The sequence below is a fragment of the Gossypium arboreum genome, chromosome 5 (genome assembly GCF_025698485.1).
Source record: "Gossypium arboreum isolate Shixiya-1 chromosome 5, ASM2569848v2, whole genome shotgun sequence".
Lineage (NCBI taxonomy): Eukaryota > Viridiplantae > Streptophyta > Magnoliopsida > Malvales > Malvaceae > Gossypium > Gossypium arboreum.
In genome coordinates, this window is record NC_069074.1 from 4173213 (window position 1) to 4296506 (window position 123294).

At 33.0% G+C, this 123294-nt stretch overlaps 15 protein-coding genes and 2 long non-coding RNA genes across 21 annotated transcripts; 9 read left to right on the top strand and 8 right to left on the bottom strand.

Annotated features, from left to right (window-relative positions):
* Positions 1-15189: 15189 nt before the first annotated feature.
* On the bottom strand, positions 15190-72554 carry LOC128292949 (uncharacterized). Its single transcript, XR_008282944.1, has 3 exons — positions 72473-72554; positions 71920-72006; positions 15190-15397 (listed from the first exon to the last, which is right to left on the bottom strand). It is a non-coding gene; the product is annotated as an uncharacterized LOC128292949 (long non-coding RNA).
* On the bottom strand, positions 20710-22514 carry LOC108470989 (uncharacterized). The gene is made up of 3 exons (XM_017772538.2): positions 22027-22514; positions 21143-21292; positions 20710-21037 (listed from the first exon to the last, which is right to left on the bottom strand). The coding sequence occupies exons 1-3, from the start codon at positions 22264-22266 to the stop codon at positions 20960-20962; spliced, it is 468 nt and encodes a 155-aa protein (XP_017628027.1). The 5' UTR covers positions 22267-22514; the 3' UTR covers positions 20710-20959.
* LOC108472871 (VQ motif-containing protein 33-like) lies at positions 24279-25289 on the top strand. The gene has a single exon (XM_017774430.2). It carries the CDS (start codon positions 24498-24500, stop codon positions 25068-25070), a length of 573 nt encoding a protein of 190 aa, XP_017629919.1. The 5' UTR covers positions 24279-24497; the 3' UTR covers positions 25071-25289.
* On the top strand, positions 30997-34145 carry LOC108471265 (thiamine-repressible mitochondrial transport protein THI74-like). 2 transcript variants are annotated; one of them, XR_001869492.2, is made up of 8 exons: positions 30997-31470; positions 31872-32249; positions 32403-32617; positions 32857-32927; positions 33038-33139; positions 33227-33348; positions 33552-33687; positions 33819-33830. XR_001869492.2 is itself a non-coding variant. In XM_017772902.2 (8 exons), exons 1-8 carry the CDS (start codon positions 31390-31392, stop codon positions 33879-33881), a joined length of 1164 nt encoding a protein of 387 aa, XP_017628391.1. In that variant the 5' UTR covers positions 31022-31389; the 3' UTR covers positions 33882-34145. The 2 variants fall into 2 exon arrangements, 1 of the variants encoding a protein (XP_017628391.1); XM_017772902.2 differs by having other exon boundaries at positions 31022-31470; positions 33227-33344; positions 33819-34145.
* LOC108471088 (uncharacterized) lies at positions 35236-37849 on the top strand. The gene is made up of 6 exons (XM_017772669.2): positions 35236-35490; positions 35595-35651; positions 36297-36450; positions 36897-36994; positions 37126-37191; positions 37585-37849. Exons 1-6 carry the CDS (start codon positions 35362-35364, stop codon positions 37618-37620), a joined length of 540 nt encoding a protein of 179 aa, XP_017628158.1. The 5' UTR covers positions 35236-35361; the 3' UTR covers positions 37621-37849.
* On the top strand, positions 38816-40579 carry LOC108470782 (peroxidase 46). Its single transcript, XM_017772231.2, has 4 exons — positions 38816-39255; positions 39331-39510; positions 39628-39793; positions 39940-40579. Exons 1-4 carry the CDS (start codon positions 39019-39021, stop codon positions 40353-40355), a joined length of 999 nt encoding a protein of 332 aa, XP_017627720.1. The 5' UTR covers positions 38816-39018; the 3' UTR covers positions 40356-40579.
* On the top strand, positions 46782-51194 carry LOC108471511 (aspartyl protease family protein At5g10770-like). Its single transcript, XM_017773121.2, has 3 exons — positions 46782-47096; positions 49522-49962; positions 50111-51194. The coding sequence occupies exons 1-3, from the start codon at positions 46907-46909 to the stop codon at positions 50932-50934; spliced, it is 1455 nt and encodes a 484-aa protein (XP_017628610.1). The 5' UTR covers positions 46782-46906; the 3' UTR covers positions 50935-51194.
* On the top strand, positions 56586-60262 carry LOC108474205 (aspartyl protease family protein At5g10770-like). Its single transcript, XM_017776135.2, has 3 exons — positions 56586-56968; positions 58644-59084; positions 59167-60262. The coding sequence occupies exons 1-3, from the start codon at positions 56797-56799 to the stop codon at positions 59988-59990; spliced, it is 1437 nt and encodes a 478-aa protein (XP_017631624.1). The 5' UTR covers positions 56586-56796; the 3' UTR covers positions 59991-60262.
* LOC108473127 (aspartyl protease family protein At5g10770-like) lies at positions 62700-64680 on the top strand. 2 transcript variants are annotated; one of them, XM_053027954.1, is made up of 4 exons: positions 62706-63027; positions 63134-63580; positions 63662-64210; positions 64357-64680. In XM_053027954.1, the coding sequence occupies exons 1-4, from the start codon at positions 62832-62834 to the stop codon at positions 64392-64394; spliced, it is 1230 nt and encodes a 409-aa protein (XP_052883914.1). In that variant the 5' UTR covers positions 62706-62831; the 3' UTR covers positions 64395-64680. The 2 variants fall into 2 exon arrangements, with proteins under 2 accessions (XP_017630171.1, XP_052883914.1); XM_017774682.2 differs by having other exon boundaries at positions 62700-63027; positions 63662-64680.
* On the bottom strand, positions 66549-68384 carry LOC108472893 (aspartyl protease family protein At5g10770-like). Its single transcript, XM_017774452.2, has 2 exons — positions 68124-68384; positions 66549-68031 (listed from the first exon to the last, which is right to left on the bottom strand). Exons 1-2 carry the CDS (start codon positions 68266-68268, stop codon positions 66797-66799), a joined length of 1380 nt encoding a protein of 459 aa, XP_017629941.1. The 5' UTR covers positions 68269-68384; the 3' UTR covers positions 66549-66796.
* A 12880-nt stretch (positions 72555-85434) lies between the features above and the next one.
* On the bottom strand, positions 85435-87002 carry LOC108472856 (protein ENHANCED DISEASE RESISTANCE 2-like). Its single transcript, XM_017774415.2, has one exon. The coding sequence runs from the start codon at positions 86687-86689 to the stop codon at positions 85751-85753; it is 939 nt and encodes a 312-aa protein (XP_017629904.1). The 5' UTR covers positions 86690-87002; the 3' UTR covers positions 85435-85750.
* A 3319-nt stretch (positions 87003-90321) lies between these two features.
* LOC108473599 (uncharacterized) lies at positions 90322-96673 on the top strand. Its single transcript, XM_017775268.2, is given in 15 exon segments — positions 90322-90707; positions 91054-91180; positions 91324-91570; positions 91857-91898; positions 92326-92397; positions 92557-92692; positions 92846-93003; positions 93251-93335; positions 93686-93766; positions 93769-93887; positions 94004-94165; positions 94698-94847; positions 95382-95642; positions 95792-96070; positions 96189-96673. Coding segments are annotated over 15 exon segments (2232 nt in total). The 5' UTR covers positions 90322-90658; the 3' UTR covers positions 96453-96673.
* A 143-nt stretch (positions 96674-96816) lies between these two features.
* On the top strand, positions 96817-101500 carry LOC108473600 (probable protein phosphatase 2C 59). Of its 3 annotated transcripts, none has more exons than XM_053027817.1 (9): positions 96817-97247; positions 97459-97721; positions 98875-99002; positions 99542-99640; positions 99728-99886; positions 100163-100249; positions 100363-100454; positions 100683-100757; positions 100955-101500. In XM_053027817.1, exons 2-9 carry the CDS (start codon positions 97642-97644, stop codon positions 101117-101119), a joined length of 885 nt encoding a protein of 294 aa, XP_052883777.1. In that variant the 5' UTR covers positions 96817-97247; positions 97459-97641; the 3' UTR covers positions 101120-101500. The 3 variants fall into 3 exon arrangements, with proteins under 3 accessions (XP_052883777.1, XP_017630758.1, XP_052883778.1); XM_017775269.2 differs by having other exon boundaries at positions 96817-97147; XM_053027818.1 differs by having other exon boundaries at positions 96817-97147; positions 97603-97721.
* LOC128292837 (uncharacterized) lies at positions 99898-103088 on the bottom strand. The gene is made up of 3 exons (XR_008282785.1): positions 102425-103088; positions 100890-102292; positions 99898-100491 (listed from the first exon to the last, which is right to left on the bottom strand). It is a non-coding gene; the product is annotated as an uncharacterized LOC128292837 (long non-coding RNA).
* Positions 103089-105200: 2112 nt separating this feature from the next.
* LOC108474026 (zinc finger protein CONSTANS-LIKE 4-like) lies at positions 105201-106754 on the bottom strand. The gene is made up of 2 exons (XM_017775899.2): positions 105909-106754; positions 105201-105813 (listed from the first exon to the last, which is right to left on the bottom strand). The coding sequence occupies exons 1-2, from the start codon at positions 106596-106598 to the stop codon at positions 105496-105498; spliced, it is 1008 nt and encodes a 335-aa protein (XP_017631388.1). The 5' UTR covers positions 106599-106754; the 3' UTR covers positions 105201-105495.
* Positions 106755-109908: 3154 nt separating this feature from the next.
* LOC108470757 (ADP-ribosylation factor 3) lies at positions 109909-112649 on the bottom strand. Its single transcript, XM_017772205.2, has 8 exons — positions 112377-112649; positions 112207-112245; positions 112026-112088; positions 111618-111636; positions 111081-111192; positions 110929-110976; positions 110654-110784; positions 109909-110140 (listed from the first exon to the last, which is right to left on the bottom strand). Exons 1-8 carry the CDS (start codon positions 112477-112479, stop codon positions 110107-110109), a joined length of 549 nt encoding a protein of 182 aa, XP_017627694.1. The 5' UTR covers positions 112480-112649; the 3' UTR covers positions 109909-110106.
* A 4319-nt stretch (positions 112650-116968) lies between these two features.
* LOC108472674 (protein GLUTAMINE DUMPER 5-like) lies at positions 116969-117981 on the bottom strand. Its single transcript, XM_017774228.2, has one exon. The coding sequence runs from the start codon at positions 117791-117793 to the stop codon at positions 117203-117205; it is 591 nt and encodes a 196-aa protein (XP_017629717.1). The 5' UTR covers positions 117794-117981; the 3' UTR covers positions 116969-117202.
* Positions 117982-123294: the final 5313 nt, after the last annotated feature.

The following is a 123294-nucleotide window of genomic DNA, read 5'->3' on the forward strand; positions in this document are numbered from 1 at the left end:
TTTTGCCTGGACTGTTAATCCCGACAATACTCTATGAGTTTATATTACAGGGGATTTAGCCTGGATTGGTAATCCCACTGTAAAGATGAGGTTCGCAGGAGTGTGCTTTCTGAAATGAAATGTGTAAGACCATGGTTGAAAGATACTATGGCAACATGATATGAAATGTGTAAGACCATGGTTGAAAGATACCATGGCAACATGATATGAAATGTGTAAGACCATGGTTGAAAAATACCATGGCAACAGGATATAAAATGTGTAAGACCATGGTTGAAAGATACCATTGCAACATGATATGAAATGTGTAAGACCATGGTTGAAAGATACCATGGCAACATGACGAGAATGAATAAGACCGTCGTTGAAAGATACCATGGCAATGTAACATGAAATGAACAAGACAATGGTTGAAAGATACCATGGCAACCTGACAGAAAATGAGTAAGACCATAGTTGAAAAACACTATGGCATCATGTCAAAGATAAATAAGACCGTGGATGGGAGACGCGATGACATCTATTGAACAATTGATATTCAGGTAATATGTATCAGATGACGAATGGTTATATGAAATGGTTGTGTGAAATGTTTACAAGAACTAGTCATATGGAAATGTATGTACAAAATAGTTGTATGAAATAATTATGAAGATAGATAAGCGAAATAAGAATAAGTATATGGAATATAATTTATGTTAAGTTTGATATAAACTTTACCGGAACAAATATACATAAAATAAATGGAAATGATGGAGCATGAAATATTGATATAATGAAATGATTGATATATATTTATGAAGAAACGGTAAGAGAATGATATGTTTTATGACATGTACATATATGATTATCTTTGATATGTTGATACAAGGAAATTATGTAAGTAAAGACAATTATTAAACTCAAGCGTGACATGTCGAGAAAATAAGTATATCAATGTTGAATTTATATGAAATATGTGCAAGTATACTAACAATGATGTTGTTTGACGCTTAGACAAGTGTCAAGCTATTGATTGAATGGTAACATGTTTAATTATAAGAAGCATTGAAATGGTAAGTACTTAGATGAAAATATTTAAGATTTTGTGAAATTTTTTTATGATCTCGATTTAATTCCGGTTGGTTTTTAATGTATGTTTGGGGCTTCAAGGGCCCAATAGAGAGACGTTATGATTATTTTCAAAATATGAATAATAAATGACTCAGAATTATCTGAAAATGAGAATTATCTGAAAATGTTCAATAAACTCCGGTAATGCCTCGTACCTATTCCGGCAATGGATACGGGTAGGGGGTGTTACAACTACAACCGACTCAACCATCCACCCTAGCTAAAGGAGTATAGACCTTTCATTTTCATAACCATCCGTCTCGAAATCTCTTATAGCCTACCCCTCTGCTTCTAGGATTGGGGCATGTAACGCCCCTAACCCGTATCCGCTGCCAGAATAGGGTTTCGGAGCATTACTACCACTTGCAAATCACTAAAAAAAATTCACTTAAATACTTATCAATTCAATGCATCAATAAATATATTACCATTCAATCAATGGCTTGGCACTTGCCTAAGCATCAACAACAACACTTGTTAGTGTACTTACACATATTTCATATAAATTCTTATTTTCTCAATATGTCATATTTGAATTTAATACTCGTCTTAACTTACATATTTTCCTTATGTTAACATATAAAAGATAATCTCATATGTACATGCCATGATACATATCATTCTCTTACCGCTTCTTTAATAACATATATCATTCATTTCATTATATCAACATTTCATGCACCATCATTTCCTTATATCTTAGGTATATTTATTTCGGTAATGGTTCGTATTAAACTTAACATAATTTAAATTCCATGTACCTATACTTATTTCATTTATCTATCTTATAAATTATTTCATACGACTATTTTGTACATTTATTTCCATATGACCAATTCCTGTAAACATTTCACATTACCATTTTGTATAACCAATTCATTTAACCATTTGTTATATTACCTGAATATTAGTTGTTCAACAGATATCTTGGCGTTTCTCTTCCACGATCTTATTTATCTTCGACATGATGCCATAGTGTCTTTCAACTATGGTCTTACTCATTTTCTATCATGTTGCCATGGTATCATTCAACCATGGTCTTATTCATTTCCCCGTCACGTTGCCATAGTATCTTTCAACCATGGTCTTACACATTTCATGTCACGTTGCCATGGTATCTTTCAACCATGGTCTTACACGTTTCATATCAGGTTGCCATGGTATCTTTCAACCATGGTCTTACACGTTTCATATCAGGTTGCCATGGTATCTTTCAACCATGGTCTTACACATTTCATATCAGGTTGCCATGGTATCTTTCAACCATGGTCTTACACATTTTCTATCGAGAGCACACTCCGAGAACCTCATTCTTACAGGTGGGATTACCACCAAAGCTAAATACCTCAGAATATAAACTCATAGAGTATTGTCGGGATTACCAAGACAAAGCTAAATCCCCGCAACGACAATTACTCTAATGAGCTTGGATCCAATTACCATCCAAAGCTAAATTCAGATCCTAATTCAGATTACCCGTCCGGGCTAAATCCATTTTACACATATTCTTCGGGAGGGCTATATCAAGATAGGATCACCCGTCCGGGCTAGATCCTTTTTATCGTCAATTCTTTTTCAGAGATCCATCGAATTTTCCTTTCATTCAAACGAGATTTCTTCCCATTTTATCAAATATATCAATGTTTCATAAATTTCATATAATGAGCATTCAAATCATATTCATATCAAAAACATGCATTTCAAGCATTTAAGAATATAATTCAAGTTACATGAACTTACCTCATTGATTGTTCGTATTTATGATTTCATTATTCTGATATATTTTCTTTTCCATGATCAAGTCTCGTATTTGTGTCGTCCGGATCTTTATAAATAAATTTGATCACCATTTTCATTCATTTCATATTCTAATGCATTTAATTAATGCTCCAGGCAAAAATTACCATTTTGCCCCTAAACTTTTAATTAATGACGATTTCATCCTTAGGGTCAAGAAAATAAAATTCTTGCAATTTAATCCTTATTTCCAGCTATTATTATCATACATATCGATAACAGTCCATGAATTCTATAAAATATCAAAATTTTTCACAATTTCAACACTTTTCAATTTAATCCCTAAAACATGTTTTCCCCCGATCTTGAACTGAATTGATAATTTCATTAAATTTTGTAATTTAAATAATAAAATAATCTATTTCATGCAATTTAGTCATTTCTGACATTTTTACAAAATTACCCATAAAGTTTTACTTTTATTCAATTTAGTCCCTAAGCCTAAAACATGCAAATTAGCCATGCTAGATGAATATTCATACATATTTTCCTCCTCCTCCTCTCCATTCCACATCCTTAATTTATATAACATGCAACAAGTAACATTATCAATAATTTCACTATTTACTTATGTGTACATTCAAAACTGTCCATTTGCGTCATAGTCACTAAATTATTTATATATTAAGCTAAAGAACTCGAAATTAAGATCTGTTAATTTTTCCTGAAACTAGACTCACATGTCTTCTTACCATAAAATTTTCAGAATTTTTGGTTAAGCCAATTAGTACAATTTATTTATTAAAGTCTCCCCTGTTTTGCTATTTGACAGTTCTGACCACTCTTCACTAAAGTTTAATTATCTATTTAAACAGAATTCAAATGATGTTATAATTTGTTTATTATAAAAATAGACTAATTAAGGAATTTAACCATATAAAGTATGTAACAAAATTATTTTTTTATAATTTTTAGTGATTTTTCCAAGTCAGAACAAGGGTTCTTGAAATCATTCTGAACCAGTCTCACAAAAATATAAATATCTCAGAATACAGAATTACTTTACTTTCTCTATTTATTTTATATAAAAATAGACTCAATAAGCTTTAATTCCATATCACCCTTAGCTTCTAATTCAATTTCTATCATTTTTGGTGATTTTTCAAAGTTAGCCTATTACCAAGTTTATAACACTCCTATTTCCATTTTCTACCATATTTCCCATTATTTTCTCTCATTTCCCTTCACTAATATATCAAAAACATGGATCCATATAAAAGAAAACTCTACATTAACATCAATTCCATGCTTTTTCAACAATATTAGACTTAAAAATATATTGAAATCTTAATGTTCTTACCTTTTCTTATTAACTTCAATCTTTAACTTGATTTTTCTCTCCTCCAGCTTCTATTTCTTGAATCCAACTTGATATTCTTGCTCCCCGTCATCTCCTTGCTATCTTTCTCTCTTGATGGCTATGGAAATTCTTTCAATTTTTAGGTGAGAATAATGAATTTTTGGTGAAAAGACTAAATTGTAAAGAAAGAAAACTTCTTTTCTTCTTACTCTTTCTCACGTTGGTTTGCATGGAAAGGAAAGATGATGAAAATTCTTCATCTTTCTTTCCTTATATACTAAATAAATAATAATAAAATAATATTAAATATCTCATAAAATATTAATAAATTAATATTTATCTAATTAATTAATTTAAAATATCATCAACATAATCATTACATTCTAGAATTCTCTCTCTTACTAATTGACCATTTTGCCCTTCATGATCTTTTAGAATTCCATCCTTGAGTCATCATTTAATTTGGTAAAATTGTAATTTAGTCCCTCATAGTTCTTCACTTATTCAATTTGGTCCTAATTTATCCATTTTCCTTAGTTTCTAGATCATTCTACCCTTAAAATATTTACACTATTGGTCCTTTAACTTTTCATATTTACACTTTAACCCCTTAAGTCTTGAGTATTTACTCTTAGGCAACAAAACTTTTCTGACTTTTACAATTTAGTCCTTTCCTGAATCAAGATATCATAATTTACTTCTCAATGTTGCCATAACTCAAAACTTCCCTTTTTATCACTTTATTTCCTTATTTTATTATACCAAGGATAACATATTACTGTAAAGATTTTCGGGGTATTACAGGGCAAGCATCTACTTTTTAAATGCGAACACTCCTCAAGTGTAAACACATCTTCAAAACCACTTAGACCATCTAGGCATAACAATCTCATACTGAATGACAAAATGAACCACACTAATGCATGTCCTTCGCATATTGCATAATGGCAGCATCCTTCATAACAACCTACCGCATCACGCTAACGGACAAGGGACTATAACACCCCTCACCTAATTCGACAATAAATCTGAATAAGAGACGTTACATTTAACACTAAAGTCGTCACTTAAACTTATTATTTCATTATAACCAAAGTAATTTATAATACAAAACATTATGCTTCATACATAATTCACATTATTACTAATAATCCTAAGGGCTTGCTCTGCAGTGCTTAAAAAAAGTACTTTTGGCTCCAAAAACATTTTTGGAAGAAAAGCTGTGCTAAACAAGCTGCTTTTTGGCTGAAATTTTTAGCTTTTCAGAAGTGCTTTGAAAAACACTTGTAAAAAGGAGAAGCTAAAATTTTTAGCTTTTCCTCTTCCAAAAGTACTTTTAATGCTTAATTACGTTTTCACTCCTCTAATAACATAATACTTTCCCTTTTTTTTTTCTTGATGCTTAATTACAAATGTGTTAAAATCATTAATTAAAAGTAAACAAATATTTTTTTAAAAAATACTAATTACAAATATTTAATTGTTATATTTAAATATTTAAAATATATTTTATATATTGTAATTAAATTTTATAAATAATTAATATTTATTGCTTGAAAATATTTAAAATTTCTATTTCATATATTAAAATATTAACAAGTTATAGTAAATTTTTATATTTTTACTAAAATATAAAAATATTAACTAATTTAAGTATTATTTAAATGCATATTTGTTACTTGATAATAACATGTCTAAAATGGACATTTTATTTCTCAAAAGTATTTTTTGACAGCAATGCTAAACACTCAAATTTTAAACTAAACTTTTCAAAAGCACTTCATTTTTCCATAGCACTTTTTAAAAGTATTGCCAAACTAGCCCTAAGTACATGTCAAACTAAGTCCAAATCTATATCCTAGAGGGCTTAATTTTGAAGCTTGAGGAGTGGTGTGATCCAAATTGAAGTAGAAATCCTTGAATCTTTACTGCTTTTGTCTTTCACTTATGTGTTTAAAACAAACATGTTAAGCTATGTGAATAGCTTAATAAGTATCTAATTTAATTTAGTAGCATACCGATTCATTTATTTCAACATATTTTAAATTATTTAAATTAAAGCAATTAATAAACTACTTATACTGCGAAGTAATATAAACATAAACATATCGTAAATAGAACTCCAGTACCCCTTTCACCTATCGTAACTCCCAGTTCACTAACCCTAATCCCAACCAAACCCGTAGCCCTTCATCACACCACAATCATATCATGTATCATTTCATTTATTCATTTTAGTTCATTGACATTTATCTTTGCATATAATCATATACTAACTTTTCAATTTCCTTTGAATGCATGTATACGTAAGCATTTCTTTTTAATTTCACATGTACTTTCTTTTCTCTCTTACATTACTAACTTAATTCTATTTACATATTCATCATTAAATTCATTATACATATTTAAATACCAAAGTATGTCTTAGACTCACTCATAAATTTTGACATCCATGACTTACTTCTATTTAAACATAATTATTACAATAATATAACTTAATCGATAACTTCTAAACTTCATTCATCATAGTATACCTTTAAATTTATATTTTACTTAGTTATTTTATACTAAAATTAATTGCTCAAACATCTAAATTAAGATAAGCAAACATAAATTGAATTAAGAATTTATCTATTCTCTTCATTTGAACTTAACATTTCTCTTTACAATTGAAAGCTTTCAAATACATAAATACATAAATACATAAAACATAATATCATGTTTTCAATAAATCTCTACATGATTTCACTTTCAAATAACATGAAAATATTGAGAAAATCATAAAATCATACTTCTTTCCTTTACTTTCTCATTACTTTGCTTAAGTTTTTCCTTCACTTTCTTCTTTAACTAAGTAGTTTATATGATTGAAAATATTTTCATAGCACTATAGGATATAAAATTAATATATGATTTTAATTAAAAAAACTCAAGAAAAATGCATGAGAAATTTTCTTTTTCTTTCTTTTTTTTTGTTTTTTTTTGTTTTTGTAACACTCCTTACCCGAGACTGTTGCCAGAATCGAGCACGAGGCATTACTAAACTTATTCTATCCCTTAAATAGGTTTAAATTGTTTATTTAAGCATTTCGGAATGTACTGCCATTCTGCGTCGTAGTCGCCTAAAAATTCATATCTTGAGTTCCGAAACTCGAAATTAAGATCCGTAAATTTTTCCTGAAACTAGACTCATATATCTATCTACTAATTTTTTTCATAGATTTTTGACTTGGCCAATTAGTACAGTTTATTAGTTAAAGTTTCCCCTGTTTCAAAACTCGACTGCACTAACCTCTTGTTACTACGAACCATGTTTCTTCCTGTACAAAATTAATATCACTAAGCCGTTTGTTTCTCTTAAAACTAGACTCAACAAGGATTATAACCATATAAAGTATACCTTCTAATTAGTTTTGTACAATTTATGGTGAATTTCCAAAGTCGAAACAGGGGTTCCAGAAATCGCTCTGACCCTGTTTCACTAAAACTCAGATATATCATGACATATAATACCTTTACCTATTTTTCTTATTCCATAAGAAAATAGACATAATAAGATTTAATTTAATATATTATTCATCTTCAAACTATGTTTATGCAATTTTTAGTGATTTTTCAAAGTTACGTCATTGCTGTTACTTGAGTCTGTTTTAGGTTACTTTCACATTTTCAAAATTTTCATGTGATAATCACCATTCAATCATACATATTAATAAACATGCATATCATCGGCCATTTTATTAGCTAATCACTAGCAAGTATTTACACATCATTCATTGTTCATATTATACCAAAAGTGGCTAAGTTTCTATACATGCCATACACAAAACAAAACGCCTAATTATACCGAGTTATTTCTTTGATAGTGTGATCGGCCTCCGACGTTTCCTTCGATCCCAGTGGCTAGATAAGTACTATAAGAAGAAGAAAATAAAGAGATTAAGCACTAGGCTTAGTAAGCTTACAAGCATATAAATCACAACATTCAACATAATGGATAATTATTCATAGTATCATCTAACATCATAAATTTCTTTACTTCTCAATTTCTATCTTCTTCTTTATTCCCTTACCTTCTTTCTTACCTGACCTTTCCTTTTTCATAAGTATAATCTACTTTTCCTTTGCTGTTAATTCACTGTAATTTAACTCGTATCCTGACCCGTTGAACCACTCGGAATAGTAAGGATACTAGGGTCGTTCCTGTCTATCAATATCCTGCCAATGCCATGTCTTTGACATGGGCTTACATGAATTATTCCTCTCCAATGCCATATATAATATGGACTTACATGGCTCAATCCTGTCTCCAAAGCCATATTTCTAATATGGACTTACATGGCTCATTTCGTTCGTCTGTCAACCCTAATATCCTAACATTCCTAGGGTTCAACCGGCTTTCTAACACTTTTTCTCCATCACTTCACCTTAAATTCGACTTTAAATATTTTCATAACATAAATATATAAATGCTGGAAATTGACAATAATAATGTAAAATAAAAGAATATTGCATTTATTTACTGTAAACTTACCTCGATACAAAATGTGACTAAACTTTACAATTTAGTCCTTTACTTTTTCTTTTCCCCGGTCTACTCTCGAATTTCGCTCTTCTTGATCTATAATAGCACATTTAGCTTATTTAATATCAACATTTATCAAAACAACCCTTTACTCAAACTTTGGCAAAATTACATTTTTGCCCCTAAACTTTCACATATTTGCACTTTTGCCCCAAGGCTCGTAAATTAAACTTCATCCTATTTTCTTATGTTTTATGACATGCTGATCATTTTTCCTTCTATGGCAACATCAAATTCACACACTAACATGTACTTATGACTATTAGGTATTTTTACCGATTAAGCCTTTTACTGCTTTTCACTTAAAACCAAGTAGCACAAGTTGTCTAACATAATTTAAAACCTCATATTCCATCATAAAACATCAAAATACACAAATTTCACCTATGGGTATTTTTCCAAATTTGATTCCTAACTTAAATTATTGCTAGCATAAGCTTTATCGAGCTACCAGACTTCAAAACGTAAAGATCATTAAAAGCGGGCTTGGAATCACTTACTATGAAGCTTGAAAGTTGAAGAAACCCCAGCTATGGAGAGAGGTAAGGTTCTGCTGGTAACTTGAAGAAGATGATACAATTTTATCATCTTTTTACCTTTTATTAATGTTAATAACCAAATGACCAAAATGCCCTCATTACTAAACTTTCAAAAATTCCTTCCATGTCCTAATTTTGTCCATGAACTTAAAATTGGTCAAATTACCATTTAAGATCTCCTAATTAATATTCCAAAATAATTTCATACTAAAAACTTCTAGAATGCAAGTTTTGCAAATTATTCGATTTAGTCCCTAACCTCAATTTAAGCACTTTATGCATAGAATTTTATCACGAAATTTTCACACAATCATGTAATCATACCATGAACCTCAAAATAATAATATATATATATATATTTACCCTAAATTTGTGGTTTTGCAACCACTGTTCCGTTTAGGCCCTATTTCGGAATGTTACATTTCTCCCCCCTTTTAGGGATTTTCGTCCCGAAAATCTTACCTGTGAAGAGATATGGGTACTGTTTTGATAGCCTCTTCGGGTTCCCATGTAGCCTCGTCTACCCCATGTCTATTCCATAGTACTTTCACAAGTACAATACTTTTGTTCCTTAATTGCTTTACCTCTCGAGCTAGAATCTTTACTGGGTTCTTCACCGTAAGTCATGTCTGGTGAATCTCAACCTCTGTTTGAGAAATCACATGTGACGGATCTGAATGATAACGACGTAGCATAGACACATGAAATACATTATGAATCTTCTCTAACTCAATCGGTAAAGCTAACCGATATGCTAATGGTCCGACTCTCTCAATCACTTCAAACGGTCCAATAAAACGTGGACTTAGTTTGCCTTTCTTGCCAAATCTGAGAACTTTCTTCCACGGGGATACTTTCAAAAAAACTTTGTCACCAACTTGATATTCGATCTCTTTTCTTTTTAAATCTGCATACGACTTCGCCTCTCTGAAGCTGCTTTTAAACAATTTCTGATAACTTTCACTTTTTCTTCCGTTTCTTTAACTAGATCAACCCCGTAAATCTGGCTTTCTTTAAGCTCATCCAATATAAAAGTGTGCGGCATTTACGTCCATACAAAGCTTCATAAGGTGCCATCTTCAAACTTGACTGATAACTATTATTGTAGGTAAACTCTACCAATGGTAAGTATTTTTCCCAACTACCTTGAAATTCTAATACACAACATCTAAGCATATCTTCAAGTACCTGAATAACTCTCTCTGACTGACCATCGGTCTGAGGGTGAAAAGCCGTACTAAAACTCAACTTCGTACCTAAAGCCTCTTGTAACTTCTTCCAGAACCGTGAAGTAAATCTTGGATCTCTGTCTAAAATGATCGATAATGGCACTCCATGTAGTCTAACTATCTCGAAATGTATAACTCGCCAACTTGTCAAGTGAATAATCCATACGGATTGGGATAAAGAGTGACTTAGTTAGCTTATCAATCACAACCCATATTGCATCTTTCTTTTTCGATGTTAACGGTAATCCTGTCACAAAATCCATAGTAACTCGTCCCATTTCCATTCCTAACTAGCACAGTTGCAATAATCCCGAGGGTACCGATGTTCGGCCTTTACCGTTGACAAATCAAGCATCTAGAAACAAACTCAAATATCTCTTTTCATTCCTACCCACCAATACAATTTCTTCAAATCATTATACATTTTTGTACCGCTGGATGAATAGATAAAGAAGCGCTATGTGCTTCTGTAAAATCTTCCGAATAAGCTCATCATTCTTTGGTATACAAATTCGTCTTTAAACATCAAACAACCATCAGAACCAATCCAGAAATCTGATTCTATGCCTGACTCACATTGAACTCTTTTAGCTTGTAACTCATTATCATCTTTCTGAGCTTCACAAATCTCTTCAAGAAATACGGTTTAGCTCTAAATTCAGCTAAAATAGAACCATCATCGACATGGCTAAATTGGTATTCAAAGCTCGCAATGTAAATAAAAGTTTCTGCTAAAGCGTCAAGAACTACATTTGCCTTACGGGTGATAATCAATCACTAACTCATAATCTTTAAGCAATTCCAACCATCTTCTTTGCCTCAAATTCAAATCTTTTGAGTCATCAAGTATTTCAAGCTTTTATGATCGGTAAATATCCGCATCTTTCACCATACAAATAATGTCTCCAAATCTTCAATGCAAATACAATAGCAGCTAGCTCTAAATCATGTGTCGGATAATTTTTCTCATGTGGCTTCAATTGTCTAGAGGCATAAGTAATTACGTTTCCTTCCTGCATGAGTACACAACCGAGCCCATTCAAGGATGCATCATCAGAATCACAAATTCTTTACCCGGTTTACTTTGTACTAAGATAGGAGCTTCCGTCAACAATGCCTTTAACTTGTCAAAACTTTGTTGGCACTTCTCATCCATTCAAACTTAACATCCTTCCGTAGCGGTCTCGTCAATCGGGTAGCTATCATGGAAAATCCTCCACAAATCGTCTATAATATCCGCAAGACCAAGAAAACTTTTAACTTCGATACATTTCTAGGAGGCTTCCAATCAACAATGGTTGAAATCTTACACGTATCAACCTTAATACCTTCACCGAGACAATATGTCCAAGAAAACCAACTTCGTAACGAACTCACTTTTGTTGAACTTGGCATACAACCGATTATCTCTCGAATTTGTAAAGCGTTCTCAAATGCTCGCATGCTCGGTCTCATCATGAGAATAAATCAAAATATCATCAATGAACACAACTACAAACTTATCTAAGTATGGTCTAAAAATTCGGTTCATTAAGTCCATAAAATGGCGGGAGCATTAGTCAAGCCAAATGGCATCACAAGGAACTCATAATGACCATACCTAGTCCGGAAGCGATCTTGGACATCGACTCTTTAACTCATAATCGATAGTATCCGGATCTCAAATCTATCTTGGAAAACACAAGTAGCTCCTTCAATTGATCAAACAAATCATCAATTCTAGGCAATGAATACTTGTTCTTTCTTGTTACCTTGTTAAGTTGCCGATAATCTATGCACAATCTCATCGATTCGTCTTTTTTTTTTCACAAATAGCACTGGTGCACCCATGGTGAACTCTGGGTCTTACAAAGCCTTTATCTGTTAATTCTGCAATCGAGCTTTCAATTCTTTCAATTCCAATAGAGCCATTCTATAAGGAGCAATAGAAATGGGCGTGGTACCGGAATCAACTCAATACCAAACTCAACTTCTCTAACAGAGGCAAACCCGGTAGTTCTTCCGAAACACATCGGAAACTCACATACCACAGTAATCGATTCAATTTTCAATTCGGATCTTTAGTGTTCAACACAAAAGCAAGATAAGCTTCATACCCTTTTCTCAAGTATTTCGAAAGGACATAATAGAAATTATAGAAATGAACTATCGACTCTTCCGAATTAACCCAAGAATTTCACCATTTTCACACTTCAACTCAATGAATTTCTTTCCACAATTCACTATCACATCATGTGTAGTCAACCAATCCATACCAAGAATCACATCAAACTCATCAAATGGCAATAGCATGAGATCGGCCGGAAAACAGAGCCTCTAATCATTAAAGGACAATTTCTACATGCCTTATCTACTAATACATGCTTGCCTAATGGATTCGATACTTTAATCACAAATTCTGTAGATTCTATAGGCATACTTATACTAGGCATCAATTTCATACAAACATAAGAATGAGTTGAACCCGATCAATCGAGCAATGACATTAATATCATGTAGAGAAAATGTACCAGTAATCACATCGGGGAGGATGCCTCTTGGCGTGCACGAATAGCATAAGTCCTTGCAGGGCTCTAACATCCGGTCTCACACCGAATCTCTAGAGGTACCTCACATTTACTCCTACTCCGGTTGCCTCGGTGATCTCGCCTCTAGTAGGAGCATTTCCGGATCTAGCACTCTGTGTTACCTCTCGGCTAGCCACTTCGGACATTCTCGTACAAAATGATCTGGAGCACCACATTATAGCAAACATTTTCGCCTGCCCGACAAGGACCATAATGAAGTCTACCACACCGTGGACACCCTGATCTACCCTATCGACATTACCTACACTCGTAGTCGAGGTGGTCCGAGCCTTCGGATCCTTAAATCTGCTACCTCTATTCTCGACTAGATTGCCTCGCCGAAAAGCTAGATCCGTAGAAAACTCTCTGGGCCTCTTGGATGTAGCCCAAATGATCTGCTCATCTGTCTCTTCTTTGTATCTTATGTCTCTGTCTCAACTTTGCCTTTTCTTTTTAATAGCTCTCTCGCTTTCTGTGTTCTCTCAACTAAAATAACGAACTCTTTTATTTCTAGGACACCCAACGACAATGATATCATCATTTAACCCATCCTCAAACCTTTTACAGGATAGCCTCTGTGGACACACATTCTTAAGCATATTTATCGAGCCGACAAATTCACGCTCATAATCGGTCACCGTCATATTGCCTTGTTTCAATTCCAGAATTCCTTTCTCTTGATCAATAAACCTCGATGATGTACTTTTTACGAAATTCTTCCCGAAAGAAATCCCAAGTGACCTCTCTTCGGTACAACCGATACAAGTGTCTTCCACCAAGAGTAGGTGAGTCTCTAAGAAGTGATACTACACATTTCATACATTCCTCGGGTGTACAAGATAATTCGTCAAAGACTCTGATAGTATTTTCTAACCAAAATTCTGCTCTTTCTGCATCATCATCTTTTGTTGCTCGGAACTCTTCTGCCCCTTGTTTCCTGATTCTATCAACTGGTGGCTTTTCTCTTACCACTGTACCTGTGACTGGGGAAGCTTGAGCTACATGGGTAGCCTGAGAATCATGAGGGGGTGGAGGTCTAACTGCCGGATTCGTACGAACGAACTCGGCAAACAAATCATTCAAAGCTCGGAAGAGAGCTTCGCGTCACTCCTCCCCGATCAACTATTATCGCCCATTCTCGATGGCGCCGCCTTCCGTGGAAGCAGCGCATTACTTTCTACATCATCATCACCGCTGCTTGGGATCCATTACTATAAAACAAAATATTTAAAAAAATCGTCGTGAGTCGTCACACTATCAAAATACAAGTATGGCATGTATAGCTAGACTTTTCTCACACTAACTGCTCCGAGAACCGACTAAACCTGCTCGATACCAATAAATGTAACACTCCTTACCCGAGACTGTTGCGAGAATCGAGCACGAGGCATTACTAAACTTATTCTATCCCTTAAATAGGTTTAAATTGTTTATTTAAGCATTTCGAATGTACTGCCATTCTGCGTCGTAGTCGTCTAAAATTCATATCTTGAGTTCGAAACTCGAAATTAAGATCCGTAAATTTTTCCTGAAACTAGACTCATATATCTATCTACTAATTTTTTCATAGATTTTGACTTGGCCAATTAGTACAGTTTATTAGTTAAAGTTTCCCTGTTTCAAAACTCGACTGCACTAACCTCTTGTTACTACGAACCATGTTTCTTCCTGTACAAAATTCATATCACTAAGTCGTTTGTTTCTCTTAAAACTAGACTCAACAAGGATTATAACCATATAAAGTATACCTTCTAATTAGTTTTTTACAATTTATGGTGAATTTCCAAAGTTGAAACAGGGGTTCCAAAAATCGCTCTGACCCTGTTTCACTAAAACTCAGATATATCATGAAATATAATACCTTTACCTATTTTTCTTATTCCATAAGAAAATAGACATAATAGGATTTAATTTAATATATTATTCATCTTCAAAATATGTTTATGTAATTTTTAGTGATTTTTCAAAGTTACGTCATTGCTGTTACTTGAGTCTGTTTTCAGGTTACTTTCACATTTTTCAAAATTTTCATGTGATAATCACCATTCAATCATACATATTAATAAACATCCATATCATCGGCCATTTTTATTAGCTAATCACTAGCAAGTATTTACACATCATTCATTGTTCATATTATACCAAAAGTGGCTAAGTTTCTATACATGCCATACACAAAACAAAACGTCTAATTATACCGAGTTATTTCTTTGATAGTGTGATCGGCCTCCGACGTTTCCTTCGATCCCCGAGTGGCTAGATAAGTACTATAAGAAGAAGAAAATAAAGAGATTAAGCACTAGGCTTAGTAAGCTTACAAGCAAATAAATCACAACATTCAACATAATGGATAATTATGCATAATATCATCTAACATCATAAATTTCTTTACTTCTCAATTTCTATCTTCTTCTTTATTCCCTTACCTTCTTTCTTACCGACCTTTCCTTTTCATAAGTATAATCTACTTTTCCTTTGCTGTTAATTCACTGTAATTTAACTCGTATCCTGACCCGTTGAACCACTCGGAATACTAAGGATACTAGGGTTGTTCCTGTCTATCAATATCCTGCCAATGCCATGTCTTTGACATGGACTTACATGAATTATTCCTGTCTCCAATGCCATATATAATATGGACTTACATGGCTCAATCCTGTCTCCAAAGCCATATTTCTAATATGGACTTACATGGCTCATTTTGTTCATCTGTCAACCCTAATATCCTAACATTCCTAGGGTTCAACCGGCTTTCTAACACTTTTTCTCTGTCACTTCACCTTAAATTCGACTTTAAATATTTTCATAACATAAATATATAAATGCTGAAATTGACAATAATAATGTAAAATAAAAGAATATTGCATTTATTTACTGTAAACTTACCTCGATACAAAATGTGACTAAACTTTACAATTTAGTCCTTTACTTTTTCTTTTCCCGATCTACTCTCGAATTTCGCTCTTCTTGATCTATAATAGCAAATTTAGCTTATTTAATATCAACATTTATCAAAACAACCCTTTACTCAAACTTTGGCAAAATTACATTTTGCCCTAAACTTTCACATATTTGCACTTTTGCCCCAAGGCTCGTAAATTAAACTTCATCCTATTTTCTTATGTTTTATGACATGCTGATCATTTTTCCTTCTATGGCAACATCAAATTCACACACTAACATGTACTTATGACTATTAGGTATTTTTACCGATTAAGCCTTTTACTCGCTTTTCACTTAAAACCAAGTAGCACAAGTTGTCTAACATAATTTAAAACCTCATATTCCATCATAAAACATCAAAATACACAAATTTCACCTATGGGTATTTTTCCAAATTTGATTCCTAACTTAAATTATTGTTGGCATAAGCTTTATCGAGCTAGGGACTTCAAAAACGTAAAGATCATTAAAAGCGGGCTTGGAATCACTTACTATGAAGCTTGAAAGTTGAAGAAACCCCAGCTATGGAGAGAGGTAAGGTTCTGCTGGTAACTTGAAGAAGATGATACAATTTTATCATCTTTTTACCTTTTATTAATGTTAATAACCAAATGACCAAAATGCCCTCCTTACTAAACTTTCAAAATTCCTTCCATGTCCTAATTTTGTCCATGAACTTAAAATTGGTCAAATTACCATTTAAGATCTCCTAATTAATATTCCAAAATAATTTCATACTAAAACTTCTAGAATGCAAGTTTTGCAAATTATTCGATTTAGTCCCTAACCTCAATTTAAGCACTTTATGCATAGAATTTTATCACGAAATTTTCACACAATCATGTAATCATACCATGAACCTCAAAATAATAATAAAATATATATATATATATTTTTACCCTAAATTTGTGGTTTCGCAACCACTGTTCCGTTTAGGCCCTATTTCGGAATGTTACAGGTTTTGTCTTTTTCCTTTCCTTTATATTTTTCTCCCTTTCTTTCTTTCCCTTTTATTTTGCCGCCTCAAGCTGCTGCCATTCAGCCTTCCAGTTGTATAAAAAATTCTACACTTTTCTTTTTCTTTCAGTTTCATCCTTATCTTATCAAGCAATCACATTTCAAAACATTTCATACTTAATAACCATTGATTTTCTCTCTCTTATACCTTATTACATGGATATTTTAATCTCATCATTATGTCTCCAAAAATCTATTAATAATGGTAAAATTGCATATAACCACTATCTCACAAAATGGGAAAATTGCACTTAGTCCTTGCACTTTTCCACTTTATTCAATTTAGTTCATATTTCGATTTTCCAATTTCATGTACCAATATGTATTCATGTCACATTCATAATTAAATGTTCACCCATTTTCTTAAAATGATAAATGTGCACTTTTAGCCTTCCAACTTTCAAGAATCCTCAATTTAATCCTTACTGAATTTTATTATTCGTACTTCCTCTCCAATACTTATTTCGCATTCAATATTTTTTTTTTCAAAAACCAAAATTTTAGGCTATTACATGACCTCTCTTATAAATAACTTCCAAACAATGAGGAAGGAATCGACCTTTTAAGCTTTGAGTATACTCTGAGAAATCACTCTTTCTTCCTATAATAAATAACCTCTCTTATAAATAATTTGTACTCTTGTCCATTTAAGGCTCTCCGTCTCTTTAGCTGAACTGACCTCCTCAATACCACCATACACTTATCTCTATCTCTTCCCTTGTTGTACATTGTACCAGCACCCAAGACATTAATCTGATCCTGAAGCATCGAGAGCTTCTAAATGAAAAACGACAGCTTTTAATTCCTCATCCGTGACCTCGACTTCAAGAGTCACCCATATCTTGGGTGACCACCAATTCAATGGGATTTAACATAGCCTCTATATTAGAGTTTGGAATTTCATCAAAAAAATTGTTGCAGAGATCCGAAAAGTCCTTATACCAACCTCATCTTCTACCCATGTTCCTTCTTTATTCTCGTGATAGCATGGCTTCTTTTATGTATGATTCGCAGCAATGGCATGAAAAACCCTCGTGTTTTTATCCCCATGATTGAGCCATTTAACTCGTGATCTTTGATGCCAACAGTATTCATTCATTAACCAAAGGGTGCCGAGTTTCTTTTTTAGTATAACAATTTCAGCTTTCGAATATGTTGTAATAGGATTGGCTCGCAAGAGAGTGATACAATTGGTGATTCCAGAAATTTCCTAACGCGGATTACCAAACTTTCTTTTATTCCATTCAATTAGTTTATTCCTAGTAGCGGTGATCTTATGCAAGAAACTGTTTTAACTACCCTTTTCATCTTGGCACCAAGAATTTGTAACTATTTCATCCAGAGTCAACTTTTATTCGAACTTGAAACACTTCCTAGCCCCTCTTCTTTAATGAAGCTGAACAATAATCGAGAGTGATCTGATTCATTGGCGGCTTTAGCAATCCCATTCGCGTTTGGGAAAGAAATGCTCATTTTTTATAAAAATAACCTAAAAAATTTAATTAATTATTAAAATAATTTATTTTTTAATTAAACACAAAAATAACTTAAAATCTACGGTAAAAGTTGGTGGAGCCAAAGATTTTGACTCCACCAACATGCCACGTCAGCAACCAGAAAAAAATTAATTTTTTAGTGGAACCATGTAGAATGGCACTACATGTATAAATATTAAGAAAATACTATAATTTCTTAAAATATAGGGGACTTTAAAAAAATTTCTATTTTCTGGTAGAGCCATTTCATTTGGCGCCACCAGATTCGTCTTTTACTTTTTTTTTTCTTTTGTCCTTCTTTCTTTCTTTTTTTTTTTTCCTTTTTTAAGTTTTATCTTTATCCTTATTTATTTTATTTATTAATTTTAAAAAATTGAAATGTATATTTGAAATGTTTTATAATATATATTTTAAAATTATTTTTAAAATTTTAAATATTATTTTTTAAATATTAAATATATTTTTAATAATATAGAACATTTAAATATTTTAAAGATATGACCTTTCAAATTTATTATTAGTTTTATAATATTTTAAATGCATATTTTAAACTTTAAATGTTTTTAATTTATTTTATAATATTTAAAACAAATAAGGATAAAAAGTAAAAAACAAAAAGAAAAAAGAAAGAGGAAAAAAGTAAAAGGGTGTTAGCGAATCTGGTGGCGCCAAATAAAATGTCTCTACCAGAAAATGAATTTTTTTTTAAAGTCCCCTATATTTTTAGAAATTACAGTATTTCTCTGACATTTATACAGGTAACACCATTCTACTTGGCTCCACTAAAAAATTAATTTTTTTTCCTTGTTGCTGATGTGGCATGTTGGTAGAGCTAAATTCTTAAGCTCCACCAACTTTTAATGTAGATTTTAAGTTATTTTTATGTTTAATTAAAAATAATAATTAATTAAAATTTTCTGAGTTATTTTTATAAAAAAACCGAAATACTCCACGGGTTGTTGAGAAAATCTCTGTCGAGTTTCTCTTGAATACATTCCGAATCAACTCTATTGTTCAACTAAGTGAAACCCCCACCAGTAACATTTAATTCCATAAATTCACAAACATCAATCCATTCTTCAAACTCCCTACACGCAGAATGATCGACTGGTCTTCCTCCTCTTTTCTCAGTCTGGGATTTGATGGAATTGAAGTCCCCCAAAGTCAACCAAGGCTTCTCTTTGTCATTATTCAAAACCACAATTTTGTTGAGCACCCCTCTTCTATTTTATCTGCGGGCAACCTTATATAAAATTACATTTCCAAGCAATGTCACTAATCCAATGCATAATTGTATGGATGAAGTTCTTACAGGAATTAGTAATAACCATCCCAACATCAATGGTCCACAAAGAGCGATGCCTCCAGACTAGCCTTCTGGCTCAACATAAAAACCTTCAAAGAAACCCAACCCACTCCTTATTCTTTCAAGTTTAGCACTCTTTTGTTTAGTTTCCATAGGGATGATGTTTGAGGATTTGTGCTTAAAAGTAACCCTTTCTGAAGCCCGAATGGTAGGGGCTTTGCCTAAACCTCGACAGTTCCATGAGAGAATACTCTTGGTCCCTAATAACAGAAACGTCAGGTCTCAAGTGGAACCCGAAAACAAAAGAGTGGTAAGAAAACGGAAAAGCACCTTGAGGAAAAGCCAAAGCACCTGAAAAAGAGAAAAGCCAAAACAACACTGAGGCCAACCAAACTGATTCTTTGAGGCAATAAAACAAATACCTAGTCAACAACCATAGAATAGATATATCAGTAGCAGCACATCAAAACAGAAGCGATGCCAAACAACTGAAGGTTGAGAAAGGGCCAAAATGTACCTCAACACCGATGAGATCAGAAAATCGAGCTAAAATTCTGACCAAGAAGCAGAAAGCTGAAGAGACCCAGCAGAATGATGAAAAAGGATGTTCTACTCGAAGGAGAGAACAGAGAAAAGCAGAGCCAAAGCCTGCTGGAGAAAATCCCGTCCTTGTTCCTTACAGGCTCGAGAAGTGGCTTCAATAGATTTATCCTGATCATTTAAACCCAAATTCTACATTTCCCCTTTCACACATTTTCCTTTCGGAAAAGGAACAAATTTGATAATGATATCATCATACTAACGCATAGAAATAAGATTTTTTTTTAAATAACTCTTTATTGTCTATATAAACAACTAATTATTGTACGTGTTAACAATTTCAATCAATAAGTAACAATTGTTGTTTCTTTTCTCATTTATAATGAGATAAGATTGTAAAAATACATGGTGTGATTACAATTTGGAGACAAAGAACGTACGCTATTCAACGGGCAAAACAAATAAATTTTATGGTGGTTTTACAACCTACAACATTTGGCAACAGACAATAACAGAGAAATTATATACTATTTGGAAAGAGGAGGTTCACCCAACCACTTAGCCCGAAATCCAGTTCCTTTGCAGTCAGAGCAGCACGTTGATCCCTATAATATAACCAATGAAAAGAATATGTATTTTAGTTGGGCAGTTGGCCATACAGGAGGTCTATTGCATGCAAATATGTCAATGTTGTATAGAGATGACTATACCTTCCCAGCACAAATCACGCAAGTGGTATTCCTAGAAGGAACTTGGCAGAGCATATTATCCCCAAGGATAAAGAAGCCTGTACCTCTACACCACTGGCATTCAACGTGCCCCTTGGAGTTGCATGAAGAACAAACAACTGGCCTCGGTTGCTAGAACAAATCATCAAGAGAAATGAAAATGTTAGGACCCAAAAGAGGAAGTAAATTTGTTTTCAGCCTTGAACAAGTTTCCAGAGCATCCCTACATGGATGTCTTCAATCCCTTATTTTCCCCTGTAAATTCAGTCTCAGATGCATTTTTATAGTATTAATACTATATATCTTAGAAATTCTTTCCTATAGTACTTCTCTATCTCCTGGCAAATGGAATGGACCAATTGGAAATTTAACACTTTATGTATCATATGTATCAGCAGTGTTCATGGAGTTCACCAAATACAAAGGAGTAGTTACCAGGGAACATGGAATACAACCACGTGCTTGAATATGTAAAGAATCAATGAAGAAAAATGGTGAACTACTCAATCCCATCCTGCTTAACATCTTCAATCAGATAAAGCCATTGATACCGGAGCTTCCAGAATTTAAATATCTAAGATGCGTCCAATATCAATCACCCATTATCACTTATCACAAAATTTCAGAAAATAAACTCATTCCACATAAACCCAACCAGATGCAATCCAAATTACTTTAAACCCAATCCCCTATCAATCACCCATTATGCACAAATTTGCAACAAACAAGAAAATCTATCATCATGGGAATTGAATCATTGATATAATGTTGATTGTGTGCCAATTCGAAACCCCCATTGAAACTAATAAGATTTGAATTACAGGCCACAGATGGTAAGGTTTAAAAAAAAAGAGAAAAGATTGTACCTGAGAGATGAGCCAAGCTTTTTCCATACGCTCAACAAAATCGGAAGAGCTCCCGTAGGAATCAACAGCAGAAGCTCTGACAGCCAAAACCTTTGAACCCTTGGACCTTGCGGTTGTTGTAGCTTGAGATAAAACCCCAGCACCGAACGCCACTCTATTTGTCGACACAAAGCTCATGTCTTTCTGGTCGATGGATTTGGCCACAATCACTGGGCGGTAAAAACACGCACAACTCTTCATGTCCCGTATTACTATCTTCCTTTTGCAAAGAGATTGGCTTGTGATTTTCTACAGGACAAAAACTATATTAGAGAAAGAAAGGGGAGAATTTGGCTTTGGGCCTGGGGGCGTAATCCCTCGATTTCAATGGGAAAACTGCAGAGACAGCAAACTATGAGCTTTGGGACGAGGCCACGACACATGTCGTGTTTGGATTGGAGATTCTTTTGCTATTGTTAGAATGGATGGTCAAAAGCTGGAAACGTAAATATATCATATCAAGCTGCGGCCAAATACTGTTGCGTAATAATAAATTAATAATACTAGTAGTAGTTGTTTCTGATTTTTCTTTCTTCCTTTCTTTTGATTATTTTTTTATGAGTCTGCGGTAATCGGGCAGAGCCTAAATATGCATCTCGGGTAGATTGGGCCCATCTTGCCCTATATTGTTCCATCATCTAAATTGGAATTGGGTGGCTTGCGAGGGAAAATTTCTAACGAGTCTTCTTTGACACCTTTTTTTTTTTTTAATTTCCTATTCGAGTTATAATATTTTTATTACTTACTATTAAAATATTACATGTATGAAATTTTAAATAAAATATTTTGAGAATACAGGAAACTAAATGTATATTTCATATAAAAAATTTACATATAACTTTAAAATATTACGTCATAATTCGATTGACATAGGTATTATTGTCATTATAAGAATATGAGAATTTGAGTGTCTTAAAACGTATTATCATCTTATTTATAGATTATAAAGGGTTATAGATAATTTTAGACATTATATTAAAAAACAGATATAATCAAAATTTATAATAAAAATATAATCGACAAACTCCGGTATGTAATAAGATAGAAAAAAAGAAGAGAGAAAATTATTTTCTTTTATCCTTTAAATTTGATGGCTTCGCATAATAATATCTTTTTATGTTTAGAGTGATTATAGAAGATAGAAGATATACACGTATAACAAGTTTTATATTAAAAATAAATGTTTTATTGTGTTGCATGTGGTTGTAACCAAAATCATTGATGTAAGTGGAGAAGCTATTGTTGGGTTCAAAATCTTAATTTGCAAGGTAAGATGCAATTTATGGGGTCTAATATTGGTCCTTTCAACTTCTTTAGATGCTCCTCTTTCATCTGTTAGAGAATCATCCCCCACCATTTTAACTTGTTCCTGATAAGATAGGTAGCTGGTGCTTATGTATATCCATACATCATTTGCTGTTCGTTTAATTTCCTCAATGATTATCAACTTCTTCTAGACCTAACCACTATCATATTTTTTTTAATTTTCTAATTATTTTAATTATATTTTAAGCTAAATCATCGGTTTAAAATTTATTTATTTATTTATTATGAAAATTACTTATTAATTGTGTTATCCTATTTAAGGTCATTAATAACATGGACAATAAAATAAATAACCACGGAAATAAGTCATTTTATAAAATCTACACATAACAATTTCACATGTTGGGGCTTGAATTTGAGTACTTAAAGACCCATAATCTCAACCTCTACGAAGAATGCTTTTTTATATATAGATTTGAAATATTCTTTGTATCAAATTTGATGGTCTATAAAAATAATAAATATAATATAAATACAAAATAAAATCAAATTGATATAAAAGCATAGACATGCAAACATTTAAAATAATCAAACAAAACTCATATTTGAACATGAGTACTTAAATACCCATAATCTCAACCTCTAGAAAGAATGCTTCTTTTATATAGATTTAAGGTATTCTCTATATCAGTTTAATGATCTATAAAGATTAAATATTTGAAGTTGGTGTTTACTTTTTTTTTAATAATATAATATATTTTACTAATATATCCAACTTTTGTGGTGAGGTGATTCATAATATTTTTAAAATTTCAAACAATTAATTTTTAATTTAAACGATGGAAAAAGTTAGTCCGGTAAGGGATTTACATCGACGCAAGTGGCACATGCCCTTCCATGCGCCCATGTCATACAGTACCCTTTCAAATTCAAAGCAACTGTTTTATTTATTCCCCAAAAATACATTACTACTGTCGCTGACAACACATATATACAAACATCCCTTCAAACATTCTCTTTCGTTTCTCTACAAAACCATCAAAAAAATTACTTCAATCGTTTAATTTTAGCCCAATTTTTCGTTCCTCTAAAGCTGATTATTGATCCCTCTTTTTTTCCTTTTTCTCAAAATATTTCTAGCTAGCTAGCTAGCTCCTCTACTTGCAATGGGAAAGCACCTAAGCAGCATAGATTCACCATCACCTGCAACGCCATCTCCAACAACTTTCGTTCAGGCTGATGCAAACACCTTCAGGGACCTGGTCCAAAAGCTTACAGGATTTGCCCACGACACAGAGAAACTCCCTCTTACTTTCCGGTTATCTTCCAAAACCTCCCTTCCAAGTGACCCAACAGCCCCACGCCGTCCACCTTTCAAGCTCCAAGAACGTAGGCAACGACAGTCTATGAGAAAGCTGGAGATCAAGCTTGGTCACGCCACCATACGCAACTCACCTACTCACTACGTCTCTCCCCCCAGCCAAGCTCCTCTCCGGCTTGACTCGCCCATTCGCAGTCCAGTGACTCCACTAGGATCTGAATCACTCTTTTACTCGAGTTCTTCTGGTACCCTATCACCATCATCACCTGCTCGTATGGTTTCGGAGGAGGAGAAGGTAATCGCTGAGAAGGGCTTTTACTTGCACGCATCACCATTAAATACGCCTAGAGGAACGCAACCACCGGAGCTCTTAACACTTTTTCCAATAACTTCACCAGGTCAGGAGAAACGAGATTAGGTTATTCTATTAATATGCTAAAAAAATGATAGTAAAACTTTTTACAACTTTTTCCCCTTGGATCATTTGTGGGTTAAAAGGTGTTATTATTACTATGGGTGTATGAGTATCCTTGTCTGAAGAGGTTGATATCATGGTTTCTTGTAGTTTAACAGGGTAGAAATTTTGTTAATTACATGTTACAGAAATTATCATGAATAATTATCTTTATTATTCTCATCTGCAATCCTCTTATTTTCTCTAAAAATAAAGTAGAAATTGTGTATGAAATAATATTCAACGTCTCAGAGATTATCCATGGAGATTTAGAAACGAGACCATATGTAATGGCAACATTGCCAACCTGATAATGTCTGGCTTTCTTATTTTTAAATTACTTTGATTTGACAGACCTTCCACCTGCTTCTGACTTACGGATGATAAAACATGTTTAAACAATAATAATTACAGTTACAAGTCATAAAGTTTACCACAATTGGCTATAACTTACCTATCAAGGATTTTTGGTGAGGTTAGCAACTAGGAAGCTGTGTATCCGTCTCTTTTATTAGCAAGTGGGATGAGAGAAATTTATTAGTAAATTTTCGAACCTTTAATCTGACTGTAGTACTACAATTTCGGACTTTAAAAGTAGTCGTTGTTTTAGGCTTTTGACCTTTTTTCCTCAGAGCAATAGTGTGATTAACATGGTTAGCATTTCTCAGTTTAATTTATATTTTTATTCCTTTTTTTATGATTAAAAGATTATCTAATGGGGTAAAGAGTGAGTAGCAGGGTTTAAATATGTATTAAACAGGTGTTTTATAAAAAATTAATCATTATTTTACACGAGTCAAGACAAAAGATTATAAAATATTATGCACTAATGTAAAAAGAATTTTAAAAATATTTGTAACAAATCTGTGAAATAAAAATTCATAAGAATTTCCGTGACCGTGGTAATATCTGTTATATTCTTAATTATTATAGATTATATAATAAATAAATAAAAACATTTAGGGTTATAACTTCTTCAAAATTATTATTATCTAAGTCTCTAATTGAGTGACGTAATAACTCAATTGAGCACCAACTTAATTAGATAAATTATAAAAATATTTTTTCACAATTAGACTAAATTACATTATTTGAGGTTATTTTACTTTTTTTTTATTTTAAAAAGAATAGTAAAGTTATATTTTAACCCACGTTAATTAGATTAATAAAACATTCAATTTACCATAAACTAATGCTTCATTTTAATAGTATTTATATATTTTTCATTTTAATATACCCAAGTTATTACCTTTATCTATTGCATATATTAATAATGTTATTGATTGAGATGGTATTACAAGTTAATTCAACACCAATTCAAGATTGATAATAACACCATTGTAACAATTGTAGCCATTTAGTATTCTTAACTTGATGTATTTAAGCATTTAAATTTTATTTTTCTCATAATTTAATTTAATTTTATCTATTTAATATTATACAAATTTAATATATTATTATTAATTAATTTCAAATCATATTATTTCTAAACACTGATTTTCATACAAATTTGTAGTAAAATAATAAGTAATTAGTTTGCCCATGGTTTCCATCTTGACGCGGTTTCCAATTGCTCTACCGTTGAATTTCATGAGACTAATCAAAGTCGTGGTCTAATCTAATCAATTGCTTTACACGATTTTGTTTGGTTTCGTAGTTTCTACATTTTCGTCTGATGATAATGATTGGATATCCCCTGTTTCCTGCTTTAGTTTGACTTGAGTTTCAATTGGCATTACCTGTACAAATACTTTAATTATTATTAAAATATATAATTTCATAGTAATAATTAAAAATAAAAATTATAATACACAATGAAAAAAATATAAAAAGAAATCAAATAAAATTCCTCAAGTAAAAGACTAAATAGTAAAAATATCTAACATACGCAGTTAATGATGTGTGTGTAATTTTAATGTTTGGAGAACAACATTTTTCACAGTGAAAACACTCTCAAGACATTCATACCAATTTAGCTAGCATCAGAAAAGTAAAACGTGTGGGTCTTTTGCAGACAGTGGCGTAATGGAGTTGTTTTAGCTAATTATTATATGCTTCGTCCATCTATTTTCTACTAATTCACATTTGGCCAAATGAAAAATATACATTAATTAGACCAAATCATTAGATATCTAAGCCTATTTGTGTTGTTTTCAAAACTAGTCAATTAAGCAACAAAATGAGTATATTTCACATTGAAGGATAAATTACGGGGGCAATCTTGATGGAGACTTGCATTATCGCCTTGTCCTTGATTAACTAGAAACCCTTATGTGCTGCAGTATTAGAACTTGTGCGTGTCGTATGGGGGTAACTTCAATAACGTGGATTAGTTGCTAAGTTGTTTGCTTTGACAAGAAAACTGGATTTTCCCTTTGCTTTAATCAGGATCTACTCTTCTTTAACGACTAATGCAGTGCTATAAAACTGAATGGTTCAGATATAAAGCAACCTAGCTAAAAAAGCATCAGAAAAAATGCTCCGAAATTTCCTTGGACAATAAGATGTTCTTTTTCCCGTATAGACACATCAAAAAAAAAGGTCAAGCAATACATCAAAATCTGGCCAAATAACGAGAAACATCCATGATTGTTAACTCAACATCAAAGGGTTGGGAATGGGAATGTGCAATTTGAAATTGTCACTTGGACAAGACATTTCCATCATTTCTTCTTCATGATCAGCCTTTGAAATTTGTCAATGATAGTGAATTTGAGAGCATTCCCTCCACTTCTACACACCACTTTTCTTTTTTATCAAACAAAGAAATTCTATAGATTCTAAAGGCGAGGAAAAAAAAGTTCAAACATATATATTGGATTATATCACTCTCATGATGGGATAAAATAAGTTTATGTAAATAATATATTTATAGAAATTTTATTCATTTGATCAATCATGGATGGAGTATTGATGAAAGATTTGAATACTAAATCTTCGTCAATTTCAAATTCAATATTTGATTATATAATTTATTAATGAGATTTTATAATTCTTTCATTTACATTGATATTTGATTAACTTGATTAAAATTTTATAATAATATAAATAGAAATATTTTTCATCATATAATTGGACCACTCAAAAGACTGACTTATAAATATTAAAATTTACCCATTTTCTTCAATTCACGTTATACGAGTATATGACCGTTGTCCTTCCTTCTATAAGATGTCTAGACCCGGCTGGATGCCTTTATTGTTACTTGAAGTTTGATGATTCAAGAATATATAGACTCTTGCCTCAATTGGGGATTGGATTGGCATATCCTTTCCTTTCCTTTCTTTTCTTTTCTCAATAAATATCAATCAACTCTTATTACTATTTTTAACTTTAAAATTATTCTATTTATTATATAGATTTTAAAATCCTAGATTCAAACCCTATATCTTTTAGATCCTAAATCTTAGTCTAATATTCTCCCTAAAATCATAAATTTTAAAATTCTAAGTTTTAGTTCACCATACCATAAATCATAAATCTAGTTGAACAAAAGAAACTACTAATTAAGAGTAAAATATTATTAAGAAGAATCAATTTAGTATTAGAAAGTGTATTATATTAATTAGAAGTTGGTTTAAAAATATTAAATGACACATTTTATTAGATACTTAAATTTTTTTTTAAAAATAATCCTAAAGCAATCATTTATTTTATGGTTTTTTTTATCTCTTATACGATAAACAAAGAAAACGTTGATGAATGTTAGACGATGGCTGAAGTCAAATAACTCAATGTATACACATTTAAGCATGATCGGGAAAATCTGACTTAATTATGCACCTACATCTTTTACACGTAATTAATGAACAAATATACAATTAAAAAACCAACAAGAAAAATAACATTTCAAAAATTGTTGTCTTCTTTTAATTAATTAAACATGGTATATTAGCTTAGATTTTAGGGGTTTTCCTTTATAAGAATTTACCTTCGCTTTGTTTTCTTGTCATTATCATATAAAATATTAAAATATTCATTAATTACAATCATATATAGAACCATTTAACTATGGATAAAAACTGAAAATAAAATAAAATAAAAATACAGACTTTCTGTTGGGATTCATAATACCTTGTTTTGAATTTTTACATGAGAGTTTGACTTGTATATGAAAGTTGAAAGTTAAATGATCATCTATTATTTGAAAAAGAAAAGAAAAGAAATTCCACTATGAAAAATCCACTTATAACAGGAGATTTGTCATTGGATTTGGATCTTATTTTGATTCTATTATGTCACTACACCAGGGGCGAAGTTAGAGAAAATTTTATAAGGGGTCGAAATAAAATTTTAATTTTTAATAGTATATATCTTTATAATTTTTAGAGGATTAAATCAAATTTTTATAATTTTGGGGGGTAAAAATATAATTTTATTTTTACTAATTTAAAAATTTAAGATTTTCTAAAAGGCCTAAATAGTAATTTTTTTATTTTAAGGGACCGATACCCCTGCTAGCTCTCTAGATTCGTCTCTGGACTACACCTTTTTCTTTTTTTTTCCTAAACTAGTACATTTTTTTATAATTTATTCTTTTATAATTATGCTTTAAGGTATATATCACATATTTTTAAAAATTATACATATTGTGTTTGTATTAACTTTTTAGAATATATGGTACCCATGATGTAGATGAAGTTTACATGTAAATTTTATCAATCTTAATTGTTTAACCTTTATTTTGAAAGTAAGCATTTAATTTTATATTTAATAATTGAGTATGAGTAGAGTGATGATAAAATAATTTTAAAGTATATTTTATTTTAAAAATGTAGTGTTTTTAATTATCACGTCAATTTTGTTGTTAATTTCTAATGATCAATAAAAATTTATTAATCAAAATTATCAGTTCAAAAGTTAATTAATTAAAAATAATAGTAAGCCTTATCAAATTACGGTGTGCACGTCCGTATGATGCCTTCAATTTTATTTAATTTTTTATGCACAAAAGTACAATCATAAACGACGTAATAATGGTTTCGCCCAACTATAAAGATTATAAAGATGGCAAATTTCTCGACACGAGACTTTCAAAACCTCTACCCAAACCCAATAAGTACTTTCACATTTTTGGGCTACCAAAAGCCTGTATTTCTTTCTAACCAAATATCTTTTATGTCAGCCCGAAAAATAAAAAAATTGAGTAAAAATATAAATTTAAAAATAAGTTAAAAAAAGAGAGTAAGATTCACTCAGAAAACAGGTGGACATTGGGTAAATTTTTTAATCCAAGCTCAACCTAAATTTACAAAAATAAAAATAAAATTATTGTTTTATTGTCAATTTATTATTATGTTACTATTATTTTATTGTTATTATTTAGATATTGTTAATTTTGTTATTATTTTATTACCATTTACCTAAATTTACTTGTTAAATTACACATATATTAATAATATTTAAGTATAGACATATTTATTTTCAATTTAATGCCAACTCTAAGACCATGGACAACTCTATTGCCAACTCTAGTCTAATAATGGAATCTCCACTATGTAATGCAACTTTGCTTCCTCTTAGATATCCTGGATCCTTTTGGGATTAGCCAGATATTAATATGCCCCAAGAATTAATTACTCCATTTTCCTTCAGCTTTCTAGTTTCATTGTCATAATTCCGACTTTTGAGCAAATGCAAGAAAGCTTGAGTTTGGGTAGGAAAACGGTCATTTAAGGCATACAAAAGTGAACTCCCTGATTTGGGGGGTTCAATCAATTAATTGCTGAAAGTTTACAGAGCTTTCTAGTGTGTATTGCCTTGCCTTGCCACGTTGAAGGACTCACGTGCCAACGGTTGACCAGTAAATGGACTGGGCCCCACAAATCCTACGACAGCATGCATCTCCCTCTTTTTATCAAAAGTTCAGAAAAAAAAAGGGCTCCTCCGAAGTTTAAATCGCCACTTCAGCGGGGCTCGTCCCAGATATTAACGATCTTTCCTTGACATTTAACCACTTGTCACTCTCGCAGTCTTGTCCTCAAACTAACGGCAATATTAAAAAAGAGAAAATTCTCAAATCAAAGACTTAATACCTTTCGTCATTAACGCACATATTGGTTCCACCGATTGTTTGTGAATCAGTTTAAAAACATCCCCCCTGCTTCAGCTAAATATGGTTGCGTGATTGCACACAAATAAGATCAGAGAAGATCCCAACACAGCTTTTACCATGGAACTCAAAGTTTTATAGCAATTTCAAAGCCAATTCTTGTTTCTTCTTTCTTTTTTGTAAAAAGTCAAAGTTTCAGCGTCTACCATACTGTTTGGTGTTTTGGGGGTGATGGGTTTGAAGTATAATGCTGGGCTAGGGTTGATTGCTACTGTTGTGTTTATATGGGTCGTATCTGCAGAGGTAACACAGGTGTGTGTGTCTATTTGTTATACCCTGTTTCCTTTTATTGTTTGCTTGCCAATAAAAGGCTGGAAAAGGAAAGAAAATTTGAATTGATTTGTGTTCTGAAACGTTTACAGGAACCAAGTTATTGCTTTGTTTTCTGTGCCTTTCGTCTTTTCTGATTTGACTATTTTATGAGGGATACTTTTCATTGATTCTCATTTCTCAGTTCTATAACATTTTATAAGAATTCCGAAACTATTGTTCTAGTTAGATAATTTGAGATTTTTATGGATATTTTTTTGGTTAATATTTATTGAAGATCCGATATTTCATTCGACTCGCATCCGCATAGGTGGAGTTAAAGAATCTGTTCAAAACTTGATGATCAATTTTCGGCTAATCCTTATTATATGTTGTTGTTGCAGAGGATTTTCTCAGAATACAAACAGCCATTTGCACTCACTTATCTTGGAGTGTCCCTTATGGTTGTTTATTTACCCATAGCACTTTTAAAGGATTGGATCTGCAACTTATTTAATTCGAATTTATATAGAAACCTCTACGATGGCAGCTCGGTTATCGATACCTCAATTGGACTTGATGAGTTGCCCCAAAGTGCAGATGCTGACCTTAAAAGATGCCTGATAACTGACAAGGATCTTAGTGAAAGAGAAGAGGGGCAGCCCCTCAACTCAAGTACTGAGAAAGATGGACCTGACTTGCCTGACCATGTCGGTGGAACGAGTTCATGGGAAACTGCCAAGTGCAGTTTATATCTAACTCCAATTTGGTTTACAACTGAGGTAACATAATTTTGTCCTTATTTCTTTTGTCAGAATCATTAGTTAATTACACTTTTTATTAGGGGGCTGATATAAGTTAATACCAATAAGATTTCAAGCATGTGTGCATTTGTGGTGATGCATGATTAATACAGTTGCTTTGATATCTTGCAGTATTTATCAAATTCTGCACTGGCAAATACCAGTGTTGCGAGTACTACCGTCCTAACATCTACTTCAGGGCTCTTTACACTTTTCTTCGGAGCTCTCCTCGGCCAGGACAGTGTAAATGTTGCGAAAGTGGTTGCTGTATTTATTAGCATGACTGGTGTTGCTATGACCACAGTTGGAAAGACATGGGCATCGGATGAAATGCTTAGTGTCTCTGAGTGCGTTGGGTCTTTCTTCGCTAGTTATTTCAATAATTTATAAACATTTCCTTATTCCTAAAGAATACGTTGAATCTACCGTGGAAGGTTTATAAATTCATGCTGTAGACTGTTTAGGCTGCTCGAGTAGTAATATGCATAAGATGCTCTTCGTATAATCCCTGCAATGGAAATGGTTTTTGCATTTTTGTTTCATGATTTTCTTTTTTATGGAACCATGTGTTGTTCATGTTGTCTAGAGCTAGAAGACACTCCATCATGGGGAATATATTTGGTCTTCTGTCTGCAATTTCATATGGTTTATTTACAGGTAGGCTTTTTTCTATGCATCTAAATTGAATACTGACTTTAATCTATTTAATTTGGTGAGACTGCTTCTCTGCTCTTCTGTTTTATTCAGTCACTGGTCAATTTATGCAGTTCTACTCAAGAAATCTGCTGGATCAGAAGGAGAGAAAGTCGATATGCAGAAGTTCTTTGGATATGTCGGTCTCTTTACTCTTCTTGGCCTTTGGTGGCTTGGTAAACAATCTGTTAAATCTCCTTGTAACTTGGTGCATGCTTGTTCTATCTTTTCTCTTAAAATGTAAATGCTCATCTTATTTGCAGTGTGGCCACTTAATGTTGTGGGGATAGAACCTCCATTTGCATTCCCCCATTCAGCATCTGTTGGAGAGGTAGTGCTTTTTAACGGCTTTGTAGGAAGTGTTCTCTCAGACTACTTCTGGTATGTATGTAAACCTCCTTTCATTTTTGAACTAATTGAATGCTACTAGGACCCGAAACGAGCGAACCATTTTCGTTGCGTTAATCTATAGCCAACAACCGTGTCAGTATTATGGACCTGGCTTATTGCTCAGTTAGCACGAAGAACCAATCCAATACAGGGTGATGATTTTGTTAGAGATTTTAGTCGTTGAAAAAAATGATGCAGGGCTCTTTCCGTGGTTTGGACAACTCCATTAGTTGCAACATTAGGAATGTCATTGACAATACCCCTAGCAATGGTAGCTGACATGATTATACATGGCCGACACTTCTCCGCAGTATACATCTTTGGGTGCATTCAGGTAGCTTAACTAGTATTCTCTTCCGTTTTTACTTTCTCCTTGGGTGCTGGTTGAAGCCTTGGCTTTCTCGAGCTTCTTACAAATACTTTAAAAAACAGTTGTAACTTGTTTCACCACATTCGTGGATACAGGTGTTTGCAGGTTTTGTTATAGCTAATGTGTCCGACAAGTTTTCGAGAAAACCGCAATTGTAGCAAGTTTCAGAGGAGCGTAAAATGTTTTTAATATTTTAAATGTAAAACAATGAAACAGTTGTAGGGGTGTGGGAGATTAGACGCTTAACTCAAGTAATGTTGTCTGGTATTAGAGCAAAACATGAACAATAAGGGTCAATTCATATTAGCTTTGCTTTCTATATGTTAAATCAAATATTACATGAACAATGGTTTGTGGCTTGAAACGGGGATGTTGAATTTGGAATATTTTTCCACTTAGAAAATAATTTGTTGAAAGAAAAAGCATATCATATCGCAAAGATTTTTACTTCTATAACGAGATATCACATTCACATGTTTAATAACTTTTGTAAAATTAAATATAAATATTACTTTAAAATGCATTTAAAATAAATAAACAAATTGATTATTTGGATATAGAATTAGTAGAAACTTGAAACCTATATTTTACAGGAGAATATAGTACATTTTATTTTCTTGAAAAATGAAAAATATTAAAGAAAATGTTTAAAATAGGTAGATTTAGAAATTAAACAAAGTGCTTTTACTAAATATGTGCTGCAAAACTGGAAAAGTTTATTTTATAATGAATCTAGTTTTTTAACCCTTGGGATAATATGATTCCAAGTATTGTTTCTGTTATATATTACATACAATCATCTAATTAATAAATGTTAATGTATAAATATCAATATTTTATTCTTTAAATTAGTATTGAAATAGATAAATAAATAAATTCTTTTAAAATTTGCATATAACTTATTTAATTTATTTTTAAAATATTATATAATTAGCAAGAAAACACAATTTCATAGGAGAATTCTCATCCATAAATAAAAATGTGTTTTTTTAAATTGAAAATATTTATCTTTTTTTACAAAAAAAAACAACTTTTGAAGTTTTAGATTGGGTCAGAGTTGAAGAGTAAAGGTTGTTGGAAAAAGATTTGCTTATTAAAATATAATCCAAATTGGAATTAAATTGAAATTTAAGGATTAAATTGAAAAAACTTTATTAAATTTGAGGATTAATGTGAACTTAAAAGGTTGAAGGATCAAGTTTTAAAAGTTTCCAAATTCAGTGATTAAAGTTAAAAGAAAAATGTAAAATAGTAATTGATTAGTGTATTATTTAGTTTGGGTTTGATTTTTGGTTTTTTATTATGATATTTGAATTTAGTTTTAACCTTAATTTAATATTCAGATCAAATATAATATCATATAATTTAATTAAATATTCTACAAGAAAGGTATAGATATTTAATTAAGAAAAAAATCTCAAATACTAATTAAATATTAAAAACTCAAATATTTAATTACAATAAAAATTAATATCAAATTAAAAAAAACTCAAATATCAATTTCAATATTAAAATAATATTGAAACTAAACCCGATACAATATTAACCCAACAGTAAAAGCGGCCGTCAAAATCGAAGGAGAAGCTGCCGTAGTCCCAAGTACGAAACCCGGAAAGGTAGAGAGAAACGAAAAGAAAGATGGAGAAAGGCAAAGGAATAATGGGGTCCGGCCGAAGATGGGCCGTTGATTTCTCCGATAATTCCACTGCTCCTTCTTCTCGTGACATTCCCGATCCTCCCGGCTTCGCTCGTGCCTCTGTGGATCAGGTTTCCCTTTTTTCTTTTCTAGAATTGTTTTCTTTAATAAATGTTTTCACTTTCAATTTTTTTTAGGTTTCACTTTGGGGGCTTCACCTTTTTTATTTTGACAGGACGATTCGACTGTAAGTCGTCAAAAGAAGGATGCCGAATCCAATTGGAAAGCTCAGGTTTCTCTTTTTTAACCCTGTGTTTTAATTTGATTTCCTTTTGGATCTTAAACACTTGAATTTTTCAATTTTGTTGTGATTTAATTATGGACGTAGTTGGAAAAACTATGCATCTAACTGGAAAATTACTATTGCAAGTCATGAATAAGTGTACTGGATGTTTAGGCTAATAAGTTCATGGAACAGATTGAATTCATCTGGGGCTTTTCTAGTTATTCATAGGGCATTTGTTACAACGAGAATTGTTTCTGTATTGCTGGTCCCTTATTCACCACACTTTTAGCCAATGCATGTTCAGAAAGCATAAGGTCTGTGGCATAGCAATAAGTTACTACCTATGTTGTGATGCATGGATCATCAATGTTGTTTCTTTATTAGATGTGTAACACTAGATCGCATTTCAGTTCAGTATGTATGGAAGATTTAAAAGTAAAGATAAAGGGGAAAGCATTGATGATGTCTTGCTTCATGCATGATTAAGATTTGAGGGTTGGTATGTGGTTTAGTTCTAGTTATTGTTTGATGCTCATGGGAAATAGTATTTGATGGCAAGATTGAGTATATCACATTTAGCTGGTTTATGCGTTCCTTTAGAACCAATCAAAATCTGTTACTTAAGATGGTATTTCCTTTACTTTTGAACAGAAAGCTTGGGAGGTGGCACAAGCACCTTTCAAGAATTTGCTAATGATGGGCTTCATGATGTGGATGGCTGGAAATACTGTGCATCTCTTTAGCATCGGTATAACTTTTTCTGCACTTTGGCAGCCTATCAGTGCTCTTCAAGGGGTTGGGAAGGGTAAGTGGCCTCTTACTACTAAATTTTCTCTTATCCTGTATTATTACCTTATTGTTTTTTCTTCCTATATTTCTCCATGATTTGTTTTATTTATTTTGAGTGGCTAAATTTTCAAAAGAGGAAAGAATAAGGTCGGTAAGATACCCTAACCAAGAATGAAATAATTAACCCTTTACGACTACAAGGTACTAATGAGGCATTTCGTTGTTAAGAAGAAACCTATCTAATTTGCTTGTGTAGTCTCCATTTATGCTTGGCACTTCATTGTTAACAAGCTTAATTGTTATAATCTCCATTTATGCTTGGCATCGCTCTCCATTTCTATCTAGGTACAATAGCCTATTTCCCCCTTGTAAAATGTATAGGATGTGTAAGAATGACAATCTGCAAATGTTTTTGAGCAATTTCTTTTCTAAAGTTGATTCTATTTCACTTTGATTATGCAGTTTTTGAGCCTTATAAAGACAATAAAGTAGATCTTCTTGGGCCTAAGTTACTTTTCATTGCCCTTAATTTGGGGGGCTTAGCACTTGGTGTTTGGAAGGTGAGTTGCAATTTCCTTTTGTCAGTTCCTAATGATTTTCCCCATGAAGACTATTAGACAGAAGGAAATGGGACAACACCTGAGTTATCTAATATCGTGCATCTGTTTACTTGGTTTATTTGGTTCTACAGCTTAACACGTTGGGGCTTCTTCCTATACATGCATCAGACTGGGTGTCATCCTTACCCCCTGCTCAGGTTGATCCCTTTTTCCTTTGCACAAAGTTTATTTTCAGTTATTGTTCCTATGGAATCCAGCACAATCCAACAACAAGGTTTAAAGTGAAAATTAAGGGGGCAGGGGAAGGGACTAGATTAATGAAATATTTCATCTGATTAAGTAACATCTAATGCTAAGTGCTAGTGGGTGACTGTAGATATATGAAGATTCCATTATATGTTATAACTGGCTCTGACCATCTTAAGCAATTCATCATTTAAATCCATGTCTACTGACTTGATAAAACTGTTCATACTTTTTTTAGCATATGTGGCTACCATTGTCACAAATGGTGAGAGTATTTGATGCTATGACTGGTGTTATGTGGAGCCTATTTACTAACTCTCGCTTTAAATTGATCAAATTTTCAGGAGGTAGAGTATTCGGGTGGAGGTATTCCTCTATAATAACGTGTTTGTTTGTCTTTGGTGATCTGATCAATTTCTGGAGGTGGTGAGTTGACTTATGGAAGGCGGGTCGAAATTTCTTGTGAAGATGGAGAACAACACGACCTTTATGTTAAATTTTATGAAACATGTAGTTGTAGTACGGCACGACATGATTAAGAACATAGGAATTGTTTATTTTGTTGACTTACGAATCCAAAACCTAAATTATGTTCATTATTTGGGAAAATTCGATTTCGTTACCATAGCGATGGAGTTTTTTGATTTCATAAATGAGATTAAAAAATTATCTCATTGTTATCTAAATGATTTATTTCTTAAATCTAAAATAAAATTAGAAGTGTGATTCTCTTCATTTGTAAAATCCAAAAGCTGCTTTGAACTGAATTTGGAGAGGGCATATCAAAATTTTTAACTTGAGCGTTAAAATTTTTGGTATTCGCGTTAACATTAAAAATTTTGTTATGCTTTGTTCTTTTTTCGAGCACATAGCCAGACTCCATAATAATTTGGTCAATTCAACGGCAATGACCCCTCAAAGCCCGTCTAATGGAAGACAAAAATTGAGCCATCCCTGGGAATTCATCGAAATCTGGCGAGGGTATCTTTTATAAGTTTCTTCATGGTATAAGTGCTGGTAGGTAAATCCATGATGCAGACAGAATACAAGAGTAGCTTTGCCTTTAGCAATCAGGGTCGATCTCCTTTGTCCCTCGAATTAATGGCTACTTCGATTGAATTAGGCCGCTCTGCTCTACCTGCAGGCAAAATTAATGTGGTCTACAGGAAGCTTCCAATGGTTGCCAAATCAGGGTTGACAAAATTGGTTGCACTGCATATTGTCATCGGTACACAATCTGAAATTTCTGTTCCTTTACGACGTTAACAGTCTAACGATGCGATTTAGCATTTCGAGGAAGGAATCGCTAAGAGGTTAAGCTTTTGCCAACTCTTAACCTGTTCTTTATAGTTTACTTTTCCAAACCTCTATAACTTTGCCTGGGTTCCTACAAACTATTCTCTTGTTCTACTTTTTATTAAGGAAATAATCTCTTTACAAGTTATTCTACTTTTGAGCAGTAATCTGTAGTAATATTAAAACTAGTTAGTACCATGACTTAATGAAGACACCAGTTCAGTTTAGAAGTTGATGTGTTCTTAAATGTTTCATGTGAAGGAGCTCGGCCAGGTGCAACTAATGCATGACTACCCATCTACCTCTCTGACAGAAGAAGCTTAAGCCATAAATGCAGCTTTAACTAGAGGAAATTCATGGGGGCATGGCGACCTTTGGCCATTTGAACGCCTCTTACTTTAATTGGATCATTCTCGGTATAAATATTATAAAACTGACGGCCACTACTAGTTTTGCACTTATGCTTGACAATCAGGGCTTCCATGGAGTCCAAAATTTCCATCTTTCTCCCAACATATAATCTCTGCAATCTTCTCGTTCTTGTTTTCTTCTGTTTTGCTGCTTGTCCTTCACTTGGTCGCCTCTCTTTCAACTTCTATGCAACATCATGTCCCGCTGCAGAGTTGATGGTGAGCAACACTGTCAGGGCAGCTTCCTCCAATGATCCAACCATCCCCGGGAAACTACTGCGCTTGTTGTTCCATGACTGTTTCGTGGAGGTCAGTCCAATGGTGATTAGACACCTTATCACCTTGAAAGTTGCATGATGTATTTTTCTAAATTGTCATGTTCAGGGTTGTGATGCATCAGTACTATTACAAGGAAATGGGACAGAGCGAAGTGATCCAGCTAATACCTCTCTCGGAGGATTTTCAGTTATCGATTCAGCCAAAAGGGTGCTCGAAATCTTCTGCCCTGGAACCGTATCTTGTGCTGATATTATTGCTTTGGCTGCAAGAGATGCAGTTGCAATTGTAAAATTTCCCATCCTCGTCTTCATTTACGTCTTTAAGTTAATGTTCCCTTCCCTTTTTTTTCATCACCATATCTGCACTTCGGTTGTGGTATTAACCATAGTAACCATGGAGCAGGCGGGCGGACCTGCATTTCAAATTCCAACAGGGAGAAAAGATGGGAGGATATCCAACTCTGTTAACGTCAGGCCCAATATAGTAGATACTAGCTTTACCATGGATGAAATGATAAAGCTCTTCAATTCTAAAGGCTTGTCTCTAGATGATCTTGTTACACTATCAGGTACTTAAATACATAAAAGCAAATCATACATCCTTTACTAAAATCATAAATGCAGAATAAAGTAATAGTAATAGTATACATGGTAGTTTATATGGCTGGTTTCAGCTGGATTCAGGCTTTGATGGCTTCATAATTTGGCCTTACAGGTGCTCATACAATAGGCCTAGCTCATTGTAGTGCTTTCAGTGATCGGTTCCAACAGGACTCCAAGGGAAAGCTCAGGCTGGTTGACACATCCCTAGACATTACCTACGCAAAAGAGCTCAGCAAAAAGTGTCCAGCAGGTGGAAGTAGCACATCCAACACCGTCAGCAACGATCCCGAGACATCCTTTGCATTCGACAATCAGTATTATGGGAACCTATTAGCCCACAAAGGGTTGTTTCAGTCAGATTCTGTTCTACTAGAGGATGGAAGAACTAGGAAACAAGTAGAGGAGTTTGCAAATAATGAAGAAAGGTTTTTCCGGAGTTGGGGAGAGTCATTCTTGAAGCTCACTACCATTGAAGTGAAGACAGATAATGAAGGGGAAATCCGACAGTCTTGCTCCTTTACTAATTAATGGCTTCTTTGTCTCACAGTTCAAACTCAAATAATGGCTCTTAATATGTTAACAAATGCCTGTAATAATATCTTTATTCATGTGTTGGTGTTCATGTAGCGTCTCCTTAACTTGGTTATTTTGATGTTGTTATGGTATTTAAACTTGTATATTTTGATCTCTAGGCCCAAGAAGCCTAGGTAAAGCTTAAAGCCCATAACTATTTGTTTATTTTTTTTATCTTATTCATAACTCTAAACTTGAGAACTTTTTCAACTTAATCCTTATGCTTTTTCTTTCCACGTTAGTCTCAAATTTGGCAAGTGTTTTTAGTTTTGGTTCACTTCATCATGGGCTGGCAAAAAAAAGTGAAAGAATTTGGATAAAAAATATAAACCTAAAAAAATAGATTTAGGAAAAAAAAATAAGACACATTTTTTAAATTGGTTGAGTCTTAGGTAAATTTTTTAGCCAGAATTAAAAAAAAAAAACTTGCTACTGTTTTTACTGTTTTAGTGTTGTTTTATTGTTAATTTTGCTATTATTTTAGAGGCATTTGTTTGCTAAGTTGCACCTATCTTAGTGTCATTTAAGCATAAATATTAAATACTTTTTGTTTATTTTTTGAATAATCTCATTACAGGTTTTAGTCATATTTGCTCTTTTTGACACAATATCTAGAACTACCCATAGCCCCTCCTCAAACCATAAATAAAATGATTATACCCTTCAGGCAACATTTGAACTCATGTCTTCTTGCATTAGCAATAATACTCATGCCATTGAGTTAAAACGCAATCAATGAAATATTAATTTTAAATATATTTAAATAAATAATATAAATTATTTGTCAATTTTAATTTTAATATATATAAATTATATTTTTATATTAAAATCACACATAACTATAACTCTTATAAATTACAAATAAACATGATTGATTTAAATGTATATCATGATGTTGTGTTATTATTTTGGTCTTAACAAATATTAAACTAAAGTTGTAAAAAATAAAATGGTAACACACTGCTAATATTTTAATATATAAAATGTAAATTTTAAATATTTTTAAATGATTAATATAATTGTTTATAAAATTTAATTTAACTACATTATTATATGTTTTTAATTAATAATTAATATATTTGAAGGACTAATTTATAATTTAGCAATCAAGCTAACTTTTGAAAAGTTCAAAAAACTAGACTTTTCAACTACCATTACTTTGCTGATAAAAAAAAAAAAAAAAAACTAATTTTGTCTAATAAACTGATTTGAGAAGCAATAGTAAACAAGGCTGACCGTGTTGACTGAACCCCACGATTCCACCGATATTAATTGGCATGACTTATAAAGTAACTTCTACTAAATGTCCCTAAATCATGATTCATATTTTAAATTAGTCCTTAAATTTTAAAATATTTTAATTACATCTTAAATTATCAAGATTATTATAATTAAGTTCTTCCGTTATTAAAACAGTTTATTTCATCATTAAGTGACACATCATATTATGGCATAATTTACAATTAAAAGTTAAGGATAAATTCAACCTTAATTTAAAAAAGTTAAAAGTAGAAACAGAAACAAATTGGCAAAATGTTGCTGAATAAACTCAAAAAAAAATTCAAAATCAAAATCAAAGTAAAACTATAAATTGTAAAAAAAGTCAAATCTTATTTTGGTTTTGATTTTTACTTTCTAAGTTTAGTTTATGTGGCAAAGTTTTGAGGTTTTTAATCAATTTGAATGATGCTATGATAGTTATTAAGTTAAAATTTTGTTAATGATATAAATATTAGTTATATGAATGTGAAACATTGGTGTTGGTGATTTTGGTTTGAATTTACAGGAGGTTTAGGTAAAATAAGCGAAATGCTTTGAAATTTTTATAAAAAAAATTCGAATACTCGAACAAGTCTCGTTCTACTTTTAATACGTGTTTGAACTTCGAGAGTCCAAGATAGGGACTTAATTATTATATTATACTATGAAAGTTATATTAATTGTAAATTATTCGTAAGTTGTCTGATATGTTCGATAATGCCTCATAACCTCATTCCGGCAACGGTTTGGGATTAAGGGGTGTTATAATTATAGATATAGATAATCACAAAATCAACTTTAATTTAAAAGGAACAAAGTTGCTTGATACCTAATAATTTATTAATGGAAATAATTAAATCGGCATTAATTTTTTTTACTCATTTTTTAATTTTTCATATATAAGAACTAAATTATTCCATGAAAGAAAGTAAATTGCTTACGTCCTCTCTTATGTGTTTATTTTGATTAGAGTTAATTGCATCAAACATTTTAAATTATAATATTTTTATTTTAAATCATTTTTAAATTTTTAAATGTTTTAATTATATCTTTAAACTATCGATGTTATATTAATTAAGTCATTTCATTATTAGAAATTATACATAAAATTCTATGTGACATAATTTAGAACAAAAATTTTAAAAAAGTTAAAATGTTTCAAAAGAAGGTGTGCATGTGAACAATTGTTTTTTGTAAAAGTTTTGAAAATCTGAAAATCAAGATTTTTTACATTATCTATTTTATAATATCCATTTTTCTTTAAAATTTTTATTTTATGTTATGTTATATAAAATCTTATATATTATTTAATAGTTAAATTAATAGTTTTAGTAATAAAAGATGTTATTAATATAAAATTAATAATTTGAGAATAAAGAGGAATTGAAAATAATAATACTATTATTTTAAACTTTTGGAGACCTAGCGTAGACTCCTCAAGTCAATTGTTTAATAGGTGCGAACGTTACACACTGAATTTCCATTGACAACTGGCATGCGTGTATGTCAAAAATTCCCACTAATAATAATGGATTATTAACAAATCGACGGAGGACCCATTCAACATTTTACTCTTTATTTTTGCAAAAGTTCGATATATTAAAGATTTTATTAGAAATTCGGTGATAATTATCTTTTTTTTGTCAAATATATCAATTGTTGAAATTAACATTTATGAAATAAAATTCAAAATTTTAATTATAACATTTTCTAATAATTATCAAGAAAAGTTAAATTATTATTAGGTTTTTAACACCAAAAATACATATATACAAAATTAAAATATGCACCCAAAAAATTGATACATTTAATATATGATTAAATTTAATATTAATTTTTAATAGTTTTACTTAAAATACATTTTAATTTTGTTTAGATTTTAGAACTTTTAATTTTTAAACTTCAACCAAGGATGACTGTATTTATAGCAACTAAATTGCTTTTGAATTTAACAATTTTTCATAAAAATTAAAGTAATTATCAATTATCTTTTTACTCACATTTAAAACTAAAAAAAAAACTAAATTACTCTATTTATTTCGAGACAACTTTATAATCTAAATAATTATTTTCAGTATTTAACAAAATATTAATATTGTTTAAACTTGATTGAATTGATCAATTGATCAGAATTAATTGAGTATTAATCTGATTAGATGAATTAAATCAATTATTTGGGGAATCGGTTAAACCAGTGATTAAACTCTCTCTTTTTCTATGATATTTTTAAATCGGACATTGAATTAACTGTAGACTCCAAAAATCAATTATTTGTTAGGTGCGCATGTTGCGGCCATTGGCATTCGGCATACGTTAATGACTTTATGTCAAAATTTGCACTAATACTAAATTCTACCCCTATTTATTTTCTAAATAATAATGGATGGCAACCAACGTATAGATAATGTCATGTTAGGTAGGACCCAACGTGGAAACTCTCAAAGAAGAGAAATTGCTTAAAATTGTATTTTTTCCGCTTTCATGCTTCCCTTCCACTCTTGTGATTTTAGCCTTAATTTGGCGATCGCTATTGTTATATACCTTCACTTTTTCCATAGTATTTGGCTAAATCAACCACTTTGGATGATTTAATCAAGTCAACCCTTGTACAAAGACTATATCTCGTCTTACATGACTATCAACAATTGTTTCCGTACACCCTCCCAATTATATTAAAATTCTATATAATTCTTAAATGCATATGTTGAATGTGATTCATCAAATCTCTTACTCATTCGAACAATTAACTTTACATCAACAATATATAAATACTCTTTCATTAGCTTAAAAATGTAAAATAAATAATTAAATAAAGAAAATAAATGCTCCGTAAAAATGAAAAAGTGTTGTTAAAATGATGAGAAAGCCGAATTAATAAATTTGGTATCAAAATTAGTACATATTTATTAACAAGTTTGATATATTATATTAGTTAGGGAGAATTCAAATTTGAATTTTGGAGATCACGGTATTACGAGAGTCAATCACAATTCTAAAAGAATTAGATTTTTAGTCAAAAAATATATTTAAGGGATTATAAAACGGATATAAGCTACCTTGATTTTAAAAGAAATATTATTTTAATAAAGAAACATTATTCTTTATTAAATAACATGTAATTTAGTCTATTTGATATTAAATAATATTAAATAATTTATTTTAAATAAAAATAAAAATACAATTGTAATTTCATAATACTTAAATCAATTTAAAAGTAAACAGTTTTATGATTTTGTAGTTAGAAGTGTAATTACATTTATAAATAAGCAATACATTAGAAAGTTACTTTTCAACCTTTATTCAAATGAAGTACATTATAATATTTGAGGATCAGTAATTTCAGATGGAAATTTGATATTTCTTAATATATTCTCATAAATTAAAATTTGAAAAATTATATAATAGTGAAATTTAAAATTTGTGATTTTAGGATATAATAAAACATTAAATATTTAATAATAAAATACTTGAGAAATTTTTAAAAATGAACTGTCAAATATAAACCTTTACATTTTTTAGAAAGTAATTACTTTCGGTGGAAATTACGGGCAGCTTGCATCCTCGATTAGTATATGAACTGGCTATTGACTTTTGATTTTAGTCAATTTACCCCTCCAATAACGTTTTGTTCAATATTTACGAGGCTCTGTCCTATAAATCTAAATTTAGAAATTCTTGATTGATTGTGGTGTTATAAATTAATTAATGAATCGATGTTATAATTCAATTGAAAAAATATTAAAAATTATAAATTTTGTCAAATTGTTATCATGATAAGAGTCTTAAGTCGTAAGTATGAGCGTTCAAGTTCAATCTCAAACAACTTTTATTCTGAATTATAAAAAAAATTAAGATAATACTAAAAGCGTCATTTTAATTATTCAATAAAAATATGCCACTTCAATTTTTTTAAAAGAACTTCTAATAAATATCATATATTTTCTAACATTAGATCAATTCTCCTCAATAATATCCTAACCTTAGTTAGTGTTGATTAATTAAATAAAAGGAAAATATTTGATACGCTATCGGTGAAGTTTTTAGATTTTACAAGCGAGTAATATCTTATAGGGGTGTAGTAAAATACTAAAACAATAAATATTTTTTAGAAAAAAGATACACATGTCAATTTTTAAAGTTTAGTGTGGAATAAAAAATATATACTGTCAGTGGTATCAAATACTAGCCTAAATAAAATTAATTTAAAAATTAAATAAAATTAGCCAACAATAATAGTAATGCAAGGTTTATGGTTTTTGTTTAACTATATTTATGATTTATGGTACATTGGATTAGAATTTAGAATTTAAGATTTAAGATTTTAAAGAAAAGATTATTATTTTAAGATTTTAGATTTTGGGGTGTGATGTTTAAGGTTTTAAAATTATATAAAAAATATTTCAATTTTATTAATTTTAGATTTAAAATAGTAATAATAATTAATTTGATGTTTTTGAATGTATTATATTATTCATGAACTCTAAAAAAAATATGATGTGGCATGACATAATTGGATGTCCAAAAGTCACTTTTGGAATCATTCTAATCTATGTTAACCTTTTTTTTTTAATAAAGTTAGTCATATTATTATAATAAACGTTTTTGTCTTATTTTTACAGATAGATCATGGAACATGAACTTCACACATTGTAGTTTTTAAATGTTAAAAGTTTATCATTATAACCAAACCTTTTGTTATATAAAATTTTAATAAATCTATATTTTATATTTTTCATTCACGTCACGTGTATACTAATTTAAAGTAATTGATTTTTTGAATAATTAAAAATATGTTCAGAAAAACATATTATATAAAATAATAAAAATAAATATAGATAATTATATTATTAATAATTAATAAATACATAAAAATAATGTTACTTTTATGAATATTATTAATTATATGTTAATCAAACTATAGCTAGTTATAAATTATTTATTAAACGAAGTTTAAGTAAATATAGAAAACTTGTCGATGAAAATAGATAAATGAAATCTTTTTGTTTAATTCATTTATTAAACAAACCTCAAAATTTTAACCTTTTATTAATTTACAACCCAAAAAATTACAAACTAAAATTACACTATGATGGCCCAAAAAAGGGGTTTCATAAGCTAACTATATTGCTTTTAGGTTGCAACTTCATTAAATTGTAGAGAAATATTAGGAAAGAAACTTCACATGGTATGTATGTGTGTATATATATAATGGAGTGTGGTTGGTAGATGAGAAATTAAGCTGGACCATGGGTACCACTATCATTTCCCCGACTTTCCTCTCTGCGTATCTTCTTCTTTTATGCCTTGTCTGCTGTTTGAAGGAGGGGTATGGCTTGGGACGGAGAGCAACTGCAGAGAGCCACCACCTTGAGCACAGCCATACAATCCAAGTCACTTCTCTTCTGCCCTCCTCTATTTGCAGCCCCGCAACCAAAGGTTAATTACCTCAACTCTCTCCCACACTAACCGACCACTCAATTACTTTAGGTTTTTACAGCAAAATCACTCGTTAACATTATGCTATTGTTGAGTCCCCTGTGCTGGCTGGCTAGCATCATGTCAGCGGGATTGTCTTTCTTGATTGTACTCGTACATGGAAGCACTCCATGCAAAGCGAAAGAAGTACAGCCCATTAAACTCCACATTTACCTTCTACCCACTCCTCTAACACCCTCTTTTGCCAATCCCTAAGAAACTTTAGCATAATTGTCTGCGTTCTGAGACAATATTATTACTTACTTTTTTTTTTTCTTTGACGATGAATGTTCCCTTTATTATTAAAATACTTTTATTTCCTGCTAAAAGAAAGAAAATAAAGGAAAGTTAATTATCCTCAAAAGTACGTACGTAGTTCTGAACTTGAAATCGTAGTCCTTGGGGGCAGCGGGTAGGTTATGCTTTTAATTTTAAACCTATCCTTGTATTATTTGGTCATGAACACTATAAAAAGAAGTTAAAAAATAAGAAAATATTTTGTCCTGAAACATAACTCTGACAGCACAATGACAAGGAGTTTGGTCGTTGACAAATAATAGTGCATTTCTCCTTGTCACTCGCACCTCATTGGCTAAGGTAATGCGTATGAATATGGTGATTGAAATTGATTTTTTTTATTGAGGTAGTCTTTCATATTTCAAAATTTTAGTTTTTAAATTAATGATTTTTATTTTTTAGAATTAAAATATTTTAAATTCAAGATTTAAATTTAGATTTAGATTTCATAAAGAATTATTTTTTAAATTTAATTATTTAGGATGATTTTGAATATTATTGTTTGAATTGGACTGGACCGGCCAGTTGGATCAGGAACCAACTACGGTACACGTAAGGAAAAAGGCATTAGACTGATTGATTCGGGAATTGATATGGAACAATTGATTGGGCTATTGAACAGATTGGACCAAATTTTTTTTTATGAATTTTTTAATGATTTATTTAATAAAATAGGATAGAGCGGTAAAATCGTTCGAATCAGTCAAATAGACCAAACCAGTTGAATTGACCAAATCGATAAAACTAGTGGCCTAATTATGGATATTATAAATTGAAAGTCAAGGGTTTATAAGTTAAAATAGCGAGAATTATGGTATAAATGTTTTTTTTAATATTTTTATTGTATTTAATTAAATGCATCAAGCTTTGTCATTGTTTTTAGAATCGAATTGGTCGGTCAGACTGATTGGGTTGAGAATCGATTGGGGTACTAGTATGGAATAAGGGGTTAGATTGGTGGGCTCATGAACTTGCTGAACCAATCAGACTGGCCGAACTAATGGTCAAACTAGTTTTATCTATTTATATATTTTTTTATTTTTAATAATTTGTTCAATTGAACTGATTGTATCGATCGAATTGATTGAATCAAGAACTGGTAGTTTGACTGATTCCCCTATCAATCCAATTTTGAAAATCTTGAACTTCGTTGATGATATATTATAAGTAAAATTAATTAATTATTGTTTGGGTTTTGAAGTGCGAAAGAAAAGAGAAAAAAGAAGTTCTCATGTTTTTAAATCAATTTTTAATTTTAAAATTTCAAGTTTTAAATGGATTTTAGAATCTAAAATTTAATTGTCATGAAATTAGATTTGGATTTGTCCAAATTCAAATCCAACTTTTATATATTATCCAAGAATTTGAATTTTGAAATCCAAGTCCAATTTTTTTATTCAAATAATGGTTTCCAAACAAAATAATCTAAAAATATTAATTCTTGAAAAATATAATTTTGCTTTGAAAATTACTTTCCTTAGCATATGAAAATTTATTTACTTTGAATAATATTGGGAAAATAATTTCTGATATAATTAAAAGTTAAAATTTACGAACAAAATTTTTAATTACGAAATCATAGAAATGTTCTAATTTTATCAAATTAAATTTTGATTTAAATGTCAATTAATTTCTAATTATACCAAGTAGTTAATAAAAGAGAAATACTTTTTCCTAAAAAAAAGTATCCATCTTTTTTGGTTTCTACCAAGCACATTAATAAACAACATTTTTTACTACTCTACTCCTTTAATTGCTTTTAATTAAATAATATTTTTCAACCTCCAATCATCTTAAATCTCAGAATTCTATGTTTTTGGATTTCCTGACTTTCTCAATTGTGGTTAAGACATTTTTCAATCTTTAGCCAAGGGCAGTCACTTGAATCAACATAATATCTATAATAATACCAATTTATAGTAAAGAATCGATGAATCAACTTGGCAAGGACATGAAACGATGTTAATCCAATTGTTTTCCATCATCAGAAATTGAGTTAATTTGTAGATTAATTGTACAATATTGTTCTTTCATTACTAAAACATTCTGGTATTGGAATGCATATGTGATGCACGGCTTCCACTTTCAGAATTGAATAAAAAGTCATCTTTACGAGTTGTCCACAAGCATGGTCCATGCTCCCAACTCCATCGTCAAGATAAAGCAAACATCCCCACTGACGCCGAGATCCTTCGACAAGATGAATCCCGGGTCAAGTCCATTCACTTGAAACTTGCCAGGAGCTCAGGCTCGAGCAATTTCGACCAGATTGATGCAACCAACCTCCCTGCCAAGGATGGTAGCGTGGTGGGGTCAGGCAATTACGTAGTTACTGTGGGTCTAGGCACCCCGAAGAAAGATTTAACTCTCATATTTGATACTGGAAGTGACATCACATGGACACAATGTCAGCCTTGCGCAGGAAGTTGTTATCAACAGCTGGATCCAGTGTTTGCTCCTTCCCAATCCTCAACATATTCCAACATTTCATGCAACTCAACAACCTGCACTTCACTGACTTCTGCAACAGGTAACTTTCATGACAAACTTGCCGAGATAAATTTTCATGTAAGAGAAAAGGGAAACGAAAGCTTTATGAGTATGAATGGGACTGCGGCTACTCGGGTGAGAAAAATTGTTAATTCGTTGTTATTAATTATTATATTATATGCTTTCAGGTGTTAAACCTAGATGTTCATCGTCTGCTTGTGTCTATGGCATTCAATACGGAGACATGTCTTTCTCAATTGGATTCTTTGCTAAAGAAACGCTCACCTTGACATCATCTGATGTATTCAAGGACTTTCTATTTGGCTGTGGCCAAAACAATCGAGGTCTTTTCGGACGAGCTGCTGGTTTGATAGGACTTGGACGAGATAAATTATCTCTACCTTCACAAACAGCCTTAAAATACAAGGGAGTCTTCTCCTATTGCTTGCCGTCATCTGCCAGCTCAACTGGTTTCCTCAGTTTTGGCGACACTGGTACCTCAAAATCCGTAAAATTCATAACATTGTCCACAGTCTCCCAACGTTCAGCCTTTTACGGAATTGACATTACTGGAATAAGTGTTGGTGGACAAAAACTATCAATTGCAGCCTCTGTTTTCACTGCTGGTGGTGCCATCATTGACTCTGGAACTGTCATCACCCGGCTACCGCCCACAGCCTACGTGGCACTGAGCTCAGAATTTAAGAAACAGATGAGCCAATATCCAATGGCACCAGCTTCAAAGCTGCTGGACACATGCTATAACTTTACCAAGTATTCTTCAGTTAACGCACCTAAGATTAGCTTCTTCTTCAGCGGCGGTGTTGAGGTGCCTATTGCAGCTGAGGGAATATTTTTCGCTACAAGTATCTCACAAGTGTGCCTAGCGTTTGCCCGCAACAATAATGACACAGATATAGGGATCTTTGGGAATACACAGCAAAAGACATTGCAAGTGGTATACGATGTTGCTGGTGGGAGGCTTGGGTTCGCTACAGGGGGATGCACCTAAGTTTTCAAAGCTAATTGAGAAGAAAATCTTCGAGTTAGCTGTCGAATCATAAGTCATATAATATAATAGTAAGTTTGGCTTAAGATTGAAATAAACGATGCACTAGTAAAACTTATCAGTACTCTACTCCCTAGGTGGATACCTGTCTGCGTTGTTTACCCATCTATCATTCAGGAAAATAAATTGTTCGCTGCAAAATTATGTTCAATGATGTATGATTTTGTGTGGCAATGTTAAACCTCCAAATCTTAAAGTATGAATCTCTTGAATGAATATATATATATATATATATATATATATCTGGCGCAAGTTTAAGAGTTAAGGAATAAAAGCTTCAGTTTCAGCAGGTTCTAGGAAAATAACTCGAAAAGGGGCAAGCCCAAGATCCCTATTTGAGTACAAGAGCAGTCCACATTTTATCCTGGATCATTGCTTGTTTTCCCTCCCTCGATCTTATACTTTCAATCCTTGGTTTGTCCAAGCACAGCCCTAATAAGTAATCCTAGTCTTTCTTGAAAATATGTGTGTATACACACACATCGTCTCCCCCGTTGACTTTTGACGTTCACGTTAGGTGGTTACTGTTCCAATTACAAACATATTTTATTGCTAGTGTATCAGCCATTAATTAAGTCAGCCAAATTTCCATTGATGTTATCGTCTCTCTCCAATGGCTGCTTGATTCATGGCCCACGGTCACTCAAGTAATATTGTACACATGAAATTATATGAATCTAATCCCAATTTTACCACCTATTTTTAATTAAATATGCGAGATTCATCGAAAGAGAGTGCAAAGCTGTGGATCTGATCAAAGCCCATTGCAAGAGAAACTATGGATGGCTTGGGCTCAGCTGATCAAGGGGCCCAGGAAAGCCATCAAGGTTCAAAAACAGAAAACTCCAAAATGAAAACCATACGGTTCCAAAACAAAGCATAATCAAAAGAGAACCAAGGGACGGAGCAGGGCAGAAAATGCAGCAGCAGAAAACCGTGCATTCCATCTAAATGGGAAACTTTGCATACATACGAGAAACTTAACTTTGCCAATGCCTATTGTGATTGTACTAAACTTTGACTGCATTCCTAATTGTCTGCTAATTCCCTCGTCCTCGTCTTGCTGAGTCTCTGCTCTTCGTGCAAGACTACATATGCGTTCCAAGGGACAAATATTAGTTTCGATGGCAAGTATTTTCACTATATTCTTCACGTTAATTCTCTATTAGCATCAGCCGCTTGCCACTCATTTATCCAAGGTTATATTAATTTAGTAATATACTCCTTAATCATACGCAGATTTTGCTTTTACTAATGTCTTTACCTTCTATATATTTTGTTACTGAACCTTATCCATTATATGCATCTTAATTGAACAAACAAGTGTACACATCCCCTTTTATAAGTTAACCGCTGGGAAGGTGGTGAGGAAGTGCCGATGAATCTGCAATGGAAGGAAGCTGTTGTGTTGGTCTTGGCTTGTTTTCGTGTGATTCTTTGTTCTGCAATTGTGGAACACTCATTTCTTCTCGATTTTTTGTACCGACTGCTGCAGTCTTGTATTTTCATTAGCTAGTGTCCCGCTAAGGAACAAGCAAGGGAAAACGTGTTCTAGTTCAGCTTAGTTATTGCTACTAAGATTTGTTACTCCACGGAGAAAAAGTGGTACAGACAAATTAATTGGCTTCGGCTTCTTGGCAATGATCCACTTCCATATCCAAAAGACTAAAATAGATTATAGCGTGGAGATTTCCTCATTTCTGACTCTCTCTAGTTCCAATCGCTGGTTTCACTATGATATAAATGACTACATAATTGAGGAAATTAAATATTTAAAAAGGTCAGCTGCTTTTGAAGATTCTGGGATGAATCGATTTTCAAGGAAATATAAATTTGAATAATAGAAGCTTTCTTGATAAGAATGTGCTCAGGCCTGAGGCACCACTACCTGTTTGTTTTGTTTGAAGTCTGAAAAGTAAAAAGTAAAATGCATGCTCCTTATCCTTTGAATTAGTAGCCTACCATCCATTTCTATAATTCTATTCTATTCTATCCAATCCCCAGTAGCATCGATGGATGATTTTTATACTTAAATCAAATATTTGCACCACAAATTAAAATATGATATATTTATGAGATAAAATCTTACAAATCTATTAGTCTTTAAATTAAGATAGATTAAATTTACCACTTAATTAAATAAATTTTAATGTCTATGAATGTTCTAATCCCGTAACACTAGAACCTTATACATCAATAATTATTGTCTACAAATATTTCAAAATCTACTTATGAGAGGTAATAATTACGGCTATATTCCCAACAGCTTTTATACTATGAGCATTAGCTACTTTATTTACCTTATCTAGGTGGTAATTAATAGTCAAATTAGAATTCTTTAATAATTCTTACTTCTTACCATTTTCATGGTATCGTATTTAACTTTTGATAAATAAATAGATATTTTAATTTATTGTGATATATAAAATATCGAAAATTAATTACTGAAGTTTTAAAAATAAAAACATCGAAAATAATGCACAAATTTTATGGGTTAATAATTTTGAATATTCTAATTTACGATCCCATTTCTTAATATCATGTAATTTCTAAATAATATAATCATACCATATAAAACAACATACTTCATTTATTTTGAATTAAACTCCAACCCTTGAAACAATATTTGACCACATTTAAACGTAACTTGGAATATAAATTTCAAGCTCTTACTGTTTTCTTCATCTTACCCTTCATCAAAGTTATACTGTTTGCATAAATTTTGTCCCTATAGCTGGAATGCAAAGAGTATGTGGAGGAGTAGAAGCAAATGGTGTGCACCAAACTCAGTTTTCTTCTTCATTAATAACTGCAAGTATTTGCCAATTCAGAGCATGCAATTTTGTACACTTTAATTCATTAATTGCATAGCCAATCCATACAAGTTAAATTGTCTATGACGCAATAATTTGATTGTTTGTTGCAAAAATAATTAACGAATTGAACCCTCACCTAATTCCGTTCCATTTCCTTTTCCTTGTAACATAATCAAGTGGGAACCTTGCAAGATGATAAGTGGGTAGCCCATCAATCTCTCACTTACAATGGGGACACAAGAAAAGATTCCAGCTTCCAATTTCAATCACCACCCAATAGAAAAAATAATGCTTGGTTGGGTTACAGCCAAACGGGGTTCCAATCCATCGCTTACAAAAGTTCAAAGATTCCACCTATATTAATTCCCACTAGCAATGCTTATACTGACCAAAACTAGTTTCCGAACATGTATAATTGAGGACTGGACCCTACTGCTTCATGTCTTTCTAGGCAACACTGACAAGGATGGCCAATAACTTTGAAGATTCATGGAATTTCCAATCTACTTCAACTAATTGGTATATTGGGTTCCTCTTCTTTTCACCAACATTCTTCAACTAGAATTTTTATAAACTTATGTATTAGGTACTGAAGCTTCTGTGGGTTTGCCATCCTATCAAACATTTTCATAATTCAATTAATTCATAGGATTACATAAAACAATATTTAATAAAATTGAAATTTAAATCCAATATTTATAATCTTTATTTGTAAAAGTATATTAAATTTTTAAAAATGATTGCTGTTCCCGAGAAGGAGTGATTCTAATGTGATAATGAGTGTGGATAAATGTATTAAGGAAAGTTGGAAAAGATTTTCTTTTTGGTAAATTGCAATGTTTGGATAGGTTAAGCAGCACTTTCAGCTATAATTATTTTAAGCTTTGGAGGTCTAACGTGGACTCCTCAAGTCAATCATTATTTGTTAGCTGCATGCATATATTATGTCCATTGCCCATTTTAGTTATTCGTAGTGCTTGGAATTCCCATTCCCATCTAGCATGCGTCTATGACTCTATGTCACAACTTCCACTAACACATATACTAAATTCTACCACTATATAATAATAATAATGGTAATTTCTAATTTATAGAATTATTCATGGGTCGGATTGAATTACGTTTAAAAATGAAACAATTTGAGTAAAAATATAAGCCCAAAAATTAGATTTGAAAAAAAATAAGGTGCATTTAGAAAATAGACTGGGCCTCGAGTAAGGTATTTTTTGGGTTAGATCAAGCATGAATTTGCAATAAAAAGACCTTGTTGTTTTTTTTGCTATTTTTTTTCACTTTTTACCATTGTTTTATTACCCTCTCACTATTATGTTGCTACTATCCTGTTGTTAATGTTTAGATATTATATACCACTTATTTTATTGTTAGCTTTGTTACTATTTTAAAACATTTCCTTGTCAAGTTGTATTTATCTTAATGTTATTTAAGTATAAAGACTCTTTTTAATTTATTTTTAATTTGTTGGGAAACATTTAATTTAATATTTTAGTATATTTAGTGTATTATATTTTTTAAATTTTTATATAAAAAATTAATACGATCAGACCGGCCAAAATTTTAATATTTTTATCTGAATTAACTTAGATAAAAATTTAGACCCATTTTTATATCAGATCTGAGCCTATAATTCTGTTTGAGTCGGCCCGACAATGAAAAAACTCTAATAATAATGAATGAATGAAATTAGATAATATCACACGAATAAATATCATTATAGGCAGGACCCGATGTGGGAATTCCGAAAGAAGAAAATAGGCAGTCTAGGCATAATTTAGGCTCCATTCCAAGCTATAGCATTAACCTGGTGCGGTTTATTTTAAGGAAAAAATTACTTAAAATTTGCCCCATTCTTTTGGTTTACAATTTCAGGCATCCCCTTCATTTTGTAAAAACTCATTCAAGATGTTAGCCTTAATTTGGGAAATATTATATAAGAGGTACCCCACGAGGAGTTGCTATCGATACAGCTAGATTGAAAGTCCAATTAAGAAATTAAAGAAAAAGGGCTTGATGGGATTAGTTCACATAAATATATAAAAAAAATACAAATACTAAAAGACAGAGAAAGAAAATAATAAAGCAAAAGAAGTTGCTTGATCAATAATCATGTTCGTATAAAGTATAAACAATTTGTTTCTTGTATTTTTCAGATAACTATCACCATTTCCATTTGAGAATTTCATTAGACGAAACGAAGCCCCACCATGTTATATTTTTCACATTAGCCGGCTGCTCATAAAAACACATACGCCTGGATTTTGTGATAGAATTTGAAAACAAAATTCTATTCTTTTCCCATTAAAATCATTAAACACCTCTTCTTTTTAATAAAAAAAATATACCTTTATCACCTTTAAATCCCAATAATGTCTAAACACACAATAATTAACGTTGCTGTGGTTTCAAATTGTCACTATTGTCCCGAAAATACATTGCAGTTCGGCACTGTTAATTTTAAGAACACTTCTCAAATCTGGCATTAATTTGCAGCATTAGGGACCCAATTTTGAGCAAGCAACAAACGAACATTAAATCAGATTAATTAATTCCAGGGTTGATATTGCTGCCGTGAAGAAGCTTCTGATTTGATGTATACAGAACAAATCAAAGATAATATTGTTGCCAAAAAGAAAAAGGCTTTAAACTTAGGGTGAAATAAGGAAATATATTGCTTTTAGGTCACAACTTCACCAAGCTGTAAAGAAATCTTACTAAGTTTGGACAATAACAATTGTAATCAACGAAACTTTAACACACCATGAACTCAAAACTTAGCATAGCTCTTCCCAAGCACCGTGCTTGGTAGGCAACGTGTTGAGTGCCTATTAGTAGAGTAGTTTGTTAATTGTGCATTATGATATATGATCCAAGGATGACGTGTAAGAATGGGTAACCTATATCTTGTGTCTCCACTCTCATACAGAATATATATAATGGAGTGTGCTTGTAAGATGAGAAATTAAGCTGGACCATGGGTGCCACTATCATTTCCCCGACCTTCCTCTCTGCTTATCTTCTTCTTTTATGCCTTGTCTGCTCTTTGAAGGAGGGGTATGCCTTGGGACGAAGAGACCTTGAGCACAGCCATACCATCCAAGTCAGCTCTCTTCTACCCTCCTCTATTTGCAGCCTTGCAACCAAAGGTTAACTACCTCATCTCTCTCTCGCTCTCTCACACACCAACCAACCAGGCTTGAGCTAGCTCTTGGCTTGTTCATTACTTTAGTATTTTACAGTAAAAACAATCATTAAGATCATGCTTTATTGAGTCCACTGTGATGGCTGGCGGGCTAGCATTAATGTCAGTAGGATCGTATTTGTTGATTAAGCTTATCGTTATACTCAACGTATATAGTCATGTCTGCTGTCTGCTGCTTTGCCAGTTGCAGAGCAGTAGTTAGCCTTTCTTCTCTTTTCCCTGGTCCATTTAGAATAAGTCATTTTCAATAGTATTTTTTGGACAAAAGAATAATTTGTTCATTTATCCAAAAGAAGTAGCCAAGCTGCTACGACAAAAACACCATGCCAGTAGTAGCAGTACAGCACACATACTAAGCTAATTAAACCTAGAGATTCGTTCAAAAGAAAAACACAGACATGTTCAGCACCCAAGCACGGCAGAGATCGTTTTTAAACAAGTGTCTAGCAATATTTCTAATTCCATAAAGCCTGAAACAAAATAGACAAAAAGCAGCAGTGTGCTATTTTTCCCTCCATAAATCTTGTATTTTCTCCTTTCCAGATACTGTAAAAGGGAAGCTTTCCATGCAAAACGAAGAATTACAGCCAATAATACAATTTCCTTTTTGGACTTGAATTGAGTCCATTGAAACTCCACTAACCTTTTCGTACTTGGAATATATGCCAACCGACTCTAACCAGTGACACACCCGTAGGACCCTCTTTTCCAATCCGTAACAAACTTGAGCTAAATTGATTGTCCTTCTTGATGACTTTTTAAGGCAAAGATAAATTTCATTATTTGAATTTAATAATGAGTTTTCCATTAATTATTAAAATACATTTTTTTCTTTAGAAAAAAAGGGTAAGTTAATTATTATCCTTAAAAGTCCTAGTCCATGGGAGGCCAGAGGTAGGTTATGCTTTGAGGCCAGTTCAAGCATTGTTTAGCGACTTTGGTCATATGAAAAGATATAAAAAGAATCTAAAAAAAAGTAAAGGAATAATTTTGTCTTCAAACATTGCTCTGACAACATAATGAAAAGGAGTACGGTGTTGGATAAATACTCGTTGCTCGTAGGCAGTGCAATAGCTAAGGTAAGGTGCATGAATATGATTGGTGATGCAATGATTGAATCTAAGGAAAACTTTTCATTTTTCTCCCTTTTTTTTTTTATGATTTCAAAGCTTTTGGAACTAATATTTTGGAATTTTTAATTAATTGCAAAGATTTAAGGAAATTTGGTTTTGTTTTTCATTAATTCAAAAGATTAGCTAACCACAATCTTAAATCTCAGATAATTATATGTTTTTGGATTTCCTGATTTTTTGTATTGGAAAGCAATGCTCTGTTGTCGTTAAAACATTTCTCTCAATCTTTAGGTAATGCATTATTGGGCAGTTACTTTCATCAGCGATATATCATACCTAATAATAGCAATTTAATAGTAAATTATCAATGAATCAACTAGGGAAGGATGTGAAACAATATGTTAATCCATTTTTTTCATAATCAATTTTAAACAAATAATTTGCATTGACCCCATCATATATTAATTAGCAGTTTTAATTTTATCTTTAATTCTTAAAACATTCTAGTATTGGAATGCATATGTGATGTATGGTTTCCACTTTCAGTATTAGACAAAAAGTCATCTTTACAAGTTGTCCACAAGCATGGTCCATGCTCTCAACTCTATCATCACGATAAAGCAAATATCCCCACTCACGCCGAGATCCTCCTCCAAGATGTAGCCCGGGTCAAGTCCATCCACTCAAAACTTGCCAAGAGCCTAGGCTCTACCAAAGTCGACCAGACTGATGCAGCCAATATCCCTGCCAAGGATGGCAGCGTGGTGGGGTCGGGCAATTACGTAGTTACCGTGGGTCTAGGTACCCCGAAGAAAGATTTAACTCTCATATTTGATACTGGAAGTGACATTACATGGACACAATGTCAGCCTTGTGTAGGAACTTGCTATAAACAGCAAGATCCTGTTTTTGCCCCATCCTTGTCCTCAACATATTCCAACATTTCATGCAACTCAACTACCTGCAATTCACTGGCTTCTGCAACAGGTAACTTTCATCGATTTTGTTGCATATCTTTCAAGCCTGGATTCAAATAACTAGATAATTCGTTGTTATTATATACTTTCAGGAAACACACCTGGCTGTTCATCATCAGCTTGTGTCTATGGCATTCAATATGGAGACTCATCTTTCTCAGTTGGAATCTTTGCTAAAGAAAAGCTCACCTTGACATCAACTGATGTGTTCGATGACTTTCTATTTGGTTGTGGCCAAAATAATCAAGGTCTTTTCGGAGGGGCAGCCGGATTGATAGGACTTGGCCGAGATAAATTATCTCTACCTTCACAAACCGCCTCTAAATACAGGAAATACTTCTCCTACTGCTTGCCATCATCCTCCAGCTCAACCGGTTTCCTCAGTTTTGGCTACGGTGGTGTATCGAAATTCGTAAAATTCACAACGTTGACCACTATCTCCCAAGGTACATCCTTTTACGGAATTGACATTGTTGGAATAAGCGTTGGTGGCAAAAAACTACCGATATCAGCCTCTCTTTTCACTGCTGGCGGCTCCATCATTGACTCTGGAACTGTCATCACCCGACTACCACCGACAGCATATACAGCACTGAGCTCTGAATTTAGGAAACTGATGAGCCAATATCCAAAGGCACAACCACTTTCAATCCTGGATACATGCTATGACTTTACCAAGTTTTCTTCGGTTAGTGTACCTATGATAAGCATCTTCTTCAGAGGGGGTGTTGAGGTTCCGATTGCCGCAAAGGGAATTTTGTATGTTAATACTATCTCGCAAGTGTGTCTAGCGTTTGCCGGTAACAATGACGACACAGATGTAGGGATCTTTGGGAATACACAGCAAAAGACACTGCAAGTGGTATACGATGGTGTTGGAGGGAAACTTGGGTTTGCTACAGGGGGATGCTCCTAAGTTTTTTAAGCTAATTGAGAAGAAAATCTTCGAGTTAGCTGTCAAATCAAAGAATAATTCATATGATAGCAAGATTGGCTTAAGACTGAAATAATCAATACACCACTACTTCAAATGTCGGATTCTTCTCTGCTCTTTTCTTCCCATACATCATTCAAGAAAATAAAATGTTTGCTGCAATTTATGTACAGTGATATAAAAATATGGTTTCGTGTGACGTTGTTACACCTTCAAATAGTAAAACACGTATCTCTTTCTTGAATTAAAAAAAATTAATGGATACATTGGCTCTCAATCATTACTTTTGTATATAATTTTAACAGACCTGCATGTTGAATGCATTAGACAAGCATTAGGCAATAACTCAAATCCCATTTCAGTGAAAAACGGAAGAGGGGCAAGCCCAAAGTTGCCAATTGGGTACATGACAGCCCATATTCAATATCTTTCTCCCCATTCTCCTCATTGGAAGTCAAGGATCAAGCACATAGGCTGGCCTAGTAATGACTTTTGACGTTGACTTGGGGGTGTCATTACTTCTCCAATTACGATGTTGCTGTTAAGTTTGCCAAGTTTCCATTGAATCTATCCCATTGGCTGAGTCCACTCAAAGTAATATCTTTTTGATAATGGGTAGGGTAAGAGCTGTTTAAAGATTATATCAATTGAAATCTTGAATACATTTGTTTTAGCACTTTACCTGTTGTTTAACCCACAAAATAATATATATTATAGAAATACAAGTAATATTTTTATGAAAAAGAAAACACAAGTAATATCAAACTCAAGTTTTAATATTACACCCACTATTTTATATAAGTTGTGAATTGAATTAATTTGAATAATTTTAGTATTTGTATTTTTTGAATTTGATCACTTTTTAGTTTTTATATATATTTTTAAATTTTTAAATTTTATTCTTCACCAAACCGCAGTAGCTAAAACTATTTGGTAAAATTTTCCTATAAGTCTTATATTATGCTTAAAATTGTATATTTAGTCTATGTTTTTAATTGAGTCATTTTTAGTCGCTTTATTTTATGAATTTCAGTCTTAATTGTTAAATATATTTAACTAATTTTTGTGTGAGTAATATATGAAAGTAGTAAACTGATATTGCATTACACATGCTATAATATGTTGATCGCATCAAAATTCTAAAAATACAAAAATTTGAAAGTGATCAAAGTATAAGAATTTAAATCCATAACTTACCCCATAGCTTAGGGGCTAATAGTAGAGTTTAACTAAGTGTTCCTAATTTTATTTGTTTTTTGTCCTCAAAAGTTTTCATTTCTATAAAACTTTATGTACTAACCTTTTAAAATTTACAGTAAATTGGTCACTAAATTATTAGTAAATTTATATTTTGATCAATTAATTTTAAACAAGTTATAAAATATTAATAAACTATTCGAAAATTTTTATTTAAACCATTGGACTGTTAAGCTTTTTTAAAAAAGAAAAAAATTGACTAGCGAGCGTCAAGCGACGATTTAATGATCAATACAGTGGATTAATATTCATTAATGAGTAGAATAACATACCTTAGATTCAATTCGATTTTCGGTTAGCGTTACAGAATGGAGAAAAAAATTGCTTAGATTTTGGTTTAAAGATTCATTGCGTTCAAAGTTATTTCATGGAAAAACTTAATTGTAGAAGAGAAGAAGAATGAGAGCTTTTGATTGAGGGTTTTTGATTGATACATGTGACTTAAATAAAAACTTTTGAATGATTTAATACCATTTTGTAACTTTTAAAGTTGAACAACCAAAACATAAATTTATCAATCTCTATTAAAGAAAAGAATATTTTTGTTTCACCCTTAAATATTTTGAAAATTTTAAATACTATACATTTTTTTAGAATAAGATAAATTTATCTTTTCTCTTTCTAAATTTTATTTTGATCCGTAAAAAATTATAATTTAATATAATAAATTTAATCACACTTTTGATTAAAACCTCAATAATTATTAGGTCAATTAATATTTTTATTCTTATGCTTACGCTCATAAGAAAGAAAAATAAAAGTAGAGACAAGAATGATTTTGGAAGGCATTTTTATCGCTTGGCAAAAGAGATTTAAACATGTCGAGATTGAATGTGATAATACTGTACTAATGGATTTACTTTTGTCAAGTGGGGGAGATAATAGCAAATTGATGGATTTACGCTTCCTGCATCAACTCTTAAGAAAAAAGTGGAAAGATGGCTAAATGCGTTGCAACAAGAAGTTCAAGTCTGCATATATTTGAACATCCCCGACTGCAATTCAAAGCTTATTGATTGCTAATCGTATCATGTCGATGCCGAATTAAGCTTTAATTGATTATTATTTTCGCTGTATATTATATCTTTTTACCTAAAAATTAAAAAAAAAACCATTATATTATTTAATACAAATCATAATATTTTATGAATTAGTGTAGTTCATAATATTCTTTTATTTAATATCTCAGCCCGGCCACTTGTTTCTATTCCTTGCCTCCCCATATTTGGACTAGAAATGATTACAAGAATATTTTTTGAGAGAATACTTGCAACATTATAATTAAATAGTGGAGATGCAAAATGTGGATCTTGTTGACTATATTGTATCTCCAAGTCCAACCAATTAAAGGATCTAATTATGGTTGACTTTGACTATAATCGCATGTCCAACTTTTGCTTCCCAATAATCTTACCTTTGTGTTGGAAATTTGATAATCAATTAAATAACAACTACAAGCATTATAAAAGTAAAGGTATTCACAACATCGATATATGTAGGTGAGAAAGAAGCAGCTAGCATCGATCATTTGAAATATCACATAGGAGGAGTGGTACAATTTTGTCAATGGCGACTATGATTGTACCAAACTCTATAGCTTTCCAACTTTCTGCTAATTCTCTCTTCTTCCTCTTGCTCATTATCTTCTGCTCTTCCTGTAAGACTACATATGCATTCCAAGGGACAAAAAGCAAGTCTTTTCACCATATCCTTCACCTTAATTCTCTACTCCAATCAGCTGCTTGCAACTCATCTACCCAAGGTTAATTTCGAAATCGCTTGTTCTTTGTTCTTTCATTAAAATATATGTTGCATGAAATCAAATATACTTGATTGAAGAAACAAGGATAAACAGCTTTGAATTTCAGGTCTTCACCACCAAAAATCATCTTTACAAGTTGTCCACAAGCACGGTCCATGCTCTCCGCTTCATTTAGACAGAGCCAAAACACCTCCCACTCATGCAGAGACTTTCTTCCAAGATGAAGGCCGAGTTAGATATATTCAATCCAGGCTAGCCAACAAATCAGGTTCCAAGGCGGATGTGAAGGTGACTGATGTGGCCAATCTCCCAGCCTGGGATGGCAGAGTGGTGGGCTCAGGGAATTATATAGTCACCGTGGGTATTGGCACACCAAAGAAACAACTGTCTCTCATATTTGATACAGGGAGCGATATCACCTGGACACAATGTGAGCCTTGCCTAGGTTATTGCTATCAGCAGAGGGATGCCAAATTCGACCCCTCTGTTTCCTCAACATATTCCAACGTTTCCTGCAACTCGGTACAGTGCAGTTCACTCTTGTCTGCAACAGGTAATAATATAAATAACTAATTGGAATTCAGTGTTTACTCTTATAATTGAATAGATTATGACGTGAACCAAATGCTATCAGGTTATCTACCTCTTTGCTCGTTGTCAACATGTGTCTACGGAACTCAATACGGAGACTCTTCTTTCTCGACCGGATTCTTTGCCAAAGAAAGGCTTACCTTGACGCCATTTGATGTGTTCGACAACTTTCTTTTCGGTTGTGGTCAAAACAACCAAGGTCTTTTTGGTGGTGCAGCTGGTTTGCTGGGACTTGGCAGAGATCAGTTATCTTTACCTTCACAAACAGCCAGGAAATACAACAAAATTTTCTCTTATTGCTTGCCATCGTCCTCCAGCTCGATTGGTTTCCTAACTTTGGGCAAATGCAAGAGGTACGGCTCGAAATCCGTAAAATTCACTCCATTGTCCACAAGCATTCAAGATTCATCGTTTTACGGCCTTGACATTACTGGAATCAGCGTTGGTGGCAAAAGACTATCGATTTCAGCATTGGTTTTCACCACAGCTGGTGCAATCATTGACTCTGGAACTGTCATCACACGCTTGCCACCGGATGCTTATGCAGCACTACGGTCTGAATTTCGACAAAGGATGAGACGGTATCGAATGGGTAGAGAACTTTCAATACTTGACACATGCTATGATTTCAGCAAATACAAATCTGTTAATATTCCAAAGATAAGTTTCTTCTTCCGCGGAGGCGTTAAGTTGACAATCCCACTGGTGGGGACTTTGTACGTTGCTAATGTGTCACAGGTATGCCTAGCATTTGCCGCAAACAGCGATGCCAGTGATTTGGCGATATTTGGGAATACGCAGCAGAAAACACTGCAAGTGATATACGATGGTGCTGGAGGAAGGGTTGGCTTTGGTACCAAGGGATGCTATTAAGTTAGTAATCTAATGAAGAAGTGAATCTTCAAATAGTCTCCACCATCATACAGTAATAATGATGGGATTAAGATTGAATAACTATTATTGGCTAAAGCTATCTTTCAGTAGTATTAAATTTCAACATTTCTGCAACTAGTCTTGTACTCAAATTAAGAAATGATAATAGCAGGGTAAGATTTTGATTAATTTGACTTAACCATGCAATTCCATTCCAAAGTACATGACATGATGCAACAAGATTTGAAAGTTTGCAATTACACCCAATAACTTGGAAAGAATTGAAGGAGCGGTAACTTGGCTCTTATTGCATTTCCACTTGCTTGGCGTCATGATCCAACCTTGTACGGTCATGTTGGATCATGGCAGAGTAGGGTGTCAAGGGATTACCCATGTAGAAAGCTGTGGCAAAGGGTAGATGAACTTGGGGAAGAGTAAATCTTTTGTATTTAGGATAAGTATCCTCATTTCAAACATTTATTTAGGATAAGTATCCTTATTTCAAACATTTGTAAGTTTCGTGGTAAAAACATTTTAGCATTTTTGTAGGGGTGGACAGTCAATAGTTGTTTGACTACCCTTATCATTTGAAGGTGTAGTCGCCCAGAGCCCAAGGCTGAAAGAAATTTAAAATATTATTTTCTAATTATTAAGGGTCCAAATAAACATTTCTAACTTTTAAAAGCTAAAAAAAAATCTTTTACCAACTTTTAATGGGTCCAAAAAGCTTTTTTTTAGTTTTTGAGGACTCCAAATTTTTTTTACTAAATTTTAAGGAACTTAAAAAAAAATTTATAATTTTTTAAGAACCTAAAATCTCATTTTATTATTTTACTTATGACCCAAAAAATTGTTAAAAACGGTAATGCTCATCAATGGGTAAGTAAGTCTTTTGTAACCTGTTCTAATACTTTCAATATAATAAACCCATCTTTTCCTTTGGGAAAACGTGAAGTAATGTGAGAGTATCCACTATGCCCGCGGAATCGGACCGTGGTTTAAGACTAACCTGTGGCTTGTTCGTCTTGATAGATTATCGAGATTGTTAAGTGTGTGAAAAGCAGCACTCTCTTTACAAATCTCCTTTCGTCTTAGTTTCTCGAAAATTACGGGCAGGTTGAATTTTCTTTTTCTACGTCGACATTCTGCCACTTCAATACTCGGTTGTTATACTGAAATCGTTGATTCATTGTCTTTTGATTTTGCCCCTCGTCTATTTCGACATTCTCTCTCGTTTATGGACCCAACGATCGACAAAACTGGATGCCAAGGATTGGTCTCATCCTTTTGCTTTTTTGACTGGTTCGTGCGTTTACCACCCTTAATTTTATAGTTTGTGGACCCAACGAGAAAGGATCTTTTCTTTCTGTAAGGTATGAAAATGTTCTTCTGACATTAAGTAAAACGTACTTAATAAAATATATAAATTGACTACACTTGACTTACTATTATACCAATCATATTTGATCTTATGGTCTTATCTTCAATGCACTCACACACGATATAGACGCTAATCTACCAAGTCAATCAAAGCTTGCAAAATCTAAAATAAATAATAAAATTTCTTGAAAAAATAAAAAAAAACATTCTGCAATCAAATTAGTGAGATAGAATCTCCTGCCATCACAAATATCCCTGTATATTTGTTGGGTTAAACATTAATGGCAATAAAACCGACACTAATCAGATGGCTCCCTGTAACTATGAGCTGTACAGGCAGCCCCTACATTAAAAGCTGGTCATTGTCTCTTGTTCATCATGACTGCAAAAATGTATAAAAGTCATCTCATTCACCATGTAGATTTGTATAAACAAGTATCAAAATGAATTGGGATGTGTTGAATTTGATACAGGGAGTGTGGTAAGGGTTGAGATTTGTATTAGCATATAGAGTTGTATATGGTAGACGATATATCCAACTGACAAACTCTAAGAAGTAATTCATTGGATTTTTTTGTGGGTTCAAAGTTAATTATTGAAAACTCAACTTAAAATGATTCATGTTCGAGATCACTAAAACCATAATAAATTCAAGGATTGATAATTCTAAAACAATGTTAAAAATCAAGATACTATCACACAGTTTATTTATCTGCTAGACTGTAATATAAAGACTGATTAAAAGGACAAAGATTGATTCCATTTGCAATTCTGCAATTGTAATCTTAAGATTGATTAAAACGACGTGAAGGAACAGGATTTAATAGTTTACAATTAAACACACTGACATGGAAAGAAGTGAAGGAGCAGGAACTTGGGTCTTATATTGTCATCTCATCAGCTGAGATTCCTGCAGCATGAAAAGTTAGCACTTACCAGGTCCAATTTCCAACCTCTGATCTGGGATGTTAAAGAGTATGTTGAGCTTCTGCTGTTGATGATTACCAATGATTGTGAGGTCCCCCTCATCCTCTTTTGCAGCAAACCCGAAGCAAACTTGAGACATGCCATTGCCTTTCCAGGTAACTGCTGTTTGGTCCAAATATACATCCAAGTTTTCAAAATGTAGAACCATCTCGGGTATTGCCGGATTGTCATGATCCACCAGGTTGTAGCACGCTTTCAGTACTCCATCATCAGAAGGATTAGCAGGAGGGAACTCCGACATCAATCTATCGAATTCCTGGCTCAGCTCCAAATAGACTGAGGAAGGAAGATGAGTAATGACAGTTCCTGAATCTATAATGGTTCCTGGGGATGATGATAATATACCCGAAGGCACTTCCACTTTTTTCTGGCCTAGTGTTATGGCAATAAGATTTACGAAATAATAGGAACCAGAAAATGGTTTTCTTAGAAGCCGTGTGTAAGTACCAGAAAACGGACATTGTTCACGAGCTTTCTCACCAAAATAAACATATCCTGAGTTACTTGACGAGGGAAGACAATGACAAAATACTCTTCCAAACAAATTTGCAGTTTGGGTTGCAAGGGAATAGGTAGCAAAGTCATCGTCAGAGCTGGCCAGACCTAGGCCTAGTATCCCATTTGCTTCACCAAAATCCCCGATTTGCTTATCCGGTACCGCGCATAGGAAAATAAATTCAGGAATCTGGTAATCCTGCCCTATGGAAACCGTATCAAGGACAAAAGTTCCGCCGGACTCGGATTTGTCCAAGTACGGTTGAGTGTAATTACACTCTGGCGAACATGGGGCGTTAGAGGAAGTTGAGGAAAAAGAAGGATTATACAGCGACGCGTTCTGCTGTTGTGGACAGGGAGACTCCGTGCAAGGTTCGCACTGTACCCAGGTTACGTAACTCCCCGTGTCCAAAGCCAAATTAAAATCTTTTAGAGGCGTGCCAAAACCAACGGTCACCAAAAAATTACCGGCACCTGGTAAGTCGTTTTGAAGATAAGTGCCTGTCGTCCCTTCCCCTTCCAAACCAATTGTACGCCTGTTGTGTAACCTGGAATTCATAGCCCGAACCCTGAGTTTATCTTGGGCCAGAATCTGGTTTACCACGGCGGATGTTTTCTTTAGGCCAGATGGGGAGCAGGGTCCGTATTTATGGACTACCCGCAAACCTGTTGTAGTACCTGAACATTGGGATTTGTTTTATACTGTTGTGTTAATACAATAATGTTAATCCTCAAAGCTGACTAATAAAAGGCGAGAGTTAGGTAATTACCTGTACAGGAGGGAGGGGCGTGGGACTTGTTACTTTCCACCACAGTAGCACCATAACCTAATGCCTTATTCGCATGGAAAGAGAAAAACAGGGTGTAGCACATTAAAATATGGCCAATGGCCATCAACGCTGAGGAACCAGTCATATTTCTTATGATTGCACTTCCACTTGCTCGCTATCTTATTCCAATTTTAACAGGTATATATAGAATGAGAGATGAAATTAAATCGTGGCACACTATGGAATTGTTTGCAAGGTCAATAGATGTAAAAGCTGAACCTTCTTAATTTGCTTTTGTTGTTTATTCTGACAAGTCTTGGCGTGTGAAGAGAAGCACTCTCTTTACAAGTCTCCCCTTTTCGTCTTTTGCTCTGCGGAAATTACGGGCTCCTTACCACTCTCTATTTTGTTTGGGTTCAAATTATTTTTTAAAAATTTTAGAATTCACCGTCTGTATTTTTATTTTTAGAAATTTAGTTCTTTTACTTTTTAGATTAAAAATTCAATTTCAACTATTATTGTTAATAATTTTTTGTTAAATTTGTTGTGGTATTTCGAGATAAAAATTACTTAGGTAGTCATGTAATTAAAAAAGACATTGTAATTAACTTTAATTCAATAAGAAATTTTATAAGTGTTAATCGTTAGACTTAAATTTCATAAAACAAAATATAAAGATTAAATTCTAAATATTCAAAAATACAGGGACTTATAACAAATTTTAACCTTTATTTTCTACGTTAACCTTGCCCCACTTAAATACTATTAATATACCAAAATCGTTCTCATTGTCTTTTGATTTTGCCCCTTCAATGACGACGAAGTGATGAATCGAAGGAATCGACTTTTCATTAATCGAATTAATTTTTAATCTTAATAATATTGACCGACAAATTATGTTTATATTAATTGAACCGAAATAATTTTAAAAAATTGATTAGTTTTGTTTTAATGGAGCACAAAATTAACTCTTCGGCATGTTTTTAATAATTAATTATATAAAATATCAAAACAAATCAATTTTATGATTAAAAACATACTATTGTAATAAAATCATAAAATCATATATTTTCATATATTAAATATCAATGAATGTATAATTAGATTTTTAATTAAAATCATAAAATCATAATCATAAGAAAAATATATGTAATTAAAAACATTCTATTATAAGAAAAATATCATTTAGATTATTTTAAATTAAGATGATTATCAATTTGAGATATTTGAGTTTAAAGTTTGAGTATTTCAAATTGGGCCATTGTAGTGTGGGATCATTCTGAGTCAAGTCATTTCAAAACCAGTTTCAAATTTGAATACTTTTGAGTTGAAATTATTTTATGTAATATCTTTAAAAACTCTTTGGTCGTAAATAATATGTGATAAAATCTTACCGAAATAAGGTATAAGATCAAAAAAAATTTAAGTTGTAATATATCAAAAAGATTTAAATCAAGAAGCATGACATGATGTATTAAGGAAGGAGTAAATCGTAAATTCAATTATTACTGAAATGAGTTAATGATCTATATTAATTAAATAATATGATACATTGATCTGAAATTTTCAATAGTTGCTTCGGCAATGAATGTGACATCCTGATGCCTTGACTCGGTGACCAGGTCGGGTATGAGGTATTACATTTTAAGTTCAGATCATTTTAAATTTGAAATATTTAGATTTGATGTTCAAGTAATTATAATTTTAGATCATTTTGACTTTAAATTGTTTTGGATATAAAGAACTAAATTTGTTGACTTTTTCATAATTAAATTGAGTTAAGTTAATTTTGAATGTGAATAAATTAAATCATTTATTTGGATTCAAGTAAGAATATAATCATCCTAACAAATTCAATAATTTCGAGAAAAAAAACTATATTTAATCCTAACACATATATTCTATCAAGTAATGTTTTCAAAATCGAATTTATAGTAAAACTGATTAGACCACTAGTTTTCAGTACGATCAGTCTGATCGTGAATTCAATAGATGTAAGAATAAAAGATAAATATAAAACCATAATAAATTCAAGGATTGTTGATTATAAACAATGATAAAAATTAAAATGCTATCACACAATTTATTTATCTGGTAGACTGTAAAAAACTTTTAAGGTACCGAAAATCAATAAAGGAAATTTTTTAAGGCACTGAAATAAAACAAAAGTAAACTCAAAAGTGAAAGCAACAAAATAACTGGAAAGCCACAAGAAAACAATGCACATAAAGTGTATTGTTACAAATTGTAACACTCCTTACCCGAGACTGTTGCCAGAATCGAGCACGAGGCATTACTAAACTTATTCTATCCCTTAAATAGGTTTAAATTGTTTATTTAAGCATTTCGAATGTACTGCCATTCTGCGTCCGTAGTCGCCTAAAAATTCATATCTTGAGTTCTGAAACTCGAAATTAAGATCCGTAAATTTTTCCTGAAACTAGACTCATATATCTATCTACTAATTTTTTTCATAGATTTTTGACTTGGCCAATTAGTACAGTTTATTAGTTAAAGTTTCCCCTGTTTCAAAACTCGACTGCACTAACCTCTTGTTACTACGAACCATGTTTCTTCCTGTACAAAATTCATATCACTAAGCCGTTTGTTTCTCTTAAAACTAGACTCAACAAGGATTATAACCATATAAAGTATACCTTCTAATTAGTTTTGTACAATTTATGGTGAATTTCCAAAGTTGAAATAGGGGTTCCAGAAATCGCTCTGACCCTGTTTCACTAAAACTCAGATATATCATGAAATATAATACCTTTACCTATTTTTCTTATTCCATAAGAAAATAGACATAATAAAATTTAATTTCATATATTATTCATCTTTAAACTATGTTTATGCAATTTTTAGTGATTTTTCAAAGTTATGTCATTGCTGTTACTTGAATCTGTTTTTAGGTTACTTTCACATTTTTCATAATTTTCATGTGATAATCACCATTCAATCATACATATTAATAAACATGCATATCATCGGCCATTTTTATTAGCTAATCACTAGCAAGTATTTATACATCATTCATTGTTCATATTATACCAAAAGTGGCTAAGTTTCTATACATGCCATACACAAAACAAAACGTCTAATTATACCGAGTTATTTCTTTGATAGTGTGATCGGCCTCCGACGCTTCCTTCGATCCCGAGTGGCTAGATAAGTACTATAAGAAGAAGAAAATAAAGAGATTAAGCACTAGGCTTAGTAAGCTTACAAGCAAATAAATCACAACATTCAACATAATGGATAATTATGCATAATATCATCTAACATCATAAATTTCTTTACTTCTCAATTTCTATCTTCTTCTTTATTCCCTTACCTTCTTTCTTACCTGACCTTTCCTTTTTCATAAGTATAATCTACTTTTCCTTTGCTGTTAATTCACTGTAATTTAACTCGTATCCTGACCCGCTGAACCACTCGAAATACTAAGGATACTAGGGTCGCTTCTCGCCTATCAATATCTCGCCAATGCCATGTCTTTGACATGGACTTACATGAATTATTCCTGCTCCAATGCCATATATAATATGGACTTACATGGCTCAATCCTGTCTCCAAAGCCATATTTCTAATATGGACTTACATGGCTCATTTTGTTCATCTCACAACCCTAATATCTTAACATTCCTAGGGTTCAACCAGGCTTTCTAACACTTTTCCTCCTCACTTCACCTTAAATTTGACTTTAAATATTTTCATAACATAAATATATAAGTGCTGAAATTGACAATAATAATGTAAAATAAAAGAATATTGCATTTATTTACTGTAAACTTACCTCGATACAAAATGTGACTAAACTTTACAATTTAGTCCTTTACTTTTTCTTTTCCCCGATCTACTCTCGAATTTCGCTCTTCTTGATCTATAATAGCAAATTTAGCTTATTTAATATCAACATTTATCAAAACAACCCTTTACTCAAACTTTGGAAAAATTACATTTTTGCCCCTAAACTTTCACATATTTGCACTTTTGCCCCGAGGCTCGTAAATTAAACTTCATCCTATTTTCTTATTTTTATGACATGCTGATCATTTTTCCCTTCTATGGCAACATCAAATTCACACACTAACATGTACTTATGACTATTAGGTATTTTTACCGATTAAGCCTTTTACTCGCTTTTCACTTAAAACCAAGTAGCACAAGTTGTCTAACATAATTTAAAACCTCATATTCCATCATAAAACATCAAAATACACAAATTTCACCTATGGGTATTTTTCCAAATTTGATTCCTAACTTAAATTATTGCTAGCATAAGCTTTATCGAGCTAAGGGACTTCAAAAACGTAAAAGATCATTAAAACGGGCTTGGAATCACTTACTATGAAGCTTGAAAGTTGAAGAAACCCCAGCTATGGAGAGAGGTAAGGTTCTGCTGGTAACTTGAAGAAGATGATACAATTTTATCATCTTTTTACCTTTTATTAATGTTAATAACCAAATGACCAAAATGCCCTCCTTACTAAACTTTCAAAATTCCTTCCATGTCCTAATTTTGTCCATGAACTTAAAATTGGTCAAATTACCATTTAAGATCTCCTAATTAATATTCCAAAATAATTTCATACTAAAACTTCTAGAATGCAAGTTTTGCAAATTATTCGATTTAGTCCCTAACCTCAATTTAAGCACTTTATGCATAGAATTTTATCACGAAATTTTCACACAATCATGTAATCATACCATGAACCTCAAAATAATAATAAAATATATATATATATATTTTTTTTTTTACCCTAATTTTGTGGTTTCGCAACCACTGTTCCGTTTAGGCCCTATTTCGGAATGTTACATTTCTCCCCCCCTTTAGGGATTTTCGTCCCGAAAATCTTACCTGTGAAGAGATATGGGTACTATTTTCGCATAGCCTCTTCGGTTTCCATGTAGCCTCGTCTACCCCATGTCATTCCATAGTACTTTCACAAGTACAATACTTTTGTTCCTTAATTGCTTTACCTCTCGAGCTAGAATCTTTACCGGTTCTTCACCGTAAGTCATGTCTGGCTGAATCTCAACCTCTGTTTGAGAAATCATATGTGACGGATCTGAACGATAACGACGTAGCATAGACACATGAAATACATTATGAATCTTCTCTAACTCAATCGGTAAAGCTAACCGATATGCTAATGGTCCGACTCTCTCAATCACTTCAAACGGTCCAATAAAACATGGACTTAGTTTGCCTTTCTTGCCAAATCTGAGAACTTTCTTCCACGGGGATACTTTCAAAAAAACTTTGTCACTAACTTGATATTCGATCTCTTTTCTTTTTAAATCTGCATACGACTTCTGCCTGTCTGAAGCTACTTTTAAACAATTTCTGATAACTTTCACTTTTTCTTCCGTTTCTTTAACTAGATCAACCCCGTAAATGTGGCTTTCTTTAAGCTCTGTCCAATATAAAGGTGTGCGGCATTTACGTCCATACAAAGCTTCATAAGGTGCCATCTTCAAACTTGATCGATAACTATTATTGTAGGCAAACTCTACCAATGGTAAGTATTTTTCCCAACTACCTTGAAATTCTAATACACAACATCTAAGCATATCTTCAAGTACTGAATAACTCTCTCGATCGATCATCGATTCGAGGGTGAAAAGCCGTACTAAAACTCAACTTCGCACCTAAAGCCTCTTGTAACTTCTTCCAACCGTGAAGTAAATCTTGGATCTCTATCTGAAATGATCGATAATGGCACTCCATGTAGTCTAACTATCTCCGAAATGTATAACTCGCCAACTTGTCAAGTGAATAATCCATACGGATTGGGATAAAATGAGTGACTTAGTTAGCTTATCAATCACAACCCATATTGCATCTTTCTTTTTCAGTGTTAATGGCAATCCGTCACAAAATCCATAGTAACTCGTCCCATTTCCATTCCGAACTAGCACAAAGTTGCAATAATCCCGAGGGTACCGATGTTCGCCTTTACCGTTGACAAATCAAGCATCTAGAAACAAACTCAAATATCTCTTTTCATTCCTACCCACCAATACAATTTCTTCAAATCATTATACATTTTGTACCGCTGGATGAATAGATAAAGAACTGCTATGTGCTTCTCGTAAAATCTTCCGAATAAGCTCATCATTCTTTGGTACACAAATTCGTCTCTAAACATCAAACAACCATCGAACCAATCCGAAATCGATTCTATGCCTGACTCACATTGAACTCTTTTAGCTTGTAACTCATTATCATCTTTCCGAGCTTCACAAATCTCTTCAAGAAATACCGGTTTAGCTCTAAATTCAGCTAAAATAGAACCATCATCTGACATGGCTAAATTGGTATTCAAAACTCGCAATGTAAATAAAAGTTTCTCTTAAAGCGTCAAGAACTACATTTGCCTTACGGGTGATAATCAATCACTAACTCATAATCTTTAAGCAATTCCAACCATCTTCTTTGCCTCAAATTCAAATCTTTTTGAGTCATCAAGTATTTCAAGCTTTTATGATCGGTAAATATCCGGCAACTTTCACCATACAAATAATGTCTCCAAATCTTTAATGCAAATACAATAGCAGCTAGCTCTAAATCATGTGTCGGATAATTTTTCTCATGTGGCTTCAATTGTCTAGAGGCATAAGCAATTACCTTTTCTTCCTGCATGAGTACACAACCGAGCACATTCAAGGATGCATCATCAGAATCACAAATTTTTACCCTTTCCTTTGTACTAAGATAGGAGCTTCCGTCAACAATGCCTTTAACTTGTCAAAACTTTGTTGGCACTTCTCATCCATTCAAACTTAACATCCTTCCGTAGCGGCCTCGTCAATCGGGTAGCTATCATGGAAAATCCTCCACAAATCGCCTATAATATCCGGTAAGACCAAGAAAACTTCTAACTTCGATACATTTCTAGGAGGCTTCCAATCAACAATGGTTGAAATCTTACACGATCAACCTTAATACCTTCACCGAGACAATATGTCCAAGAAAACCAACTTCTCGTAACGAACTCACTTTTCTTTGAACTTGGCATACAACCGATTATCTCTCGAATTTGTAAACTCGTTTCAAATGCTCGCATGCTCGGTCTCATCATGAGAATAAATCAAAATATCATCAATGAACACAACTACAAACTTATCTAAGTATGGTCTAAAATTCGGTTCATTAAGTCCATAAAATGGCAGAGCATTAGTCAAGCCAAATGGCATCACAAGGAACTCATAATGACCATACCTAGTCCGGAAAGCGCCTTGGACATCGACTCTTTAACTCAAGAATCGATAGTATTCGGATCTCAAATCTATCTTGGAAAACACAGTAGCTCCTTCAATTGATCAAACAAATCATCAATTCTAGGCAATGGATACTTGTTCTTTCTCATTACCTTGTTAAGTTGCCGATAATCTATGCACAATCTCATCGATCCGTCTTTTTTTTCACAAATAGCACTGGTGCACCCCATGGTGAACTCTGGGTCTTACAAAGCCTTTATCTGTTAATTCCTCGAATCGAGCTTTCAATTCTTTCAATTCCAATAGAGCCATTCTATAAGGAGCAATAGAAATGGGCGTGGTACCGGAATCAACTCAATACCAAACTCAACTTCTCTAACAGAGGCAAACTTGGTAGTTCTTCCGAAACACATCGAAACTCACATACCACAGTATCGATTCAATTTTCAATTCGGATCTTTAGTGTTCAACACAAAAGCAAGATAAGTTTCATACCCTTTTCTCAAGTATTTCGAAAGCGCATATAATATAGAAATGAACTATCTGACTCTTCTGAATTAACTCGAAGAATTTCACCATTTTCACACTTCAACTCAATGAATTTCTTTCCACAATTCACTATCACATCATGTGTAGTCAACCAATCCATACCAAGAATCACATCAAACTCATCAAATGGCAATAGCATGAGATCGGCCGGAAAACAGTAGCCTCTAATCATTAAAGGACAATTTCTACATACCTTATCTACTAATACATGCTTGCCTAATGGATTCGATACTTTAATCACAAATTCTGTAGATTCTATAGGCATACTTATACTAGGCATCAATTTCATACAAACATAAGAATGAGTTGAACCCGGATCAATCAGAGCAATGACATTAATATCATGTAGAGAAAATGTACCCGTAATCACATCGGGGGAGGATGCCTCTTCGCGTGCACGAATAGCATAAGTCCTTGCAGGGGCTCTAACATCTGGTCTCACAGCCGAATCTCTAGAGGTACCTCTGTTACTTGCTCCTACTCCCGGTTGCCTCGGTGATCTGCCTCTAGTAGGAGCATTTCCGGATCTAGCACTCTGTGTTACCTCTCGGCTAGCCACTTCTGGACATTTTCGTACAAAATGATCTGGAGCACCACATTTATAGCAAACATTTTCACCTGTCCGACAAGGACCATAATGAAGTCTACCACACCGTGGACACCCTGATCTACCCTGTCTGACATTACCTACACTCGTAGTCGAGGTGGTCTGTGTAACGGCCTAATTTTCAGTGGTGTCGGAAATGGTGATTTGAGATCACTAAATTCGACAAATAAGATTGAACAAGATAGTAATTTAATATTTATGAGTCAAGTAAGAATTTAGAAGAATTTGTGAAATGGTGAAATTAGTGAATTAAAAGAATTTATTAGGTCAAACGGGTCAAAAATGAGGTATCGAGACCTCAAAGTTGAAAATCGAGCTATAAATATTTTTATAAATATTTATGGAGTGTCATTGAGTTAGTATTAAAGTTCCGTTAGAAAATTTTAACGTTTGGATGGCTAATTAATTAAAAAGGACTAAATTGAAAATAGCGCAAAATTTGTTAAATTGTGAGTAAATAGCTTAAGTATTTAAAAATATGGATTTAAAGAGCAATTAGACCCAAAGGTTAATGGCTGGACGGTTTGGGTATGAAATAAGCAAGAAAACAATGTGAACAAGGGGCAAAATTGGAAATAGCATAAAAGTTAATAGTTAAATAATGATGTAATTGAAAAATCTAGACATTTCTTCATATTTTCTCAGCTAAAACGCCATAGAAGGTCTGGAGAAAGCTGGTTTTTCATATTTTACATCATGTGAGTTTAATTCTTACTTTTCTTGATAATTTTTATGTTTTTATGACTTTTACAATTAGGTCCACTTGTAGAATTCATTAGTTTTTTATTTTATGGGTGAAATTGGAAGTTACCCTGGATGGATAAGGGAATTTTATGATTAATTATTATGAAATTTAAGTTCTAATTTTATATTAAGGTGGTTTTATTAAGTGATTTTGATAGGAAATGATATTTAGGACCTAATTGTGAAAAAGTTGTGAATTGAAGGTTTCTGTTGAAATTAAGAATATAAAAGGTTTTGAAATAGTTTATAATGATAAAATAAAGTGTTAATTGAGAAAAATTAGTTCAATTGATGGGTGAATTGAGAAGGACTAAATTGTGAAAATTGTAAATTTTGGGGTAAAAGTGCAATTTTAAAATTTGAACAGCATAAATTGTGAAGTGAAATAGAATTGAAATGGATGCTAATGAAGGAATGATTTTATAATTATAGATCAAGAAAACGAATCAATCGTGGAAAGGAGAAAATTCAAGAATAGTCCCTGAATTTCTACGACTTTTACAAATTAGTCCAGGTAAGTTCATATGGCAAAGTTCAATGTTTTGTTATGAAAATCTTATGATTGTTAAAGTATTTTATTGTTGATGAATACTATCAATTTGCATTAACTAATAAATAATGTGTAACTAAAAGTACAAATTAGTAGGAACAATGGATTTGAGTGCTTCTATTCTGTGACCCTGATGAATTGACGAAAAATATGTGATAAGTGCGCCTGCTTAAGACCATAGCTGGGTTATGGCATCGGTGCAATGTGATAATGTGACTCAGATAAGACCATAGTGGGCTATGGCATCGGATAATGTGATAATGTGATTCCGTATAAGACCATGTCCGGATATGGCTTCGTATGATATGTGAACCGTAAGACCATGGCAAGGCTATGGCTTCGTGTGTGATGCGATCAATGTGAAAGTCCATAGTTTACTATGGCAATGTGATAATGAAGCACTCAATTCCTTATTGTTCCCTAATTTGACAATGAAGTAAATGAGAAATGGGCCTAAGGGAGTTAAATTGTGAGTTGCCATATGGAAATTATTCCAATGAGTTATTAATGAAATTGTGATTTGGAGGATGAAATAGTTAAACTAATAGATATATGATTGTGTACGATATTTGATATGATTTGTGTTTATATGCCTATGAGCTTACTAAGCTTCAATAAGCTTACTTGTGTGTGTTTAATATTTTATGTAGATTGACTTGAAGTGAAGTGGGTAGATCGGATCAACACAACAACAGGCACACTATTCAGATCAATTCCGTAGTTTTTGTTTTATGTTTAAAGATTTATATGGCATGTATAGAGTTTGAATGAATTGAAGTAAAGATGTTATAAACTAGTTAACAATATTTGTACTAAAATAGTTTTCAGTAAGTAGTAGTAGTTTGACTTTGAAAAATCACTAAAAATAGTAGAAATGGAATTAAATAATGAATAAATTATGGAATCGAATCTTGATGAGTCTATTTTCATATGGAAGAAGAAAAACAGGTATATGAGCTATATTTTATGAGATGTTTAAATTTTTGTGAAACAGGGCCAGAGCGATTTCTGGATCCCCTGTTCTGACTTTGGAAATTCACCATAAATTTTACAAAGATAATTAGAAGTCATACTTTATATGTACAGATTCTTTATTGAGTCTAGTTTTATTCGAGACAAACGGCATAGTCATTGAAGCTCTGTACAGAGAGATATCTGATTCGTAATACACAAAGGTCAGAGTAGTCAAACCCTGAAACAGGGGAGATTTTAAATAATAAACTGTACTAATTGGCTTGACCAAAAATTCTAGAAAAAAATTGGTAAGTATATATATGAGTATAAATTCAGAGAAAATTTATGGATTTGGATTTCAAGTTTTATAACTCGAGATATGAATTATTTAGCAACTATGACACAGTTGGACAGCTTGTCTGAAAAGTATTATATAAATTATCTATTTTGGTTAAGTGCTCAAATAAGTTTAGTAGTGCCTTGTGCTCGACTCCGGCAACGGTCTCGAGTAAGGGGCGTTACAGTCTGAGCCTTCGGATCCTTAAATCTGCTACCTCTATTCTGACTAGATTGCCCTGCCGAAAAGCTAGATCTGTAGAAAACTCTCGGGCCTCTTGGATGTAGCCCAAATGATCTCGCTCATCTGCTCTTCTTTGTATCTTGTGTCTCTGTCTCAACTTTGCCTTTTCTTTTAATAGCTCCTCTGCCTTACAGGCTCTCTCAACTAAAATAATGAACTCTTTTATTTCTAGGACACCCACCGACAATGGATATCATCATTTAACCCATCCTCAAACCTTTTACACAGATAGCCTCTGTGGACACACATTCTTGAGCATATTTATCGAGCCCGACAAATTCACGCCATAATCGGTCACCGCATATTGCCTTGTTTCAATTCCAGAATTCCTTTCTCTCGGTCAATAAACCTCGATCGATGTACTTTTTACGAAATTCTTCCCGAAAGAAATCCCAAGTGACCCTCTCTTTCGGTACAACCGATACAAGTGTCTTCCACCAGTAGTAGGTCGAGTCTCTAAGAAGTGATACTACACATTTCATACATTCCTGGTGTACAAGATAATTCACAAAGACTCGATAGTATTTTCTAAAAAATTCTGCTCTTTCGCATCATCATCTTTTGTTGCTCTAACTCTTCGCGCCTTGTTTCGATTCTATCAATCGGTGGTTTTTCTCTTACCACTGCATTTGTGGATCGGGAAGCTTGAGCTACATGGGTAGCCCGAGAATCATGAGGGGTGGAGGTCTAATCGCGGATTCGCATTTAACGAACTCGGTAAACAAATCATTCAAAGCTCGGAAGAGAGCTTCTCGAGTCACTCCTCCCGATCAACTATTACCGGCCTATTCTCGATGGCGCTGCCCTTCGTGGAAGCAGGCACATTACTTTCTACATCATCATCACCGGCTGCCTGGATCCATTACTATAAAACAAAATATTTAAAAAAATCGTCAGAGTCGTCACACTATCAAAATACAAGTATGGCATGTATAGCTAGACTTTTCTCACACTAACTGCTCCGAGAACCGACTAAACCTGCTCGACACCAATAAATGTATCACTCCTTACCCGAGACTGTTGCTTAATCGAGCACGAGGCATTACTAAACTTATTCTATCACTTAAATAGGTTTAAATTGTTTATTTAAGCATTTCGAATGTACTGCCATTCTGCGTCAGTAGTCGCCTAAAATTCATATCTTGAGTTCAAACTCGAAATTAAGATCCGTAAATTTTACTGAAACTAGACTCATATATCTATCTACTAATTTTTTCATAGATTTTGACTTGGCCAATTAGTACAGTTTATTAGTTAAAGTTTCCCTGTTTCAAAACTCGACTGCACTAACCTCTTGTTACTACGAACCATGTTTCTTCCTGTAAAAATTCATATCACTAAGCCGTTTGTTTCTCTTAAAACTAGACTCAACAAGGATTATAACCATATAAAGTATACCTTCTAATTAGTTTTGTACAATTTATGGTGAATTTCCAAAGTTGAAACAGGGGTTCCAGAAATCGCTCTGACCCTGTTTCACTAAAACTCAGATATATCATGAAATATAATACCTTTACCTATTTTTCTTATTCCATAAGAAAATAGACATAATAAGATTTAATTTCATATATTATTCATCTTCAAACTATGTTTATGCAATTTTAGTGATTTTTCAAAGTTACGTCATTGCTGTTACTTGAATCTGTTTTAGGTTACTTTCACATTTTCATAATTTTCATGTGATAATCACCATTCAATCATACATATTAATAAACATGCATATCATCGGCCATTTTATTAGCTAATCACTAGCAAGTATTTATACATCATTCATTGTTCATATTATACCAAAAGTGGCTAAGTTTCTATACATGCCATACACAAAACAAAACGCCTAATTATACCGAAGTTATTTTTTGATAGTGTGATCGGCCTCCGACGCTTCCTTCGATCCCGAGTGGCTAGATAAGTACTATAAGAAGAAGAAAATAAAGAGATTAAGCACTAGGCTTAGTAAGCTTACAAGCAAATAAATCACAACATTCAACATAATGGATAATTATGCATAATATCATCTAACATCATAAATTTCTTTACTTCTCAATTTCTATCTTCTTCTTTATTCCCTTACCTTCTTTCTTACGACCTTTCCTTTTCATAAGTATAATCTACTTTTCCTTTGCTGTTAATTCACTGTAATTTAACTCGTATCCTGACCCGTTGAACCACTCGGAATACTAAGGATACTAGGGTCGCTCTGCTCTATCAATATCTCGCCAATGCCATGTCTTTGACATGGACTTACATGAATTATTCCTGCTCCAATGCCATATATAATATGGACTTACATGGCTCAATCCTGTCTCCAAAGCCATATTTCTAATATGGACTTACATGGCTCATTTCGTTCATCTCCACAACCCTAATATCCTAACATTCCTAGGGTTCAACCGGCTTTCTAACACTTTTCCTCTCATCACTTCACCTTAAATTCGACTTTAAATATTTTCATAACATAAATATATAAATGCTGAAATTGACAATAATAATGTAAAATAAAAGAATATTGCATTTATTTACTGTAAACTTACCTCGATACAAAATGTGACTAAACTTTACAATTTAGTCCTTTACTTTTTCTTTTCCCGATCTACTCTCGAATTTCGCTCTTCTTGATCTATAATAGCAAATTTAGCTTATTTAATATCAACATTTATCAAAACAACCCTTTACTCAAACTTTGGCAAAATTATATTTTTGCCCTAAACTTTCACATATTTGCACTTTTGCCCCAAGGCTCGTAAATTAAACTTCATCCTATTTTCTTATTTTTATGACATGCTGATCATTTTTCCTTCTATGGCAACATCAAATTCACACACTAACATGTACTTATGACTATTAGGTATTTTTACCGATTAAGCCTTTTTACTGCTTTCACTTAAAACCAAGTAGCACAAGTTGTCTAACATAATTTAAAACCTCATATTCCATCATAAAACATCAAAATACACAAATTTCACCTATGGGTATTTTTCCAAATTTGATTCCTAACTTAAATTATTGCTAGCATAAGCTTTATCGAGCTAACGGACTTCAAAAACGTAAAGATCATTAAAACGGGCTTGGAATCACTTACTATGAAGCTTGAAAGTTGAAGAAACCCCAGCTATGGAGAGAGGTAAGGTTCTGCTGGTAACTTGAAGAAGATGATACAATTTTATCATCTTTTTACCTTTTATTAATGTTAATAACCAAATGACCAAAATGCCCCTCCTTACTAAACTTTCAAAATTCCTTCCATGTCCTAATTTTGTCCATGAACTTAAAATTGGTCAAATTACCATTTAAGATCTCCTAATTAATATTCCAAAATAATTTCATACTAAAAACTTCTAGAATGCAAGTTTTGCAAATTATTCGATTTAGTCCCTAACCTCAATTTAAGCACTTTATGCATAGAATTTTATCACGAAATTTTCACACAATCATGTAATCATACCATGAACCTCAAAATAATAATAATAATATATATATATATATTTTTACCCTGAATTTGTGGTTTCGCAACCACTGTTCCGTTTAGGCCCTATTTCGGAATGTTACACAAATGGTGCATCTAGTTGAGCTCCCCTGATGCAACAATACAAATTGAATTATTGATATTAGTGTTTATTTACAATATTAGAGTCCTAAAAAACTCTATACAATCTTTATCCCTTATGATTCACAATATTCAGTGTGGTAACTTTAGTTTTAATTTGAGTGCTTCACTGGACCACCATGCTTCAAGTAGATGGTCTTCTTTATAAGTTTCACAAATCAGGCCAATTCAAGTTAATTAAATGAGCCTCATTTAATCAATTGACCTCCATAAAACGTTTTGTACGCATTTGTCACAAGTATTGATTCTCAGTCCATGATATATGCCTATAGTGTGACCTAGCCTTAACCCTATGTTCATCTTAGACGAGAGTCTAGTAGGGAGGTTCAAACAGTTAACTGAATCGAACTAGTATTAACCGAATTAATCAAAATGTATAATCCTTTAACCGTTAATTGAACCGAAAAAAAAATTAACCAAACTGAAATATTTTGATTAATTCAGTCGATTAACCAAATTAACCAAAATTTATATGTTTTATTTTTCTTGTTAAAACAAGTATAAAACATATAAAAAAATACATTAATAATGTTCATTTGTCTCGAAAGTTAACGGAATTAATCAAATTAGCCGAAATTTTAAGTCTTGAAACAATATATAATTAAAAACATTACATAATTAAGTTCAGTTAATTACTCAATTTCAAACTAAATTAACCGATAATTAAACTTTCAAAAAATCATTAACTGATCTCTGACCAAATTACATCGTTTAACCAACCAATTAATTAAATTAGATCAATTCAATCGTTTAATTTAATTTTAACCGAAATTTATGGAACACCTGCAACCTTTTTGTAGGACCTGAAAAATGGAAAGTATTATATAATGTTATGTTAACACATAATCTTAATCCTCAAAGCGAGAGTGAGGTCCTTACCTGAACAGTGGAATGGAGGGGCGTGTCCATGACCAAATGGCTTATTAAAAGAGAAAACCAAATTGCACTCCCACTTACTTATGTATATTAAATTTAATTTGAATAAATATATACCAAATGAGAGATGAAATGAAATCTTAATTTTCAGGACACTGTCAAATTGAATGGTCTATTTGGTCAATGAATATGTCGAAGTCCTAGGGACCCTAAAACCCCAGTTTTGGTGTGAGAAGAAGCACAAGTCTCCTCTCATCTTTGTGTCATAAAAATTACGGGCAGGTTTTTGAGTCTAATCGATTTTGTACGTTAATTTCACTGTCATTATTATTTTGGCCCTTGAACCACGTCTAGTTCAACTTCAACACTAGACATTCTCTCGTTTATGGACCACACCTTCCCCTATCATCTTTGGATTTAATTTCTCCAATCCAAACATTGAAGCAAACTACTATTAAGTATTGATTTGATCTTTCCTAGCAAATTCAGTCTGATGGTGAAAGAATGAGGATTTATAATATATTTAAATATTAAGTTGAGTAACTTAGACGTCAAGACTTGATAATGAATTTAAAAAATATGGAGAAGATTTGATTGTTCATTTGTTAAAGGGAAATAAACAACGATATAGAAAGCATATTTTGTTCATTTGAAATTTGAAGTTATACTTGATTCGTGACACATTATATTTTATGCAACGAATACATAAAAAAAAAAAAAAGTTAAGATAAAAATCTTTTTGTTCTCTTCAATAAATAAAAATGTTGATCACTCATTAAGTAATATATTTCATGAAATATATAAAGTAAAATACAAGTTAATTTTGGATCAAATCAATTTGAATCAATCAATTTAAATTTTAAAATAATTTTAATTATTTTGTTCGAGTAATTAATGGTTGGAGACAATTGGGTTTAAGGTTTGAATATTTCTAATCTAATTATTATGGCTTTGAATCATTCAATCTTTATCATTTTTAGTTCAAATAGTTTTGAGTTTAAAATATTCAATTTGAAGCTCAAATGATAATTATTTTAAATCATTCTAAATTCAGATTGTAAACAATTTAAATTATTAATTTTATTATTAAATTAAATTAAATTCAACTTAATTAAATCGGATTTTGAATTCAAATAAAAATAGTATTAGAATGTCTAGTACTATTTTATGTAGGTGAAGATTATTAGGATCTTGGTTAAGACTTAAAGAGTCGAACTTATCATACTGCTAAAGAAAACCGAATGACTCAGAATGAGCAGGCAACCGGTCAGGCCCAAAAAACGAACCTAAGGCCTTTAGGCCCATGCCTGGAACGAAACCACACAGCACCGAACGAAGGATCACCTGGCCAAGCGCATCATAGTCCACGTGTCAGATAGTATGAAGCATAGTAGAGAGATCTGATTGAAGTTGCAGAGGTATAAGACTAAATAAAAGATTGGGAACTTCATTGAAGATGCAACTTAATGTTCATGTGAAGAGAGCCGGTGATGAAGATAGCGCATAAGGGACACACGTCTGGTGGATATATAGAGGAATCTATCTTCTTCTTCCTCAAAGAATGCACACAGACAATACAATAACAATGCAATTAGTTTTTTGGTGAAGAGATGCAAAATATTAAGAACAAGAAACAAATGTGTTAAACATTTAAGTCCATCCATGCATTTGCAGTTTCTTTTCTCATTACAAAAAATGGGAACCCATTTGCTATTGATCTTATTATCTACAAAACTCCTCCAAAAAGGGACCCGAATTATCGTAACGTGGAAAAAGAAAAGAATGAATTAAAATTAAAAGATAAAAAATGGTTTTGAGATTAACCCCCGTCGCATCATTGTCATTAGCATCGCCACCGCTGGCTTTTATGGTGTTTAACCTTGAAAGTCCAGTCTCTCTCTGAATCGATGGCGTAAGTGCGTTAACCTCCGCCTCATCATTTGTCATTATCATCGCTTTCGCCATCATCAGATTTATGGTCATTTACCTTACAAACTCCTATTCCACGCCCAGCCGCTGTTTGAACCGATGGCGTAAGTGCATCAACTACGGTCGCAGACGACATCTCCATCTTACTAACTCTAACCGCACCGATTAATTTTTCCGGCAACTCATCCTCGGTCTGTCCTTCCACTACAAATCCCATATCGATTACTACGCTCGTCGCGCATCCCAATGCGAGGTGTAAAATCGCGTTGGCAACCGCCGAGCTAGCAACGTCAACGTCAATCTCCAAGTAATTATCTCCTCTATAATAATTACACGTCAAAGCTTTACCTATCAAGCACGCCGCATAGTTGCCCACCGCTTTTTTGACGATCCACGGTCCTTCAACAATCCGGTTAACCATCTTCAACCGTTGGTTCCGGAAGGCATCATCGCCATTGACGAACCGGTAAAGTAACGAACCGGGAGGGATAGGATCCTCTGTGGCAAAATAAAAAACAGCACTATACAGATCTTTACCGGGGACCTGGATATTGACGGCGAAAATAAAGCTTTTCATAGATTGGCCATCGGATTGAGCTTTTCGGAGGGCGTTAGAAACACGATTATCAGGACGGGCGAGTACGTTATCGAGCTTGGAATCGGACTTGAGCCAGTCCATACCAATGGGAGAGAGTAAATAATTGCCGGCGGGGCATTTTTGACGTTTGGTCAGGTAGCTTTGAGAACGGAGATAGAAGAGATCACCCGGGGGAGAAGACCAACCGTTGGTTCCGTTATTAAGGTCAACTTGTTGCAAGGCTCCACCGTTGATTGAATCAACCATCCAATCGGGAATCGATGTAGCGTCAGCCGTTGAACAGGTTATAGAGTATTTATCGGCGAATTCCTTGGCGGATCCCCGGTCTTTTTGCTCAGTCTGGCACATGATATTTTCTTCTCGTCGTTCTTTCACCTGGCCTTTGAATGAGGCAGAGATTGAAAGGTGGCGATCTGTAGAGTGAGGGGAGGCGATGGGAGTGGGAGTGGCTGTTGTGATCAACAGGTTTGGAAGAAAGTGCCCCTGGATTTCCCCCCGAAACTACGGCACAGCCACTTTATTTACCACGGGGAAGGGCACCGATGGCTATAACCTATCAGATCCCTGATCCGATATGCAAATTTATAATCCTTCAATTCTAATTGGGTTTGGTTTCTTATTTATACTGTAATCGAATAGGTTTAATGCACTACTAACTCTCGTCATTGTGCACCTTAACCCGATACGATCCACAAATACGAGAAAAAAATTTTATTTTCAAAAAGTATTATTTTATTCCTAAAATTAAAATAATTGGTCATTACTTATCATACGTTAATATTTAGTTGCATGAAATAATATAAAAAACAATTATTAAACCTTAAAAATCAGAATTTAAAAATATTCATTGGTGACATTATCTCTAGTAATAAAAATAGAGAAAGGGGGCATAAAGGACAATGACACTAATGAAATTAGCTGAAGAATTAATAAGATTGCAGGCAACACTAGAGTTGTACACGCTCAGAAAAGTAAATGAGTTGACAAAAGTTTAAGTTTAAAAAAAGGTTTGGATAAAAAAAATTAAAGTTTATTTTTTAAATGGGTTGAGCTTCGGATAAGTTTTTTTACTCGAGCTCGACCCGGCTTTGCTTGAATTTAAAAAAAAAAAAACTATTAAAATTTTTTTATGGTTTTGCCACTATTTTTTTATTATTTTGCTATCATTTCGCTACTTTATTGCTATTATTTTATTATTATTGTTTGGATATTATATAATTTTTATTTTATTATTAATTTTGACACTATTTACAAGTATTTATTTACTAAGTTGCACATATCTTAATGTTATTTAAGTATATATATAAACATTTATTTTAATATTTTTAACATATTTAATTTATTATATTTTTAAATTTATTTTTATATAATAGACTATAAAATTTTTTAATAGAAACAGACTAAACTCAAGTTTTAACATTTTATTCAGGCCAAACTTATACAAAATTGTAGGCTTATTTCTCAAGTTGAACTAGACCTAAAAATTTAGCCTATTCCTTTTCTTGGCCCAATCCATAAAAAACCCTAGGCAACACAAATCACGGGCTATTCTTTGACAACCACACGTGGCATCATGGACCCACAGCTTATATCAGCAAGGTGGATTTTTAATTTTTAATTTTTCTTAACTTGAGATATCTGTAACTCTCAAGCCACGACTAATCTACATGTTATCACACTTGTAGTCTACTATCATCTCTAGGACAGATTTTTATTTACTTCTTTTTTGTTGGCTTGCTGATTTTGATACATGGAATTAGGAAATGACATGCATTCACGGTTAGTATTAGATTATTCTTCTTATTATAATATGGATGAAAGAGAGTTTATCGTAACTTGGGTGAAAGGCGAGAGAATAGAGGGAGAAGGTCCACATCAATCATCATGTCAAAGAGTTTAGTTGGGGTCGTATTTGTCCCCTGGTGAGTGGGAGTTTGTTGAGCCACGTGTCATTTCGTTAAGCTTTAAAGTTTGCGCTAGATAAGATAGTAGACCTTGTCGAGATGGATATTTGGCGAGGCCTTCTCTCGAACGATGTTTATTATCTGATATAATCTCATTAAAAATATAAGTAATTTTTTGAATGAGGTAATGTTAGATTGGCAGATAATGTATGTGTATCTACATATTATCAAAATAAGGAAACAAAAAAGATGTTAAAAGATAGTATTCCAAAACAGTAAAGCAAGAAAGGTAGGAAATCTATCCGACTGAAGAGGGTAAAAGCGCAAAGGCAAAATCTAAAAACATCTGGAACAAACAATGCACAAACATGGAATATGCAACAAATATAATGTTGAGTAAAGCAGCCGTTACATGACAGGTTCACAAACTGTAACCTGACAATGAACACAGATTTATATGATGGTTGTATAAATGGAATGGACCCAATTAAGATGATGAAAGCTTCATTCCTTATATCTTCTTACCCTCTTCAAATGCAAGTGCCGTGTATATATGGTAGATATAACCCACTGAGAGCAGTTTATAAGAATTCGCAACATCTTTCCCTGTCCCACAACTCCCTGTGTTCTTGCAAATAAAAAAACAGAGGTTTAAATGACAGTCAATCATTAATGTCAGTATAAAATTCCAATCATTGGCATTTCAGGCAAATATGACATCACAAATATCATATAAAGCAGCACAATACAACCCTCCTCGCACTGGACCAAGGGAGTATATACATATCAGATAGAATGTCTCTAGCACTTCTCGTTTCACAACAATAACATACACTAGAAATGAATAAAGGTGAGGGTGGGAGGGATTTAAAACATTTAAACTAAAATGAGCAAATGTAAGTTAAATGTATGAATTTATCAAGACTCTGTGGAAACAAAAAAGGCAGTTAGATTGATATGAAAAGTTTAATAGCAATCTACTTTGATCTGATCACAGTTTCTCCAGATTTGGAAACAGGGGGTTTTCTTTTGCAAATACGATGAATGCTGACGATGTTGTAGCAAATTTCCCATCAATCATAATTTGGTAATTTACTTAACATCAAAGGAAAAGCAGTTTCACAAACCTAATGTCATATAGTGAAGATTTTTAGTGCGTCTTTCTTCTTTCGGGTTGTTTGTCAGTAGCTAGTCTGAAAATCCAGTAAACCTACAAAACAAGTAAAACAATAAATCAAATATCTACAGTGCAAACAAGACGATACCGATTAGAAATTTAAAAAAAAAAAACAAAAACGGTGACATGAGAAGAATGAAGGGCGAGGGATTACCAAAGCGAAGACATGAGCAGCTATGATGAGAACAACCAACATTGGTACCAAATCCAGAAACCAAGGGTGCGAAGGTTCCATTTCCTTGGCCATTTCACTTGCTGAGACCGGAAAATTTGGAGGCACGATCTTACTGATAAGCCCTAGAGCCTGGGTTTTCAAATTTCTACACACTGAGCTGACGGGGTGGGTGGGTGGGCTACTAGATTTCTTCAATTAATCGGGCCCGATTAAAGCTTTGGGATTTTCATTTTTTAAGTGGTTGCGAAATTTTTATTTTTACTATTTCTAAACTGAAAATTACTCCGAAAAGGCTAAAAGTTTCTTCTTCTTCTTCTTATTTTTTTTTTTAATGTAAGAAAAGGCTAAAAGTTGAAAGAAAATATTTGGTACTAACAATCCACTCAAGAAAGGGTGTATTCGGTTTAATTCGGTTCAGTTTTAAACAAAAATTAAGTAGAATCGTTTTATTCGATTTTTAATTTTTGAAATTGAAACTATATAAAAAAATTGTGGTTGGGTATATGCATTAAATAATTATAATTGCTTAAATTAACAATGTGTTATTCAAACTATACATTATTATTACATTAAATATAAATTCATAATTTAATTACACTCATCCATTTATTTTTTACATAAAAGTTATATATTTTATTTTATTTAAAATTTGATTTTTATGATTATTATATTAACAAATCCTTACAAAAGATTTCTAAATATAAAATAAAAGTACTGTAACTGTATCACGTGGGCCATCAATCACTGCCTCATCCCTAATCCGGCAGAATCTAAATCCATTAAAATGGGAGTTGGGCCGATGTTTCTTCAAAACTGATCCATTATATGTAGAGACCGGAGAATCCAGTGTCGACTGGTAAGACTTGAGATGAGAGAGGAAGACAAATTACGTGCCAATGTTTCCCGCAGTAGGAAGCAAAAAACCGTTTCGCAAGCCGGCCCGGACCACACGTTTCTTTCGGTGACTTATTAGTCATTTTCACAAACGAACTGTGATGACTAGTTAGAGCTTACTATGGGTGCCTGATCTCTTTCATACTTCTTTCTATGATTTTTGCCCGATGAGGAATGCCTTCGCCACTCTCAACCGTCAACGCCGTCTCTCCACCGGTAAGTGGTGCCATTTATTTTATCCGCTCATTATTTGGTCAATATTGATATAAACAATAATATGATTTGCAATCTGCTCCGAGCTTAAATTCATTTGATGTTAGTGTTGTTATAGTATTTTTGTTTACGGGGAAAAAGTTATTTTAACCGGTGAGTTTTAGGATTGTGAAAGTTGGGCATTTCTGGAACTTCCCACCAATCTAATATTTGATTGGATCATTTTTGTTTCTAAGGACGACTTTTGACTGCGTTTATTTAGTAATGTTCTTGCAGTTTGTCTTTGCGACCTTTGTGGGATGCAAATGTAATTCTTACGTTTATGTTGGCTAAACTTCACCTCTTGCAGCAGTACACCATGATAGACCTGTTGGAACCATGTTATGTCGTTCTGTTTCTCTGGAAGTTCAGATGGAAATTGGAATCGGAAGGACACCGGATACTTGGCGCCCATCATACTTGTTGCAACGAAATGTGTAAGTGCATGGATATTTACCACTTAGTACTTACTTTTGATGCTCAGAATTGCACTCAATAAGTGCTAATGAATAAATAAATAAATCGGTACCGTGAATGTGGTGCTTCTAATCTGTTTATGCTGTAAAGCTTTTTTGTACAGGTTTTCTAAGGGTTTTGTCAGTGTGCATGGGGAGAGGCCTTCTGCCGAGTATGCAAAGTTGAGGAAAGAAACACTGGAAAGTGAATTCGGGCATACTGTTGGAACACGCAGCTCCAAAAGTGTGTCTGTTGTCTACCGATTTGGTCCATTTTTGGCATTGTACAGAGCAGCAATCATTTCATTTCATGTATTGAAGTTGACCATTTGGCGATTTTTTTTTCGAGACATTAAAGAGCGTGCTTCCAAGGTATTATAATAATTATTACATTCTTAAGTTTAACCATGTTTTGATGAATAATTTGAATTGTTCATATTATTCTTGGATGCAAACAAATGCACCCTATATGGAGCATGGTAAAGTACTGGACGCTTGGCATAGTCTCGCTAACTTTATACTAAAAGTTTACATCTTTTAAGTGTTGCAATTTTGTGTTATTTGAGCCTGGAATTTGTTAAAACTATCACATCTTTCTATGAATAAGCCTTCTTTTTTTGGTCACTACTAACTTATTGCAATTTTTACACTATTTCAGTTTCGGGAGACTCTAATTCGCTTGGGTCCTTTCTACGTTAAGGCAAGCTACTTTATCTTTGCTTTATCATTTTCCATAACTTTTTTTATTAAGTTGCTTATTGGGTTTTGTTTATTCTAGTTTCTCTTTACCATAGTTTACAATATTTAGCAAACTTAACTGTTCAATCCTGCTTTTTTTGTGTCATTGAATCCAATTGCATGAAATTTTCTACTATGGATCTGAACTCTGAATATTGATGTCAATTTTTGTAAGGAGTTTGAAGATTCGATGGTTTCTTATAGACGTTAGGTTAGACTGTAGATATGCTTTGCTCATATTTGTTTTATTGTTTGCTTTTGTATCCAAATAAACTTTTTCTTTTCTTTTCTTTTTTAAATTCTTGGAGTAAAAATCTTACCTATTTTTTTTATCTTAATCCTCCTGGGTTGAACTTACAATTTTCGCCTAATTTTATTTGGGTATATAGATTGGGCAGGCTCTGAGCACTAGACCAGACATATTGCCACCTGTTTATTGCCAAGAACTTGCTAAGTTACAGGTACAAAACCGTTTCTGCATGGTTGCACCTGTAATTATGGCTCATGTCAAGATTTGTTTCTGATTGACTTTAGCAGTGATATTTGTTCCTTGGTTGTTGTTGTTGTTGTTTTTTTTTTTTTTTTTTTTTTCTGATTTGAAGCTCTTATGTTAATACCAGGACCAAATTCCCCCATTTCCAACCCATGTCGCAATAAAATCTATTGAAAATGAACTTGGTATTCCAGTTTCAGAAATATTTGCTGATATAAGCCCGGAACCTATTTCAGCTGCATCTATAGGACAGGTGTATAAAGGTCAGACAACCATTTCTGTGAAACAGAAAACAATATATCTGTTCTTTGTTTCCCATTCTATCTAAACATTCCATCTTTCTAATAGCACCCTTCTGACTACTTTTTTGAGAATTGTAAAACTGAATACTTGCTCCATCGCTTTAAGTCTTGCAGCTCACCTTCATTCTGGAGAACTTGTAGCTGTTAAAGTACAGAGGCCTGGTATTTCACTCTTGTTGACCCTTGACGCATTGTTATTCCACATGATTGGGGGCCAATTAAAGCGATTTGCAAAAGCCCACAAAGATTTGTTAGTTGCTGTAAATGAAATGGTGAGTCCTCCTTGTTTTAAGTGTGCAGATATTCCAATAATGTGTACATTATATCATCAGTTATTATTTATGCATTTGTAAATAATATATGAGGTTTTGATCTTTGCAATAGATGCGCTTGGCATCTGGACTTGCATTATTAATTTTCATATTATTTTTGCGAAGTACCTGCATTATTACTATCATCTTTTTATTGATGAGATTGTACATTCTTATGGACATCTTCAGGTCTCTTTTAAATGAACAGGTAAGACACATGTTCGATGAAATCGATTACATCTTGGAGGCAAGAAATGCCGAACGCTTTGCCTCTCTTTATAGTGACTGCATTAGTAAGTATATATAATTGCATGTGGACCCTAAAGTTCATGTTAAGTAATTTTAAGATGATCAATTGTTTAGGCTTCTCTGAAAGTAGAAAAATTAAAGGGGTTAACTTAGGGGTTAACTTTCAACCTCTACATGACCTGAAATCATCTTTTGTGTGTCATTTGCTTGTATGGTTGATTTAAACTTTTATAGTATTCTGTGGAGTTCAACTTCACAAATTCACTTTAAAGTATCAAAAAATTTTTGTTGATGTTAGAAGTTTTAACTCCTGTTAGTATAACCTTTTGCTGCACTTTGTCCTAATGATTTATCAGTGGTTATTTATATTCATACAACGTCCTTATGAGTACAGTTCATGGCCAAACTTGTAATCAAAACTCTAAAGATGGGATTACCAACAAAACCAAAAATGCAAGCGGAATAAAAGTGCCAAAATATACTGGGATCTCACTCAAAAAGCTGTGCTTACAATGGAATGGTTGGATGGAATTAAGCTTACAGATGAAACTGCCCTGAAGAAGGCATGTCTGAACCAAAGGCAACTTATTGACCAGGTTTAATCCATTGTTTTATTTGAGCTTTTGTCCATTCAATACTCATTAGTTTTGCTCCGTATGTATGGTCTAACTGTGTTTAGTCTGACTTTACCCGCCTTTTCATGGGTTCTTAGGGAGTATACTGCTCTTTGAGACAATTGCTTGAGGTTGGGTTTTTCCATGCTGATCCACATCCAGGAAACCTATTTGCTACTATCAGTGGCTCCCTTGCATATTTAGACTTTGGGATGATGGGAGATATCCCTCGCCATTATCGTGTAGGACTTATTCAAGTGGTAAGAGCCGTTCTATTGATAATTATACCAGGTTGCTACTTTAAATATCATTGTTGTCATGACCGGTCTCCTACAGCAACTAGGGCATAAGCTTGCATGAAGCTAAATAATATTTCAAAACTGGAATTTTATCTTTTTCCTAACTCTTGAGCAGAAATCAGTTTTTATTTTTTATTTTTTTTATTTTATTAAAGACGACTCAACTAGTGTTTGCATGTGAAAGTTTACAGTAGTATTTTATTGATATCGATGTTGAAAAAATTAATGGAATGAGTAAAGCAGTAGTTATTAACCTAGGCTCTAAGTAGTCTTTACCTGGTTACTATTCCATGCACGTCATAATCTTCCTTTTCATCTTTTATTCTTTAGCATGTTTTTATTATTTTGTAATCCTCCCTTTACATCTTTGCTACTTTTAACATGTTTGTTATTTTCCGCATCTTGATCTTGTGTTTTGTGAATGTTGATGCTGAGATTTGATGGTTATTTCCATGAGCTTGTATTTGTGTTGATAAGTTCTTGCTTCTCTCAGCTTGTGCACTTTGTTAATCGTGACTCTCTGGGATTGGCAAATGACTTTCTTTCTTTGGGATTTATTCCTGAAGGAGTTGATATACAATCTGTGGCTGATGCATTGGAGACGTCTTTTGGGAAGGGAACACGACAATCTCAAGACTTCCAGGTTTTTGCTTGTAGTCTCCTTACCTTGTTATTCAGATCTGTTTCCTGGCAAGTAGTTATAATAAGCACTTAAAAATGCCACTGTTGTAGATTTTGTAGTTCTACAAGTTTGTCTGTTGTTGTTATTATTATAATAAATAAAATGGTTCTCGATTTCTTTTCTTAAGTAAAACGACGAAACTTGACAGTTGTGGGGAAATATTTGCATCAAAGATTGTAAGCAGCTGCTGGAAGTCTGGAACATATTACTTTGTTGTGTTGCATAATTATAGCAAGTATCCATTTGCACTGCCTTAAGATGAGGCCAAAATAGCATTTCTGCATTCAAACAATTGCGTTACAGCGTGAGATTTATTTATCAATCTCGTTAAGATCTACATATCTGTTTATATCTCCAAAGTTTGCATGGCAGCTCCTACTAGACATTTTATTCTGTGCTGGTCACTTGTCTCATCCATATTATAGTTTCTGTTTTACTATTTTCATAAGTAAAAGCTTGACGCCTGTAATTTCTTTCTGTTGCTTTGGATCACAGAGTATAATGAACCAGTTATATGATGTTATATATGATTTTAACTTCTCTCTTCCCCCGGACTATGCTTTAGTGGTAAGAGCTCTTGGTTCACTAGAAGGGACAGCTAAAGTTCTTGATCCTGATTTCAAAGTTGTTGAAACTGCATACCCTTTTGTGATTGGGAAGCTCTTGGCTGATCCAAATCCTGATATGAGAAAAACTTTAAGGGAACTTCTCATCTGTAATAATGGATCCATTAGGTGGAACCGCCTAGAGCGCTTGGTAGGCGTTTTCTCTTTAGTTATTATAAATGCAGAGTAGTCCATCTTTACAATGAAATTATATCTGCTATTAACATATAAGTACAGTTGTCTGTTTTAGTTCACGATTTGGCTTCATGCCTTTAATGACTGGGGTTCATCTTGTGTCAGATAGCAGCAATATCAGAACAGGCATCTGAATCGTCTGAGGAGCCTCCTAAGTCTGAAGAAAAAGGTTCGCATCCCTTGGGATGGAAGTCATTCGATATGCATGCTGTTGTTGCTGCCACCGAAGATCTCCTGCTTTTTATTCTATCTGAGAAGGGTCAAATAGTGCGGGTTTTCCTCCTGCGTGATATAATTAGAGCAGCAGATATATTTCTACAGGACGAAGTTATGGGTCGTAGACTAGATGCTGAAAGTAAAGCAAGAAAAACTTCAGAATCAGAGGTTTGTGATATCTTCTTTATTAATCCCATACACTTTAAGTCTAGCTTTAATTAACATAAAAGAAATTTATATGCAATTTGGGTGAATTGATGTGTTTGGTTTGTTGTAATGTTGGCAGGACGATGCGATTATGAGAAGAGTTATGAATGGGTTTGGGTCACTGAAAGAAGCAGTGAAGTTGGGCCCAGAGGTGTGGACCCCAATGTTCATCCGCATAGCACTGAACCCACAAACCCATAGGTTTTTTGCAGACGTGATATCGGCCTTAATGATGCGGCTCAGCAACAAATTTCCAGACACTTTCTGGGTTTGCATGTCTACACTAATTCACAGGGTGGCAAAATCCCAACCACCTCACACTCCATCCCATCCTATTACATAAATAATTATAGTAAATAGGGATAGGGAGAGAATGATGAATTATATATGAGAGTAGGTTGGTGTTTTTAGTGTGGAGGCCTTCCATTCCCATTTATCTTTAATTAAATTAGGCGTGCTATATCATTGCCATCTGGCAACTCATGCTATCTTCCTTGTAGGATAGGATAATGTAAATAATTTGTAAAGAAAAGAAATGGGTATAAAAGATAATAAATAATACAAGTCTCAACTTTAATCATTTATATCAGACTGCTACAATTCCCATTATCTGAGGGAAAGGGAATTGAAATCAATAAGATCATAAGTTAGCAAGATTTGACACGCAGAGGCAACTATTATTGTTTTCTATTTTATTATAAATATCAAGACGAGTAAGAGCAGTACCCTTGGCCTACCTTTGCATTTCTAAAGAGCGAGCTTAGATTGGACGTGATTTCAATTGATTGATTTCTAAAACAAAATAAAAGAAGGAAGGGACGTGATGTATCCTTCCTCTGCATGTGCACCACTTGTATGCTTCAACGTCGTTCAACCACCTAAAATAACACCACTTGGGTTGACTTAGTCTTCTTGCAATACAACCAAACACCTTTCGCCCCTTTCAATTATTTTTCTTGGTTTCGTAATAAACCAAAATACAACAGAAACAGGAAGAAATAGTTTCGTCTCTCTAAAACCGTCTGCTAATCTCTCTTTGTAAGTCTCGTCTTTTTCTTTGCTTTGCTTTTCAGTTTTCCCTTCACACTTATTATGTATTCCATTTCATTTCCCTCTACGGCCCTTATCCTTCATCGAGGTATCATTTTTGTTTCCCTCCTCCTCCTATCTCACTATTATAAACTAAACTCTCATTTATTCCATTTGATATGTTCGCTTTCAGTTAGTTTTTAATTTAATTTATTGTTTGGTTATGTTTATTTAACATACTGTGCACGAGATTGAGACCTTAAGATCTATGCATTTCAAATTGGTTTAAATTGGCTCTGGATGTTTTGATTTCTTTGCAGGTTATATGATTCATAGTTACGCTCAAGTTTAAAATGATCCTCCCTACCTGAACACTGATTTGGCTTTTTCCTTTTTATCTGCTAAAATATCACTTGTCAAATACACATGTTTTTGCTATTTCCTGATTTGGAATTGGATACAAGGGTTAAGACGTCTAAATTCTGAGAAACTCAAGCGATAATATGGGATATCTGAATTCGGTTTTGCAATCTTCAAGCCAGGTTCATTCTGAAGATCGTCCTGCCAGTGGCGGAGGCCTTAGGTAGCTGCTTTTTCTTCTCTTTTCATCATTGTTTGCTTATATATAAAATTTTGGTTGGATTGATGCTCTTTTTTGCTGTGTAAATTATTATTTTTCTAAATTCCATATGGTTCAACATCATGTCTATTTTTTGTTCTGGTTTGCATTTCTTCTCTAATTTTAACTTATTTATTCCAAATTCTATCTTATATTCTTTTTTATGAATTATGAAAATATATGTTCATAATACTACTTAGTAGCTTTTCATTGGCCTGTCAAAAAGCTTTTCATTGGAAATTAAATATTGAAACTTATCCTTTTATGTTCTACAGTTCTGGATAATGTTACTATGTAATAAATTTCCATATAGACGAATATCCTCTTTAAGTTAAAATCTACCGATGCATCTCAATGACATAGGGCGTGAGAAGAAGCCTACAAGAAAAGAATAGAGGGAATGGAAGCAAATGAATTTACAATTAATACATGCCTCTATAAATTTGGAAATTTTTTACATATTTTCTCAAATTTTGAGTTTGTCATGGGCTAAACTTTTGTGGATCTTTACCTTTTTAATGATGTGTCACTGCATAATGTGGGAGACATCAGCAACGGTATGAGGTATCTTTAATTTGTTATTTACGATGCATGCAAAGCAATAATATTTCTTTTCTCATCATGATTGTGAAGTAAACTTGTGTTTGTTCCATTCTTTATGGGTCAGAATTAAAGACTTTGTAGTGTTGCCTGTATTACTCTGGCTAGAACGAATCAATTGTTTGCTTTTGTTTCATGTATCTGTCTTTCTTAATCCCGAAAAGGCAGTTTATGGTCCCTTCTGGCTTTGAAGTAAATTTGTTGCATCTTGTGCATTCAAATTTTACTGTATGTTTAGTCATGTGATTTAATCCTTGCAACCTTTAAAGATGGAAACTTAGATTTTGTTAAATCTTTTTCTGGAATGAATTAAGAATAGAAATGCGTGAAGATTGAAGAAATATCTTTTGAAATGATAATCAAGCACATAAACTATTAGATTAAAAGCCACTTCAACATGTTTTTCTTAAATTCGATGATTACAAGAAATATATGGTTATTGAGTTCACATATTTTCTTAAATGATACAATGATTTGGACAATAACTAAATTTAAGTGTCACATTTTCTGGCTACAGTCAAAATGGAAAGTTTAGCTATGGCTATGCAAGCTCCCCAGGGAAGAGGTCTTCAATGGAAGATTTTTATGAAACAAGGATAGATGGTGTTGATGGAGAGATAGTTGGCCTTTTTGGAGTATTTGACGGTATATCCTCTCTTACCCTTATTTATCTTTCTCTCTCTCACTCCTGCAAACATGTAACATACTAATGGTTTAGACATACTTCACCCGAGCCACATATAAGTAAATACATTGTACCATCTGTCGTGATTATTATCTGTGTTATAAAGCGCATGTATGATTTATCAATGTTCTCTTATGCTTAAGTGATTAAGGTTGCTGGACAATAAGAGTAGAGCCTATACCTACTTATAATGCTACTGGTATTTGTCATCTGAAAGGATTTTATGCAGATTCTGGTATTTGTTATCTGCTCCGATATTGTAGCAGTACTTCAAGCCATTTCTCAAGGGCTTTTTTTGGCTCAGGATGGAGCATTCCCGTGGTAAACTATGAATTTCATGCTGAGGCAGTTTATACCATTGTATTCTGCCATAGAATAGTTTCACTTACCTTGCATCCTTAAGAAACATATCCTCCTTTGCTGAGTAACGTAAAAAAGTCTACCAGCATGGTTTGTTACAAATTGGTTAAATCAATCTTTACAAGCATGGTTGTTTCAGGTCATGGAGGTGTACGAGCTGCTGAATATGTGAAGCAAAACCTTTTCAGTAATTTGATCAAACATCCAAAGTTCATTTCTGACACCAAATCTGCTATAGGTTATTTACTTATAACTGTATCACATGGTTGTGACTTTCCTAGTGGGTTGGCCATAACTTGCCTTTTAAATTGTTTCCAACCTCCAGCTGATGCATACAACCACACAGATTCTGAATTTTTAAAATCAGAAAACAACCAGAATAGGGATGCTGGATCGACCGCTTCTACAGCTATTCTTTTTGGCAACCGTTTGCTAGTTGCAAATGTTGGGGATTCCCGAGCTGTTATCTGCAGAGGAGGCAATGGTAAGATTCATCTTTTTTTTTTTTTTTCTTTTCTATTCTGATCCCATCTATGACAATCCATATGAAGTTGCCTTTTGTTTTACTTGTAATATGAAAGCTCACAAGGCTTACATATGTTTCTGTATAACTTAACAATCTTATGTAATTGCTCGCTCGCCCTTTTTTTTTGTTTGTTTGTAAATTTCGTGATTTTTTTTGAAAATCTTGGTTAAATTATTATTTGATTGCTGAATTGATCTTTTATACATGGCTTATCTATTGCATTTCCTCTTTCAGCTATTGCTGTGTCTCGTGATCACAAGCCTGATCAAAGTGATGAGCGACAACGGATTGAGAACGCAGGAGGATTCGTCATGTGGGCTGGTGTGGATTTACATTTCTCCATTTCTCTTTCCTGTCTTACCATCCTCTCCTTTTTCTGTTTAAGCTTCTGCTATGATGTGTTAAAATGCTTGCAACTGAAATTATATCTGTAGGAACTTGGAGAGTGGGAGGTGTTCTTGCTGTTTCTCGTGCATTTGGTGACAGACACTTGAAGCAGTATGTTGTTGCTGATCCAGAAATTCAGGTCTGGTTAGAAGACTTGGTTGAAATATGCTGAGTTCCTGAGATGTAATCGTACATCATAATTAAGATAGAAAACCGTAATGCACAAACCCAACATGAAAACTCTATAGGATTCCAAATTGAGAGATGAACTATAATTTATATGGGTATTAAAGTTTCATGTTCTTTTACTAGGATTTCTATTGACTTTGAGCATTTTGTAATCTGATATGAACTTTGGAGGTTGCAGGAGGAAAAGATTGACAACTCTCTTGAGTTCCTTATACTTGCAAGTGATGGACTATGGGATGTTGTTTCAAATGAGGTACGAAATGGTTTGTTCAGTTAAAGCCTCTTTCTTTACTAACATATCCCAGAATCCATTAGTGTTTCTGTCAAGCTTAATTGATAGTAGATTGACGAAAATTGTTGTAATCGTGGATGGTATTCTCCTTACCCTTTTTTTGTTCTAATCGAAGAAATGAAGCGTAGCTAATAAACTGCTGCTTTGCCTTTGACCAGGAGGCAGTGGCAATGATAAAGCCAATACAGGATCCAGAGCAGGCAGCAAAGCAGCTGATGCAAGAGGCATACCAGAGAGGTAGCGCAGATAATATCACTTGCGTGGTGGTCCGATTCTTGGTCAATCAAGGGGGTTCCTCTCGCAATGCTTCTGCGACTGCATAAGCAAGCTATCCCTTCCCACCATGGTTTTAGGTTTTGGGTATGTGGCTGATGGGTAAAACTGAGGGTTAATGAACTTCAATACTAATAGTAATAGCTAGTGAAAGAGAATGTATAACAAACGTGCGCAGGCACTGATGTATATTACATCTGTTTCCGAAGCGATGTGCCCGTGTAAAGGGGTTTCAGACGCCAACTCTACTTCTGTATGTTGTAAATGTAGTAGTACTTCTCTTGCTTTAGTTAGTCCACCTGTGATGTTGCTTTCCACCAGCACTTTCTTTTCTTTTCTTAAATCATCCTTGGGAGCTGAATTTTGATAGCCAATTCATTTCATCTCTAAAATTATATAGTTTCTCCCAAAGCCATTGAACTTTTGTAAAATTATGTTACCATAACAATATTTCTTCTTCTTTTTTTCTTTTTTATGAATGATGAAATTCATTAATCTAAGTAAGCAGTTAAATTGTTACAAAAGAAAAAAAATATTGTGCAGTAATTTTAAGCTATACAAACAAATTAACCAATGATATTCTCAAGAAGCACAAAATGAAGCATTAATAAGATTAGTTCTATTGATTGGTCTTTCTCCTAGACGAACTCGCACAATCTCTTTAATCTGCACCAAAGATAACATCTTCAGTCAAGAAAGATGTGTCAAAATACCTCTTGTTCTTCTGTCTCCATATCACATACAAATATGCAGTCCAAGTAAGCTTGAGTATAGCAACAAGCAAAGACTTTTTAAGTTTCAAAATTGCCCAAGTTAACTCTTGGTTCAAAATTTTTACATCCTACGAATGGAGCAAAGTTGCAAAACTAATTGCCATACCTTCTTTAAAAAATTGATTAATAAATATGCTAATTTAAATATCTCAATTTTTAATAAAAAGATAATTTATTTTAATTTTAATAAAATAAAATTCATTTAATATTTTTACATAAAGTATAAGTAGTTAATTTACCTATTTATGTTATTCAATTGTTAAAAATTTATATTAACTAAAAATTAAAATAATTATGAAATACATTTAAAATATTAAATGTTAAAAATTTTCAAATAAGTTTTTAATGTTTTATGAAAGAAAAATGAGATGTAGACCACAGTAATAAATAAACTAGAAAGAACGAAATCACCAAAATGGCCTTTGTCTACCACACGTGATCTTTGAGGACCTAAAACAAAAAGTGTCGGATAATTAACTTGTTGAATAATAGTCACCCAAACAAAAAATATATGCGAATCTACAACTGAATAATATGCATGAATATCTACTCAAGTTACTTAACTTGTCGGATATTTCTTACCTTACAAATTAATTGTAAAGACTTGAATTTTAAACCTTAACCTGCCAACAAAAAAAACTTCATACCCATTTTAGTTTGATCCGTAGGTTAAACATATATTCTAAATAATTTTCTCAGCAAAAATAGACTTGATTGTCAATTTTGATTTCTTTAAATGTGGAGGCATAAGGTAAAAATGTCGATAAAAAAGGATTCAGATCATCAAGACGAATGAATCAACAAGACAAATAAGCCATTTTGTAGGACGAGCGAACCTTTGATGTTTTCATCATCATCAAGTTAAAATCGAAATAAAAACAAACACGGAAAAACTTGCGTGAGCAAGGCACATAATAACAAATAGAGAGGGCTCATAGCATTAAGAAATAATCGACAAGGAAATTTTTTGCCATTACGTACGACGAGCGAACCTTGATATAACTTCTTCATCGCCCTCTATTTTTTAAACATATTTTTCTGAAAGAAGTAAAAACCAGTACTTCAAAAAAACAAAAAAAAAAACAATGAAAGTGGAAAAAAGTTTGATTCCATTGAATTTTTATCGAAAAGAAAAAATGAGTGATGAAGGCGATTCTAACTCTAGGCAGCCGGAGCACTGAAAAAGGAGGAAGTGTGCATCCATGGCCATGAATTGCTGCAGTTAAATAGTGATGAAATGAGATTGTTTATTGCAGTGTATGTTTGATTATTACAACTTGGGGAGGTTGGTAATCAATAATTAAGGAATATTTAAATTGATAAAAGTGATAATTGGGAGTTCAATGCAAGGAATGTTTGACACTTGGTCCCCAAGGCATGAACAGTATGTTTAATTGTTTATATATATATATATATATATATAAAAGGGTCAAATACAGCCAGCCAATAAAGGCGATCTCGATTCTCAGTCTCCAAATAATATGAATAAACTAACTCCTACGTCACTATTACTTCAATACTTTTGTTTGTCTGTTTTTCAAATAGTAAAACACGAAAGGATTGAACTGGATTTGGTAATTAATCTTCATTTATGTTTTGTTTATTTTCCTTACAAGATTGTGGAGGGAAACAATTGTTAAAAGTAATTAACATGAATCAAATAGATTAATATTAGGGACTGTAGAACCCCAAATATTCTCCAAACCTCACGTACTTGGTCTCATGGACTTTTGTAATAATGGAAACCCATTTGAAACTCAACCAAGCACATTAGCTCTTAACACAGTTTAAATTATCCACTAACTTTCTCTCTCAATCCATCTTCGTTTTACTGTTGATAAAAATTAAGCCTCTGGTAAACGTCCCTCCACTCTAGGGTTAAATACGATTTCTTGGGTTGAAAATTGAAACCTGTAATTCCAATAAGAAGAAAATTGCATCGGAACGTAAGCCTTTCCTATGGATAATGGGCCATTTGGACCGTCCAGACTTAAGATGGTCCAATACTAGCTAGTTGATTGAGGCCAATAATTTGAGAGATATTGATATGAATATATGCATGCATGCGTATGCAGATTATCGAATAGACTAGCGGGAAAAAAAGCCAGGAAATGATAAGAAAGGTATAACGTGCAAGTCACCTTCAGGCCTTACGTCCCAACACGACTCAGCTTTTCAACCCATTATTATGCTTGTTCAGAAGCATCGAAACCAACTTGACCTGAAGCATCTCAAATTAAACCCATTGCATTGCCTTACATGGTCCTCACCCACCAACCAACCTTCATTAACTCTACAATTTGCTTTCACTTTTATTTGCATTTTTTTTGTTAATGTGGATCAGGGAGGGTAACCTACTTCTCTCTTGTTATGGCATGAAACGGCCACCAAAAAAACACAGTTGAATGTAAAAGTTTTATTTTTATACCAACTTATCAACCAAAAAATATATATTATACAAATCTAAGTTTTGAACATCTGCAACAATTTGTTAATTCCCATCATCAATCAGATTTTGATTTCATTTTTCTGTAGTTAATAACGAAGCCGATTGCTTTGAAGAGAAAGGAAACTGAAAATCAGCCATCTTTCCCTCTTCAACCATATTACCTTCATGTCTCATTCCCTCTTATTACTAAATATAAGTAGATGTTATATGAAACTGTAATTTTACATCGTCCTTATTTCTTTCTAATAGGAGAATGAAAAATCAAAATTTTCCTCCTGAAAAAATTCAATTTCAATTATTATACTTATCCTTTTTCAATAAGAACATGACAAATTAATTTTTTTCTTAATTTTTAACATTTTTAATTGAATTTAAATTTATCGATCACCTACTAAAAAAATAAAATGACGTAAAATCACACTTTTATACAATTATTTCTCAACAGGAGATAGTTTTAAGATAAAACTAAACACTTCCCAATAATTATAAGAAAGAAAAAAGGGAGAGAGAGAGATGGGAGCAAGACCTTAGTAGAAACCTTGAAAGCATCCATGTATGTCTTATCAGAGAACACAAAGCTACATAATAGTATTGATAACTCCCAAGTTATCTATAAACCCCCAAATGGAGAATTTTCATATTAAAAAAATAGGAAAACGTTAACGATGGAGCAATACCTTTCACTCGCCTCTCCTAATTATGAGTTCATTATTCAATTAATGAATTAATTGCTCACAAAATCACATTTGGGGAGCCAATGGTCCAATGGAGTGACAGATTTTGATACCTACCCCCCACTAGAAAAATCCTTCAACTTTTTAAACACCAAATCACCATCCATATAAACAATACCGACAATATATATAATATTGGTTATTGTTTGAAACCCTAAATAGAAAGCAGGCGGAATTGAAGAAAAAGATCCGCTAATCACAACATTAAAGGGAAAAAAAAAAAACTTGTACAAAAACAATGGTCAAGTTTCCATTGTTGGGTGGGATTATAACACCTTCTTCTTCATCATCATCACCTACTTATATACATAACATAAACATTAATTTCAGAACCTGCAAAATAACACCTTTAAAACCCAGAATCCTTTCCCCCAAAAAGCCTCAGGACAAAAGAGAAAGCGATGAAAATTAAAAAGTTCAAAATTGAACATATTACTAGACCATGCTGGAGAAGACTGGAGAGGTTAAGTTCAAAACGACGGGACAACTCCAAACCCATACATGTTACTGCGATCCACTTCGACTTCTATGTCCGTACGCTTCGCGAACCTTCCTTTGATTCTCGGCCTCATCTCTGCGTATGCTTTTCTGGAGGCGTAACGGATCGTCTTCTCGAATTTCCTGTTCTTTCTCTTCTCTCTGTACCTCAGCACCCTTGCTTCTCGGTCCGCCGGTGATAGCTGCACCGTCTGATGTGTTGACTCAGGCCCTCTTCCGTATGGGTTTGATATGTCCGTCATCGTACTTCCGTCTGGGACTACCCCAACATCCAATGATGATGATGATACCTGTAAATCAATATCGAAAACCAAAGTTCAAATTTAAATTCAGAATGACAATACTACTTTGTAATGGTGAAATGTTTCGAAGCTCGTTTGCTTACGCTGTGGCTGATGAAGTTGGGGTTGTAGCCATAAGAGAAGGGTTTGGATCCGGTGAAGTCCAAGTCGAAACAGTGATCGTTAGCCGACGGAGCTTGAACATTCTTGCTTTGGACAGGGACCACCCCATCGGTGCCGGAGCTGTTCTGCTCCTGGGCATCCATTTTTGGATCCCCATGCCCGTAATCTAGATCCAGATACGGGTCCATCTCCGAGAACACGTACTGCCCCGAGTTCACGTCCGGGCTGTCCACAGCCTTATGGTTAGGGTTCGGAAGCAGCCACGACGCCGCCTCCGCTTCCTCCCGGCTGACATCAGCGTCTCCGTCCACGTCGGAGAAGTAACGCTCCTCCAGAAAGTTAACAACTCCGTTGGGTTTGACGGCTGGGACTGAATTGACGGAGTCGTAGAAGGGGGTAACAGGGAGGCGCTCGTGTCGGCGAGCAAGAGGGTTGGCGGAGTGGATGTCACGGTCGCAGGTAATACAGAGAGCGGCTGCATCGGCCTTGCAAGTGACGTGAGCCGGCGCTTGCTCGCAGACTTCGCAGACCCAAACTCGAGCGTGACGCGAGGCGAGCTTGTTGGCCGCGTGGATTTTGGAGTCACAGTTGGAGCATAGAAACGCCGAGTCAGCCCGGCAGAAAAGAGTCGCCGTCGCTGATTTGCACGAGTCACACAACTTCGATGCCATTTCAACAACCCAGTTTGCTAGACGTTATGTTTTCTCCTCCTCTCTCTTTCTGTGGGTGTGAGCTGAGTTTGGGAAGGCTTTTCAGTTTTAGTTCTGCAGAAAGGTTTTTTGGTGGGTTAAGAATAACGAGTTATGCTAAAAAATAATAATATTTAATAGGTATATTTTTACAATATATATCTAATATCTTTAAAATAAAGGTATTTTTTTAATAATGCGTCTTCTTTTAAGGAAATAATATGTTATTAATATTGAATATTACATTAAATATAAATTCTAAAACTAATAATTAAAATAGGGTAAATTTGAAAAAAAGGTTGATTTTAAATAATAATATGGGATTTAGACCTATTTTTTTAATATTTAAAAAAATAAGTTGATTTTGGGAGAAATAAAAAACGCGACGAAGTGTTTTTTATTTTTAAAACTTGTTCTTTTGTTGGTTTTAAAATTTTGGGGAGAATAATTTATTTTTATTAGTGTTTGAGGAGACCGTGTGATAGTTTTAAAATGTGTTTATATTTATGGTGGCGCTCGATGACTCACACTTTTCATCTGTTGTGTTAGGAGGAAACCATCACCTTAGAAGCTCATCACATTGCAACTCGGGATTCAATTCCCAGTGGTTATAGGTTGAAGATATTTAGGAGTCCTGGTTGATCGTGATTATGCGGCCACAGGTTCAAATTTAATGCCACCGGAAGAAAATGCTTTATAAACCCCGTATATAAGTTTAAGACCATAATCATAATAAAAAATTAAGGGGTTTTCTGGTATAATCAACTTATTCTTTTTTCTCTATCTCCACCAAATTAGTATCCTTAACCTCATTGCCTATAAATTATGACAGAGTTGGGGATAAGAGGACTTTCAAGAGGGGAGTGACTGGCACAACAGAGAAAAAGTTGAAACTCGAGTCGAGACGATAACGATTATAGTTATTAATGAGTTCTTTAATCACAACAATGATTATGGACACATTTTCTATTTCTCTTTAAAATAAATTTATTTCCTATATATGAGAAAAATCAACCTAAATCTCTAATTATTTTTTGAAATTGACATATTCTATTAATTTACCCAATTAAAATATGAAATAAAACATATTAAAAATTAAAATTAAATATATTTTTTCAAAATATAAAAAATAATATATATTAATATTTTATAAATAATTATGATAGAAATATCCATAGTCAATTTATGTTATGTTTGATAAGTACTGAAATTTTTATTACATTGTTAACATAATGTAAGATAATGAGATGAAATGTGTTAAATGTGTTATATTTATTTCATTGTAATGAAAAATTTAGGTGTTTAATTGATCAAATGTAAATTATTAAAAATATTTTTTAAATTATTATTGTATCTTAGTTATTTTTAGTCTTAATTTTTATAAAATTATGATAAATTAAAATTAAAATTATTTTTATTTACAAACTATATATTAATGAGTAAAAATATAATGATGAAATAAATGTATAAATCATAATTATAATAATTTAAGAAAATGAATTATAATCATAAATAATTTAAATCATTAGAATAAATATAATAATTATAATTTAAAGTATCACATCTATTATTTCATCGATAGAAAAGAGATTTTATTTTAGTTAGAATTAAATATTATTTGAAAAATAGATTAAAATAATAAAAATAAAAGGGTAAATTGCTTTGAATTTTGAAATTAGGCCTATAAGCAAATACTACCAAAGGAATAAGTGATAATGAGGTTATATTCTATATGGATAAATATAAAATTTAGATATGAATTTTGTTTCAATGTGTAAATTAATATGTGAATTTGGACTTGATGTAATTATATACATGAAACTTAAATCTATGATTCATATGTATACATGAAACTTTTTTTTAATTTAATGTACACATATAAAGAAATGCATGTATATATTTATTTTTATAATAGATTAATACAATAGTTTACATATGTAATACATTATATTGACATTATTTATGAATGTGAGATTACGAATGATTGAAATGATAAGAATTCAGATAGTGTAATTATACTTCTAAATGTAACATTACGGGTTATAGTGTAAGATTCAATCTAAATAGCTAAAAGAGAAAGCTTTTAAATTTTTTTCTTTTAAATGCATTTTATCATTGTATTAAATATTTAAAGTTATTAAAATAAAAATTAAGAAAATAATAACTTAATTTTTTAAAAAGAAATTTTATTATTTATTTTAGTTTTAGAAAATAAAATATTTGAAATCTAATATAAATATTGTATTAATAAATTAAATTATAAAATAAAAATGTAAAATTAAATAATTTATGAAACAAAAGGTGAAGAGAGAGTTGAGATGAGTTTTAGAAACGTGAAGTTGAGACAATGGCGTATGGAAGTAGTCTATCTGGTGGGGCAGGGGAAATCCACGAGTAACCAATGGAAGTGAAACGCGTGGAAGAAGCTTAGCCAAAACAGAGACGATTTTATTAAGGTCTGAAAATTAGTGGGAGAGAGATGAGAGGGTTGTCATTTTCAATTAGGATGTGGAGCCCAGCCCTTGTAGAGAGTGATGGAGAAAGGTGCATTTTTGTTTTCTAGGCTTCATCATAATAATGCTTGACAACAACAGTAAATGCAATTCGAAGTTGGGGGTTCACACCTCACCCTTCAATCAATTATTCCATTTTTAGTCTTCACTTTTCTTTCCCTTTCTTTTCAATATATTTTGTCTTCATTTTCAAATATATATTTATATAATAACTATACACTAAAACCAATCCTTATCTCATAATAGTCTCATTATTATAGGATGATGTGGTGAAACCATGAAACTTCCTACCACTTTCCCATTCTAACGGGCTACGCAAATGCATTTGTTTTCTACTTGTCCAAATCCAAAGGTTTCGTTGTATGTTTTTCTCTTTCGAAAATAACACGTTGATTAAAAAAGAGGGAAGATTAGAGAGGAGAGCAATGGTGGGTGGTGTCTGCCTCTGCTTTGGCCTGTGGTTGCCATTGGGTTGCATAGGTCCTATTTGACCACAGTCGTCACCTTGCGAGAGCAAAGATCCTTTGTGACTTAGGAATCAATGCTTTTGAACAATGCTAAATGCGCTTATGAATTTGGGGTTTGATTCCTTCTTGTCGCTTGATTGGAGGAGAAGGTGGAGATGCTACTCCCTGTGTTCCTGTTTTTCCAGCCTTGGGTTTTATACGGTCTCTGGTTTCGATCACACACGCATATATATTCGCTTATCAGTGATAATTCTCACGACCAGAAGACAGTGCATTCCAATTTATGATCCATTAAAAAAGAAAAAGGCCGAATATGGGAACCCCATCCATTTTCCAAAATTGGTTCAAACCAAGTTTAAAACACCATCTATCAACTCAAATTGTACAAGTCTTGACCTGTAATTTAAACAACATAAGAAACTGCAAGTAATAAATCACATGCCAACCGCAAGTCAATGGTGGTGAAACTTATGGGTACATTTAGTAAAAATCTTGGGATCTGGAAATAATTTAGTCACCTCCTGATTTGAGAGTATTACTTAACCTGCATAACAGTTTATTATATTAGATGGAACCTCCACTCTCTCAACAAAATTTCAGCAATAAGTATATCAGCACCATAAATGATTATAGTGCTGCTGTGCCTGTGATCATGAGTAAATTTAAAAAATTTAGCTTCTTATTAATATTTATGATTGTGTTCCCGCAAAAGCATTTAATTTTTTTAACGAAATGATGTGCCTTCACATTGATATCTGATTTGACTAAGCATCTATAACAGATTAACATTTCCCTAGTTTTGTCATTGTTCTTAGAAAGTTCACGTTGAAAGCACAAATACAGAACCCTAAATCAGCAACGCCTCCATATTATCATAAGCATGGAACCTTATAGTCACTCACACTCAACAACAGTTCCTATAAAAACCTACATCCCAATGTAAACTAAGTTTGATACTAAACAACTATCATGACTAGATACTAGACCAGACATAAACTTCTTGAAAGGTAACATAAACAGTTGTGTTACTAGAGATGAACAAAGAAGCTGTACTTACCAGTCCATGCCCTCAAAAAGTCCTTCACCCTTGACTGCACATGTTTTAAATATTGCCCACTGACGGTTTTTTAATTTGTGCAACTCCAAAGCCTCGGTCACGGCAGCAGCATCAAGCGCACCAGGTAGATCCTGTTCATTTTGAACAAATTTGTTTTAAAATTGTAAAACTTGAAAGATCAAGATCATGGAAACCTTGTCCTATGCAGAGTAGAACATTTTACAACTACTTTTGCAGCTTTGAATGGTAGAGCATAGAGTAAATGCAGTGTTCACCTGCTTGTTAGCAAAAATAAGGGCTATTGCACCTTTAAGTTCATCCTCCTGTCCAACAGTTTAATGATTCAGTCAGCATCTACCATATGACATTAAAAGAGTTACAGAGGAGTTGAGGGAGACATGACTAGCCAGTTTAGACATAAGAATACCTCTAAAATGGCATGAAATTCTTCCTTGGCTATTCCAATTCTATCAGTGTCACTTGAATCAACAACATAAATTATTGCTTGTGTATTGGGGAAATAGCATCTCCAATATGGCCTGTAAAAGATGCAGATTAAAAAGAAAAGTGGAAGACGAGTGTTGGAGGGTGGTGAAGTCAATCGACGTGTTCAACAAGCAGCAAATTGCCCGATGAAAGGACTAAAATCATCACGAAGAAAGCAAATTGGCAATGAAAAATTCCGAAAAACAAAACTACTTCCTGGTTAAATAAATGAAAAATGATGAATCTTCTTTCATCCCACCTTATTGTCCAGCTAAAGAGCAGCCAGAAAAACCCACAAGATATCCCCATATCAGAATTAAATAAATAGAGGAAGCAAAGTAACTTAAAGGTTGCATCTCCATCAATTAGAAGACACACCACAACAGTTAAAGCTACTTTAACAAATCAATTGAAAATCTCATCTGTACCAAAAGTATTGGGATGTTTCCTTGAGAAAACAAAGCTTAAAAACAAGTACCTGATGCTTGTCTGACCACCTGCAAAAAACAAAACTACATTTGATTTAAACTGGAACAAAGAGTTAAATGAATGTTACAACTTTATAGAATCTCACAGCTGATAAGCAAAACGGAGCTACACGTTTAAACTCAACAACTGAAACAATTTCTCTGTAAATTCAAGCCACAAAAGTTTCTGCTGATATAATCTTATACAATTCAAACTGTAACTAAAATTTCCAAAGGCCTTGTGGCAAATGCCAATGCAAGCAGGCCAACCAGATAACTATAGGATCAAAAATGAAATTCAATGATTCAATTTTAAGTAAAAGGATTAAGACAAATTTCAATGATTCGATAAATTAAATTGAACTCCATTTGTATAAACTACATCAGCTACTATTTCAGATTTATTAACGTTAACTTACCTAAATCCCATACTTGAAACTTGATATTGTTGTATTGTACAGTCTCTACATTAAACCCAATCGCTGCAAAAATAGAGTTCAAAAAAGATGGCGCATCGAAGCTGTCAGTCATTTAGAAAAAAATATGAGAACCCAAAACAAGAAGAAGAATTGAGAGAGTAGCCGGCAAAGGCAAACCTACTTGGAATTGTAGAGACTACCTCACCCATCTGAAGCCGATCTGTTGGAAGATGATCAAAATAATAATTAAAAAAAATATGGAATAAATAACACCCAAAATTAGAAAATAAAGAGGAAAAATGGAAAAGAAATAAAAGCGATAGGCTTGTTTAGGAAAGATCGAAAGGTTACAGAGAATAGTAGTTTTGCCAGCATTGTCAAGACCCAGTACGAGAATTCGAGCTTCTCTGTTACCGAACAGAGAGGAGAACATCCGAGTAAAAACAATACCCATTTTTTCCCTGTTGATTCCTTTAGCAATTGCTACCACTAATTACGGATCTAACACAGATTCTAAGCTACTTTAGTTTTAGTGTGGCAAGTAGTATTTACAAAAATCCAGGTTTTTTTTTTTGTTTGTGTTATTTACATATTTATCTTAACTTTAAAAAAATAAAAAATGTTTGTGTAAAGGAAAAGAATTAGGAACGTTACGTACGTAAATACTAAATAATAGTTGTATTTTTTAGAATAATAATAGTTATGTTGAGACTTGAGAGTATAAATAAGGTATTGATATTTATAAACTACTTAAGTTCGATTCAAAAATTTTAAACTCAAATCAATAATTATCAAGCTCAATTCAAGCTTAATGATATTAGACCCAAATAGCTTAGGAACGATATTAAGTTTATCATTTTTATTATTAAATTATATTACTATTCTTAATATATATTATTAATTATAAACTTAATTATTTAATTAAGCTCGAACTTAAAAATAAATGTTTAGTTTGATTTAAGTATTGAGCTCTGAATCTCGATTCGAGTTGGAGCTTACTAATATTCATGTTTGATTTACTCAAAGGTCAGACCATCCCTTTAAATTTTAATGCTGGCTTGAAATATAAAACAATATGGACAGTTTGAAAGGTGAGTTTAGGAAAAAAAAATTAAAAGCTCGAACTTATATTTTAGCTTTCAAGGCTAAAACTTTACCCATCAATTTTATAGTTTTGTAATGTATTTTTATTTTATTGTGCATTTTATATTATATAAAATTAAATATATATAACATAATACTATATAGAAATTAAAAATATAGTTTTAATTATTATAATATTCAGGGCAAGGGTGAGGAAGAATGAGTTTAAACTCGTACTTTGTACATACCACACGAGATTTTTAATCCATATTATTTAGAGATTTATCCACTATTCTAAAAATAGTCAAGTTGTGTATATTTCAAAATTTAATAAAAGAAAAAATCTACAAAATTAAATATTAAATAAAAATAATATATATTTTTAAAATATAGGTTATTCTTAGAATGAATTTAGATTAAATATTCATAAATTTCGATATGTTAATATAAACTTTAAGCATATATTTTTTATGAATAAATTAGACTTAGATACCAATTATGTATATAAATAGCCCCGAATGAGAAGCTGTGATTTCCTCGGAAAAAGAAAAAGAAAATCTCCTGCCTACCAGGCTTTCAAATAGAAAAGTGGCAATGACTAAGGCTTCCTTTGGTTCATGTTTAAAAGCCGTGAGGTGCGATTAGACTTCCAACCTCACCGAGAAGTTGTTTGGTTGAGTGTTTCATGCAACCAAAATCAATTCTCACCACACTGCTATCCCAAAATCAACTGGAGCTTTCAGCAGAAGAAGCTCACCGTTGAACTTCCATTTATTATTTTACCATTTTATCCTTAAAGTTTCTTTATCAATCATTATTTTTTCAGATTTGGCGGCCAAATTCGCTATCTATGTTGGAGTTTCAACACACTTTAACCAGTAAAGTAAGAATTTCAAACGAGCACCAAAGAAGAACGTATTATACCCGGGTAAAATATGAAGGAAAAATGCTTGAAGTTCAAGCTTTTAGCTCTTGTCAAGAATGGAGAACGAACTTAAAATTTTTAGAAGGCAAAGGAAGAATGGAGCATATGGAAGAAAGTCGATGATTTCATTCGTTTTAAACATTGGTTATATAATAAAAATTAAAAATTAAAAATTATTATTATTTTATCTAATAAATAATTTAAATTGATTATATAATTCATTAAAATATTTATAATAAAATATTAAAAGATATATTTTAATATTTTATTAAATAAATTTATAAATTCACATATTTTAATAATTTTATATAAGTAAAATAATTTAAGAACTTCTATTATATATCAATTCTAATATAATGTCCTTAATAGTCATTTTTCATTTTCACCTCACACTACAATTGCGTTTGAATCCAAACACACACTCCATCATTGCTTTCTAATCTCACCGCTTCAAGATCCAATCTCACCGCTACAGTAACTAATCTCACCGCCACCGCTGTTTTTAACCTCACCGTAAACACACCGCCCATCCAAACTAAGCCTAAAACATAAAACCCCATTTGATAAAAGGCTCGTTAATGTCTTAGTTATCATGCTCAACTCAGATCCAACTCAAAGAATAGTGCAACACCCTGAATCCAAAAGGTCGCCTTTATTAAGGGCAACAAATTTGGGTAGATCCATTTTTAACAAAATCAAACATCCCATTTCATTAGTAGAAAGAAATCATATGCAGCTGGAGCTTAGATCCTGTGCAAAATGAAAGACCTACAACGAGGCCAAAACTTGTACAAGAAAAGGACTCGGTTCTAAATTTAAAACAGAATTAAACAGTGTTAGGGTTAAGCTTATGCGGTTACTGACCACAGACCACTCCATTAATGTTGTTTTAGGATGGGTGCGAAAGAAAGATTCTCGTCTGTAACTTTGACAGTTTACTGATAGTTGGAAGTATCGTGGAGCGTGAGAGTTCCCTACCCAATCATTGCTTACCCAATGATGAGACTTTCGCAACAAGTTGACGAGATAAAACCCCTCAATAAGCCAACTAATAGTCTCTGATGTAAGAGAAACCTGCCAAATGCTGCTCTTAGTTTCCCTAATAGCTTTCTTTAACCGAACTCTAAGGGTGAAGCCGTGAAGGGGGAAAGGCCGCCATAAGCAACAACATTAGTATCACCCAAAATATGCCAAGGTCGTAGGTTGCATGGTTGCGAGACTGACTCCACCAAGATGAGGTCAAAGCTGCAGTTGGACCCCACAAAACACCATCCTTGATGCCAAAGAGAAAATCCCAACTAGGGAAACCAACAAAATGACTTTTAAAGAGGGCATCAAGTAGGAAGATCCATTGACTCTCATGCTAGCCCTTGATGTCGTTGAAGAAAAACAATGGAGAGCGCCATAAGCTCCAAGTATCCCGTAGCAATGAGAAAAAAGAGAAACGAGCACCGACCAAGTGATCGAAAAATAGAGGGACAACAAACTTGAGGGAAAGGGCAGAGTTGTGGCGACCGACAAAGCTACCAATCACTTAAGAGGCAAAGAGACAATGAAGGACCAAAGCCTCAGGAATGCAAAATGAGAGAGAAAGATCCACTCGAGAGTCCTAAGTAGGGTAGATCCACTCGTTGGCGGAAAGCCCTCTAAAAATTTTGAAAAAATTTCATCAAGTCCTTCAAAAGTTTTGAAAATTTTATTTAGACCCAAAAATCCTTGAAAATTTTAATTAAGCTTACAAATGTTTTGAAAATATTAATTAAAACCCTCTAATTTTTTTTAAAAAATTCACATTAATTTTATCAAAATTTTTAAAATTTTTAATTGAACTCCAAAACTTATCACATTTCGCACTGGATAAACCCAATTCAATAATCATTCATCTATTGCACATTAATTCAAAAAAAGAAGAACATTTTGTTATTTTAATGCCATTTCACTAATTTGAAAACAAAAAAGAAAGAAATTCGCAAACTCATGAAACTTTACTAAATTATTTTCTATATCTGCTATCCAACACTTGTCTCCACGACAAATTATTTAAAAGTAGGTGAAGTTTCTTCCCATTTCGGGAGCTTCCGTCTCTCTTCCAAATAACAGTTGGCTTCCATGAGAGTTGAAGATCACACATTGTACTAAGGCTGTCCTTGCACTTAGCATGTTCCTCAGTCAACACCTCTTACAAAAATATCTCCACTTTGAAAATTTGGCCAAATAATAGTGTAACTAGGGTAGGGAGTTAATTTAAAGAAGAAATGGTGGCGTCGAGTCACCGCGCAGTTGAGAGTTGGGACAGGAGCACACCCCCAACCCAGCTGCTTAAGGTTTGCTTTAATTAATGGTGAGCACGTGACCCCTGTGAGGTTGCCGCCAAGCAAGAAATAGAGAAAAACTGCTGACTTTGCATTGCATACTTTTGTGAATCAACAACTTTCCGTTTCCCTTCCTCTTTCGGGGATGACAGCTTTTTTACGAGCGGCACTAAAACTAGAACTCTTTTGAGGAATATGTCCTTTGCTTTGATTTGTGTCATTTTCTTCCTTTCCTTTATTCCTCTACAAGTACTTTAAAAGTGAAATTTATAATTCGTAAAAACAAAAGATCATTATTCCCATCAAAATTTTTTATATATCATATTCTTTGTACTAGCAAACGGCTCAAAACGGTTGATTTCTGTGCAACGACAGGCTAATAATAATTATAGGGTATAATTAAAGGTCCATTTCCATGTACTTTCCATTTTGCTCTTGTTTATCAGGCCTTGGCCAATAATCCACTTGGGACTTGAGTTTGCTATAGTTGGCAGGCAAGCAAGCGTATCCAGACTGTCAGTAATTAAAGAACTTTGTTGTTATGGTGTCGCAGTAAAATATAGCTGGTTACTGATGACACGATGAACTATAAGTTGCTTTGTCTTATGAAATTTGGATGTGGATTTGGGAAGAGAACTCACTCACTTCTAATTTATGTTCTCATCAAAATTTACATTTTCCGACTATCAAAATCGAACAACTTCTCAGGACAGAGAAAGCAATCAAGCCAAAGAGATAAGGAAAAAATGAAGAAGAAAAAAAAAAAGTGAAATTTCTCTCACCCTCTCTGCCAAGAGGGACCAAATTGAAAAAAAAAAGAAAAAAAGAAAAAAAGAAAAAGGAAAGCAAGTAAGCAACTAAGAGCTAAGCTCACTGGTTTGATTTTGGTCTGGGGTTGGTTGGCTGTCATGGTTGTCATGGTTTTCAGCGTTGTCTGTTACTGTTGGAAATTGTTGATCATCATCGTCGTCGTCATCGTCATCACCACTCATCTCTCCTTTAACTTTCTCGCCACTTTCATCTTTCTTTGATCCATCCTTGTCATCATCAACCTTGCCATTTTTATTATCACCGAAAGAGGAAGCTTTAGTGCATACAATTACTGGGGTAGCCAAGAACGTAGGTTTCTCTTCACCGGCCATTATCACCAGAATCTTCTCCTCATAAACTTTCACCTGCTTGGTTGAGTCGCCCTCATTTTCACCACTTTCGACATCCCTTTCGACATCACCTCCTTCACTGTTGTTGTCCAAACGACCAGAAAGCCGCCAGTAGGAACAAGCTAAGATCAAGAGAGCAAAAGCAATGAGGCCCAGCATCGCTGCTAGGCCGCCAAAGAGGTAAGGCACAGGAGAGTGCCATGGAGAGCGTGGTTGCCCCATTGCTGGTGGTGACATTGAGGGCATAGCTGCTGTTTCTACTGTGTTAACGCTGCTAATTGGTCTCATTTTTAGTGTTTCTTTATAGACCTCGATTTCTTCTTGTTAACAGAGAAGGTGGTAGTTTGGTTGAGGTAGAGGAAAAGAAGGTGAAGAGTGTGAACCTGAAAAGCAGAGAAGGTGAGGACTGTTATTTATAAGCAGAGAAAGTGAGGGAAATCTCAGCACCCACCCCCCCCCCCAAAAAAAAAAAAAAAAACTCTCACTGCTTTTTTATTAGGTTAGGGTCACGGACTAGGCCCTGTTTACGTAGTTTTTTCACTCTATTAACGATGGCCTGGTGCACTCTGATGTTGGCTCAGATCCTGGGCATCCCGGGAGTGACCCTAATGGACCATGGTGCGTTCTGATCGGGCCTGAAGGCTAGAAACATAGGACCCACGTTGCTGGTGTGGGTCCCCAAACCACCAATGGCAGCTCTGTGTCATGGGAGTATAAGCATATTAGGCAGTAGCATTTTCCTTCGGATAAATTTGTATTGGTTTTTATTTTTTATTTTGCCATTAAGATATAAAATAGTACACTAAGCTTAAAAAAGTTTTCCAAATATCTAACCTGATTTGAAATTTGGTGGATGCTGATTCTATTATTTCATTTCAAATCTTTAAAGAGTGCCCATTTTCGTCCTTTACACGCACACAAATAAAATAAAACTACATATATGCATAATATATATTCCCTTTTATAAAATGCAAATCTCAAATTCTCCCTATGGAAAACCCTTCAGTTTTAGTGCCCAAAAAATTCAGTGTTGGAGCTAGATTCATGTTAATCCAAAAGGCATTGATGCTTGAAGTGCTAACTCAACATCAATAGACGTAAATGAGATCAAAGTGACATATCCCATGCTCATGTTTTAATTTGGAATCAAGAAGTAATCGATTTGGATCTAATCCTATGATGTTGCTGCTGCTAGCTACTTGCTGACACAAATTTTATTTTCATATATTGATTGTGAAACATTATTCTTTAGCCCCAATATATAATGCTAGTATCGATCCCAGCAACATTTTGACTTAGTTGCTGATGACATGATAATAATAGGGAGATTGTGATTTGTATGTAATACACAATTTTTTTTTCTTTTCTTGTGAGTGTGATCGAATAATAGTCCATTCCTTTTATCATTCCAGTTTCTCTATAATTACATAATGACTCTTGTAACAACATAGGGCAAATTCAAAACTGATATATAAAAGAATTGTCCAATATCAACATAACCAAAATTATTAATTATGTTGAAATTTTAAATACAATATAAGATGTAACATGTTTCATCGGTACTTCCAATTATTAAAAATATTTAGTGTAAATTGAGTAGTAAATTATTAAAATGCAACTTTCATGCTAATATTGCAAATCCACTGATGTGCTAAAGACTTATTTAGCAATGAATTTGAAAACCTTTAAAATATTTTTGGATTTGACAAATTCAAGTTTTCATATTTTTGTAGATTGAATTCAACTAATTTATATAAAATCTATAATTTTATTTCTATTATTTACATAATAAATGAAATCCAAATCCAAATTCACAAGAAAAGAAATAAACCATATATATACTAAAAAAGTTTTTTAAGAAAAAAAAAACCATTAATGTGTAATTGAATATTAGTTGAATATGGATGTCGTCATTGGGAGACAGCATGTTGATATAGTGATAAGAATGGGGCCAGCCTACACAACTGATTAATTTTGGTTCAATAGAAGAAAAGGAGAGTTGTTTACTTTCAAAGCCGACGATGGCTAGAAAAGAAAGAGTGGTGAAATAAGGCATTGTGCAAGTAATTATAAGAAGGAAGGGCACTCAAGTGTTTTATGTGTACTTGTGGGGGGTCCATACCATATCTTTGTGCACTGAGTTCAAATTGCTGAGATCAACCACAATCATTTAATTAATAAGCAAGATAATAGTGAAAGCATTAGCTTTGTGGGTAAAGTGGGTGGCAATGGCATCACAACAATGTGTTATGTGGCTTACCTATTCATGTCTCGCTTGGGAAAAGAAAATCATTCTTCCAAATGTGCCTTCATCTCTATCTACTATTTTCCATAACCCCATACCCATATTTTATGGTGAAAATGGTAAAGCTATATAGGAAGTAGCAATAAGTCTCTAAGATCATACTGCAGTTAGGCTGCTACCTCTATAAAATAAGATAAGATAAGATGCCTTTTTTTAATCATCTTAAGATAGGCCTACAGATCTATAATAAGTATTAATTGGTGATGATTGTTACTAAAACTGGGGCATATCAATCATGCCCTAAGGATGAAAAAGGTGTGGGATTGTGTATTTGTTTAGTGTTAAAAACTGCAGTGGTATATTTTATGGATACGTAGAAAACTCAGATCCAAAATTAGCTGTACGTACCAACGACACAATTAATAGAGATTAGCTGGAAAGAAGCATATGATCAGGATTTTCTAAATAGAAAATTTTATATATTCACCACACAATATATATGTGAATCCTACAGTTTGCATATTGATTCACGGTTAAAAAAGAGTCAATGGCATGTGAACTGTTGGGTGCTTGCCTTTCAAAAGTCAAAGAAAAAAAAAACATTTGCTGTGATGATATGATGAATGAGGTTGGGTTTTGAACACCATTTAATGGGTATAAACCTTACAGATCACCACTGCCACGCCTGCAAGAATGGTTGACTCTGGTTGGACATTAAATGAAACGAAATTAGTTGAGTCACAGGAAATAGGTTAACCTGTGAAATTTGGTTGGACCAACAATTGCATTTGCACGAGCCCCCTCACCTTCCCCCCCCCTCTCTTCTATTTCTCTATGCTAAACTCATCATTCTGACAATGATTTCGCATTGACTAACATTTTAGACACGTCAGAGTCATCACTAATCAATTATTCACATATTACAGGTCAGATATTATTTTGATCAGTTACCTTCGCACTGCATCCATTGGCCTACATTTTTTTATTCAGGTATTCACTCACACCCTCTCTTCATTGGATTTCAGCTTCAGCTTCAACTATGAAGGTAGTGGTAAATAATTGAGCAAAGAGATGGGGTCAGTGTACTCATGAAAGTAACCCAACATAAAAAATATGGTAATGGGATCTGCCTTCCGTACATAAGCTCTACTGTACAAGAACTCGTATGACAAATGGAGTATTCCCTACTTTTCCGTTCCGTACCTTAGCAAGGTTGTGTTTATTACGTACCCTCCTAATTTGAAACCTGGAAACTATTCATGCACACAACATTAAAACTATAATATATGAAACATACCGTTTAATATACGAAGCTAATTATTCAAACGTACCGTTTAAGGCTCAAATAAACGGCAGAAATATTCAAACAGAATTAATTAATGGACGACTTAGCTAATTAGCTAAACCTTGGGGGTTGGTGTGGTCTAATCAGCATTAATATTAAGTTTCCAAAAATTAAGCAAATGTAAATCTAGACAGGGTAATGTGTAATAAAAGTAGAAGGAATTGAAGCAGGTAGCGGAGGTGAGATCAGGTGGAAGATGACTGGGATGGGGACGCATCGGACACCTTTTGGACACCTTTGGGAGTCGAGGACAAAGAGGAATAATTGGTGCACTATCAAATAGTTGAAGACCCCACCGAGCTGGACTGGCGTTCAACCACACCATCATCAAGCACTTTATGCTTTTGCTTGCCACCCTCTCCGCCTGGAAGGTCCCATTGCTCTTGGACCTTGGCGCTTCGCACTTGGCCTCACCTCTCTTTCGTTGTTTGGATGAATTCATAGCTAATCATCCAATATATACCGTACAGTGAGGGAGCGAGGGGGTCACGGCGCACTTAAACCTATGGGTCCCTTAATTATCTTGAACGACTGTAGTTGCTTTATTTACTTAAATTATTTTCCTTACCCTTCACCCCCAAGGTACATATTTGCAAAGACTTTCGCCTCTATCTACTATATCCAATGTCTTCACCTTAAGTTGCTTTACATGTACTCTTTGCTGCGTCATGATTGAGTCTTTTACAATTGATCATACTTTATTCACTTCATGATGTTAAGATATTTTCAGTTTGCTAACAAATAAATTAATCATTTGTGTTATTAAAATTTATAAGTCTAATGGTCAGAAGATGCGTGTGAAAAATATCATCCTTTTCTAATACAATCAAAGCTCACATTAGCTTCTAAATGAAAAAAAAAAAAAGAAGAAGAAGAGATTTCACAAGGATTGAACCTTATGTAGTATATACTTGAAACCCATGTACAAGTTGCCACTAAATGAGTAGTTTATGGATAATATAATCTTAGACAACATGACAACACTTTTAACTCACATATAAGTTGCCATCAGATCAATAATTTATTGAAAAAATAAACAATTTTAATTTTAAAAAAGTGATGATAATTCAACTTAACATACATTTTGGAGTACCACCGTTTGGTTAAGTAACTTGTTTACAAAGTGGTGATATTTAGGATTGAGCAAAGAAACTAAGAAGATCGAAAAATCGATCTATTCTGTTCGGATTTTATATTATTCGGTTCAATTTTAAGTTAGTGTTATCATTCGAATCCCACAATTCAATTTAAGTTTAATTTTTTTACATTAAACCCATTTTATCAAGATCAAACTGAATTTTACATTTAAAGCAATAGTCCTAATAGAATAATAAATGGACCATTTCAAACTCTATATAGACTAATTCATTTAACCCTATAATTATTATCATTATTATTATGAACAATAACAATTAGATATGATTATAGAAGAAGATAAAGTTATGGAAATATTTCATAAAAAAGTTATAAAAGTGTAATTTCATATTAGAGTAAGTGAACCATAATTCTAATTTTAAGAAAATAATTTGTTAAACATTACAATATTTTATTTATAAAAAAATTACTTTTCACAATTAATCAATTATATGACACATGTAATCATTTAGTTATAACTAATTTAAAAATGACAGAAAAACATTAGGTATATTGATGATTTATATATTAACTTTCCTTTTAACAACTTTGAATGATTTATCATCTTAATAACTTAACTTAAAATAATTTTTAAAGTTTTATTGATGATTATGATATTAATTTAATTATTTATTTCACTTTATAAATGTAAATGAATTTAGAGAACATATAATGATTGTTGTGAAAAATTAAGAATCGAAATTACCAATTTTAAATATTTTAAATATTATTTAAAATGATTTCAATTTTGATTTTGTCCAAAAATTAAACCAAACTGAATACACCCCTAATGATGTCCTGGATCTCATTCGCTTTAGCTTGTTTTTGTCCCCTTCTTCTTTGAATGGTACAATAATGCGGTCATAAACATTTTGCTTTTCTTTTCTTTCCTATACAAAAATCTGCCTTAGACCCCGCTTCAAGTCATACCCAAAATTTGGGTTGTTTATGTACATTTTCTTTTCCTTCATCAACTTTTATCTCAAAGTAGTATTTCATGTTATAATAAATGTCGATAATGGTAGTAGAAAGATTATAAAGTAATAAGAAAAGAATAAATAAGAA

What these genes read in the sequence shown, in the direction of transcription:
- LOC108474026 (XM_017775899.2), bottom strand. Translation starts at nt 106,598, where the DNA reads ATGGCATCGAAGTTGTGTGACTCGTGCAAATCAGCGACGGCGACTCTT. An exon ending in CCAACTTCATCAGCCACAGC is followed by an intron (nt 105,814 to 105,908) that starts GTAAGCAAACGA and finishes ATTGATTTACAG; the next exon opens with GTATCATCATCATCATTGGA.
- LOC108470782 (XM_017772231.2), top strand. Translation starts at nt 39,019, where the DNA reads ATGGAGTCCAAAATTTCCATCTTTCTCCCAACATATAATCTCTGCAAT. An exon ending in TCCATGACTGTTTCGTGGAG is followed by an intron (nt 39,256 to 39,330) that starts GTCAGTCCAATG and finishes TGTCATGTTCAG; the next exon opens with GGTTGTGATGCATCAGTACT. An exon ending in TGATCTTGTTACACTATCAG is followed by an intron (nt 39,794 to 39,939) that starts GTACTTAAATAC and finishes TTGGCCTTACAG; the next exon opens with GTGCTCATACAATAGGCCTA.
- LOC108471265 (XM_017772902.2), top strand. Translation starts at nt 31,390, where the DNA reads ATGGGTTTGAAGTATAATGCTGGGCTAGGGTTGATTGCTACTGTTGTG. An exon ending in GAAATGCTTAGTGTCTCTGA is followed by an intron (nt 32,618 to 32,856) that starts GTGCGTTGGGTC and finishes CATGTTGTCTAG; the next exon opens with AGCTAGAAGACACTCCATCA. An exon ending in TTCATATGGTTTATTTACAG is followed by an intron (nt 32,928 to 33,037) that starts GTAGGCTTTTTT and finishes CAATTTATGCAG; the next exon opens with TTCTACTCAAGAAATCTGCT.
- LOC108472893 (XM_017774452.2), bottom strand. Translation starts at nt 68,268, where the DNA reads ATGACTGGTTCCTCAGCGTTGATGGCCATTGGCCATATTTTAATGTGC. An exon ending in CGCCCCTCCCTCCTGTACAG is followed by an intron (nt 68,032 to 68,123) that starts GTAATTACCTAA and finishes CCCAATGTTCAG; the next exon opens with GTACTACAACAGGTTTGCGG.
- LOC108470989 (XM_017772538.2), bottom strand. Translation starts at nt 22,266, where the DNA reads ATGAAGAGTTGTGCGTGTTTTTACCGCCCAGTGATTGTGGCCAAATCC. An exon ending in AAGCTTGGCTCATCTCTCAG is followed by an intron (nt 21,293 to 22,026) that starts GTACAATCTTTT and finishes GATTTGTTCTAG; the next exon opens with CAACCGAGGCCAGTTGTTTG. An exon ending in GCGTGATTTGTGCTGGGAAG is followed by an intron (nt 21,038 to 21,142) that starts GTATAGTCATCT and finishes GTTATATTATAG; the next exon opens with GGATCAACGTGCTGCTCTGA.
- LOC108473127 (XM_017774682.2), top strand. Translation starts at nt 62,832, where the DNA reads ATGGCGACTATGATTGTACCAAACTCTATAGCTTTCCAACTTTCTGCT. An exon ending in TTGCAACTCATCTACCCAAG is followed by an intron (nt 63,028 to 63,133) that starts GTTAATTTCGAA and finishes TTTGAATTTCAG; the next exon opens with GTCTTCACCACCAAAAATCA. An exon ending in TTCACTCTTGTCTGCAACAG is followed by an intron (nt 63,581 to 63,661) that starts GTAATAATATAA and finishes AAATGCTATCAG; the next exon opens with GTTATCTACCTCTTTGCTCG.
- LOC108472674 (XM_017774228.2), bottom strand. Translation starts at nt 117,793, where the DNA reads ATGAGACCAATTAGCAGCGTTAACACAGTAGAAACAGCAGCTATGCCC.
- LOC108473600 (XM_053027817.1), top strand. Translation starts at nt 97,642, where the DNA reads ATGGGATATCTGAATTCGGTTTTGCAATCTTCAAGCCAGGTTCATTCT. An exon ending in GCCAGTGGCGGAGGCCTTAG is followed by an intron (nt 97,722 to 98,874) that starts GTAGCTGCTTTT and finishes TTCTGGCTACAG; the next exon opens with TCAAAATGGAAAGTTTAGCT. An exon ending in TATCTGCAGAGGAGGCAATG is followed by an intron (nt 99,887 to 100,162) that starts GTAAGATTCATC and finishes TTCCTCTTTCAG; the next exon opens with CTATTGCTGTGTCTCGTGAT.
- LOC108472856 (XM_017774415.2), bottom strand. Translation starts at nt 86,689, where the DNA reads ATGTGCCAGACTGAGCAAAAAGACCGGGGATCCGCCAAGGAATTCGCC.
- LOC108471511 (XM_017773121.2), top strand. Translation starts at nt 46,907, where the DNA reads ATGGGTACCACTATCATTTCCCCGACTTTCCTCTCTGCGTATCTTCTT. An exon ending in TTGCAGCCCCGCAACCAAAG is followed by an intron (nt 47,097 to 49,521) that starts GTTAATTACCTC and finishes TTCCACTTTCAG; the next exon opens with AATTGAATAAAAAGTCATCT. An exon ending in TTCACTGACTTCTGCAACAG is followed by an intron (nt 49,963 to 50,110) that starts GTAACTTTCATG and finishes ATATGCTTTCAG; the next exon opens with GTGTTAAACCTAGATGTTCA.
- LOC108471088 (XM_017772669.2), top strand. Translation starts at nt 35,362, where the DNA reads ATGGAGAAAGGCAAAGGAATAATGGGGTCCGGCCGAAGATGGGCCGTT. An exon ending in TCTTCAAGGGGTTGGGAAGG is followed by an intron (nt 36,451 to 36,896) that starts GTAAGTGGCCTC and finishes TTGATTATGCAG; the next exon opens with TTTTTGAGCCTTATAAAGAC. An exon ending in TAGCACTTGGTGTTTGGAAG is followed by an intron (nt 36,995 to 37,125) that starts GTGAGTTGCAAT and finishes TTGGTTCTACAG; the next exon opens with CTTAACACGTTGGGGCTTCT.
- LOC108474205 (XM_017776135.2), top strand. Translation starts at nt 56,797, where the DNA reads ATGGGTGCCACTATCATTTCCCCGACCTTCCTCTCTGCTTATCTTCTT. An exon ending in TTGCAGCCTTGCAACCAAAG is followed by an intron (nt 56,969 to 58,643) that starts GTTAACTACCTC and finishes TTCCACTTTCAG; the next exon opens with TATTAGACAAAAAGTCATCT. An exon ending in TTCACTGGCTTCTGCAACAG is followed by an intron (nt 59,085 to 59,166) that starts GTAACTTTCATC and finishes ATATACTTTCAG; the next exon opens with GAAACACACCTGGCTGTTCA.
- LOC108470757 (XM_017772205.2), bottom strand. Translation starts at nt 112,479, where the DNA reads ATGGGTATTGTTTTTACTCGGATGTTCTCCTCTCTGTTCGGTAACAGA. An exon ending in TGGCAAAACTACTATTCTCT is followed by an intron (nt 112,246 to 112,376) that starts GTAACCTTTCGA and finishes ATCTTCCAACAG; the next exon opens with ATCGGCTTCAGATGGGTGAG. An exon ending in CTTTTTGAGGGCATGGACTG is followed by an intron (nt 110,141 to 110,653) that starts GTAAGTACAGCT and finishes ACTGTTATGCAG; the next exon opens with GTTAAGTAATACTCTCAAAT.
- LOC108472871 (XM_017774430.2), top strand. Translation starts at nt 24,498, where the DNA reads ATGGGAAAGCACCTAAGCAGCATAGATTCACCATCACCTGCAACGCCA.